Genomic DNA, 144,179 nt, shown 5'->3' with positions numbered 1-144,179 from the left:
TTGATAAATGATGAAAGAAAGCCTTGACCCCAGCTATAAAAAAAGGATAGAAAATACTCTAAAAATGAAAAAAAAAAAAAAAAAAAAAAAAAAATTAATGTTCCAGAAACAGTCAGCTATTTTTTAAGTTTTAATAGGCAAAAGCTTAGCTCACAAATTATCCCCTGCTTCCTGATAGAACAAATTTTGAGACAATAAGCCCAAGAATGTCATAGCACTTTGAAGATTCTGCTCCACCTTAAGATTTTACAGCCATAGTTCAATACCAGCCTTCCCCCGTAAAGCTGACTAAATCCCAGAGGAACAAACATGACATAGAATAATAGAATTTTAAATTAAAATTTTACAATTACATATATGTGTAAAGTGTAAAAATATTCAACACAAGTAAAACATTCGCATGTCAAAATCATTCTTGTGTAAAGCACAATAGAGTTACTACTTCATCACTTAAAGCAAGTTTCATTCATCTCGAGATGGAATCACAAACTTCAACCTCAACCTGAGTAGCCTGACTACCAAATTTTAAAACCTGAACTATTTCCTCAGTTAAACTCTAACAGTTTTTAAGGAAGCAAAAAAAGAATACAGAGAAAAGTAGGCACAAAGTTTAGATCCCACAGGTACTATTTTCAAGTTGGTTAATACTTCCAGGATCCCTCTTTTAGTGATATCTGACAATTTGGTTAAGAAGTGACAAACTACTGCTGCATTTGCGAAAAGAACCTCCATTTTCATGACTGTTTAAAAATCGATGCAAATAGTAATTACTAAGGCAAGCTCTGGTGTAAACATAGAGTCCACAAAATACAAAAAAGCCGAAGAAAGGATTTGTTACAACTTTTAGGGTAATTACGTGGACTAATAATTGCATTAATTAGTATTTTGAGTGATAACACCTCTTAGGGTTCTTTAAAATATGTAAATATGTAGATTGTAAATTTGTGCTTGAACTTGTAAATAAGAATGCCGATTAATGGAAATAAAGACAAAATATATTTATTAATATTATCAGGTATATCAAAGAATAGGTAAAAAAATGTAACTGAAGTGTTGAAAAAATTGTAAAGAGAGTATGTTCAATGTCAAGGCCTTGAACATAAAGTGAGTGTAGCACATTGGGTAAATGAGGGAAAAAAGTTACAAATAGGCAACAATAAAGATTATCTAGTAGTGATACTGAATTGAGAACGTAGAAGCACAAATGACTTACAAGTCTAGATAGAGTAACTATTTATTATATTTATAAAAGCTTCAGAGACTACAGGCGGATGCTATATAGGCATCAGATATCTTAAAAATGGGCTTTTCAATGAGAAGAAGCTGTAGCACCAAAATGAACAAAGAAGTTTCATAAAAGGCTGCAAGAACATGCATGGCAGGAAAGAAGACATCAGGAAAAAGGCAAACATTCCCCAAACTAAAATCACAGAGCAGTCATTCATTAACTGCTAAAAAAAGCTGCTGAAACCTTAGAAATGGAATTGTTCTTCAGAAGAGTCTCCTAAGAAAATTTCAAAACATGAGCTCCAGGGACAAACCCCCATGGGAAAATCACACAAGAAGAACCCTAAGTTTCTTTTAAGACAACTTCAAGAGATGACAATGTTCAACTTCCGTTGCATTTCCACTACTGTTGTTTTTCAAAAGGAGTTAAATCCTTGAAGTAATAGTCCATGAAAATTACATCAGAAAAAACTAAAAAATATGCAGCAAACCCTTATACCATCTGCTGCTGACCCCAGAACGGCACACGGGATGGCAGAACTGCTGTCTGACCGGCAAGGATTTAGACTGGCAACAATGACCTGCCCTCTGCAACTTGGAGATCCTTTCACTTAGAAACCCTCCTATGACACCAAATGAATACTAGTAACTATAATTCCACCTTGAACTACAGTTTCCGCTACTTTGAGATCACACAGAGAGATCAGTCACTGCAAACTGTCAAGAGGAGCAGAACATTACTTTCATAGTATTTAAATAAATTATAGCTTCAGCTAGGCTAAGAAGGCTGGAAGGTTCACAACAGCACATCTGAAGCAGTTCTGCATGAAGGGAAAACAGATATATCTGGGCAACAGTGTGTGAACCTATAGCAAGGAGACTGGAGAATTTTCATTCATCAACATTTCCTATTACTCAGTACCGTAATAGTTTTGTGCAAGAGAAAGCAATCTGAGAACTTCTGAACTAAGTAGTCAAAGAGCCCATAGTTGTTTCAAAAAATCTGAAACTTTTCACAAAAAACCAAGACTACTAGCAGCTGTAATCAGCAACTACTCCTTATTTGCAGAAGATTTTATAAGAAGGTCTGAAGGATCTCCTATCAGCCAGCAATCTCACGCTCAGCATCATTTACACGTGGAAGGAAGTATACAGAGAGAGCTCATCACTCCGAGAAGGCAAGTTTATAGAGAATGCAGATGGAGTGACTCCTTGTACTTTATTTAAATGCAATCTCTCACACTTGCAAATGTCAGAATATACTAATTTATATTAGCATATTCATAACCTAATACCAGAAATATCATAATATAGAGAATTATCTTTTTCCTAAAGCTTATTAATCTAAAAATGCTCTGGTTGTACAAGAATTCTTTAGTCAATGAAAAATTCAATGAATTAGCAAATATATTTCTTCTAAGTAAATATTTGAAATTTGTTAATCAATTTGTGATTGGCAAAATATTATTTCCATTCTGCAGGAAAACAACCGTGCTTTCAAAAGCTACTTAGAAACTGTACAAGTTTTCACGATGCTACCCCAGGTACATTCTCTTCTACATCAATACACCTTCAATTCCGTGAACACAATATTCTGTTTAACTCTCAAATGTTCAGTCTTGAATACAAAAAAAGGCTGTCAAAGGGTTGGTTTGGGGTTTTGGTTTTGTTTTGTTTGGTTTGTGTTTATTTTTTTAATGTATGAACAAAGTCATCTGACCATATTTAGATACCTCAAATACCTTTTGTTAGATTGCTCCAATATTCTTTAACATTGCTACTTTTCAGATATCATCATATGTGAGAAATTAAGGGCATAGTTATCACAAACACGAAAGAAACACTGATTCATATCTATAAAAATGGAAATGACGTTTACACAGATGCATCATATACCATTTATTTTGATATTAAACCACAATTAAAATCATTCAATTCTGTGAAGCAGAACAGCCTTCACATAAAAATCTGAAGGCTCAAATTTTATTTTATCCAGAAAAGGATGAAGCTCCTACAGAACTAAAAATATCCCACCATAAGACTATGGGTCAAAACTCAATCACTGCCCAAGACTCCCCTCCCCTCAAATTAATGTGGTTTTTTATGAGGCAATGGAAGGACACAAGCGGTTCTGCCTTGTATATGGCTGGATGCAGCCCTATGATTTTAATTACAGATTTTTCTTTTATCATTGAATGTTTTAATTACTTTTAACAGAGAGTTAAGCAGGAGAACTGCGGTGATATCTGTAGGCTAAATCTCTCTTGGCCTGCTGAGTGCTGACTGGGCTTTCTGCCCTGAGCTGGGATGGATACTCATTATATAAAGGTATATCTTAACAGGTTTGATTAAATCATCAATGAGTTCTGGAAAATGCCCCATTTTAATTTGTCCAAGCATACTGAGGAGAAGCTGGAAGGAATATGCAGTCTTCAGACAACGCGGGATAAGAAAAGGCCGTTGGCTGCATACCTTTTTTGCTGCTGTCTCTGCAGTTGACCGCGGGCAACTCAGCTGCCATAGCTAAATAACATCACCTTCCCGAACAATGAACCTGTACTCCACATTTGGCAAACAGGAGGTAAAAACTCAACAACACACATCACTGCGACTTGTGTTCTACAACTAACCACCATTACATCACGCGTATTGGTGGTATTTCTACATTTACCATGGGGAAAACTGACAATGAAAAACATAATCTGAATACCAACGGGTTCTGTTTTGTTTCTATCTCCCTTTAACTTTTATTTTATTCTATCCTATTGGCTGGATATTTAGTTAATAGAAAAAACTCAAACAACGTTTTCTATTTTGTCCTCTCCAGGCCATGGTTTCAGACTTGAGGAGGACCATTTCAGATACCTGAAACAAGAGATGCCTTTAATTGGTATTCCATGGTACTGGTCTTTCAATTGCTGCCTGAATGAAGACACTGATTTTTTTTTTTTTCTAAGGAATGTTGACTTACACGTGTATCTTTTAATTCAAGAAACAAATATGTTTTCTAAATTCTGAGGGCTGTTCAGTTCTGAGGCTACTCAGTCTAAATAGTATGGGAAGTTGAAATAGGATCCTAAGTTCCCAAATCCCTTTTATATCTGCCAAATTAAAACTGCATAGAAAGCTGAATGCTCTCAAAATGGAGGAGAAAAAAAGCGCTATTTTTAATGATGCTTTATCATTAGCAATAAGTGAAACTACAAAAATAACTGTTTGGGCTGTACACTCAATTGAGTAAAATCTCCTATGATATATTTGCACCTGTAATAGTTTTGTTTCTTAAATCAGAAAAAAAGTTCCTTTTTCTCAATTCAACTAGACTGAATATAAACTCATAGAAGTTCAGTATATTCAGACTTTCTTTTTTTTTTTTTTTAAACCCACCAGTATTCCCTAATGTTGTAATATACTACGATAACGGAGACATCTTAAGACAAAGTCCTGAACACTGCATTCAAGAAACAAGTTTGGGTGTGGGAAAAGCCCAAGTTCGGTATCCCAGCTGTGATAACAATTCCTTCTCATCTTTAAGCATATCACAACTGCTCAGGGTGGGATTCAGCTTAAACGTAAGCATCCAACACCATCTCTGCTGTGCCTGGCACACAAAGACCAATTGAAGACCGCGCGGAGCAGCAACTGGAGGCCAGGGAGGAGACCGCCATCGAAAAGCACTACCTGCTTACAATCAGGCACCTGCATCCATCTTTCAATTCTGTATCCCATTACCAAAACAAAATGTCTTTTTTCTTTGTACTCAACAGTAATTTTGAAAAGAAAAGCTAACATTTCATATGTGGACATTAGAAATTCAAAGTGGTTGGCAAGAGCTACATCTTCTAAAGTATAGTATTAAAATATGTTTCAATGGACATTTTCCTCTATATTCTCAAACACAAAGATGTCTGGGCAGGTCACTCGCTTTTAGGGCTCAGTCATGTTTTTGATAACGTCACTTTACGTAGGTGTCAGTGGAAACTCGATTCTGCATTTAATCCTTAACTTCTAATAATCTGCTAGATAAGATGTATACAAAACATCTATATAAACCATATGGTCCTGTGAAAACGTGGAACTGAACCGAATGAAATGCAAGCTCTTGCCTTTTCTGAACACATCTGTTGCTGTGGCTTCTGACAGGATAGCACCAAAAGGGCTCCCACATAAGCAGGACATAAGGCAGGAAGCATTTTGCACATGCTGTGCTAGGCTGCAATTAGCAGATTCAGAGGCCACCTGTCACGGGGCCGAGTGGCACACAATTCCGGGGGACAGGCTGGGGGAAGCAAGCCGAGTTTTCGGTAGATGGGAGGCATGCCCCGTTTCCTTTGCTGACAGCAGTGAAATATCTCCTTCCTTCTCTCAGTTCTTCCCAGCGTACCCATTTACACAGGTCTCTGCTACCAGATTACTGGTCCTCTTAACATACGTGACGGGAGACTGCTGCATGCTAACATTTAGACAATTTATTATTTGCAAAGTTACCCAGAGCCGGAGGACAAATCTGAACTGTTCGTCTTACAGCAAGGTACTGCACATATGATTGAACCTTGTCTTCCTTTAATCTAAAAAAAACCCCAACAAAGCCCAAACAAATCATGTTGGGACTTCTCTAATTACATAATCAAACATGAAATTTTTACTGTGACATTTTCGGTATTTGCAATGATGAACTTCTGCAATACACACAGAATATGACAGAAAATCATTATGCAAGTTCAGAAGTTATAAGCTCCTACCCTTTTTGGCACATTTTAGCTTTGATAGCAGTCAATTTTTCCGTCATTATAAATGGGAAAAGTAAAGATATCATGAAAAGGCCACTTAAAAGCAAAACAAAGGAATGCAAATTTATACTGGAGTTACACAACTGCCAAGAATTCTCAGAGCCTGCTAATCTTCTGTTTATTACTTGTATGTTCTCCTCTTTGCCTCACCAGTGCATATGCAACACTGAAAACTTTGAAAAGTGTATTTTAAAAGCTGACTTTGAATACTGTGAGCATGAGTCAGACATAATTTACATGGCTGAAATTTCACTAAATAACTTTGAAATTATACCACCATAAACCTTGTCAGGAATACTTGTTTTCAGCTTCTTCATGCATTCAGTTACTGTAATCCTGAGCCCTCTACTAACATGAATAAATTTAACATTATCTTAAGAGTGACGCAAGGCTACCATCAGTCACTTTTTAAAGCACAGATGCAGAAGAGTGTGATCAATACAACAGCACATAGGAAGTAAGTGACAGGGCTGAGAATACGGCTCAGCCATTTGCGCCCCGGACCTTTCACCACACAGACCATATGCTCCCCTGGCATCCCAATGTGTCTTTAACTACCAGACAACCTTTTCCCACACTAATTTTGTTTAGCCAGACTGCTCCAAACACACCTCCTTTTTTCAATTAGCCACACAAACATGAGAAAGTGGTCACAGACCCCTGATGTCTGTTAATGACACGCTGAAGAAAAGGGCTGAAAGCTCAAAACCCAGCTCTTCCTTCTGGAAGATCCAGTCAAGCCTGCGGGTTGCAGCAATGCCAGGGGAGGTTTAGATTGGATATCAGGAAAAATTTCTTCACCAAAAGGTTGTCAAGCATTGGAACAGGCTGCCCAGGCAAGTGGTTGAGTCACCATCCCTGGAGGTATTTAAAAGATGTGTAGATGTGGCACTTAGGGACATGGTTTAGTGGTGGACTTGGCAGTGTTAGGTTTACAGTTGGACTTGATGATCTTAAAGGTCTTTTCCAACCTAAATTATTCTGATTCTGTGATTTTAACATTGAGGAAAATGTTCAGAAGGAATTTGCATCATTCTCTCTCACATTAACTCTTCTGAGGCTCCAACATCACGGAACACCGTTCCTCTTGCACGCTGCCCTCTCTCCTTGTGCCCACTGGCATGCTCTTGCCCACTGGGACATCAGAAAGGGCCACAAAAAAAAGCTGTTCACAGCCTGACAAACGCTCCCATTGCTGCAGATCAAACAGCAGTGGCTTTCAAGAAGAACCAAAGAGAAAGAACTTCTGTCCCTCTCCAAAGGCCAACTGAAGGCTCCACTATTCCTAGGAAAGTCACAGAGATGTGACAGGGACCCACCGCCCTCTAGGTGAGGCACAGACACCATACATCCAGATAATAAATTTGTATTTTTTTTTTTTTAAAGTTATTCTCATGCTAGGATAAGCATGTATAATACTTACATGTACAGAAGAGGAAACCCAAATAATAAAAGATATTTGTAAAGGATGAGTTGACTCTGAAGACTTGAAGAAAGGGCAGAAAACTTTTTTCTTTTTAAAGAACAGATGTGTTTTATTATCTACCGTAAGGTAACAATTAGTACCACTCTCAGAGGCAGGCAGACAAACCTGTGGAGATTAAAGTTCTTCATCTGACAACCGTTCACTCTTCTGACAAACTCAAAGTGCATTCAAAAAATTACCAATTCTCTATCCGGTGAAAAAGTAAAAAAACATGCATTTGGGTTGGGGTTTTCTTTTTGATGATCTGCATTGACCAACATATATTCTGAGACTGTTGATTTCATATTTTCATCTTTTTAGCTAAGTTGTGCTTGTTTGTGTACAAGCTTACTTTTACTCAGTAAAGACCAATATTTAAAACATGTTAAAATAAAAACCAGCAGTTTAATTCAGTATCCTAAGCACCAAAAAATTAGTATTCATTAAAGCATTAATTTCCAGAGATGTTAAGTAATCTTACTTTGAGAGTAATTTTTTTTTTTTTTTTCCGAACCATGTTGATATCTGGTATTATTTAGACAGCACCGTGACAACCATGCAAAATGTATTCTGCTTTGAAATTCTTTTCCTTAGATTTAGAGCCCATTGAATAAAAGGAAAAAAAAAAAAAAGTCTCCTGAATTGTCCTTCCTTAGTCTATTTGTAGCACAAAAACGACCATGAGCAGCAAAAGTTAGCCTTATGTTTTTTTGCTCTTAATTCCTCTCATTAATACAGTGATGTGCATAATTACAGTATACATACTTGCCTAACATCTTCGTTTAAAATGATGTTTAGTCCAGGTTCATGGTTCTACTTAAAGACTGGCAACAAAAATTCATCCTCACCTTTATTAGACCCATTCATGTTTGTCCTTTTAGCTCTGACAAGGTAGTTTTCACGTGCTAAGTTCACCATTTCATCCATGAATGCAACATATGATAAACCCACAAACCAGCATGGTATAATTCTGCTACCTCCTAAATGCATTTCAAAATTCCCACTAAATTAATCTACAAGTTCCCATTTCTTTCTTCTGCTGACGTCCTCTTCCCAGTACACACAAATCACTAACAAAAGCATATGAATCTCTTACATGACTGTGGCATAGATGGAGGCTTGCTACTGCTAATAAAGTTGGAAATGCTTATCTAAGCCACACGCTCATATTCTTGCCACTTTATCTTCTAGTTGTGGTCTATGCAATGTCAACTAACAGCTTACAAAGACAGTAGCCTGGTTATACTCCCTGTCCATATCAGTATTAGAACATCAACAGAAAGTTTTAAGAGAGCTCAGAACATTTGCCCCCTCTCTTCAGTATTTTATTTCTCACTGCATGCAGTCAACATTCATTCCTTCAGTCATGTAACTAATCCCAAAGTGAAAATAGGTATATGACAATTACTTAAATATCTTCTTAAACTGGTATCTTTATAAACAGTTGTTACATACACACACCAAAAAAAGTTTAATTGCTGAACAGCGAAGGATGATTGTACAGTGGCTAGACATGGGTGATAAATCCTGCTCTTCAAAGATTAAATTAGATATGAACAACGCCAAGAAGACACACTTAACCATAGTATCTCCTAAAATCTCTTTTATTAGACTATAATTCAGGACAGAAATAACAACATAATCTAGTGTTCAGAGACTACAGCAGGAACAGACTTCTAATCCCAACTCTGACACTGACTTGAGCAAGTTATTTAATCTCTCTCAGCTGCCACTTGCCAAATGACATATTTTTTTCTTTCACTCTAAGTTACTATGAGGATGCAGCAACAGATCGGGCTTTGAGATCGTTAAAACAACCCCAACCAAACTATAAAAGATAAAGAACAAATAAGGTGCTCTGAAGGTATCATAAAATAAAATAATTACAGCAAAGGGTAACAACCTAAGCATATCAGGATGGAACTGAAAGAAAATCCATAAAACCGACTTTAATCACTATTGCTATCTTGTATTTGTGTTTAAAAATAATAAAAAAAAAAGAACAAAGTGAGCATGTTTGGCTCTCACAGCTAACACTAGGGACAAACCTTTATCTGTATTTTTTCAGGTAACAAAGAGAAACCTATTATAAATGATGAAAAACATGGAAGCTGCTTCTCATTTCAGCCAAAGATACAGTAGAGAACACAAAAGATCTAAAGAGTTAAGTGTAAGAAATACTTACAAGTAAGGTATTATGGTCAACACTAGCAACTAATACCTTATCTGTTCCAGTCAAGCACTGGAGCAAGCTCCCCAGGGAAGTGGTCATAGCCCCAAGTCTGTCGGTGTTCAAGAAGTGTTTGGGTAATGCTCTTAGATACATGGTTTAACTTTTGGGTTGCCCTGTGTGGAGTCAGGAGTTGGACTCGATCCTCATGGGTCCCTTCCAACTCAGGATATTCTACAATTTTATCATCTATCTTAAAAGCAGTAGCAAAAATCATGAAATCTAGAAGAGTAAAGGCATTAGTAGCTGAGGAAATGAAGCTGCTATTCCTACTCATAGATAGTCCAAACAATATAAAATTGAGATGTTTGTCTTAATTCTCATGTTGCCTGCAGTACCTTGAAGAAGAAAAAAAAAAAAAACCAAAACTGTTACAGTTTCTTTTTATGCTGTTGCTTTTCCATTCAGTGAGGTTTGAAGCAGAAGCAATGGTTCTGTTTGTATTCCTAGAAGCTTTACATTGCATTGGCTCACATTTTAAAGGTTATCTTTAAAGCCAAAAGAGTTCAAAATTGATCATTTCAAGCCAATAGGTACCCCTTCATGGATGGGGCTTATGCTCACAAGAAGTTCCACTGTCTGAAAACAGGGAATAAGCAAGTACTGGTTTTGAGCTTCTGCTCATAGAGCTTCTACTCACTTGCCCCTGCTTTTCTCCCATTTTTTGCTTTTGCATGTAAAAAACAGCCCTGGCATCCCAATATAAGTTGGCCAGTATGATTTTTGTCATATAAAGTATCATTTACATAATGTTTAATTAAACACGTGACTACAGAAAAGAATTCAGATTTCCCCATTCCAATATTCTACACAATTATTCCTCTACTGGCACATCTAGATAATTTATGAAAACTTACAGTCGATTTATTCCATGTGACACTGGTAAACAAATTAATGTAGAATGTAATTGCCTTTGTCTCTTCAGCACAGAATTGCCTTTTAGTGATATTTATCTGAAATTATGATCTACAAAGAAAATAAATTGTAATTGGGCTTATAAAATTGATCATATTTACAAGTTGACAACTGTCACAATTATTAATCTGTATTTTACTTCTCAGGGAAGAAGAATACTTGATCAAATATTTCTGCAAAGAAGGCTGGTTTTATGCTGTCTCATGTTTCCTGCAGTATTGTACTTGCATACATTTTTCTAGATTTATTTATTTATTTATTGCATTTGTATAAACTACTCTTCTTCTTTCTTGCAAAGCATACCAGAAACCCTTTTTTAAGCAACCTTTTTCCTAGTGAAATACAAAATAATCAAATCTTCATAACACCTGATCCATAACTAACACTGAAAAACAAACAAAACAACTGAAGTAAAAAAAAAACCCACCTTAATCATTATTACATAATGCATATTGCCTCAGCAGTATTAGTACAAATCTTTAAAAAATCCTAAATACAAATATTAGTGTACAAAACAATAACCCATCTGGCTAGCATTATCTAAAACAAAGTTTGGATTGTGGTAAGTTGAAAATTTACGACAACATGAACTATGCATTCCTTAAAGACCTATACATTTTCAAAAGTCCTATCTGTTTAAAACATATCTTACAGCTATACTGAATTCCATAGAAAAAAACCCTATACAGGTATAACACACCTCTGTTCGGACATTTCCTCTGTGAAGTAGCTTTAGCGGGGAGGAGGGGTGGGGGGGAAGTATTTCTGTATTTTAAACTGAAGCTACAAATAACGAATGAATGCCCCAAACAGGACAGTTATGTTTTAGGTTATGATTTTTACCCAAAGGTCTTCCCTTCCTATTTGCTTATTTTGAGATTTACAGCAATAGAAATGCATTTGAAACTGGAAGTGAAAGTTTATTTTCTTTAAGGAAAAAAAACAAATGTGCAGACTGGAGGATGGGAAAGGAAGTAGGCAAAAAGAAGGATGTCTGGATATTCGCCACTGTGAATATGAATGGACTTCAGTACAACTTAGTTATTTTTGCCTAAAAATGTTTTTTCTTTTTAGGACATAATTACCATAGTATAGAATTACTGTGGATTATACACGTGGGCATAAGAAATGCATTCTTAGGCTTGGGATTTGCACCCAGAGTCTTCAGATAAGTCCATGCAGGGATAGAACAATCCTGGCCATATAAAACAGGAGAGCTCAGGCTTTTAGCCAAATTTACCTATGCTAAGATAATGTCATAATTGACATCTTGTAATTGAATATTTTATGAACATACGCACTCATGCTAATTTTCCAGTTTCCTAAAACCAGGAAAGCGCTATTTCTTCTACTTGCTAAACTCAGGAAGAATCACAGCAATAAATTTCTAGTGTTCTCAAAGCAGCAAAACCCCTTTTTCTCTGATCTAATGCTCTGGATTTGCATTTACTCTCCCTTCTTTGGGGTGGGGTGGGGAAGGAGAAGAGGGAGGACTCGCTGGGTTAGAGGAAATCAAACTTCAGGTATGCCTACACTGCTTAACACAAGGGTGTAACTGCAGACAGACAGACATGACCTAGTTTTAATCTCACCAGCTTGGGTACAAATAGCAATGAAAAAGGCAGCAGCAAAAGCGCCCGTGAGAGTAGCTAGAGCATGTTGAAGCCTGTTCTGCTGCAGGTTTACTGCTTTTTGTACCCAAGCTAGTTCAAGTATGCCTAAATATGCTACAGTCACACCTCCGAGGCCCACAACTGAAAACCTGTTGCCGCCTCTTCTCCCAATAGCCAGATGATCATTAAAGAAATCAAGACCCCACAGAAACATAGCAGATGTGGACTTCTGGCAAACACACAACAAGGCAAGCTACACATTTCCAAGCTAGCCTGCTTCTTACAAAGTCACTTGAGCACTCGGCTGAAAACAGGAGATCTGTCTCCTAAAGGCTCGTGTCAGAGCTTTTCTCTTCCTATTTCGAGACTCTCCATGAACTAGCAAGAGCACTGACAAAAGCAGAAACTAACTGGCAGCTTTTTTATTTTCTCCTTCTGTCCCATCCCCAGCAATGATCCCATGCACGAAACATGTAATTGCTATCTCCTCCTGATGAACTGTTTACTGATGAACATTAAAGAATGCCAAGATGCTTAAGCCCTTTCCTTAAAGTATTAGTACAACGTTGAAGTTTCTGGGCCAGGAAAGTCAAGCAACTAAGAGCAGGAAAGATAACAGGGAAGGAAGAAGCCCTCTTCTCCCTTTAAAGTTGTGTAAGTTTCTTTAGGGAAGATTAAAATTAGTGAAATGCCAACTTTGCTGTTTCTGAAGACCTTATTGGTTGTTTGGGACAAAGCTCTCCCCGTTTACTTGTTCCGTCACCTTAATACTACCATGGAAAAAAAACCCCAAATGGGCTGATGTGCTGTTACGCCAAAGCCTTAAGAATTGTGTCTGTCTGGGGTATCTCTCTCAGGTTACAATGACAGCCAGAAGAAATTTCACATGGGCCAAATCTGAGATTACAGTTGTGTGACAGATTGACAGGAAACTGCCATGTTAACAAGCTGACAATATCCAGACATGGGGAACAAGCCTGTTTTCAAGTAAATGCTTCATAATAAAAACAGCACCTATCCTTGTCCACACAGACTGAAGAAGTACTTGCAGTAGCAGTACACGAGAGTGAGGACGCTTGATTCCAGTAACAACGGCAGTATTCATTTGAGCATTCTAAAAAGACAACTCTAGGTAAGTAAGTGATCCAGAGGAATTTTCGTAAGGTATTTAATAAAACCCAGAAGGTGGATCAATGAGGATTACTTCATTAACACATCTGAACTCTTCCTCCAAAAGCAAAATAAACAAACTACCAAACAGTAAAATCCCTCCAACTTTATTCCTTACAGAGACAAGCAAAACCTGCTCAGGTATACTTCATCTCAGTGTCAGCTGTACTTACAAAAAGTCTGTATTCAGTCATTCATCCAGTGGCATATGTTTCCAGCTTAATAAGGGACCACAGCATGATACCAAGTAACTACTTTTAATTTTTTTAATTAGAAGTATGGCTACAGTTAAGAATCAGACACACCAGGTAATAAAAAGCAGCCACCACACCTTTAGTTTCAGAATGGTTCTGGCACAAAACTTCTCTGGGTTTACAAACTCATCTTCCAGATACACTTGCAATGACCGTTTCCTTTCCAAATTGTTGGGTCTTTATGACAAATCTGTGTTTGTGTGTTACAGAGTACTGAACACACGACTGGTAACCGAAAAGTCTTGTCAGGATCTAAATGTATCTTGTCAGGCAGTTATATTACTTTATGACTCAAGGTGCTCACAGGTGAAGTGATTTACCAACCACAACACTGTGCCATGTTTGCATCTGGGCTTTGCTGGGGAAAGGAGGGAGGGGGCTCAGGTGGCTGTATCACAGCCCTGTGACACCTGTACAGGTAAAGGCAAGAAGAAAAGGTAATGCAGACAGGATACCGTGCAGCACCTGTAATGTATCTGTGTTCCTCGTTAAGCCGGAGCACAGCCCACTGGCATGTTTTCTGTAATGTTAGCGTTCACCGAGATGCAAGTGAAGAGGTCTTTTCAAACACCTTAGGCAAGCCTGATGGACACGGAAAGCTAAGCCTTCTTTACCTATGAATTTACAGCCATCACAAGTCAGAAGAACCCACTTCATCATCCTCTATCGGGAACATCAAAAACTTCTAAGAGGTAGGTGAACTTCAGACACAAAGAGTCTTGCAGAGTCTCTTAAAGAGAATAACACAAATACGTATCCTGGGCAATAAATACTAGTGTAGGCTGGAGAACTTCCATCCTGCTTCCTCAGTATTTTGCAGTTCAAGTTCTAACCTAAAGTCAGGCATTCGTTCTCTGCAGTTTCCTAGAACAGGCAACAGCAACTTTCTAACACTTATAATCTCTACACAACTATTTTGCTGTATCTGAACAGTACTACCACCAGTATGAATTTTTTAAACTGTAGGTGGGTACCCAGCCATCATTTTGTACATGCATCCTGATTTAAGAAAAACTTTCCCCTAATATTTCTTTTGCAGTAAAAGGGTTTGTTTCTAAAAGGAAAAATTCCAAATTGAGACAACCTACTTTAATTCCAGAAAAACTTCTTGCACTGTACAGAAAAAAGGCAGAGATGAGTAATCTACTGTCTGTAAATATCCACACGTAAAAAAAAGAAAATGTGATACTATCACTCATCTCCTCCATGACCGGGACAATATAGACACTCTCCAGCTTGATCCCTGAAGCCCAGGAGGTGCTCAGGTGACCTCGTAAGGTCAGTTATCCTGGATACATGCTAACACAGCATGTTCTTCTAGGTCCAGAGGCAGCCTGGGGCATCTTCCTTGCACCCTGCTGAGTGGCGAGACATGCCAAAAGTTTTGGCTGTCTTCTGGAAAAAAAAGGCTGAGGTTGTCCAGGAATACAGGGCAGCTACAAGGAGAAGTACCAAGGAGGTACCCACAGCGCCTGGTTTGAGACGCATGGATGACAACACGGAGACTGCTTTTCCTAAGAGCCGATGGATGGAGAAAGGCTGCTTCACAGAGGAGACAGCGCCTAACCTAGCTGCTCATCAACTACTAAACCCAAGTTTATCAAGTGAGGTTTCATTCCAAACTCACTGCTAACAAAGCAGGCTCTAAAGGAGGGCAGTTCAGAAAAAGCACAAATTATTTATGAGTATGGATACTATGACTTTTGCAGAACACAATTATACCATGAAGTATTCCTAAAGGATACCTTGAAATGCTAGATAGAGATAATTCAGCCACATCCACGTTCCCTTCTACCCCGTGTCCAAAACCAGCTGCAAAATTTCAGAAGTTTTTAGAAGCAGATTTCCGGTTTTTCTGGGGGAAGGGAGAAGATACTATTTGTCCAAAATCCTGCTCACCGATGAACCTAAACTTACACAGCAAAGTGGCATATCGATCTCTGCTTTTGTACACTAAGGTTTAATGCAATGTTTTACATCAATTTTTTGAACAATTTATGAGAAAAAACAAAAAAGGGACATTTATCCTAAACTGATGGATTCATCACTGTATCATTACACTTCTGTATTTACTATACTGCACGTTACATTATGAAGAAGCAAAACAGCCCCAGAAGACAACATGCCAAGAGCAGAGGGCATGCATACCAAATAGTGTCACAGTTTGCTGCAGGAACAACTTTCAAGCATCAGGAGCTTCCTTGCAAGCAATCGCTCACCTTCACAGCAAGAGTCAGCTCAAATTACTGCAACAGTGAGCAGCTAACAGTTACTTCACTTGAGTTACGATACTCAGGTTAGCCCCAGTAAGCATAAACTTACAGCCAAAACTGGAGCTCAGAGTAGTTTGATTGGCAGCTGATGAATTTTGCTAATTAATGTAAATCATGCTAACTTGATACATCGCTTGTGGTTGAATTCCCATTTAGAATATGCCAGTAAGTTTTACTCACAGACATGTTTTGCCCCAGACTTCGTATCATCAATACGTAAAATAAAATCATGTACAAACACATGGTTTGGATTAACGATTTTTGCACAACTGTGTGTGTATGTGTGTAATTTGATATGTTAAAGTATTCCTACAATTCCTACAACGGCCAAGATGTTCCAGCTTTCCTATCTGCTCATCATTCCTCTAATTTTCTAATGCTGAAACCTAGTGCCGCTTAAATGCACCTTTTTACCATTTTGCATGATCTGTATGAATCAGCTGAACTCCAATTGTCTATTCTACAGCCAACCATTGAGAATAACATGTCCAAGAGCTATTAAGAGTAAAGATGAGTCTATGACTTTGGAAGAAACATCAGAAATATGTATTTGTTTACTTAAAACATGAACACAAGTATAGGCTGATCATACTGCTGTACAACACTAGAAATATTTTCAGAAACTGAAGAGCCTCTTCTGTGGGGAAATGACAAGTCTGGATATTCCTCCTCTTCCCATCTCTACTACAGGGAGTTTGAAAGGTTCCTCCTTGATTTCTAAATATAGACCTCATGATAAGATTCTGCATGATAGGTTTATGAACAGGAGCAGTATGATTGCAGACTGGAATAGCGAAACAAAACACAGAACAAGTCACAGTACTCCTCTGAGTCCTCTTTAAGGTCACCACCTGTGGGGACACAAACCAAGAATCTGAGTCAGTGAGCCTAAAGAACAATCAGAAGAGAAGCCGCCAGAGCTGCAACTGAGTAAGTGGTAGTTGTAATCTTTATTACGATGGGGTAAAATAGTGGAGGTGACTTCCAGCTTTTAAACTATAACTTTACAGTTATGAGGGATCATGTAAGTAAAAAGTTAGATGTCCTGAATTGCAAAGGGATTAGTAATACTATTTTCCTGATCGTCTCTGTAGCAACTAAGATGGACTCAAAGCAAGGGCAAATAACAAATACATAACTATCTGTTGATTTAGGAAGTTTGCATTTATTAAAAAACCCTAGAAAACAAAAACCAAAAATACCCAACCCCCAAACTAGATTTACAGGTCTAGCAAGTATTACTGCATATTTCTGTAAACTTCCACGCTCCTTGTAACTCTATCACACTGGTAACTTAATAGTGCTATATAGTTATTAGCATCAGAGGAGCGTCTCAGTCTGAATACGTCCAGCCGCTGACTTAAGCGAAGAAGGACCCTGGAGCCATCTGTGCTTGGTCTCCTCACCCTGGGCAGCCTCCCCAGGCTTGGGGAGCTTCAGCAGGGAGAATGACTTCTGCTGGCAAATCTCCGAGTCCCAGTTTGGCATCCTGCTAACCTTAACTTTTGCTTATTTCTGTCAGATTCAGTGGAATTCCCAAGCAGAGTAGTTTACTAACCCTTTGTAATCCCCAATAAACAGTTCAATCATTAACAGCATTAACAACCTGTGTACCACACAACAAATCATTTATGACCCCCCTTTTCATCTTCCCTCACTGGTTGTGGCTTTTCACCTTTTCTGCTTCTGTTAGTGTCTTAGTTCAGTTGAACTCTTTGTTCATTTATTCCTTCTGCTGGGGGTAGGGAAGAATCAGAGTATTTTTCAGTTAGGAGATAAAAAGAATCCTTTTGGTCTCCTCAGATTAGTATTTTAGAAATTCCGTATGCTCTCCCTTCCATATTTATTCTGGCCTTATAATCCAAAAAGGTCAGAGGACATATGTTCTTTCACAAGATGCTCCCAAACCCCTACAGCAAAAATTTAAGGTATCACTTACTTAAAAATAGAAACTACGGTCTAAATTGGTAGATTATATCATTGATCTGGGCCCTTTTATCTGTGCTAGAAGAGCTGTAGAATATATAAATCTAGTGGAAGGCTCAGTGCAGAAGTTGTCACTATTCTGGACTCCTTGTAGAATTTCTCCAAGGGCACCAATTTTACATCCATTTTTGTTTTGCTACACTGTTCTAACTATGAACTTATCAGTGGACAAGAAACCGGAATACTTTTCTGGGTACTTTTGGTAAGTTTAATGCTTTCGTTATATTTTAACTGGCTTTTTGGAAAATACAATGTCATTTTAAGTTTTGGAAGAAGAATCAGGGAACTGCACCCAAACTTCTCATGTCATTATTAAAAGGTCTAAGGGTTTGTAATACCAGCGCATAAAAAAATAAACCAAAGGCTATACGAGAGAACAGCACATTCCCCTTATCACCACACTGGATTTTCACCTTATAGATCTTCACACAAGGCAAAGATACTAACAGAAAACAGCCTTCCTTGCTCACCTGGACCTATCCCATCCTTGGACAGTTGCGCCCGTTTGAAATGTGCCTACGTACAGCAGCATCTTCTGTCCACTTCAGATTAAAACAATTACACATACACTTTCTGCGGTGCAGAGCACAGCATGACACAGCAACACAGATCACCCTGGCTTAACAGCATTCAAATGGCAGGTTTTTATCTTCAAGTCTGAAACGCACATCATCCTGTAACTGCGAGGTTTGTAATTAAAGCATGGCCATACCAGGAACTCTGTGGTAGTCACTGAAGCGTAAAGTGGGCAAAATCTTCTGAAACAACACTGGAATATTCCTCTTAAAAGTCACATTGTTCAGAAAGTATAGGCCTACCTTTATTTACCTAAATAAAGCAATGGTAGGTCTTCCCAGCTGTGTGAAGTTGTACACTTTGCCAATGCAACCTTGTTATATTTGTTACTGGAAGAGAGTTAACATAGCTAAGACCTGCGTTACCACACAGTAATCTTCCCAAGTGAAATTTCACAAACAGATATGAACACGATTAACCCAGGGAAGACCATCCTCTCCAAAACCAGCTATCACCCAAGATACATTTGTTCTACTCATCATTTGTCAGTAAACTGCTCAATAAACTGTATATTGAATGTGACATATTTAACGACCGTCTCCATGACTGCAGAAATGACAAGTTCCCAAAACTTGTCTGATTCCCAAACTACTGTAGCCTGGATAATGTTCACCTGCTTTCAGGCTGTTGTTGTATTTCTCATTTCCCTGGCTAGACAAAGGACAAGTGGCATACTCTCAGAAAAGTTCCACATATTACAGACTTTCTTTCTAAAAGTTCTCAAGCATTCGTATCCATATGATTTCGTCTCATTTCAACTGCCTTGCAACAGAAGCCAGCTACAGAAACGACAGAGTTCTCCAGCCTGCCATAACAACTCCCCTCTGAGAGGAGTCAGTGCCTCCTACAAGTCAGAAGGGGTTGGTGGAAAGCGGTCTAATTCTCTCAAAATCTCTGGCTGTAACCCGCTGAAACAACAGTTCAGCCCCAAGCAGGTGCAGCCCATCCCACAGTGGCAGAATCAGGGTTTGGCACTGGCTGGAAAAAGGCCAAAGTGACGAACATAATTGAATAAGCTGTACCTTAGCTTAAAAAAGGTGATGGCAAACACTCGTGCAAGAGGGCTTAAGGAGGACAAACATAATCTTTCACAGTGCAATAACTCACGGGCTTGCTACAGGAGTTACAACTTCAGAAAGTTAGCAACAATACAGCACAACTGCAAGATACGGCTATACATGTCTGGGTTACAGACAGCACTGCTAAAGTATTGGGCTCCGCAAGCGGGCTCCATACATGTTCATACTTGTGTCTTTGCATAGGCACATTCTGTAACATTATTATATGCCGACATCGACCCTCATTATCAGAGAGGGTCAGTATCAGTAAAGGCCCTAGCCAGGCCAATCCCATGCACATAAAATAACAAGCAATTTTCTGTGAGAATGGCATCTGAGTACAGGATTATGCTCACGATACATGCAAGCCTAACACAAGTTTCAACTGGCAAGGACATGACTGATCTTACAGACTTGATAGCTTCAGCACAGCTTACCTGGCTCCACCTGCTCCACTCTTCAATACGTACACACCCCACTTTCTCTAGTGTACGTTCCAGAAGCATTACCAATTCACAGGGTTGGGAGGACAGCTAATTTTTTTTTTTTTTTTTTTAATGTTGATGTCCTTTTGACAAATCCACAGCTGGAGACAAACTAAAATCCAGCTAAGAAATCTCAGTGGGGTGCAGAACAGAATACCAGTGCCGCAGGTGGAGCGATACACATGCCTAAATACCCAACTCACCTGCCACAGAGAACTGAGCTGACAGATTATGACAGGAACCCTTTGGCCAAATGACCCCTAACTAATTCTATTAATACTGCCCATGCCCTCAACACAGCAACCAGTTCTAACTAAAATGTACACGGATGCGGATAGCAGTATGGGGAGGAAAAACTCCCCCCAAAATCAAACAGGTGTGTGAAGTGTTAAATTGCTCCAATTTATCTGTTGCATTGCTATCATTTCTCCTTAATGATAAATTCATGCAAAAAAAAAAAAAAGCCAAAAGCCTATTAAAATGTCTATTTCAAGACACTAGCATTCACTTTTTAATCTGTGTGCTCAAAACTCTCTCTCTCACACTATAGCTCAAGAACTGCAGAGCAAGAAGACATCTTAAAGCAAAACCAGTTCTGAAACAGGCTAATATCTCAAATTTCCTTCATGCTGGTAGTTCAGTGTTCCCTTCACATCCTGTCCTTCGTTACCTGCTGTTGGCTGAAGATAATCTCTTCCAGGCTTCTCAAATGCTGACACAGGAACCTCTGTGAGCACACTGAACTACTTCCTTTTCTCCTTGAAAAGATTTAATAACCTACAACTTTCTTCTGTGCCCTACTTGTAGTCTATCGTTTTCTTCCTTCTTGCATCAAATCTGCTAAAATAAAATTTTATAGAGTGTCAATTCAACAAAGGAAAAACTATAAAGTTTGTTCTGACAGCTCCCTTTCTCAAAAAATTTAATCAAAAAAGAAAGGAAAAAAAATCCTTTGCCCTTGAAAAGATGAATTGAATAGCCTTAGGTATTCTATAGCTGTATTTATGAAAAAGTTTTTGGACACTAAACACACAAGTCTCTACAGAAATGGGGAAAGTGTTTTGCTCAAGTCATAAACTTCTTTTTCCACTGCACAGAGAAAAATATGCTACACTTCACTACCAGACATAAGCTCACCTCTCAGAGAGGTACAAGTCCCATCCATCTCAAAGGGAAGCAATGCCTATGAGATAATACCATCAAATGAAGTAGCCTCAAAAAAAGCCACATACATACACACACAAATGTATGCTATTCAAATTTAGGAAAGCAATTATCTTCTCTACAGAAACAGTGCGTTCTGTCCAGACATTATTTTGAAGTTTTCTTACTAAAAATGTGTTATTAACATTTAATATTATAACGGTAGCACCAAATCACAGTACATAATATTAAAAAGAAAACAAAACTCCCCTAAAATTTCAAGATGACAGAATGCATGACTGTTACTTTTCTATGTAGAAAAAGCATTTTACTTTAAAATAAAGTAAAAAGCAAAAGTCACGGTAAACATCATGTAAAAGTATTGTAAAGCTCCCTGGTTATAAATGAAAACGAGGCCAGCACTCTTAAACATTTAACATTTCCATTTAATACTTCATACTGGAATGTTTCAGACATTTATTATTTTCCTCACTTTTATCCAAAACAATTAAGTTTGATTTTAATTTTTTTTTATTTTATAATAGTGAGAAAAACATCTAACAAGAAACATTATCAGTGATCAATCCAGTTGCTGAGCATATATTTATATTTCACGCAGAACACGCATTTTCACTTTGTTAGATTCCCCCCCAACCTGTCTGAAGTAAAATAGTCAACTGACCTGTGTATTACTATATAAAAATCTAAATAAAAAACTGAATCCTCTCAAATCTGGTTTTCTAACTTAAAGCAAATATTTATTAACATATTTTTCATCAAATGCTGAATCATGGGGAGAATGCGTAAGTTACTCATTGCTAGTTTGCAGATAACTTTATTGCAGCTGACTGAACAAATCCCTTTTTCTTGTTTTTGGCAGAACTGTATCAGAATATGTATTTAAAACGATGTTGTATAGCTGTTGCAGTTTAGAGAAAAACATACATTTAAGTACTTTGGGACAGGTTTGGGGTTTGGTATGGGGTTTTTTGTTTGTTTTGTTTGTTTTGGTTTTTTTTGTTTTTTTAAGTCTTGAACAGAAAAAAAAGGAATGAAAAAATTAAGTTCATTTCTTGTAAGTGCAAAGATCTTCCCTTGTAGCCAAGCTAAGAAGCTAACATAGAATGGTATCAGCAATTCGAATTTAAGCTATCCGATAGAAATTAAATTTAGAACTCAAGTTTCTCTCATTACAAGAAGTCTCTTCTACTGTTCATCCTAAATTACCACTTTTCTTTTTTTATTCTTTATTGAACTATGTAAAATCATCCCCCTGTATTAGGTCCAAAATAATTTTCACAGAAGTCAATGAAAAAAAAAAAAATCCCTCATTATAACTATTATTCTATATTACAGTAATACCAGGGCTCCAGTTATGATTGACAAATACACAGAAAAACACTGTCCAGAAAAGGCACATAAAACAATTTCGTCAGACACTGAATTCAAAGGGATTAGAGAATAATTCTTAAAATGCAGACTGTTTAATGCTTACAAAATCAACACATCTGGTTCCTACTTTTGCTCAGGCTCCTCAAAAAATTTTGTTCCTATTTCTGTTGATACATTTAAACACTCAAAATACACAGAAACTGATGTTATTCAAGAGATACTCCTTTTCTCACTAAGGTATAACTGAATTTATTTCCTATGGCATAAGCCATACTTCAGACCATTATCTCAAATGAGAAAATGCTAAATCATATTAAAGCTCCTGTTCAATAAAAAAAAACTTTTCTGGCTATATTCAATGGAAGAATGTTTGTCCCTGTATATGTAAGTCTAGAAATATTTATCCGAAAAGGAAGATGCAAGCAATTTAAAAAAGAATTTTCTTATTTCTATTAATTGTAAAACACACGCTTCTGGTTTTGTGGAATAAATTCATAGCCTTAAAACTCTGAAGATAAGAGTTAAAACAAAGAAGTTAAATTCTCTACCAGAATGCATTTGCTGAAGTGTAAAGCTAACAAATGCTAAAATTTTTGGCAACACTTCTGCATTTCTGAATCATTAGGTAGTCAAACTATTTTTTGATTTTGCTTGCATGATGTTGGATTAGAATAATCCATATAAATCAGTGGTTTCTCCTCACTAGGAATACTGTGTTTATTTCTGGTCATCTGATGTCAAAAGGATGCATAAAAAAATAGAGAGGTTCAGAAATAAATAACGAAAAAGACTTGCATGTACAGCAGTGGATTAGAATTGTTTACTCTAGAGACGAGTAAGAAAGAATATAGTCAAAGTAAACAAAATAATGGCAAGCCAGAGAAGGCATGCTGAGCATTTCAGTCACCCTTTTCAGAATATAATGATGGCATGCTTCTCCTAATGAAAACTTAAAACATGTAGGTCTTTGACAAAGAGAGCTGTTTATGCTACGGGAACAGCAGAATTCTCTGATGCTTTTCTCAACCAAGACGTGGAGTTTGCAGCCACAAGACAGAACTGAAGTAGGACAAAGAAGAAAAAGCTGAACTCAAGTCATGTATTTAGTTGCCTAGAGAGTTCAACTCATGGAAACCTAAACATCTAGGCCAAAGACCTCAAAGATATTTAAGCATTTCTTTTCTACTGATACCAGTTATCATTTGAAAACAGTGGTGCTTGGTGTCCAAATATGCCTGATGATCTAGATCGTAACAACTTTAAGCTCTTCCAAGTCGAGGCAGCAACAGTGACAGTATTACAAAATTATTTATATGCCCGACAGTAGTCGGATGCCTATTTATTTCCCTTTTCAAAATCATCCTGAGACTCTGCTGTATGTAAGGACTGTCATTAAGCAGCACTTTCCAGGTGATACTGCGTGTGAAAACGTAAGCTGTGGGGCTTCATGCTTGTGTCTTTGGTAAGGCTATCAGTGTGGGGTGTTTTTTTTTTTTCCTTAAATAGTCACTATCTCCCCTTCCCATCATGTCCGTTACCAGATCTCCTCCCCTCCGCCATGGCAAATACTTTATGCACAGCCACATAGCCCCTGTTCCCCAAGTGCCTCCCAATTTTCATTATAGCCCTGACCACCTCTGTACTCCCCCCCCCGCCCCCCCCCAGCCCCCGGCTCTTCTCCAAATGCTTCCTTTGCCTCCATCCACTGCCCTCCCCACCGCATCCCCCTTCTCTCCCCCGTTGCCATTCTCACCCCCGCTACGCTGCCTCGCTCCTGACCACCAACCCCTCTCCCCAAAGTCTGCTACTTCCTAACGTCTCACTGCTTGCTTCCTTCCTACTCCCACACCACAAGGCCTCTACAGAAGCTTTCGGTTATAATCCTCCTTTTTCTTACAGAGAGCAAAACACCATCTTCCCTTAAAATAAATGTAGTTAATGTCGAATACCACAGCGAATAGCAGGAAGACTTATCCACAGGCAGCACCTTGCAGCTTCAGGGAACCTGCCTCTCCGGTGAAACAGGCTTCACCATCCTTTGTTTGCACAAAAATAAAAAATATTTCTACCTAGTGATGCGTTCTCTGAAGTTTCAAGTTTATTTGTGGCATTCCAAACTCTCTGCACTACTGACACTCAGAAAAACACCACCAAGTTGAGCATCAAACATTACTTCTTAGGCCAACTAACAGTCAGTAAGTTCTTAGGTATTTCTGTTAGGGCAAAATAAAGTATGTGAGTAAAGCAAAAGTAAACAACAGGAGAGTCTATGCAAATTGAGAACAGAACAATTATGAATGACACTGGACAGGCTTAATGCAGAGATTAAAAAAAAGTGGTAATTGTTTGCATTTTTTTATGAACATACAGATTGATATAACTTAATCCTAAAATACTACCTGTCAGTGGAGACCTCTAGTACACATGCTAACTGACTTTTTTCAGACCCTACAATAGGACATTAAATAGAAGTCTCTATAAAGAGCTTACTTTCAAGACAACAATAACTGGAGATGCTTTAAGATATCTTCAGTTTAAGGTTCACCAGCCATCAGCAATAAGTTTACATTCACCACCATTATACTGAACGTTTGCATATATTACATATGAGTTTTGACTACTATCTACCAAAACAGAAACTAAGTAGTATTTCATTTTTTCTATAACAGAAGCTCAGAAACATTCTAGATGTACAGATACCATAAATAAATTCCAGTGCACACAAAGTATTATGATTATTTGCAATAATTAGCAAAAGCTGAATATTAATACTTTTTAAACTGTTTTGCTAAATGCAATAATATAAAAAATGAGAACAATATACTTCCAACAGTTCCATTATGGGATAAGTGTGTCTCAGGCTTTTGTATCAAGCCCATAACTTCAAAAAAATCTGAATAAACTTGTTTTTATTCAGCATAGATCAATATTTGGAGAAAGTCAATCAACTGTTTTCAAATAAAAGAAAAAATCATAAACAACTGGTTCTACAAAGTTTATATTTTTTTTTTCTCTGACAAAACAACAGTTACTGCTCTGATAATTATTATTTAAGAAAAACAATTTAGTTCCTATACTGCGGAATACCTTTACTGGCACAAAGTATTCATAAATTGCTTTTACATAAAAAAGACTTAAAAATTATTATCTTTTAATTTGCTGTTTATTTTTTAGTTCTAGGGATATGCTCATTAAATTCTACCTCACCATGCATCTGCAGATTCTTAGTAGAACTCTTACATCAGACAATGACTTGAGTTACAAAAAATGATTAAGACTGATTCATAACTGTGAAGTTTTTAAGAAAAGAAGCATGGGAAAAAGACCAGCAAAAACCACAAGCACAGGAAGAAAGCTAAATATGTAAGGTGACCCACTAGGACTCCACATACCAGCTGATTAAGAAGCTGCCTAACGACCAGCTTTTGGGATCATTACATGGTTAGAACTGCTCATTCCCCAATACCTTTGTGAAGTTAGAACTCATGAAAAATTCAGGTTTAGGGCTTGATCCCGCACCCAAGGAAGTTAATAAATATTTTAGCACTGACATCAGTGAAAACAGAATAGACCCATTATTTTTTTTTTTCCTTAGTGTAAAGATTTCATATATGTATTTTTAATAACAAAAGATCAAGAGTACAAATACTTTATCGATAATTTCAAAAAATTAAAATCACCTTACACAGCAGTATTGTAATACCCCAATTACATGCCTAATACAAACTGTATTAATCAAAGAAAAATAACTTGGCCAAAGTGTGATACAAAAGCTACAACAAAGACGTTACAAGAGTAACGCAACTTTCAGAAAAACATCAACACTATCACAGTGAGCACTGCAACTTTATAGCTAGTACGCTCTGCACAGATGGACAAGTAATTTTTAGAAATGAATCACACTGCAAATGATTTTACTAATTTTAAAACAGAGGTGAGGAACCAATAGCCTACAGGCCAGATACGGTTTGCTGCTTCGGTTCAGATGGCCTACAGACACATACGTGCTTTATTACTTTATAACACCAAGGCAGACTTCAAGGAAAACCATGTGTGTTTTAAAAGGCTCCAACAATTCACATATTTTTAAATACATAATCCTTAAACCCAAACATCAGCCTTAAGTTTAAAGTTTTAAATGAAATCTATGTTATTAGTTTGCCTTTTTTTTTTTTTTAAACACACAAATTCTTGAGTTATCGTCCACTAAACAGGTCATTCTTGCTACCCTGAGAAGATGAGGCTTCACAGCCCTCAACATTTACATTATCTCAGTAGAGAAAAGTCAATGGTGCTTTGAGTTTGGACAACAGCCTATGCAACGGTTGTGGTAGAAAAATTTTGATACCTGCTTTGATACAGAGGAACATACTCCACGGCCCTTATTTAGGACAAAACTTCCACTGAAATCAATGAAAGTTTTGCCTCAGAAAGATACAGTCCCAAATATAGATCTCTGTCTTTCATAGACAGCTTCTTTCAAAATGCAAAACATTTTTCAATCCGAAAGTGTACACAGGATTCTAAGTATGAAAAGAACAAGTGAAAAAAATTTATTGAGAAAGAGAAATCATAGGCCACCACTCTACTTTCATCCTTTCTGCAATTCTTTGCAGCTGCCATGAACATATTGATATTTAGTAAACTGAAGGCTGCAGCTTTAATTGAAGTTTGACTGCTATAAACAGTTAGCTGCCTGGCTCTGGCCCGCACTCTAATACCATCAGCAGAACAGAGATGGGAAGCATAAACAAACCTTTTAACTAGATTACAGTTTCTAAAATGGCCAAGAATCCCTTCGGCAAGAACTCCTGTGTGACAGAATGTTAAAGCAGGAAAAATATTTTGAAAGAGTACCTTAAAAAAGCCTAACCTTTCCTAAGACAGTATGAATGGGAGTCTTCTGAGGAAAATGACTTTAAGTTTTCAAAGGGGGCTATCCTTGAGAAACACGGTCTGATCCTTCAAGAAAAAAATGTAAAAAGCCAGAAAACTTTAAAACAAATGGTTGCAAACCAGAACGGTATTTTCCAAAGGCTTTTTCTCTTCAGACTTCAAAATGCATCAAGAAAAGTTACTGAACTTTGAAATACCAGCAGAGCTTATAATATCGTTTCACATTTCAAGTAGCCATGCTCAAGAACATCATAACAAGAACACGTTGCATCACCAACTTATACCAACACGTCTACCTCTTAAATCTGATCCCTCTCATAATTTGCTTTAGCCGAGCTTCTTCCCCATAAAGATTATGAGGGGACAATGTATCCCCCCCTTCTGCCCCCAAGCCCATAAAAGACAAAAGAAAGTTCTGTTCTAAAAAAATCAGCTCACTACAGATTTCTGACTACTTCGTTTCTTTAATCAATGATCTCGTTCGTCCACTTTTGCAGTGTTTTCTTACAAAAATATCAGATACTATAAAATTCTTCTCCTCATCTAGGGCTTGGATGAGAAGATCCAGCAAAAACTTTTTTTTGTGCTTGTCTTCTACATAGGTAGAAAATAAATAAAATTTACCTCCTTAAGTTGACGGTGTGCTTATATAAAAAAATTAAAGATGTAGAAATCCTCATTGCATCAGTCTTAAAAGCAAAAAATTAAATAAATTTAAAATATATGTAATTTAAAAGTAGATTAGGTGCAAACACAGTCAAAATATAAAGCCAGTGCCAGCTGCTTGTTATTGTCAATGCTACAGCTTGAGTCCTACCAAAACACATGACATTTGTACTCATTCTAGTGGGGTTAATCATATATATATGCATGTATATATACACGCACACATGTATGTATAAATATGCATGCATGAGTGTATATATTATATAAAAATATACATGAGGTATACAGGTAAAAGCTTAAAGGATGAATATAAAAATGTAAAAAACATTTGGTTTTTGTCAAGGGTTTAGTTTGTCACAACAGATAATCCTAAATAATGTGGTGGCAACAATCTACCAGAGCTTAAAAATAAAGTCTAAACTTAGCAAATCGAAATTTAATTTACGTGTTTTTGAAACATTAGGCAGTACAAATGGAAAAATTAGACTATCTATATTTATAATACGTAGGCCTAGCTTCTATTTGGCCGACTTTTACTTTTCTCCTAACTTAGACTGCATTTGTTTCCTTTGGCAGCGGGGTACAAGGCAACATTATTGCAAGCCTCTCTTTATCTAAATGTTGAGAATATCACCATTTGATCCAACAGGATTTGTTGTGCAAACAATTGACAACTGTTCTTGTTCCCTCACTTGGGAATTTTTCTTAGCGAGGCCACGCTACTGATGCTGCAAACCAAGGGCCCTAATATTTAAGATGCTATTTACATTTCAGATTACTCCTTCTTCAGTAAGTCACCAAAATAATTTTGGATTTAATGGCACTGAAAATGTAGACTAAGCAAAAATTCTGAGAATATATATATATTTTTTAATCCTGGGCTTCAATTTTACCTCATATAGGAATCATGTAATTCACATCTTGCTTCTACAGGTCTTAGTTACCAGATATTGTGACAAGAATTTTTAAAATACTGCTTGCTTACTTTATTTTAAAATATTTCCTGTGGAACATATAAATAAATAAATAAATATAGCACACTGAAGAATTTAACCAGAGTAATAAATGAAATCCTTTATTCTTTCTTGATAAAAGAAAGTTATCAGAAACCTCAAAAACAATTTCCAGACATTTTACCATTTCATTTTTTAAGTAAATTTAAAGCTACTGAAACAGAGGATTTAAAAAAAAAAAACAAAACCACGAAAACAACAAACCCCAAACAAACTACAAAGTGGCAACTGTATCTTGGGCATCTCCAGCCCTCTGTATTGCCCTCTACAGTGCTTCTCAGCTCCAACCCAAGGAACCAACACTCAAAGCCACTCTCCACGATTTGTTCCTTAGTCATTCCCATGGGAAGGACAGGAGGTAGTGGAGATTTTTGTGATGGGAACACCTGTCAAGCTGCAGATAAACTGAGATGATCAACTCATTTCACAAAGGTCTATGAATAGCCATCTCACGGTAATGACTGATTCCTGCTGCCATGTGCCAGATCAAAACAACAACTTAGAGGTAAAAGGCTCGAAATACAGATCTTTGGAGCCACGCAGTCGCTTTAATTTTAAGTACTGTGTTAAGGTATCTATTTTTTACACTTCTTCCATATACTTGTTTGTATATACACATGTGCACTTGTGTATGTAGCTAAACACGTATGCATACGTACTCATACACTTCATAACATTGCAGTCTAAGTGGTTTTGACAAATTTTACCTTGATTTAAAAATAGTGCAAAGCCTGAACTCCTTTCTAGACGATTCATCACAAAAATAGGTATCGCTATAATAAAGAACTTGGAATTTGAAGAGAGGAAAGGAGTCAGCACTTCTTAATTTCTTAACTGCTGCTTTTTATTAGCATCCCACTTGGTTTAACTCGAGCTACATAGCTTTCAGGATGCTTTAATTGTTATCTGTCTCCAATGCTCTTCCAAAATTTTATTCCTAATACAGCCTTTGGTTCCTGCGCAGGCCTATTTGAAACTGATCGAGCAGTATTATTCCACCTAATAGTTCCAAAAATAATTACAAAGAATAGCCAGTGAAAGCCTGTGGCCTCAAACATTCAAATAACTCTTAAACAGGTCCTTAATGACATAAGAGCATTCAAAAATGTATCCTGTATCTCTTTACTGTTAAAATCAATAGTAACTTTGACACCCACTTCCACTGGGACAAAACAGAAACCAACGCAGGGTCCTTAAAAAAAAACAACTAAACAAACAAAACCAATCTCCCAAACAACTGAACAAGCCCAAAAGAAGAAACCTAACTCCCCACTTTCCAAAAGTTTTAACAGTATTTTTGGAAAGGAAGCTCAGCCACTTTCAAAATTTGTGTCCCGAGCCATTAACAGATGAGATTCTTCTCCTGCAAGCTGCTTTGTGCATGTGGTCTCTTAAGCCCATAGAAAGACACGCTGACATTAGTGGGGCTCCAGATGGGCACGAGGGGCCACCCACCTGGTCTACTGCTTTCCAGAAGGAACATCCACAATAAGCACTCGTTGCTGCTGCTTCAGAAACTAATTTTGTAGTTATGGACTGTATTCAAGTTACTGATCTTCCACATACAAGGAATCGCCACGAATAACAGTAGGGGGGGGGGGGAAAATTAAAAAACAAAAATCTACTGACAAACCAAATTAAACAACCCAGCTGAAAACCAAGGCATTCCATTTTTGAGTGGACTGTTACTTATGCCAAGATCTTCAGTGCTTTTTAACAAGGAGAAAGACTGATTCCTCCAGAGCCAAAGAAGAATGAAAGGACTGCAAGCAAAGAGAAGTTAAATTATTGAAAGTATTGCATCATAAAGATTCTCTTCAAACATCCGCCTACCTAGTCTAAATAGAAACTAACACATTCATCTACAAAGAAAGGTTAGAAAGCAAACTCCAAGGAAAGACTGTTCAAGACAAATATAAGTCTGGCCTGAACAGCAAGCATCTTTATGTCTAGCACAGCCTACATTTTGCCATGGTAGGCTCCTTGCTAATTCAAAACAATCTCTCTGACCTAGAGTCTGGGAAGCCACCAACCTGGAATACAGGAAAATAATTCTCAATTTTGGCTCAAAAACCCAAACAAAACCAAACCGTATTGCCCTTTAGTTATAGCTGTTGATAACGCAGACTTCCTTAACGCAGGTTGAGTCAATTCTTTCAGCTCTTAGAAGGCTGTTGCGACAGCAGCCAAAAGCCCCAAACCAGCCTGAAGACCCCTTTGTGCCAGGCGCCGCAGAAATGCAGGAACTGCCTCCGACACAACTCAGAATCCCAGCCCCACCAGTGGCTGGCTCCTCAGGAGGGACCGTCCCTATCCAATCCCCCCAAATCAGCGATTGTCTTTCCAGCACAGACTTGGCTGCAGGAGCTGGAGGCCTATGGAAATGAAGGTTTTATTAGTAATTTTATCGCTAGGATTTAAAGTAAGAGAAGACCCCGCATTATTCTGCCCGGCTTTAGAATTCTGTTAGGGTATTTTACCGAGCAATCGTATCAAATCACATCATACCTATTTTTAACACTAAAACACAAAGAAATTAAACTGTTAAATCCCCGTAATAAATAACACATCCCATCGGCTGTAGGCTGTGAAAGTTGCAGGCAGATCTGCAGCTCTACATACACTGGGAGCATAATCCTGTAGCCGCTATAGGTTTCCATGTACAGATGAAAGCAGATCAATGGTATCTCAGGTTGAGAAAGGAAGCATTGTCATGAAAAAAAACAAAACAAAACCAACAACAAAAAAAAGAAAACTGTATCCTTTACTCCTGGACAGTCTTTTGCTGTCCAACTCTTGCCTGTAGTAAACTAACTAAAAGGAGAGTCACACATTTAAAGAACGGGTTTTTATATGCGTATCTGCCCATTTTGGCTATGCTTATTGCGTGTTTTCCACGTGTTTAAAACCAAAGTAATCTTGTTTTCACAAGCTAGCAGAAAACTAATGGCAAACTATTAGCAAGAACTACAGTTATGGCTGCTACCTTCAATTCTTCCTCACAATATTGTCAAGTATCGGTCCAACTATATTTTTCTCTCATTCTTTCCACCCCATCAAATTACGGCTTTCTCAAACTCTTTCCAGTTTGATCACAAAATTGCTGCTTCGCACAAGACATGTATGTACCAATTAGAAATGGGAGATACCAAAGCATTTCAGGAGAGCCCTTTCTTGTGGGTATCCTTCCAGCGTGAGGCAGAGATGACACACGCTCTCTGCTGACCACCATTTAACCGTGATGCCCCACTGAAATACATACTCATGGCCTACTTCACGGTTCAGTATGCTCCACAGTACTTAATAAACTGAGCACTCAAACCGTCTTTTTAAAATTACGGAGGACATAATTAAGCTCCAGAAATAAGCAGACAACAGCAATTTTAATATAAACATCCTACTTATGCAGAGGACTCTTATTTCAACTTGGCATTAATGCCCAAACTCTTACTTCTGGATTCTTGCAAATCTCGAGAAGGCTTCTTCCGATATTTCCTTGAGCTAGGCATTTAGTTTGCCCCCTTACGTTTTAATCTATTTCAGACATTTTGACACGGAACTTTCCTTTTAATCGGTAGACAAAAAAAACATATGGTCAGATCAGCCTACCCGTGGTACCTGACCTAACAAACCGTAAGCGTGGATGGAGACATTTGGCCTTCCCAGCAGAAGGCCATGGAAAAACAGATCACGACATATATAATTGAGCAAACCATTGACCAAATATAGCCAGCCACCAGCGATAACCACGTACTGCTATCAAACGCGCAACACCGATTCCGATCTCGCAAACATTGACGTTCCTCGGGAGTCCAGTTCTTGGACTATCCCTGGAAGTTAAGCTCACGAGTAGGGTCTTTGTACGACAGGGGCCTTAACGACCCCAGGGCTTTAATAACTCAAAGAACGGCCTGAAACCACCGCAGAGAGCCCCACCGGGGCCGGGGGGTCAAATCCCGAGGGCTCCCCAGCACCCTGCCGTTATTTCGGCCACCGAATTTCCCCGCTGCGGCCAGAAAAAAAACAACACTTTTGAGACGAGCCGGGGCTCAGCACCCACCGGAGCCACCCCGAACTTTCCTCACAACACCGCGCCTTCAGCAGAGCCCCCCCAAGCCGACATTAACCCCCCAAACCCGGTGCTGGGAGCAGGGCGGGGGGGGGTGTCGGTAAGAAGCAACCCCCCCGGGTCGACGGGGAGAGAAACGCGGCATCACCCGCGCCCCGGCGACAACAAAGCTCCGGCAGGACCGTACCGGGGGGGGGGGGGGGGTGTGTGTGTGTGCGTGTGTGGTGGTGGTGGGGGATCCCCCCCGTTGCTGTGAGGGGGCAGAAAGTGACAGGCGGGCACCCGGCGCCCCCTCCCCACCGCCCGCGGCCCAGCGCGGCCAAGCGCCGGGCCACCCCCCCCCCCCCCCACCCCCCCCCCCCCCGCCGCCTTCCCGCTCCCTCCCCTGAGGTAAACAAGCGGGCGGCCCCACCGCCGCCACCACCACCAGCCACCACCGACCGCTCCCCCCCCCCCCCCGCCGCCACCACCGCCGCCGCCGCCGCCCCACACTCACCTCAGCGGTCCCCCCCCCCCGGTCGCCCGGCCGTCCCCGGAGCGGCGCTAGGCGGAGACGCACACAAAGGGTAATAAAGGGGGAGGAGGGGGAGCGCGGGGGCTGCCCAACTGCCTGCCGCTCCCCCGCCGAGGTGCCTCCCGCCGGGGCCGCCTCTCCCCGACGATCGACGACGAGGAGGAGCCGTGGGGAGCTTGGAGAAGGGGGGGGGGGGGGGCGGGGGGGGGACGGGAGACACGGAGGAAGAAACTCCCCGGGCTCCTCCGGCCGGGCTGGGGGGGAGGGAGGGAAGGGGGGGTAGGGGAGGGGAGGGGGGGGGAGAAAGTCGGGGCGCCTCTACCGGCCCCCCCTTACCCCCGCGCCGATACCGAGGGGAATGAGCGCCCTGTCCCTTTAACGGTATAAATAACGGGCCCCCCCGCGCCCCCCCCCCCGCGCTCCTCCTCATCATCAGCTGCCGCTGCTTGCTGCTGCTCCGGCTGCTGGGGGCTCCGGCGCTGCCGGGGAGGAAGAGGGGAGGCAGCCACTGCGCATGCGCCCCGGGGGAGCTCGGGAGGCCGCGGGGTGGAGGGGAGAGGAGGAGGGGGGGGTAGAAGGGAGAGGGAGAGGAGGGAGGGAGGGACGTGCCTTCCCACAGGGCCGCGCGCGCACCCGGAAGGAGATCCGGCGGCGGGGCGGAAGGAAGTGGCGGGGAGAGGCCGGGGCGGAAGTGAGGGGGCGGCTGGGGGAGGAAGGGAAGGGAAATGAAAGGAAGCGGGGGGGGGGGGGGGACGAGGGAAGGAAGAAGCAAAGCCGGCGGTCACGTGAGGGGGGCGGCGCGGGCGCTGCCGGGAGCGCGGCAGCTGGGCGGCGGCGCGAGAGCGGCCGTTACTGCTGCTGCTGCTGCCGCCGCCTCAGGTGAGGCGCCGGGTGGCGGGAAGGAGCGACACGGGGGATGCGGCGTCCCCCGCCCGGGGATTTGGCTTGTGTGAGGGGAGTAATGGCTGCCGCTGGCCCGCTGCTGTATAGGCCAGCGTCTCCGGGCCGCCCGCCCCACCGGGAGGTGGCTGGAGGCTGTTTCCGCGCGTCCCTCCGGGGCGGGGGGTGAGGCGGGAGAGACACCCCCCCACACCCCGGGGTTGCTCGGGGAGGCCGGGGGCATTTTTCGGTTGGAAGCGGCGGCTGTGGGCGGCACTCGATGGCTGAGGCGCTTCCGTATAACTTAGCGAGCCGCGGATGGAAACCGCTCCTCGTCCGGTAGTCCTGTTGCTATTGTGCTCCCGTTTAATTAATCTAACGGCTTCGGTTCTGCTTCCCTAGCGTTGTGTTCTCGCGCCTCGCACTCCTCTGGGTCTGGGCCCACAACGACTGCTTCGTTTCTCTCTGTATTTTTTTTTTTTAGCAGCCGGTCTCGTTCTTCGCAGGCATAGCTGCTGTGCCAGGGGACTGAACGATGCGGGCCTTGCAACAGAAGGAGCAAAATTGGGAGAAGAGGGGAACGGCTGTGCTAAAATGAGCGTAAATGGTTGCGGAGCAAGTCTGGGAAGCTTTCTGTTGGCACAAAGAGGGAGAATTGTTTTTTACTCGTGCTGCTTATCTGTGGTTATTGTTATAAGCTGCAGCAGTAGAAACATGGATAGCTAATTGTTCCTATAAAAACTCAGTTGTTGTGACTTAACGTGTTACCGTGCTCCTGTAGCTTGTTCCAGCTGCGAAAGCATAAATATATTGTTCCAAACTCTCTTCAATGCAATTAAAACGAACAAATTAGTCTTGGTGGTTGGCCAGAGGATAAGGTGTACAAATGCCACTTGTTAGTACAACTTAGTTGAAGACTATCGATTCGGTTTTTCGCAATAATGTGTCTGAAGTGTAAATGTACCAGCTGTGACACTCCTGGTTCTGTGCGAGGTCAGCTTGTGTGCAGCTCTGCTGTCTTCATGGAACTTGGTATGTCATTCGCAGACTCGTCAATGTCGTTGTTGCCGTTAAGAACTTGCTAGAAAAGCTTGGAAGAAAACTTGAAGAAAAACTTTCGTATTGGTTGCATTAGGTACTGTTTGCATTGCGTTGAAAAGCAGCCTAAAGCAAATGCTGTTCAGAAGTTGTATGTAAACATGGATTTCATCTAATCAGAAATGAACTAAAACTGCTTCAGTCATTTGGGTTTTTGTTTTGTACTACTAAGGTGAACCAATACATCTTCATCAGTTAAAAAACAATGCTCGTTACAACTTAAGCTCTTACGAATGAGCAACTGCCTTGTGTTTGTTGTACTAAAATTAGTTTACTAACATTTTAAGTACAGTTTCTGACTAACAGTTATTTGGAAAACAAAGTAATTTAGTATAACACTTATATTCTCTTTCCTATTTAAAGGTGAAAAGTTCCGCAATGAGTAAACGCAAGTCAAAGGAGAGCAGTGGAGCAAACGGAGAATGTATTTCACAGGTTAGTAGCAACTTTATTAGCTGACTTTGTTTTTAAGTTACGGAACTTTCCCATCCTCTGCCATCCATGTCATTCTATAGTTTTTTACTAGACCAGTTAAAAGGGCATGCACAGATACTTGATGTAATTTCTAGGGCTGTAAATGGTTTTTGTTCTGTTTGTGTTCTGTATTTCTTCCAGCTTCTCTCCTGATGCTTGCTTGCTTCAAGTGTTATGGTAATGATCTACTTTTTGGAGTCTTAATAAAAATGGTAAAGAGTGGTCTTTCGCTTTTACAGCTGTTTGCGGCAATAGATTTGCATAAATCTATTTTTATCTAATCTGATTCTTTATTTTCCAGTTTGTAGGGTGAATCAGAACCTAGGTGACTTTTTTAACAGCCTAGATTAGGCAGGGCAGCAGCTGCCAAATCAGTTTTCAGTTTGTTTGATTTTTTTTTTAAGCTTTATTCTTCTTCTGTTTTCTCAAAGTGGCTACTTAAAACCTGTGACGCATTTTGTAGTGAATTACCTCTGGTTCAGCGATTTCTTATACTTTAATATCTTTCCCTCATTTACCTATAAAATTCCTTTATAGGAGGAAAACCTTTTCCCTTGTGGATGGACAATGCTGACTGTTCATTAAAACAGAATAAATCTGGAAATTAAATCAGTAAGACTTTAGCAGAACAACAAGAGTACTGAAAAATCAGGTATATGAGCACAGCTTGTATTAAAAAAGGATTCCTTTCATAAAGTGGAATTATTAGCAAAATAGATTTTCTTATTGTTTTTCTATCCATTATTTGGATTTGCTGAGGAGTACTACACAAAGGTGCATCCGCATGTATTTATTTTTAAACCAAACGCCTAGAGGTGATGGTGATCATTCCGTCATAAATTATAAATTAGCTAAGGGTTAGAAGAAGATGTATCTTCGAGATACTAAAAGCCTGTTAGTAATGTACCTCAGAACAGTGTCTGATCAGCTAAAACGGGTGTGAATGAGTAACTGCTACCTAAGATAAGAGAAACGCAAATCCTTCATGGTACAGTATTGTCTCCATATATGTTTACCTGGGATAGAACGCTGCACTTATTTTCATTATTTCTTAGGGTTCAGCAGAAATGAAAAAGGTCTCAGTTAAGAGGTGCAACTGAAGAATGTAGAGAAAAAAACGTGGGGGGAAGACGAGCCAACTCTGATTAAGAGAATGGAAAACCAATGATACAGATATGCATGATAATGATATAGTTAGTTTTTAGGTCAGATGGCCATTCACTTAGACTGAAAGGCAAGGTGATTTTAAAGGAAAATCACTTCATTAACAGTTTGCGATTTAATCTCTGAAATTCTTTGACAATGAGCACTTAAATTGGACACCAAGCGTTATAAAAGGATGGAGCGTGCAGGTATTTTAGGATAGCTTAAATGAGGGATGGGGAGAAGTAGTAGTGTAGAGTCCCGTAAATTTTTAAAAAATGGGATTGTCCTATCTGCGTGCCGCTAGTCAAGTGGTAGGAAGAATTCTGCTATGATGCTGAAGGTTGGCTGTTTGGGAATTGAAGATACAATTTTAAGTAACAGTTCTTAACGTGGAAAACAGAAGTCGGCGCAGATGTATATCTAAAGATACCCCAAGGAGAAAATCCAAACTAATAGTTAAAATAACTGTATTCACTGTGCAGTTTGAAGGACGTCAGAAGTTGATCTAAAAAGCAAGCTGGATAGACTTCATTCCATCCTTTGTAAGCCATATATTAGCTTCAGTTTCATACTGCTTCGTGTCCTCCTTCCAAACTGAACTGCATCTTCACAGGAACTGTAAATTTGATACTTTCTAATGTTTGAAGGCTGTAGGCTGCAATGTTGTTGCGAGTGGTGCGAAAAGTGTATTCAGTGAGGATTCGGGGGAATGACTAAGTGGGTTGTTTTTTATTTAAGTCACCTGGTAAATGTTTTCTTGCCTTTATTACACAGTAAGTTAGAACTATGAATTAGATGAACTACTGACCTAATTCTGGTGACAAGTATAACATTCCTTTGGGGGGGTGAAGGAAAGAAACTGTAGCAGAAGGGACCAAAGACATATATTGCTATAATTGAATTGAATTTTCCCTTTTCTGCTACGATGAGTCTGTTAAATATTCTGCCTACTGCAACTTCATTCTTACTTTCAAGACCCAATATCATTGATGACAATTAAAGCTTACGTGTTACAGAGTAGTTGTGACACCACAGAAACGTGCATATTTTACTGGAGTTGTTACATTATTGGTATGTTCTGGTGTTTGAAGCACCAAGCATTCTTCCTCTCTTGTGTTATATCCGTAGGTGCAAAAAATTTTACGTGAAAGATTCTGTCACCATTGTGCTACTAGAAAACTGTTTGGGATTGAACATCAGTACAGGTAAGCGAGCAGATTCAAATGCTAAGTAATTTCTACCTTAACCACAGTAGTAAAATAATCAGGTGAAGTCAGAATTTTCCACTACCTCTGCTTTTCTAAATTATACAGGCTTAAATGACTTGCAGCACAATGCTTCTAAAAATTGTTTGCCTCAGTTTAAGAGCTTTTATACAACCATTTTGTCAGGCTCTGAGTTTTGGACTTCTTGTCCTTGTTTCAAATCTGTAATTCCTGCAGTGCGCTTTTTTGAGCCTGAAAGATACTTTTAGTGCATATTCTAAGGCTATGTTTAATGACCCGACCAAGCAAAATGTTAAATTCTCTTGTTGCGAATTTTTATTTTTATTTCAGATTTTTCTCCTGTGTATTGGTAACTGTGGTAAAAGTAAATCTTAAACCTTGGGCGCCGACATCGTGTTTCTTTAAGTAGAGACCCATATTTAAAACAACCTACTTCTTGGGGTCATCCAATGCAGAGATTAGAGTTAGGAAGAAGGGACCTATTGTGACAATAATATACTATTCTAATACTAATCCTTTTACAGATGTAGGTCAAATTCTGAAAATAACAAACGTGTATCTGAAGAACTTGTTTTAAACAATCCATTTTTATGCGAGTTGAATCGCCTGATGTGAACGTTAGTTTCCTTTCCCTTACAGGAAGGAAAATACCATTTCTGTTGTTCAAGGGTAGTGTGATATACGTGCAGAGCTCACAGACGTGTTTATTGTTGTGAGAAAATGTATTTCTATGATGTTAGTATTCTACAAAACAAGCCTCCCCTCTTTATATTGAAATTCTGAAAAACAGTTTAGAGACCTTCTTCTACTTAATATGCCACTGTTGATGAATTATGCTGGAGAGAAAACACAATGAACTTCCCAGCTCTTAGTTTTTCTTTCCCAAGATGTATCGGGGCTCTTGGCTGTAGTTAGCTCTCAGATAGTAAATAAAACCACATGCATTTGCTACAGCTGTTCCATGATGACTCTATCACTTCTGTAGAAGTGATTCCATGATGTTAATATTCTAAGTAAAAAAAAAAAAAAAAAAGGCATATTAAATGTATGCATTTGTAAACATTTGGGAATTGGAAGTGTCAGTAGTCTTTACAAGTACTTTAAATGTGGTACTAGGTAATAACTCTAGCTAAAGGTAATTTAGAGTTGCTCTTTTTTTCCTTCTTTTGGGTGGGAATAGAATGTGAAATTGAAGTTCAGTATTGCTGTTAGCATTCACAAGCGCTGAATGCCTAAATTTAGCATATATTCAGTTTTATGAAGATTGTCAAAATAAATATATTCCACTAAATTATTAATTTTTCCTGGTGTCAAGATTTCCTTCAATATGTTTGCCAGTCTTCCTTTTTTGTGAGCTATAGTGGTATCACAGAAAGCAATCTTGTTTCTTTCTTAAAAAAAACCAAAAAAAATTATTGAAGTCTGTCCTTTCATGGTGGAGTATTGTAGAACTTTATGGATTAGTAATACTCCTGACTTCTACATGTTTTACTATTTTAAAATATTTTGAGAGCTGATCACTCAGCGTTTTATACTTTATTGTATTACATTTTGCATGCCCTGAGTGTTGGCTCTGAGAGCAAGTTGAAATGTATCAAGTTTTCTCTTACGTCCTAAAGATTCTTTGAATTTTCCATGATTTCAGTGAATGTTGCCTGGTTTGAAGTTTTTAACCTATTGCTGTTGTCAACACAGGCATCTGCTGGAACTGCTGAAACGAACTACAGTGCATGGAGAAAGTAATTCTGCCCTCATTATTGGACCCCGAGGATCAGGAAAGACTGCGGTATAAACACGTATTAAAAGTTGATACAGGGTTAAATTAAGCATGATGTAGATAACCTTGCTGAAGTCTTGGGAGCTTTTGGAGCTAAATTTTCATCTCTGCCTCTTTTTAAAGAGAAAATTGCTAATTGTTTTACACATAATTTCAAAACATTCTAGGACTTCTTGTGAGCTAATTCTCTAGGACTTCTTGTGAGCTAATTCTGTTGAATAACAATACAAAGAAACTGATTTCCTAACAATCTTCTGGAATTTTTCAAATGCTGAGTTCCTAGTGATTTTGTAAAATAGAATAGCTTCATGTGCAGCTGACAAAAACAGAAAAAACACACAAAAAAAATTGTGACCTCAATTGCTAGGAGGCAGAGTATTGTATGGTAGTTATAATTTACAAGTGTAGGTTTTGTATTTTAAAAGCACTCTTTTTAGTTGAGGCATGTGAACACATGACATCTAACTTAAGTGTTATATACTTTAATATTATGCAAACACTTAAGTCTTTTATGTTTACATGAGTATATAATGTGATAAATGGGTTGATTGTTACTGCACAAAGTATTCAAGATTGAAAAATTACTTTGGAAGTCTTCCCAAGTGCTAATGCAAGTGGCCTTCAAGCTTTTAAATACAGTGGAATAGAAATAAATTAATAGGTTGTAAACATATCCATGATACAGCTGACACCAATCATTCTGCCAGTTTTTTGATAGCTTGCTTGTTCTGCATTTCAAAACCAGTCAGTATTGTTACTTTCTTCTGTTACCCGATGCTTCAGAGGAAGGATAATTGTCAAAATACTACAGAGTGGTGGTGGGGAAAGAGTTGATAAACCAGTGGCAAATAAGGTTTCTTCCACCTATGTACTTCCCGCTGGGCTTGAACTCGAGTTTATTTTTCCTTTCTTAGACTTACGGATTTGTAAAGTAAGCAACAAGCACTCTCATAGTGCAGAAAATAGTTTTTAGATTTTCTTGTATTTGCAATGTAGACTTTCAAGGTCCAGTTGAGACTGTTGGATAAGGGGCTAGCCAGAATGGAAGGCATCTGCTTATTGGGCATAAACTTGAGAAACCAAGGGAATAAGCTTTTTTGTTCCAGGTTTCCATATAGTAAATGTTGGCACCTGTAGTAGGAGTCTAACTGTATCTGCTTCTAAACACAATATCAATAGAAGAGTCTAGATGAGCTCTATACTGCAAACAAATTGGAGTAAATGTGAAAGTTTTTTAAAAATCCGCAACAGAACAATCCCTCAAATACCACGTGCCCCCCAATCACCAAAACTCAAACTATGTTTATTATTTAAAGTTTAAATTTTCTTCCAAACCTTTTACATAAGGATAGTGAAGATGAAAATTCATCATCCTTCCTGCCAGAATATAAGTAAGCAAATTACGTATGCGAAATGAATGATTTTCTTATTCTATATCAAGTGAAAGACGTTTAGTTTTCAAAAAAGACTGCTGGAGACAAGAAAATTGTATGTGTGTATCTATGTATGTATACATACACATAGATGGGATCTGCACAATCTCAGCTGAGGAAACAAAAGCAAAGAAGTAGCAAGTGAATGAAAAGTTAACATTTCGACTACTTGTACGTATTTTAATACAAGTTCCTTATGACTTTTACTGAGAACAAGTTCTTGATGGACTGTAGATTTGGGGCCCCTAAGTTTTATAAGCAATTTAATGTGCAACTTCATTTTCTCTCATGCTTCCCAACTTCAAGAAGAAAAGAATAAGCATAGTGTCTTTAAAGATTTAAAGCAAATATTTTTGTTCTACAACATCTAATGAAGCCAAATACTCTACTAACATAAGAGACAAATTCTGTCACATCTCAAACTCGTAAAGGTTTTTTCATTAAGGCAGAAGCCCTAGATATTACTCCAAAAAATGAGTGACTAAAATACTGGAGTTATTTTTATATTTCTTTCCCTACTAATTCAGCAGAATGAACAAATGTAATTGCTACAGTCATGATAGTGAATGTGAAGTTGTCATTTTAGTGTTTTAGTCTTGAAAATGCTCAAAAACATTGTTACCTAATGAAACTGCACGTACTGTTTCCTATCTGATAATATCCATTTGTATACTTTTCTTACTGTTAATACTTTAATCTTGTAAAGAAATTATGTATCTTTTTCCTAGTTATTAAATCATGTCTTAAAAGAGCTCATGGAAGTGAAACAAGTTAGAGAGAACCTCTTGCAAGTTCATCTGAATGGCAAGTAATGCAGCATAATTCAAATGTTATGTTATAATCAGTTGTTATATATTGTATCTACCGAACAAAAATTTTGGTTTCAGCAGTTGTAATCTAGCCTTGGTTACAGACACATTTGTCTGTGAGCTCCAAAATGCCTTCCCATCTTTGTATCTCTCTATATGAAGAGAACTTTTGTGCTTTTAATGACTTTTCAAAACGTTAAAAATCAGTTCAATTTTGACCGAATTGTTTTAAGTAACCTCTTATTACATATGGAGAATGTCCAGTGTTAATTTATAAAAAGGCATAGCTTTATAAGGCTGGAAATGGAGAGAAGCTTCTGGATAAGTTTCTAGTGGCTGTAGATGTGGCCTCTTGGAATGAAGGAGAACTGCCAGTTCTTAATGAAAAAATCATTTTCTTTCAGGGCTTCTGCAAACCAATGATAAAGTGGCCCTGAAGGAGATCACTAGACAGTTGCACCTGGAAAATGTGGTTGGGGATAAAGTTTTTGTAAGTATTGACTTTATTATACTCTTCGCTTATCTCCTTCAAAAATCCTTGCCTAGAAAACTAGCTTTATAGAATACAGCTTGTTGAGACTGAATGGGCTCTGAGAATTTATTAGCAAAATTGCAATGGGCCGACTCAGTCTTCTGAAAGCTTTCTCTCTTAAAATATTTAATAATTGATGGCAGTAGTGAACTGTGGCAGCATTCACCTGTGAAGACCCTGGTTTACAAACACTTAAAGCATGCTGACAAATACTCACGTTCTACACAAGTGCTGAACATTACATTTTGCTAGTTGAGCAACATTAATGCATCCTGATACTTTTTCAAAAAAGCATCAACTTTGACTTGGAGAAGGAGGAAGAACGGAAAGGCGCTTTCAACATGTACTTCAAGCCTCAGAATGAAACAAACATTAAGCATTCAGAAGAGACTTTGTTCAGAGGGGTAGAGCATTTTGGAAATACCAGCTTTACCATTTCAAGACAAAGAGTAAGCAAGTTAACCAGTCAAAAAGCAGTATCTTTAGTATATTTGCAACCTTTTGTAGTTCATAGGGAAATCTATCCAGGCTTCCTAGAGCTCTCATTTTGCATAGGATTTGTATTAAAATATTTGCTTCTATTGACCTTTTCCCAAAGATAAGAAACTCATTTCTATTAGTGGTAAAGTCAGTAATAAAAGAGAATAACTGAAGTGCTTCAGATTAAATTTCACTCATTTGTGTGTGAAATAACTTGGGCTGGTGATCTGAGCTACCCTGGTTGTTGCCTGTGTCGTGGTTTAACCCCAGCCAGCAACTAAGCACCATGCAGCTGCTCACTCACTGCCCCCCCACCCAGTGGGATGGGGGAGAGAATTGGGGGAAGAAAAAAGTAAAACTCATGGGTTGAGATAAGAACAGTTTAATAGAACAGAAAGGAAGAAAGTGAGAATAATAATAAAATGACAATAGTAATAAAAGAATCGGATTATACAAAACAAGTGATGCACAATGCAGTTGCTCACCACTCACCAATCCATGCCCAGATAGTTCCTGAGCAGCGATCTCCCTGGCCAACTCCCCCCAGTTTATATACTGGGCATGACATCACATGGTATGGAATGTCCCTTTGGCCAGTCTGGGTCAGCTGTCCTGGCTGTGTCCCCTCCCATCTTCTTGTGCCCCTCCAGCCTTCTTGCTGGCTGGGCATGAGAAGCTGAAAAATCCTTGACTTAGTCTAAGCACTGCTCAGCAACAACTGAAAACATCACTGTGTTATCGACATTCTTCTCATACATAACACTATACCAGCTACTAGAAAGAAAATTAACTCCATCCCAGCTGAAACCAGGACAGTCTGTTGAGTGTTCTTGAGAGGCCATCTTCTGGTACAACAGAAGGTCCTTCTGAGCATCATCTCCTCCTTTGCTCTCAGATAGGGCCTTTGAGATTGGCAGAGTTCACACCGTTGCGAGTCACGTGTAATACTGATCCATGTGGCTAAAGCAGAATTATGAGAGGCGAGAAAGGTGAGATCTCAATTGATGAGGTTTATTTTCATCAGTTGCATTTGGAAAGCTAAAGAGCTAAGATGTTACTGCTTTAGTTAAGAGAAACTGGAGAACTAGGTTAGTGTGGAATACAAGATGAAGTGTAGGTTGTAGTTATTAGGCTTTATTATCTTTTGGAAATGCTTGCTTCTTAGGCTGGGCTTTGGTTTCTTACTTACCGCAAATGAATTTAGATACAGAGAATGGAAAACCTTTCTGGTGGTGAGCTAAAATTTTCCCAAATACAGCTGCAGTAATGAAAGGAAATAGCAAGTATTTAATTTCAGCCTAGCTGTTCAAATGAATTGTCTTTTCAACAAAGAACTAGAACAACCTTTCAAGGTCCACAGTTCCACTACCAAAAATGCTGGAGGCAAAACTGGACATAAATATGTTTAATTCCCCTATAATTTTCCCCATTAAGTTATTGTGGAGTACTACTTTAAACTCTTAGCCATCTAATCCCTTTGTTTGCACACGGGCACGGAAACGTACTGGTTTGCACGAATGTCCTTACTTCTCTTGATAGAAACTTTTCCTTTCTTAGCTTCTGCAACTCACATTCAAAGAGTAAATTGGCTTTTCTGCCTTCTTTGATAGGGCTTGTGGTCTTCAGTTATTTCCCATCTCTCAACTTGTGTGCTTGAGAGTGTGTAAATGTGTGTGTAACTGAAGCAGGATGGTCATAGCAAGTCATTGTTTTCTGCCATGAATGTTTGATGCTTTCATCTAATGAGGTTGCAAATTAAAAAAACTTCGTAGTGATCATTCTCAGTGGAACACGTTAGGTGGCAGTTTTTGCATGTGTGTAGATGGAAAATGAGTATGCAATAGCTATTTAAGGAAAGATAAAGCTACTTGTAAATTTAGCTTATTGTAGACATTCTTCTGATAACTCATTTTTGCCTGTCTGAGGCAATTAGTTTGGGGTTTTCAGACTGGAAAGGAGAGGATCAATGTGGAGTTAACTATCAGTTTTCCTATCCTGAAGAGGTTATGATTATACAACATGAAGTAACGCTGTAAACTTTTGAATAGGCACTGGTTTTGAAAGCAGGGTTTTAGAAGGAAACGGCCTTCATTACATACCTGAACTTGATGTAGTTACACAATTCTGAGAATTACATTGAAAATCTATTGTGAAACTTTTTTCTTTTCTGTGTAGGGCAGTTTTGCTGAAAATCTTGCGTTCCTACTTGAAGCTTTAAGGAAAGGTAAACACTAGTAGCCCCTGTTCTGATACAGTGTGTGTCACTTGACTGAAAAGTTAGTATATACATGTTTTTTCATCTGCTTGTACAAGTGGTATGAAGAAATCTAGCCCAAGAATATGTCACGCTTACAAAATAATGTGAAAAATACGTAATACTAAACAAACATATACCTAACATATCTGATGCCATAAAGGCTTGCATGTGATGGTCAGCTATGAAGGAAAGATTGTTTTATCCAGATTGAAGCTATTAAAAGTGTTTTTTTTAAAAATTTGCCATAGAAGTCTGTCTTCCCTTGCAACCAGAAATGATGCTTGGCAGAATACTACAAAACCTTACCAATTTTTCAGTGTATTTTTCTTTTTACTGTTGTAGCAGTACATATGTGAAAGGAGGGCTTAGTGAAAAGCTAAAAGAAAATATATAAATTGTTAAAACTGGAATTTGTGAAAGCTGTAGAGATGGAAGTCTGATGATGATCTTACCATACTAACTTTTAAAATTGTTGTCTCAGGAGATCGAACTAGCAGTTGTCCAGTCTTGTTTATACTGGATGAATTTGACTTGTTTGTTCATCACAAGAATCAGACACTGCTCTATAACCTCTTTGATATATCCCAGTCAGCACAGACTCCAGTAACAGTTATTGGACTCACTTGTAGACAGGTAAGAAATTGTGCTTTCTCATTCAAAGTCTTTAGCTGTTTTAAAGAGACTTTTGTCTTAGGTGGAAGGTTTTCTCCTCTCTTGGAACCTTACTTAATTTACTAAGAGACTTTTCTCAATTATCCATTTTTCTGACGTGTGAATTGGAAAGGGGGATAAAAAATAATAATAATTTGTGCTGAGAGCAAACTTAGATGAACAAAAAACTGCAAAGCCTTCAGTATTACTGCTAGAGGAGCAGGTTTACATTCCTAAGGAGACACAAGGCTGTTGTCCTCTATTACTGCAGAAGGGCCATATTTATCCATGTGGCTGTTTTCTGTTATACTGTCATTCACTCTTTGGAACGTTCACTCTTTGGCATTTCAGTTTCTTGGTCAGCAGTTGGTAACAACAGACTTGTATTAACCTACAGCGTTTAAATCATTGTTCTGAGGACAAGGAATTTCTTTTTTAAGCAAACACATCAGTAGGGCACTTTTGCTGTAATAGTAGCATATTCAAAATGGGTTTAAGATCCATGTTAAACTTGCTGTGATTTTTACAGTGACATTGTAAGGAACTGTGGACAGATTAGGTGTATACTGTGAAATAATTACTTTGTAACACTATGGAAGCTGATACTTTATAAAAATTATACTGTTTATTCGGAAAAACTGGATTGGTGGTGAAGATAGCCGGGTTATGACAAGAAGAAGAATAATTAAAATCTTTCATTTATGCCTGAATCTGGGGTTGATTAGGTTTAGGCGATATTTAGCTGGGCAAATTTCTGGAAGTTAGTAAAATAGTTGATAGATGATTTAATAAAATACAATTTTTTCTTTGGCTTCATTACTGCCCTGAGTCTGGTATCCTCACCACCCATTATTTAGAACCCTGTATTGCTCTGCTTTTGAATGTAATTAAGGGAGAGTCTTCAGAGGCTGTACCATGGTTTTGGTGATAGCTGTTGCTTCTGAAGGGTTTTTTTGTGTGTGGTGTTTTGGGTTTTTTTTTTGTGTGTTTTTTTTTTTAAATCACTGGTCCCTGTTGCATGTGACTTCTAAATCGAATGGGGTCTTTATATTATGCACTGTTGGCTCTCTATTTATTCTTACTGCTCTCTTTTTGGTGCAGTATTTCAGTATTCTTAAAGCCTTTTTTTAGTGCAAGTAAAAACACCAAAACCAACACACAACAAATGTTTAGAAACCAAAAAGGCCTACCCAGAATTCCTAGAAACTGGGAGTGTAATCATTGTGTCCCAGTATAAGGTAGGGGAATAGTACTGTGTTTCTCTAAATGGATGAGTCCCACAGCTTGTTTCTGATGCCAGTCTATTGCTATGTGTTCTGAGAAAAGGAAGCTTTTCTCTATTACCTTCAACCAACAACCTGATGGCAGACTTGCGTAGTTCTGTGTGCCAATCTTAAAAGATAAATATTGGCTCTTAAGTTTTGGGGTTTTTCTTTAAGCTGGATTCTTCCAGTCTGACAAAAGGCATGTGAACTGACAGCTGCCAACCTACGTATCTACTAAATAGAGAACTTGTCTAGAGCCATGATAGGTTGAAACATCTTGAATGCAGACTTAAGTAACTGAAATATTTACATAATCTATGGAGAAATTTTGCCGGGTATCCTAGCAACTAATTATCCTGTATGATGTGGTGTATCACATGACTTGGGTAAATGGCTAGTTGTTAGGCATTTCAAGGCACATCAATTATAATAATTAGCAAAGGTCTTGTTAGAACATTTTAAGCCTAAGAATTGAATAATTTTTTTTTTCAACACGATTTACTTTGGTGTTTTCTCTTGGTAGTTTTTACTGTAGCAAAGAATGCACTAAATGCATCTGCTTTTTTTAATTATTATTTTTACTTTTTTTTAACAAGGATATCCTGGAGCTCTTGGAGAAGAGAGTAAAATCAAGGTTCTCTCACCGACAGATATATTTGACGAATTCCTTTGATTTTAAACAATACATTAGGATATTCAAGGAACAGCTTTCTCTTCCTGCTGGATTTCCTGATGAGTCTTTTGCACAAAAATGGAATAAAAACATTCAGGTATTCAAAGCTCTTCATAGTTGCTGTTTCAGTAAAACTTCTAAAGAAAGACCAGTTTATAAGTGTAAAGCCTTTACCTAAGATTAGTATTTCCTTTCACTATCCGAGTTCGATATGGAACAAATCGAATTGCGATAGAGAATCTTTGCTTATTGAAGTCTGGAGATAAAATTAGAAGTGTCACAAAAAAAGACCAGAAAGTTAAGGTTAGACTTGAAGAAATTGTATTGTCAAGCGTAAGCTGAGCTCTTTCTGAAAGTTACCTGACTGGTATTTTGTCAGGTGAGTATGAAATGATTTGGTGAGATGACGAAAATATCACTTAAATTCTTTTTTAGCATCTCTCAGAGGATAAAACTGTGCAAGACATGCTGCAGAACCTTTTTCACCACACTAAAGATCTGCGCTCACTTCATTTGCTGTTGGTATGTATTTGGATATGCATATAATATCTTCTTGATTTACAACAATCGGTAAACAACGCTTGTATTTTTCAAGCCAGTTATCTGAGCTTTCCTTGAAACATCTTTTTATTCAGCGGGTTTTTGACAGTCCTGGCTTCTTGCATGCTTTATCAGTCCATGCTTTACTAATGAATTTGAGTAGTTCCAATTTCTGTAGCAGTTATGTTGTGAGGGTGTACTGTTTAATTGAAGTGATGGTGGGTTTTTGGTATTTAAAATAACTTTTGCCAAGTCTTTCCATTTATAAAGCAAAACTGTTGGTGAAATACTTTCAAAGTATTTTTACCTTTCTGAGATTCTTTTTGGTTGCTGGTGAATCCTGAAAACTGCTTGTACCAAAATACTTTATCTACCTTTAAGTCTGCTGTTGTAGCCAAATATTCCTCCATTCCTCCGCTTTCACTAAACCTGTCACTATTTAATAAACCTGCTTCTCTTCATCAATATCTGTCTTCTTCAAATATCAATAAATTTTGGTGCCTTTTTTTTTTTTTTAACTATGGTCTCTTACTGTGTTCTTGCATCACTTTAACACTCTCTACTTTGTCTTCCTCCTGACGCTGTTAGGGTTTGTCTGTGTTCCTGGCCTGTTTCCTGAGCTACTCTTGAATTACTGTCAGTGTAGGTATATGCACTTTTGACATAAAAGCAGACGGTGCTGCATTTGGAGTAACTGTCACTTAGAGCTAAAATATTTGTTGTTGTCATCCGTCTTCCCACTCCTCCTTCCTCCTGAACTGTTCTTGCAACGATGCTCCTGAGCACAGATTACTTGCATTTATGGACTAGTTGCTCCTGGATACCTCTTCAGTAAGAGCGTTCCTATGTGTCTACAATCTTGTTATTCACGCAGAGGAAATACTTTTGAAATGCTTTCTTCTATCACTTCCAGTTTCTTCTTATGCAGAGTATCAGATAAAATCACTTTATGAACTGTATGATTAGGCACCACTTTGTTTTCCAGAGCTGGTTTCATATATGGAGCAATTCATGTAGCCCAGATGCTGTCTGGAATTCCTCTGTTACTGTGAGGCTAGTCCAGGAAATGTGATCTTAATCTTTTAAATGTTGAGGTGCTGGGAGCCTGAGGCTACTAACCCTTAGCAATACTGAGACGGAAGTTAATTCTGATCTTCCGAATGACCACGTTACCTGGTGTCAAGGGCCTGAGGAAGCTTTCAGAATTTTACTTGGTAGCTTCAACCTTTCCCAGTTATCTTGGAGAGAAGAAAGGCCTCACTGTGTGGAGAAAAATTAGACTGCTGCCTTCCTGTTAACTCTGAGAGAAGACTTCTGTATTCAGTAAGTAGGAGGTAATGCTGACAGTGAACTTCCTCCTATCACGACAAATGAGCTGAAGCTTAACACGTGGTCATGTTCTCTTGGAGGGTCTCTTATTTTTTTTTTTAATCTGCCTCCCTCACTTCTGTTTTTTAATGTAGTTAATATGGATGCAATAACATTCATTACAGATGATAAGTAACACTTATTTAACCATCTTAAAATATCTGTGTGCTGCTGTCAGTGTGAAAAGCCCACTAAGCGTACCTGCTTATCTTGTGTTGTGCAAGTATTCAGATTTTAACCTTCAGCTCTGTGGTGGGCTGTTCTTGGACTCTTTAGTGCTGACAGCTTTTCCCAACACTGGGTTTATAGCCACTCTGAGGACTAGATCACGGACTTCCTGCTCTAGTTCTGAAACACGGAGTGTGATCAGAGTCGTCTTTTTTTTTTTTGTAGTCCTCTGTTTATTTCAGTTAGTTACAAGATTGCAGATCATTTCTAGTTTAGGGGCACCCAATTCTGTCCTCTGGCTTGAATGAATGCCAGAAAAAGAGCTGATGGCTATCTGAATAGCCTCCCTTTGTGCTCCAGGGTGTGTCAGAGCTGAGGCTGAAGTTCCTAATTGTTTTTTTCAGCATTTTCTGAATTCTTCTGTTAAAAGGGGCTTTTTCACTCTGAAGTCATCTTGCTTATAAAAGTAGATAATACAGATTCTAGTACTTCTGTAATTCTTCTGTATTAGCTGAAGTGTGGATTAATTGCCCTGCAGGATGATTTTTTCTTTAATTCTGAAAATCTCTAGGAGTCTGCCATTTGAGCTGGTGAGAGAAGCTTCGTGATGGGCAGTGTGGTGGTGGTGAGGGTTGCAGCTACTCTTGCTAATGACCTGCTTTTCGGTAGCAAGGACTTGTTCTCAGTGACCAGCTGTTTTCAAATTACATGTAGTGCTCCCCATCACTCTGCATTGTCAGATGAACACATGGGTTTTCAATGGAAACTTAACTGTTTCATGTTGCAGTACCCTAAATGGAACTGCACAGAATCTTGAACCTTGGAAAGCTTGGAAGAATTGAATGGTTGAGTTATATAGCAAAGTAAAATAAGCAATTTTTTATGTAACTAGAACTAGATAGCTCATAACTGAGCTGGTAAAATCTAGGTTTGCTTTTGGTAGATGCTGTTTCTCTGCGGTTTCTCTCATGTGGGTGACTTCATGCAATCAGCTGCTTTTCTTCCTCTCAACCTGGTAAACCAGAGAGGATGCTCAGTGCTCCAGGCTCCATTAGGTGTAGTTACCTGTTACAAATTTCACTAGCCCTGAAGCAGGGGGGGCAGTGACTTACAGGAGATACTGCTGTGCTTCCTCTACTTCTTTCCATTGTGCATGTCTGTTAGTGACTTGGGGCTGTCATTTCTTCACTCTCCCTTTCTTCCCTGTCCGAATTCCCTTCAGCCTTTATAGTATAAAACCTCATTCTGTACCTTTGGAAGTCCGAATGATCATGCAGCTTCTTGAGGCTGTTACATTGACATCTACAGGGAGAGAAACAGGACTGTAAAAGACTGGTGGTAGAGAGCATTGGATGTTCTTGGTGAAAGACCTCAATTAAACAGATGAAATGAACAGTTTTTCATTACACAGACCTGAAGGAGTAGGAGGTAGTCACTAAAAGCCATTTCTTCTGTTGATGAATATTAAATTACAAAGTATTTACAAGGCAGATACTTAAAGCTCTAAAGAGCAAGTGAAGGGCACTGCAGGGTGCCCACTGCTGTATAACAGCTTGTGGATAATACTAGCTTGGGAAGAGTGGTGTCAGAAGAGGTCAGTTAACTATGTATTTGTTAACTTACGTTTGTTCAAAACTCACTTTCTGTGACAAGTAGTTGAAGATTGTTAAAGATTCAAATTGCAGCTAGGTGAGACTTCAGCAAATGCTCTGAAGGGGTTACTTGTATTCTGTAAACCAAGGTGCCTTCAGACGCCGCCTTAGTACTTTCAGTGACAGCAGTACGCTGTAGCTCTGTGTACAAAGGTACATTTAAAATAGTTGTAAGTCATTCTTACAGCAATCACTGAAGTATGCTAATCCATTGAAATTAATATAAATAAGTTAATGAGTGTTTATCTCCTCTAGTGAGGAGGCTTTAAAGTTTTAAGCCTGGAAAACCTTCCTGGCAAAACGTAGTTGTAGCTACCAGCTATTTACAAGGTTTTCAGCGTGAGCCTCCTGTGTGTGTAGGGCTTTATTCATTAATGTTTCCAGTAGGTGACTCCAGGGGAAATGTGTTCTTCTGCATTCCATCTCCAAGTAGAAACTATGTCTGGTAATTAGTAATTAAATGAAAAATGTCTTCTGCTTTATTTTTAGATGCTCGCTGTAAGTAATGTTACTGTGCATCACCCGCTTATCACTGCATCAGATCTTCATGAGGCAAGCAAGCAGTCTAGAATGGACTCAAAAGCAAATATTGTACATGGTAAAGCTCAGCTGTTTTCCCCAGATGTTCCTTAGGAGTATGCAATGTGTCAAGTCCCTCCCTGAAATTCTCCTGATGTGAGAGAGACTGTACAGGGCAGTGTCCCCTGTCGGTATGGGCTGCATGGGGAATACCTCCGCCCGTGCAGCCCGCTCTCCGCTGGTCTGTGTGGATGTAACGATGCTGCATAAACCAGAAATGGAGTTACATGATAGTGGATATAAATCCTACTACTTGGGGAGCTCGGGCAGTGCACTGCTACAATGCAGGCTGACAGCTGTCAGTACCAGACAGCCTGTGTGGTGCTGCAGTGCTAGCTAGGGAGAGCACCAGTAGCCTGGGCAAAGGAACCAGCCTGGGCAGCGTTTCTGTCCTGTTTAAGTGACGGAGGAAGATGCTGACGTCTTCCTGCCAGAGCTGGGAGCTGGAGGATACTGAGGACACTTTGGCTGGGAGCTGTTGGAACAAACGCTCCGAGAATTGCAATAGTCTGTGCTTGGATATGTACAAGATGGGAGTATGTAGTTGAATTCTGTGCTCTCGGAACTACAGTGGCGTGCGCTTACCTGCCTTTAACTGAGCTTCTGCTAATGCTGTACTGACACCTCTAGTGTGTTTCCGTGTGCTGCTGCTGCTGCCTTTGCGAGGTCTGGGGGTTCTCCCTTTCCAAACCTCAGTAGATGGGGCGTACTGAGCGCTACGCTTAAGTTTTCTCCGATAAGCATTTTGGAACCCGTGCAAACAGTGAGAAGAAATAAACGTCTCCTGGTGATGATACTAAGCCTAAATATAGTTACAGGAGGAATTGCTTCCCTGATCAGGAAAAGTTAACTTAGCCCATTGCTTCTCTATGGCTCCCAAATTTTACAGGCTTTAGTTTGGCTCGGCCCTGTGATTCTCAAAGTCTCCTTAGTACCGTGGAGCTAATTTGTCACTTCTTTAGCTTTGAAGAGTGAATAACCTCTTCAAACTCTCATTTCGTGACTTGCTATATAGTAGCAGGGAGATCATCTTGGTGCTCCTAAAAATTCTGTGTCATGCTGTCCAATCTGCAATGATGTTTTTTTTCTTTAAATTTCTTGCTTTTTGATGGAAGCAGCCCATTTCTTAACATTCTTGCTTCAAATATCTGGAAAATGAATGTTCTCTTATCTAGCTTCTCCAATTCTGGATTTTTTTTTTTTTTTTACATTATGAAGATATATAACACAAATAGGTGAGGCCTACAGCGTATAAAAATAGAGGAATAAAAATAGTATGTGAACTGCTTGCGTTCCTGATATGCTTAACAGAAATATTTAGAGTTCTTGTCTTTCCCTCTAGGTTTGTCTGTCCTGGAAATCTGCCTAATTATAGCTATGAAACACTTAAATGATGTTTATGAAGGAGAACCATTTAACTTCCAGATGGTTTACAACGGTGAGAGAAATGCAGGAACTTTACAAACACTAAATCATTTACTTTCCCCTAACTAACTTTTTTTTTTTCCTATTACTGATACAGAATTCCAGAAGTTCATACAAAGGAAGGCGCATTGTATGTACAACTTTGAAAAGCCAGTTGTCATGAAGGTAAGCCTGAAATGTAGGGTTTTGTTGTTGTTTTGTTTTTTTTTTAATTTATTGTAGATTATTTAGATGTTGGGGTTTTTTTCTAGTGCACAGATTGGAGTAGTCACATGCAGCCCTAAACTGGGACTGGGTGCTTCAGGGCGGTGAGAACCCCCCACTCCCGGAGCAGGCAGCTGGGGCGGTGGGTTTGGGCAGCGCCTGGCCACCGCTCGCCTTCCCTGGGAGGGGGAGCTCAAGGCCGTACCGAGCTGCTCAATAGTTATGCTTGGAAGAGTTTAGCACCAGGGCGAGGACTCTCTTTCAAGTGAGCTGAACTGATGTAGGACTGGGGTTCAGCAAGAACGACTGTATCGGAAACGGCTTCCAAAGGAGAGGTTTGTGTATGTGTGTAGCTATCGTCAGGTTGCTCATCCCCTTCTGCTGTTTAGAATGTCTCCAAAATTTAAATTAATCATACCACATCAAAAACCTGTTTTCCTTACTCCAAGCCCCAGTAGGTCTGGCTGGTACATGGAATCAATTTGTAGCCTAATAGGGCTGGTTTTGCCTCAACCAACTACTGCCTGAAGTGCAAATTGAAAACGGCGTTTTGGTTACAAACCTGATCCCCGCTGGCCTTCTGGGCTGTTGGGCTGTCACTCCATTAAGGTCACTTTGCTGGGACCTGGTCGCAGGGCGTGATCCTGCTGCACCGCAGCTGCTGGAGTGCTGGTCACGCAGGTGCTGTGTTTTCAGTCCCTAAACTTCACCCAAGGACCCGCAGCAGTTCAGTGGTCAAAGCTGTCTTCCCATCTTGCAACTTTTAGGTGGAGCAGCGTTGGTTTCTGATTCAATGTTATTCATGAATGACACTTAAACTGGAAATCATGTAATGCTGTCTGTGCACTTGTAACTGACTATTCCACTTGTTTCCCAGAATAACAAAAGTAATTTCCAGTCAGTGATGCGTACACCAGATTTCAAATACTATTTCTTTAAGAAGAAAAATGAATTCTGTTTCAGCTGGCACAGCTGATGTGCTTTGCTATCTGTGCAAGAGGGTGTAAAGTAAAACAGCTGGCACTTAATGTCTGTCTGGGATCACACATCACAGGTTTCTGTCAAACCAGCATCTTAAGAATGAGCAGTACAGCCCCAAATGACGTTATCTTCCATTTTTCTCATTTTTTTTCCTTCTTTTTTAGGCATTTGAACACCTGCTACAACTGGAATTGGTAAGACCAATAGAAAGACCATCTGAACGTGCTCAGAGAGAGTACCTCTTAATGAAACTGCTTTTGGACAACAATCAAATCATGGATGCTTTGCAAGTGTATCCAAACTGCCCGACGGACGTTAAACAGTGGGCAGCCTCGTCACTCAGTTGGCTGTGAGCTGTTTGGAACTTGCGGTATCACCTTCTAGATCCAAGCTTTTGGAGTTAGCTGTAACTCCAGAAGATGTAATGTTTACCTTACCCACAGCAGGGTGTTCAGATTAATAAATTTTTGAAAGAAGCTTGCTTTGCTGTTGGATTTGGGATTTTGTTTTTTAAGGAGAATGTATGTATACTGATGTTACCTGCTAATGGCTAGATTTGACTTAACTTAAACGCTGAGGCAGTTCAGCTCAGCCCAGCGCTAACTCCTTTGTGCACACAATTTCCGCTTTGCAGAAATCAAAGCTCTTTGCTGTGTCTCAATCTTGGATTACGAGTGCCTTAGATAGTGGCTGCCACTAACAGCGGTGGGTCTCACACTGTGAATTCTGAAGCGCAGTTTAAAGCTCACCCTGAGTGTACTTTTCCTTCTCAGATTTGACTTGATGTAGAAAATTGGTTGTGCAGTGGTTCTAGGGACAGATGTGTATGAATGGTGTATAATACTATATATGTACTTCCAAGGTGCAGTATGAGAAAGATGCTCCTTCCCAGGCGAGAGTTATCCCTGCTTTGGTTATCGCCCCAGGAAGGAAGTGCTGTGTACGGCCGAGTCGCTGGAATCACCCGACCCTGCTTAGGATGGTGGCTGTAAGTAGCAAGTGACAGGCCCAGCTCTCACCCTCCTGTTAGGTTTCAGAAAGGATGACGTGGAAGGGCTGATGGCTTGCTCTGTCCTGAGTAAAGAGTAAGTGAGCTTGCTCTTACCTTACAGCCTGTATGATGTGATATGCTTTTTTAGCAGCCCAGTGGCTTCAGTCTGTCAAAAAGCTGAAATGTCTTCTGTGATTGTTCATGCTTGGGACCCCTTCCTTCTGGGTTCATGCAAAGCCCTTCCTTTCAGTCAAAGGGTTATTGATTTTGCTCTTTGCTGCTTCGTAAAGAGATTGTCTAGGCACCTGCACACCTTGAAGAGCAGAGCAGTGCTCTGAAAAGCAGCAAAATCAGTAACAGGATTGTGCTAACTTTATGATCTAGGTCCTGTCAGCGATGGCTTAGACAACCTCCATGACGCTATTAGAATGGAACAGTTGCAAACTGTAAATGAAAAAGTTGTTGCAAGATTTTGGCATCGGGCTCTGCACACCGCTGGGGCCCATTACACCAGTTTTAGCACCGTGGCACAGACTGGAGTGGGAATAGGGGTTGCAGCATGCAGAACAACCGTGAGGTCACTGGAGCCTTTCGCTGAACTGGTGTCCTCCCAGGAGCAGTCTGCGGGAGGGACTCTGCCTGGGTGCTCACCTCCGAAACCCTCCTCAGGGCACTGCTGGTTAAAAAGGAGGGGAGGGTGACAGGGAGAGGAGCGTTCTCCATCAGAAATGCTGGAGGTGTGATGCAGATTCTGCCTTTGCTTCCCCACTGCATTTAAACTGCACTGTCTTTCTGTTCTTTTTTTTTTTTTTTCGGCCACAAAACTTGCCCTGTGGCTTGAGACTCGCTGCATCTGCAGGAACAGCCACACATCTCCTCACCCACAGTGTTACAGTGCAAAAAAAAGGCATATGCAAGTTGTAGTAGTCACATTTTTTATTTTAACTTCTGGGGGGAATGGGGGAGAAAGAGTATACATTTTTATTTGTACAATATTTAACAATCACTTTATTGAGGGCGAGGGGGGGTTGGTTTGTTTCTAGTACTTGCAGAAAAACAGCAAGTACCCTCTGACAGTAGTACAACAACCTGTGCCCAAAACACTGACAAATACAAAGAGTAAAGTTAAAATAATTGCTTACCAAAATCTTGAGAGGTAACGAATAGTATATGGACTGAAACAGCATTAAAAAAATAAAATAAAAAAAAAAAGTACTGCTGGTTGAGTATCTGAGGTAAATGATGTTCCATCAAGGATGCTACTTGAATCATTTTGCCCATGAACATGTATTGCAGCTTTCTGCATTTTGTACCAAGTGTTCCTAATAAAAGTAAACATATTAAAAAAGGTTTAAAAAAAAAAAAAAGAAGCTGGAAAAAGAGCAAACTGGTAACCCTATTTATTCTGTTGAATGCTAATAGGAACAGGAAAAGTCTTATTACTGCCTGGTTACAATTCAGTTTAAAAATCTCACCCAGAAGGTACGAAGTGGGTTTCACTCCTCCAGGGTAGTTTCTGACCGCCCCCCCCTCCCCCCATCAACAGCCCTAGTTCAACAACTCCGAGGCACGGTCTCCACTCGGCAACGCTACGGTGCGCGTGGTCGCAAGTACGAAGTCACACAGGATGCAATACAGAAACTTCTCACCCTCTAACACGATGTAAAAACGTAAGGCAGGGGGTAAACCTCTGGCCAGGCGGAGAGCGAGCCTGTTTTCCAGTCCCCCAGCCGATCTGCCATCATCGTTTCAGACGACTTCGCCGAAAGTGAAGAGGGAGAGAGAGGCTGTTCCCGACCCCCTGGAGCCCACGCCCGCATCACTACAGGACATAGAGAGACAACGCTCACTGCCTGCTGCTAAATAATGCCAGAACATTTCCCCTAGCGCCGATCTTACTGAATCCTGCCCTCGCTTACACTTGCAAAGTGCTGCCGGCTGAGGCATCTGCTCAACTTGCACATTTAATGCTCTAGAAGCAAAACAAAAATACAAGTCAAAATACCCTGCGAGAACAGTTGTACCAGAACAGCTCGGGGGATATTACTTTTACCAATTAAAAAGCATTTTATACTATGAACATCCTTTTCACAGTGACACTAAATTATGCTGTTAAAAATCAGGAAACGCGGAGTAGACCAACATTTAAACAATCAAGGATATCCAAAGGTAGTTTTAAAACACGAAGATAAGTTATCTCAGATTTCCTGATGTGAGGCTTAGCCAGTGCCCCTGTGCCATCTGCAACATGACGCCTATGAGCAACCCGCGAGAACCCGTGGCAGCTGAAGTTTAAAGGACAACGCACAGGTGATGCATGCCTTACACACAGCCAATTCCTGCATCAGAGCTTGAGTAACAGATTATGAAAACATCTGTGTTTACTCCATTTTTGCTAGGAAAGGGGTTAAAACTCATTGGGAGCACAGAGGTCCTCAGCGAAGTACAAATCGATTCTTATTTGTTCAGAACTTGGCAGCTACGTTCATGTCCTGCTGTGTGCGTAAAGCCCCGTCCCTGGATCAAAAACAGAAGGAAAATGCATCAACTGAAGAAGCGGCCACAAACCAGATTTCTTTCTTTTTACAGCCAAGCTGAATGCCACCGCGTTGCACCCCACGACGACGCTTTAGAGCGGGGTTCTTCTGGCTACCTGGACCCTTAGGCACGCAGCAGGTGACGAACGGCCGGCCGGCCCCGGGTGGTCGCTGTGCCGCTGCACCTTCCTTCCCCTCCCTGCCAAGAGCACGCTGACCTAGGTCTTGTTTAGCCAAAATGCCTCCTATTGTTCCCAGAGGTGAAGTTCCTGTACGGGTAAAACCCAGAGTAGCTTGTGGCTGTACAGATTGATTTTCAAGATAACGTTCAGAGTCAGCTCCTAACTGCAACACTAAAAGCTTCTTTCGAAAGACACTGAATGCATGGCGTAAAACAAAACGACAGAATACGCAGCATACTACTAGCTAGTGTCGGTTCTGTACTCTAGAGGTTTATAAAATTTATTTTACTTGGAAGTTTGTGTAAAGGATCAAATAAATGCAGTGAAACAGTACTTCTGCGAAGCACTTTGGCACCTATCGACCAGTCACTTTGAATATAAGGCATGACTTCCTAAACTCAAAAAGAATGTTGGAGTTGTGAAAGCAATTTCAATGGTTTTCCTCATTTTTTGTCAGTCTGTGCTGTGGACATTGGTATTCGTTACCTCTAAATAGTCATTGCGTATTTTAAGTCGTAAGCGTAACTGAATTATCCCTGAAATTTGTAAGCATTTATAATCTGAAATCTGTGGCTAGAATTTTTCGTATGATTCTAGGATAAACCTATGTATCACGGACATTACGTAGTACTCCGATAAGATGGCACCAAGCTTTACGTAGAGTGAAGTGGCAAATCTCAAAGCAGAGAGTAAGGAATTCGGGGTAACTGAGCTTCCTGAGGTGATCCTGAAACAGTGATACAGAACCCACTGCATACTGTTTAGTGAAACAGAACACACGCTAGGCAGACCTTTTCACAAACATAAATAGGAAAAAGACTTTTTAAAAAAAAGAACAAGAATTCAGAGCTTTCCAGTGTCATAGCTCACAGAAAATTACAAAAAGTCATGCTTAAGTTTTCAAATATTCCTCAGACACAGCAAACCTAAATAGTATTCCGTTAAATAAATGTATGAGAGATTCTGGGAAATGGAGGGAAGAGAAAAGCTTTAAACTAAAAGAGGAAGGGAAATTTTGTTTCAATAAACAGCACTTTTTTTTCTTTATACACAACAAGCTAGTACAAGAAAAGGCTAAAAACACTGCTTTAGGAATGGCCATTTACTGTTGGCATGAAGCATAGCTTACCCTTTTTAAATAACACAGTGAATTTGAAATACATCATTTACAAAACATGGATCAATTTATTATTCAAATTTTGTTAGTGTTGTCAATCTCATAATTTAGCAGAGGTGGAACTGAGGTATACCTTGTTGAGGGAGGTTAAGTAATACTTGGAAGCCTCTTTGCTATATCCCACTCGATTACTTTTGTTTATGTACACTGAACAGCAGCACACTAAACATTCACAAGCTGTGTCATATTGGCATTACAATAGTCATTTTTATAAACAACAGCAAATGCAATAAAAACAAGTTACCCTTTTTTTAAATCTGAAATGAAATGTTTGATTTAAAAAAAATAACAGTAGTTCATTTAAGGAATTAGTCTCTTCTGACAGGTATTAAGAAATCTGATGTCAGTTTTTAAAACGCTTGATTAGCCAGTACAGGTCCATATTCTTCATTTAAGTTCCTTAACAGCATGTTACCCTTTCTCAGTCCCACGTCCTTCAGGTGTAAGGAGGGAATGCCAAAAGTCTCGTGGATCCGCGTTCGGGAGGAGGAAGGGGGAAATAAAGGAAAAACACCTCTTGATGATGTTCCAGAGAGACTTACCATTCTTTTCACACAGAAAACAGTAATGACGTAAGCAGTCCCCTTAGCTTTAGCAGCTCCAGTGAAGAGTCCTGGTGGTCAGTCACGTGACCAGTGCAACTATCATAGACTGGATTCTTTGGGAGGAAAGTCAACATTTGTCACCATCGTGACCACAGTCACGATGTCCTCTGTTGTTATAATGTTAGTTAGTTTTTGCATCTGAATAATCCGCTCTTCTACGCAACCCGCTGACAACCTGGCTTCCGCGTCATGATCCCAGCACTCCTCTATCGTTTCACAAAGCATCGCCATTCCCTGCGAGCAAACAAAGCGAAGGAAGAAATAGCGGCATACACGGTCAGCAGCAAGTTTTGCCAAGGCGGGGTCACCTACCAATTCTAATAGAAAATTGCATTTTAAGGTACACCTGCCAGATTTTAACCCTTCTGGCAAACAGGAAGCTATACTGTATTTGTTTTGAAGCCTAGCGTGTCATACGGGGCCTTACGTCCTATTTGATTAACAACAGCGAGCAAACCCTTTTCACCATACAATGTTGTAGTCTGCTGGTAAAGTCGAGTCATCGTGGTATTTTAAAAGATCTCGCACTAGAAGAGGTTAAGTTCTTCAGCAATCAAATTAAACTTCAATGAAACATCAAACAGTACAAAAAGGGATTTCTATCTGACAGCAGTTAACTTTTCTCCAAAGTAACACTGGGCTAATACAGCAATACGCTAATTACAAGGAGCAGATGGTGACACACACTTGGTTTTCTTGCAGACAGACAGCGTCATCGATTGTTTCTAACAACCCATTTTTCAAAAAACAAAACAAACAAAAAAAACCCCCAAACAAAACCCGTGCTAGCAGTAAGCAGTGGCGTGACTGCAAGTCTCTAGCCGTAAACCAGATCAGGAAAGCGTGCTGCTATTCCTCCTGAACTGATCCCAGAAATTTCTCATATGACACGCTTACCCTATGTCGTTATGTTCGGTTTGTAGCATTCCTGGAGTAAATGAAGACTATTGTTTCTTAAATATATTTTTAACATGTGCATTCAAAAGTAACTCTCAAGAATCTCTTCTTTCACCAAAAAAGTGGAAAAAAAAAAAATTGCTCACTTCCAAATCACTCGAGACAGAGTATTTTAAGATTAAGAACATAGTAGTTCACAGTCCATTTAATTCTTACTAGAATTATTAAATTCTCCCTAAAAGACAGTATTATGAACACAACACAGGATTAACAAAATTTGAAATTCAAATCGTGACAGAACTTTGAAGAACTAGGTTGCATAACTACTTACAGAATGTTTTTGCCAACACTCTCTTAAAACGGGCCTCTTCTTTTTATGAACTACGACTTCCTGCATGTCTTCAAGGGAGGGATGCTGGCCAATTTCTTCTTCAAATGGCAACATGTACTCATCTACTGGGCCTAGAGATTTTAAAAAAAAAAAAAGTTAAACCACCGATTTTGCTTTAAAAAAGGGGGAAAAAAAAATAAGACTGGTATCTTAGGAATGTAGTCTGCAATCAGAATCTTAGGGAGCAGTTTACTTTCTGTTGCCATTAAAAGCTCATCCTGTGACAGGCTAGCAGCAAGCAGTGACTCAGATTTTAATGAGGCAGCAGTGGCATTTTGAGGAGCCGCAAGCCTTTGCTCTCCCGCGCCTGGCAGCCAGGCGCAGCTCCCGGCCCAGCTCCCTTTGCCGCTGAAAGCTTCGAAACACAAGGGCGGAGGGAGGCTCTCGGATCCACGGCTTCTCCCCCGCCGCCTCCAACAAATCGTGGCTTTGGTGAGAGAAATCCTCCTCCTCCTCCCAAGTTTGCTGGCGCTCTCGGTATCCGATTACCAAGCAGGCGCCCGATAGCCACCCGTGAATGTTTTTAATACCGCGTACGCTACAAGAGACGAGCCTGCCATGCGTTTCTTCCTCCGGACAAAAGCACTTATGTTAAAGGCTAAGCGTGATATTCGTCCTTAACGGAATCAGAAGGACAAGCTTTATATGCTGAACTATCAATTATATAATGATATGTTATTGTAATAGATATTTTGTGCTCTCGGATCAAAAGTCTGAAAAAAGGAGGAAGGGGATGACAGAAGAAATGAACAGCGTGGTGCGGACGAGGCTGATGAGACTTCGCAAAACAGACCAGGTACCTTCTGGAAGAAAAACAACCAAAAAAACCCAAACCAACCCCAAAACCCCACCAAACATTTGCAGAGAGAAAAACAGCGGCCCTGACTGCAGAGCTACACAAAGCTGTGATTCAGAAAGACTCCTTCCCTTCACTGATGTCTCCTTTACTTTCTGGAATAATAACCACACACGCCAGAGAGACCTACGACACACTTCTAGTTAAGATTTAGGTACGTATGTTTTACAGTACGCTGAGGCATGAAAAATCAATACAGCATGTAGGGCTGCCTCAGAGACTTGTGCAAGATTGTGTCGGTCCTGTTAGTAAACAGCTTAACATTTTTAAAAGGGTAAAGTCTCCCTAGCGGCTTCTACTCGGCGAGGAACCTCTGAAGCAGAAAAGCACTGCTTGGAGCAGAAGAGCGCCGCGTGGCCATGCGCTGATGTGCTGAGATCTCCGATTCACCCGGGCTTTTTATACGGGTACCTGTCAGCTGCACTGGGCTCTCGTAGGAGAGCTTTATGACAAACAGCATCACTAGCCCAAGTGAGACCATCGTATTTACTTGGTTGAATTTAACTGCTTTAAGGACTGCCCTAAAAATGCAACTTTCCCACCAAACATCTTTGACCCTTGTCTTTTGACTTGGTTTTGATTAATGCGGACTTATTCTGGGCACCCAGAAAAGATCTCTATTTACCAAATTTAAAGAATACTATTCATACTTGAAACAGGGTATCTTACATCTTTTCTTGATAGCTTAAAAATTGGATCCAATGGTCTGCTTCATGAGAAAAGCAACTGTGAGGGACCCATAGCTAACAAAGTATCAGCTGCAGATTTCTCAGACGTTACTGTATTTTCAATCTCCAAGCTATTAACAATTAATTAGAAGTTCTGACATCTATATGAGCTGAACTAATGTTACATTAGCAGCCACAAAGAGAGGGTAGGGAGGCACTGAACTTCCATGGCACAGTCTCGCTCTGGCACCTGTGGTTAAACCAGAAATAGAGACTTTTCTACGTCTCACGGCAGACAACTGACTTCCTGGTGCACTGAAGAGCAGCTCACCATGATTCAGGAAGGGCCAAGGCAGTATCCTGCATATGCTTATGAGCAGTTAGAAAATCATTAACTGCATCAATGCTCTTTGTAATAAAATACCTATGAAAATGCTTCATGTCTTTTAGCCTTGTATTCCTTTACTATATTGGGAACAGATCTCCGACACTAATAAGCATCTACGCAGATCTTCCACAGGCAGCACTAAAAGACAGGTCATTGTCCAGATGCTCGGGTGTACAAGCAGGAGACATCAATTTCTCAGCAGGCGTTGGTGGGATTTCTTTGTTATCAAAGTTAATCTAACCTGAGCTTTTGTTTACGAAAAGAAGCAATACTTTAAGATAAATTGGTTGGCACCGAGACTGTCAGGCTGAACTTGGAATAAATCAAATGTATTAGGTTAGGAGTTCCAGAGTAATTCTCTCTCTTCCTTACCATGACCAGCAGAAAAAATGCAACAGGTATCTGTGTATCAGAAAACTTTTACCTGGGATGCCAAATACTGAAGAGACTAAATTATAAAGTGACTACATGATATTGGTGTTTCATTCATTTCCCCATGAGACTACCTCCCTTCTTAAATTTTCTTACATACGTATAATCTACCTTCCAATTTCTCGCTTTAAATACACTTCTCACAAATTACATTAAATATTTCCATAGATCAAATATGTTGCTTACCATCCGAGGCAGTACAGCGCGATGCCAATTCCCAGAGGACTAATCCCATGGCATACATATCTATTCTCAAAAACGCATCCCTTTGGAAGTTTATAGCACCTTCTAGTACCTCAGGAGCCATATACCTTCGTGTACCAACCTTGAAAGACAGGAAAGCATACAATTTGTACACTAAGAATCAACATGACCACAACTACCGCTCTAGCTGGTGCCGATCATAATAATTCTGTAGACCAGTACTATTTTTTGTCAAAGATTAAGAACAGCCATGGTTATCCTTGCTTAGGACTATATCTTGGAAGTTTCTTGTATTCTTATATGCAATAATAGGGAAGAGGAATTAGAAACAATCGTATAGACTGGGCCCTATAAAGGATACTTACCAAGCAGGAAAATCTGAATATATTTTAAACTAACACATTTGCATAACAAATCACCGTCATTCTTTATTTTATCTAGGTGAAGATGTCCCTGCTCATTGCAAGGGGGCTGGACTAGATGACCTTCAAAGGTCCCTTCCAACCCAAACTGTTCTATGATTCTACGATTCTCTTCCAGATTACAGTAAGGCCACCCTTCTTATTTCTTCACATCAAAAGGGTGTGAAACGTGCTTATGTTTCTCCCCATGACAGGAGCAGTAATAAAAATACCACAGGAAGACTAGCTACCAAAGTGCAATTTATACCGTGAAAGTTAAATGAAATCACTTGCACAAAACTGGCTATTAAATGAAAACTTTGGGGATAGCCATTATTTTGACCACAGTCAATGATGAAATTATATCATCCGAATAAATCAGAACTTATATGGTGTCCGAATAAGATCTACTCCGCTATTTAAACCTTCACGGGAATAGCTATGTTTCTCTTAAGCAGTGTTACTGAGGTTTTATAATCTTATCATAAGGATTTTATTTTTGTTGCTCAACCATAACCTGTGAAGTTCTGCCTAAAATTAAATATATTTAGTTTTCCAGAAACTGTAATGCTCTAAGCTCAAGCTTGTTATTTTAAAAGTACATGGTACTAAAACAGTTCCCTGTTGCATGACAAGTGCTTGATTAGTACTGTTGTCATTTCAGGGAAGTGACTGTTGCTAGGTCAGAAAGGTAGAAACTGGCTGCCAGCATCATTCCTCAATTTCTGAACAGTACCTCCGAACAATTAATAAAATATGGCAAACCCACTCTTTCACGTCCAAATCCTCTAGTAAGAATGAAAATAAGGGGGGGGAGAGAGGCCATGTAATGAGATGGGGGGAGGCTGTGATCTGTAATCTAAAGAATTGTTTAATTTTTAGCCTGTGAGAAGAAAGCACAAATTGCCACACTCCTTGAATGCCTAAACTATTGACTTCCATTCACATGCAGTTAACAGTTGTATCATTTATGTAAATAGATCAGTATTTACCTGTCCATGTGTATCCCCTGCAGACTTTCCAGCCTCAAACTTTAAAGCTAGACCGAAATCAGCAATACAAGCTGTGAGATTATTTTTCAGCAGCACATTCTTGCTTTTGATGTCCCTTTCAAGTTAAGGAAAAAAAATTAGAGATCTAGAACATGAAATACCATATACATTTCTAAGGAAAAAGCAATATAATAAAAAAAAGAACATTATAATATGAAAGGCAAGAAAATTATAAAGCAGCAGTCCATTTAAACAACAAAAGAATAATAATAAAGCCTAGGAGTACACTTGCACACCTTTATTCTTATAGAAATAGATGAGACAGCAGTTAGAACTGTCATTCTATGCTTAGTTTTAAAATACATACAGATTTATAAGTATCTATGTTACAGAAACAGAATAAAAATGCAGTTACTGCATACTTTAATTACAACTACATTTTATTTGTTTAAATAATAGGAAACAAAACACATTGAAAAACGAATCTTGATTGTTTCTAACAAGGAGATACATGATTTCCTGCAGAAACAAAAGATAATGGACTCGATCCAAGGACTCCCATCTGTCCTGTGTGTACCTCTCCCCCTCCCCCATTTTACCATCAGTCAAGCAGTTTTGCTCATGAAATTCCAAATTCTGCAGAATCTGTATTTCTCTTACTCTGTATGCCTTTCATTTTGGTTTCCACTATCATTTCAGCTCCCTACTTCTATTAATAGCTTTCTATACTTAGGTCATTTAAAAAAAACAGAACAAAACAGCAATTACACTCAACAATAGGCATAACGCCACTTACAGTAAATGTTTCTGTCTGAGGGCATTCAATATTACTTAAAGTTATATGCATAAGTGTTTAAGTTGTTTCAAATAGCTATAATGCCAATTATTTCATATACTGCAGAGAGTACTTAAATAATTAACTGTATAAAAAAGAATAATTTATGACATTAATCACAATCACCGCACCAAGTTCTATAAAGCATTAGCTAGATTTTTGCTTAGGCTGAGCAGATTTTTCTTACGAGGCTCTCGATAATTCTGGAAGGAAGACATCATAGAGTAAGTATTTGAATACTTCCTATTTATCCACGTTTCATATCCTTTAGCTCAAAGTTAAATACTAACAGTCACCTGAAAATATTTTAAATATACTATACCTATGTGAGATGGCAGGTTTATGTCCATCTTTTAGCCCTGGTATATCCTCGTGAAGATAAGCCAAGCCTCTAGCCATAGTTTGAGCGATGTGACACAGCTCATTCCAAGAAACCACGTTAGCCTTGAGAAAGTCTGTTAATGAACCCTGCACAGCAAAAAAGAAAACCAATTACAAGATCAATTTCATTCTCAGCTGATCATAAAGAAAACTTCTAGATGGCCTCCATCATTAAAGAACACAATATGCCTGTCTGCCTTTTTCTGTTTTCGATAGACCAGGTAATTACACACACACATACACAAACAACTGCTAGTTTAAACAACAAAAATTAACTTTTGCATCATCTCTAGTCCTTGAATAGAATCAAGATGCATCTACACATCACCTCAACAAGCAAACAGCACAATGAACTCAAGTTCAGTGGCACACTTGACAACAAACTGCGCTTAACTGTCAGTGTCAGAAATGGGAGCCAGACTTAAGATATTTAAATTCTTTATAAAGACAACCCTGCTTTTACAAGCATGATTTATAATGTTCCAGGCACAGGAAATTACAAGTTAGATTCACCTTCAAGAATCTTGCCAAACTCTGTATGACCATTCTGTAGGACCTTTAATGGAGTGTCTGTCTTTTCTTATGGACCAACAACCGCAAACTCCAGTTTCACAACATAGTTTCAGAGTGAAATACACACTCTGAGTAAATATAACGAGATAAAGTAAAAATCATTCAACATAAAGCTCTTCAAACTCAGTTCTATAGCCCACTCTATACACACATTTTCATGGATTTACATATTATCCAGTTTGTGAGATGTCAGTGTCACATGTTGCAGTGTGAAAAGCCAATACAAAGGGAAAAATGAACAAAGAGCTGTCAAAGTATAGAGGCTACACTTTAAAAATTAAATAGAAAATTCGTATTTTCCATCAGAGTCATCTCAGATGCCATCTTTCCAACAGTAACAAGATTTTTAAAACTATTAGACAAAAGAAACAAACAAAAAAAATGGCAATAACCTTTCAGAAAGGCAAATTAGTTTGATATTATCTACTTGATCGCGAAGATCTGTCAAAAATTTCAAATAATTGGATAGTTTTTGTCTTCTAAATTATTAAAGCAGAGGCGTAAGTGGGATAAAAATGCCAGAATGAAGAATGTAACATTCAATACTAGAAATATGATCTATGACCTAGCCTGAATGCATTAGCATGTCCGTGTTATACAGATTTATATTTTCTCAAATCTGCTACAGGTAACATCTTCCTAATACCTCTTTGCCTGTGCCAGTGCTAAATTTAAGTTTGGGTTGTTGTTTGGTTTTGGGTTTTTTTCCCCCCTCTTTGTACTTACATCTCTGTGACAATTACATGCATTAAAAAAAAAAAAAAAAAAAAATCTAAGTGGATAAAACAGAACAGTGAACATATGCTTAATTACATATATTTATGTTTCTTATTGTGGTTATCACAATACAAGTGATATGTATTACTTCATTCTTACAGACTCAAATCAACTAACAAAAGTAAAACAAAAATAGAACACCACAATCTCTGCAAGATGGAGTTTGTTTAATTTAGGCAGGTTTAGATGGGGGATATTCAAAAATACCTATTCTAAAAAGCAAAAAAGTAGAATGAATTTTTGTTTGTTTTCTAAAACATCTCCTCCATTAAGTAAAGACTGAAGACAACTTTCTCAGCTGGCTGAAAATAAATTTAAATAAATTCATATCCAATGAAAAGAGACAAGCTAAGATTCAGCGAAAACTATTTTGAATTTTATTTCTTAACTGCCTCAAGTTCGCATTTGTGACAAATTTCTAAGGCTGTTCTTCCTCTGTCATAACCATAAAAAAAAGAAACTACATTGAGAACTAAACATACCTTTTCATGAAATGCTGTAATTAACCAGAGATCGACATCAATGCTAGTGCCTCGTTTCTCTGCACCAATGAACTGCAAGATATTGTCATGCTTCATTCCAGGTAAACTGTAAATTTCATATTCATTCTGCCATGACTGTTTGTCCTTTAAACAGAAGAACACATCAAACCAAGTTAATACCATTATAATGAGAATAAGAGGTACTTTCCCTGAGAGAAGTTTCCTCCTACAAAGTACCGTGCATTTGTAAATGATCTGTCAAAATCACTAAAACTTTTTTTTTTTTTTTCAAAACAGGATTTACTACCTAAAGGAAAGAAAGCATAGTGTATGCTATTAACACTGAGGCTCATTATTTAAAAATTACAAATGTTTAGACCAATACCACTATTTGTGCTACAAACTACTGACCTAACATACACAAAAATATGAAAAACTGTCTTTCTTCACATATATTATTTCACTATATTCACATATAGTGGAAAATTGTCTGAAAAACTTATATTTGTTGTAAACAAACATCAACTGTTGAAAACAACCTCAACCATCACAGATACGAACCATGGAAACACAGAAAGCTGTAGATTAGGATTGGAGTCTACATAATGCAAATCATTACAATTGCTTTAGTCTTAAGAGCATGGTTCAATTTTTGTATTTCCGTAATCTACAAGAACCCCATAAAGAATCAGAAATAGGTTTTTGTTAATTAAAAATAATGAACACAGTCTCAGATTTAATTTAAGTTGTGCTGATGGCTGAAACCAGCATAAATACATGCTATTTCTCCTAGAAGAATAAGAACCTGCAAATGTATTTATTCAGCAAGTCACCACTTGGTTAATCAGCAGAACGCACAAGCACATTTCTTCACCTCAAGTAGCAGTGGGTGTTTTTAATTAATGTAAAATCTATCCAGTATTATTGTGTATAATCACTTTGTATTCTTTAACTAGACTGGATCTTAAAATTATGAGCACAATCTATTCTAAAACGTGGCTTTCAGAGGGTACTTGCTGGGAAATAAATACTATTTCACTTAATTGAGGCATGTTTAATTGGAACAATCGCCTTATAGGTTTGCATTTCAGGACATTTCTTCTAAGTACAATTTAATTTGAAAAATCTTGATCGAGACGTGTGAGAGCTGCTTAAAACTATTCACACCGAATACGTATTGTTATGACTAGAAACATATAAATTTCACAGAGTTTATGTTTCAATAATATGTTTGCTGCATTAAAATACTTAATTCAATAAAACTCCACCTGCACATTTTTCAGCTCCAGACATTTCTATCTAGATTTACAGTATACACTGAAAATTCTCTAAAATAAAAGCCTCTTATTGTGACTAGAAAAGCTGGTTTAACACTACAATATTACAAGCAACACAGGACACTAAGAACTTCTGCTTACCTGAATAGGGAATATTTTGACTGCAACATACTCATTTAGCAGTTGAGCTTTCCATACACAACCAAATCTTCCCCTAGCTTTGATCTCTAGTAACTGCAGTGGCTTCAAACCCATCAACGGTGAAGGTGGTGGTGGTCCAGGATCCTGAAATCAGGTTAAAATCATTAATTCATTTCGCTATTATATGTGCTATCTATGATGATGGCACTAGAAATAAAGGCTTGTAAACTGGAAAAGACTTGTATCACATACCCAACCCCCCTTGCAACAAATTCCCCCAAACAAACCAGAAACAAAACAGCAACCCTTCTCCGCAGGAAAGGAATGAGATTGTAAAACATGCTCAGAATTAATGTGCAAGCGACAGCATAACAACGGTTACAGTATAAATCTGTCTAACCAGGTGTAAAAGCACAGCAGAAATTAAGGAATAAAGATAATCAAGCTTTACTTGTTACTTTTTTTTTTTTAAGAGAGAGAACTAAAATCAGCACCTTTGATATGTTTATTGGGGTTTTTTTGTTTGACACAGGTCTGACCTGTTTAATCGTTTAGTTCAACAGCCCAGTGACTTGACTCTACACAGCCACAAAGTCCATCCATCTCCATGGGACTGACGCTGCACCCCCTCAGCCGGGAAGCAGAAGATACCTACGTCAGCAGTGTGGTTGGGGGCAGCGGTGCAGAGCCGAAGTGAATCCCCTCACCGTCTGCAGTTCCCACGTACTGGTTCAGTTCTCACAAGCCACTGAGCTGGTACCAGCACACCAATACTTCAACAACTCCACTGCTTACTGGGCACGTAAGGTTGCAAACCAGCATGTAGGCACGCCATGCCGCTACAAGGTTTTCCGGTACGTAACTAACATTTTTTTTTTTCATTCAGAAACCACCGAACCACATGCACAGTGCAGACATTTGGCACAGGAAACCAAACATCACCATCTCCGCAGTCAGCCACCCAAGCCACACGAATGGCGGTGCGAGGAACCACAGCACCGATGCTTCAACCTATTGATCCACTTCTACTGCTCCCAACATTTGCTAACGGGGATAGCCAATATGTTGCTGAAATGCAAGTACTTGGCTGTAGCCCAGACACAGAACTGGAATTAAATTTAAGAGATTATCTTGTCGTATCTTACTGTGTTTGTACTTCACTGCGGGGCTAGCCCAACAATTCCTTTTCAAATAAGCACAAGCTGGGAAGTACAATTGCAAGTTTGACAGAGCTTCCATACAGCTATCCATATAATCACCAATCTTACTAGAGATTTGAACAATCTCCCTTTCTGGGGAAGAAAATGTGACAGCTTATTGAGTATCTTGTTTTTTATAGTTTATATATCCCTTATATATTCTGTATCATACATATCATCTGAACATAACAAGTAGATTTTCAACTTTACTGCCAAAGATGTGCTTCTTTCTGGGCTGTCCTTTCCTCTCCAGTCTACCACGTTAGATTAGCTTGTACCTATGTAAGCTTCCTCCCTACCATGAACAAATGCATCAGACCCATTTACATATGCCTCTGCATCAAAGAATATCACCCTATGCACAGAACCGGAGAAACATGATCTCTTCTGTCTGATCCCTGTTTTCTGCAGGAAAACAAGTCAAGTTCTGGTCTGTAGCGGTCACTAAGCAGAATTACCAATACCGTCACCACGAGATACAGCTCCACCTTCCTTCCACACACACCCGTATCCGTTTAAACCACAACTTGTTCCTCAGTCCAAATCACTACAGAGAACGGCAAATGTCGATCCATGCCAGCAGTGACAGCGTGGGGGCGGGCTGCTAGACCACAGATGGGAAGAGGGTGAACGGCTACTTGACGTGCAGGTCTGTGGAGACCACAAAATTGTACCACAAGTCTCAACATTACATATGAAAGAAACAAACATGCAAATGAAAATTAGGTATCACTTTTAAATTATATCCATGCTGCAGAATACAACAAAAAAACCCCTGAAGTCTACTATTCAAAAAACCCTCCAAAACATGGCCTCTCCATTTTTTTCCAGTCACAGCTGTAATGCTGTTTTAAAGAGAAAGAATGAAAAACACTGGAGTAGCTGCTTCTACAAAACAAATGAAAGTACTCAATAGTTAAGTATTTGAGCACTTTGGTTAGCAACATAAAAGTCTTGTGCATGTTAAAGACATTTTCTGAACAACTGTGGGTTTAAGTATACTTTACTATTATTGTGAGAATGGATACAAGTGCTTCTGTATCCAACACAAATTTTGAGTAGTTTAAGCACAGGAACGCATAACCATTCCCTTATTTCTTATTAAGCAACAAATACATCCTTCGAAAAGAACAAGTATCACAGAGAGACAGATTTATAGCAGTTGAAAGAAACTGTAACCTAATGCCACAAATTAATAACTGTGAAAAAAATTATTCAAATTAGAGACACATTATAATACTATCCTCAAAGAAGTATGAAATCCTTTCGCAAATATGACAGCGATGGATGCTTAAAGATATTAAATCAAAATTGCTGGGTTTAAACTGGACAAACAACAATACAGAAAATGAAGTTTAAGAGTTAAGTTTTCCCTCCTGTGCTGCCTTTCATTCAATGCCAAAGCCCTTTATGAATATTCCAGGCACCAGGGAAATCACTGTCCTCAATTTGTAATAGTTACAGTTACAAACAAAACTAGAAAAAAGATGCCCAAATTTACTCAAAAAGCCTACTGTAACTTGTAAAAAAACTCTGTTATTTTTAAGAATCCTGAGCACTGTGTAGCATCTGGGGATTTACAATCAGTTAATTCAACAATTTTTTAAAGTTTTGAAACTGGCGACTTGCCTAAATTAAGAGAACGATTTGTGGGAAGTAAACCCAAATCTCACTTTGCTTTAGCAGCTAGAAGAAGTCCCCTTTCTTTCCATACCCTCCACCCAGAAAATCTGCTGGTATTTTGAAGCACGCTATGTAAATTTTTTCTCAACTGTCAAGCAAATGACCACTTACTACTTCTCAAAGATTTGATGAATAAAATTACAGCATCTATCACATGAGAGAAAGCAGTAACTCCTTAGTGAAAAGCGGCCAGCGAAAACTGGTGCTTCTTACTTTCACATTAGGCTACAATACTTTTCATATACCTGAATTTCGTATTTCCTAGAAAACCCTGGCATTTCAAAATATTTTCCCACTGCCTTATATAGCAACCTCCTGTGGTTCCCTGCACATTTCCCTTTCGTGTTGAAGCATTTCTATGAAGTCAAAACTTCCGGCGTGCTTATGAAGAAGCAACACACCCACACACACAAATCAAAACAAATCCTGACTTAAAATGGAAAGTATAATTGCCTTCTGTTAACGTAACTAAAAAGAATAGTTTTGCAGGTTTTTTTCTTATTTTCTTCTAAACAACTTTGTTAAAAACAACAGACATTTACTCTAAAACTGCAGGTACTATTTTTATACAGAACCATTCCTTGACAATGTTTTCAACTTGCTCTACTTCTAAGCAAAAATGTTTAACATGCCACAGGCATAATTATTTTTGTATGGCTTTTTAAAATCATCTCTGTGGCGCCAAGGATGATGATATAATGTGAGTAAAGATATAATGTGGATATATTAGTCTAACAGCTTGCCACAGCTGTCAAAAAATAAGGGCCCAGTTTCCCATTCCCAAGCTTTCCCTGTCCCTTCCCTTGGGCTGATTCTGGTGCTTGTTTGACCGCACAGCAAATCAAGGCAATACACTAGATTGCCAGAAAGCCTTTATTTATTTATTTATTTTTAAAATCAGGTTAGTTTTCTGATAGTTTAGCAAATTGAATCAGTTTGCAACAAGGTCCCGGTTAACACAAAAAGCACTGCAAGGCAGAGGGGAAGCAGGGCACTCTTTTTTGGGAGCGGCGAGCCACTGGCCCATGTAACTTCATCCCAAGTGCTCCGCCATCTCAAAGACACGCTCTGTCCTAACCCTGGGGCAATTAGCAGAGGCAGCAGGAACACTCCTGCTACACAATGATCTACTGCCAGATAAAAAGCAGAAGCAGCTACGTTGGCAGAAAGTACTTGAACTGGCTGGGTCATACGATGCATAATACTCAAGACAACTAGGCTTTACTCTTCCCATAGCTCAAAGCCACTGATCATTAAACCCCTAAGTCTGGCTTGTATGGTGATCTCAAAATGATGGACATTTCATTATGGTATACACTGTAAGGTTTTTAAATCTCAAACAGGGCTTTTTGGTTCTGATTTTTATAGCTGGGAGTTGCAGTCAGCTGTCAGGTAGTGCATATTAGTCATACCAGAAAAAGAACAGAAGGAAAAATATTCATTGAAGAATGGTAACTTCCAGAAATAGGTTTCCCTAAGTGTCTTCAAGAATGGTTCTCAAGATCCGAGAGAAGCTTAACAAACACAGAACTACAAATCTATTAAAAATATGACCAACTAAATAGATTGTTTAAAGACCTGCCCCAACACAATCGGTCAGAACTTGAGTTTATCTCCAGTCATGTCTCTCATATGGCAACTGAATCAGGCGATTCATCATGTACAACAAAGGGAAAGAAGACCAATTATCCAAACGGGATTGTACAGAGATGCATTTATCCTTCCTGACTCCAAAATATAAACAAATTCTCAAACTTCCAGAGCACACGCAAGTTTTCTTTGTTAAATGGTGCAGTATTTCCCCTTGGTTACGTTTATTCTACAGATAATATTGCGAATATGGTTGACAAGTTCTCATTGAAAGAGCCTGATGACGATCTTGGTTGTTTCCTCCCTTTCTAGTTTGGGACTGGCTCATTTTCAACCAGATCATCTGTAAAGGTAGGTTCCAAGTACAGTAAAAGGAGTCGGAATTCTTAAATTTTGTAATTATTCTAAAATTGACTCTATGATTTGTATCAAACTACATTTCTTTTAAATGGTGACAATTTTTCTCTTCTTCATCCCACAAAATCCTCTATTTTACCATACATTGCAGACATATTCCCCAAAGTAATATAAACAAAGTATTTCCTTGTAGACAGGATACTTCTTCTTCTTCCCTAACTGAAATTACAGCATTTGAAGCAAAACAGTAACACAAATAGAAGGAACTCTGATAACTCTTCACAGGTGCAAGATATTCAGGAAAATATTTAAATAGCACCATTATATTTTCTTCTAAATTACATTTACAAGACATTTCAGCTATTAATTAGAGACCTATAGAGACAATGGAAATTGAGCATTCATGTTACAACGCAAACCTTGACTTTTTCCATATTCAATTTAAAAACCTAGCAATAATAACCAAGTTTCTGAATTAACACTTTTCAGTTACTTGTAGTTTCACATGCAGTATCAGTAATTTAATAAAAGTAAAAGTAACTTCTGGCCAGTGAAAAAGTCGAAGTAGAGACTTAATAGTGAAAGAATCTTTTTCTTCAGGCAATCTATTTCTCCAAGCTCCTGAATGACACAAAAAACCATCACATCACCCAGAACGACAAGATGAAGACCACACACCTCAAACAGTTATCAGCAGTTTACCAGTGGGAGATGACAACAGATACCCAAAGCCAGGACAGAAGTGGGCAGGACGTGTCGTTTACTTCCAGGGCAACCCACCAGAGCGAGACTGGCAGTCCCTGCCGGCTGGACTGCTCCCACAGCCTGAGACTGAGGTCACCAGCAAATGCTGTACTGGCAGAGCCCCTACCACTGCTCATACAACGCGGCACTAGGGTGGAAGTGACATAAACCAGCTAGTCTGTAGTTGAAGAACCACAAACTGATTACACCTGGTGTATTTCATTATCAGTCCCTGCAGACATTTAACTTAAAAGCCTGAGAAGCTGTAGTGAATTTAAAAAAAAAAAACAAAACTATGAACAGCAGACTAAATCTGTATTTTTAAACTTTGCATGCTTAAAGATTTCTTGTCCAAAATACTGGAAAAAAAAAAGTAATTCATACAAAAACAACTTCTTACATGTCCACAGAAAGTTCCATAACCATGAACAAACATCAATGCATCTTACCTCAATCATTATATGAAAGGCGTGCTTGTAGAGAGGGGAAAAAACACAGGCAAAAGAAATTACTATTTATACCAAGAATGGGATGAAAAAACAGCTTATAAGAAAAGAGACAAAATCAATTGTTTGTGAAGTAACAACAAAAATATTCATGGAGATAGCAATACTTTCTTGTGCTAATAACAGATCATTTAAAATAAGATAAAATAAAAAATCCATCATTGATATGTCAGCAAAGAAAAATGGGCAAAAAAAAGATTATTATACAGACCATCACCTGAATTGATCTTATTATTGAAACCAGAATTATCCATTGTAGGTGTATAAACAGTCATGTTACTACAAAACAGTATATAAACACATGCAGAAAATTAAACATACAAACACAAGTTATGCTCACAACTGTACAGTAGAGGGCAGCGTTGTATTTTTTAAAATTTGCTGCAATTAGTAGCTAGCTGTGGAAAATGAAAACTTTTTCATGTCTAAGTTACAGCTAAACCTTATAAAGAAAGAGGTCATCATATATTAGGTCTATATTACTAAATTTAATCAATAAATCTGGCATGCTAGAGATGTAACTAGAACAAGTGAACTTGAAAACACTATATCCAGCATATATAAAGGGAAATTACAATACTAACGATTTTTTCAAAATAGTCACGAGTTTACAGCCTGTGGAATGAAATCCATTATAAAAATCTAAGTCCCAGAGCACTGTTACCGAAACTTAAAAACACATTTTAATGATACACGCTTGCTTCTGCTACTTTCATCTCTTTTTATTGAACAATCTCATCGCCCCTCAAGCAGAGAAGCGCTGAGACACCTTCGTTCCTCCTCCTGTACTTTTGCCTCAACCATTTTCTTTGTCCTTTATAATTTGATCAGATAGATGTTGCAAGAGCATGAAATTCAAACACTTGAAGTATTCACCTGCCACGTAACAGCAATCATCCTTTTCTTCACCCTTTGTCTTCACATTCTTAGGATGCTACAGAGCATGCAGCCAACAAGAAGCTTTTCTCTGTGCTTGAGAACTGTCTAGCACACACTTTGCATTATGTAAATAATTAATAATAGAAGGACTGAAGTATTTCTTGAAGGCTAGATTAGTTGGGAGTCAGATTTATAAATACTGTAGTAGAGCTTGCTGCCACTGACAGAGCACTAAAGAACACTGGAGCCCAACGGGATCACTCCTCCTCTCGCCGTCAGTCAGCAGACCACGGGAGATGAGGGTAATACCCACACCGAGAGTCTGAAGCAGATTCTTGCAGGACCTGTACAGCCTGCAAATATTTTGGGGCATTTCAGAAGGGGAAAAAAAACCCCTACGCGAAACAAAAAACCCAAACCCTTAAAGTGGTTTTCAGAGCAGCCGATCATCTTTGCCTTCAAATCTCTGTGAGCTGGTGGTTCCAGTAGAATGGCAGCTATTCCATGTATACTGAGAAAAACTTAGAAGTAAGATTCTGCAGCACAAATGCCGAAAACCACGAGCACAGTTAGTTAAAGAAGTTCCTCCTTCAAGCCCCCCATATTCCTTTGCCAGAAACAGCAGCCAAGCAAAATAAAAGTATTACTCAATCTGTGAATTTGATAGGGAACGGCTACTGAACAGAGTAATATAAATATCTCTGTGTACTCATATTTCCACTAAATCAAGTAGTCAAAGAACAAACAATAACTGTTAAAAAAAAATAAAAAGCATTGCTTATATGAAATAGTTATTCAACAAACATCTTTCCTATGGCTGTAAAAAAAATTTATTAGACCTTTTTTTCAGGCCTATTTGCTATTAAAATTCTCCAGCTCCTGAAAATTATGTAAATTCCTCAGAAATAAGGAAAAAGATATATGAATCCAACCTTTTTGCTCTTACCATAATGAGAAACTGCAAACATGAAACTGAGAAATAAAGAGTCCTCTCCCAAGCCTCTCACTGGTTTCTTAAGGGGATCAACTTCCCCCAAACACTAATAAATTAGACACGCATGAAAATTTTCAAAGAGAGATTTATGCACATCATAGACCTTCTAATTTTAAAATCATTGTCCTTCCCTTCAGACTACAGACCACCACCTCAGACTTTTCATTAGAAATGCAAGCATCACCAGTTTAAGCAGTATCAGGCTATTACAGAAAGGCAAATACGTGCTTTATTATGTCAGGAATTAACACAACTGTTATAAATAAAAACTGGGACCAATTACCGCCCCCCCCAATAGCTATCATGTATACAAATACATACAAACACACTAACTTCCTATTTATATTTCCTGAAAACTACTTCTAAAGGTTTTATCAGGGATTAGGTAAGTGATTGCAATATTTGTAACCAATTAGACCAAAAAAACCCAATCAGTGTGGTCTTTTCCAAAATCTGGGCTACCCACAACCATATTCTAAACTTCAAACATGTCACAAAAATCTTTATAAACATGGTGTTAAAATAAATGCAAATTATTGTGTTATAAATTCACTGCACCGATTCCTTCATTTGTTCCTAACTAGTGCCCTCAATATGACATCTGTATTCACCCACAGTCCCTCAACCTCTTCGGAGAATGTAAGGTAAAATTAATTACTTTTTTTATACCTTAGGAAATGTGTAATTCTCATCCATTTAGTGATATAAAAGATTACCTGAAAGACGTCAATCTAAAGCATTCAGGACAGCACATCTGAGGATATGGAGCAAACTGGACTTTATTATGGAAAATTATTAAAAAGCTCCTGAAGGTAGAGTACCCAATTGCAGACTTCAGAGATCAGTATTTCACCCTTCCTATGATTGTTCCAAAGCACTCTCTAAGACTATAATCTAAATGTGGTCTTGATAATATAAATTATTTTGAATATTACTGTTTACAATGAATGAACAACAGAGAGAAATTCTTCAAGGTAAATTAAATACAGTGCTGTAAAAGCCTTCAGTGTCTTGTCAGTTGTTAAAAGTGTATATGCCAAGTCAACATTTACAAGAACAGGACACAAAGTACTGCCTACATCCAGTCTTATCAGACACATGCACATCTTCTTGCACCACCCTCTCGGACCTACTCTGTAGAGCCCTACTCCGAAAATTAAACCTACTTTTTAATAAGCCAGGAATAAGGTACAGCATTGAAAGCGTAGTTTGTGAGACAGTGCTCTGTTTGAATCAATGCAAAAGCACAAAGTAACTTCAAGTTCGCTATAGAAATACATTTGAGGCTTTTTAAAATTTTAATTGTACTTTAATTATAAAGTTGTCTTTAGGCTGCCATTCAGGATAAGGTACCATAAGTCTGGATTTGTATTTTTCTTACCTCTTGAAGATTTAAAAAAATACATCTGCATTTATGGCTTATTTAAATGCAGATAGCTCATTCTGAAAGCAAGTTGAGAATTCAGGAAAGTACTTTTGTAAAAAGCTATCAAGATTTAGAACCAAAGTTCTAGATGTCTGGTTGTATACTGAGCATTGAAAAAGCATGCATCACTATGTACTTGGTTTCCAACTATTTGTCATACAAATTCTTCCCTCTGTTAAAGATTTTAAGGAACTACTTGTATTGTAATAGCCCATGAATTCTAACCCCCCCCCCCCCCCCCCAAAAAAACAACACCCAAACCAAAAAACCCACAGTTACAAGCTATTTACCTACTACATATTAAGGACTCCTTATCTATAATAACTTTCCTACTGCATTCTCGCAGTATCCCAATATTTGTGTTTGGTTTGTTTTTTTTTTTTCCTTTAAACAACCATATCCTGGTTGTGCCTCACAGTACCATAATCAAAGGATAGCACCAGATCTTTCTCCTGTGTCATTCCAGCTATTGACTGGAATCAATTCTAAAAGAAATTCTTACTAGTTCTGAAGATATGAAATGCAGTATTAGAGAATGTGAAATCATGCACACATCTAGCAGTCCAAGTCTTGAGATCACTCAGCTATTCCTTTTTAATACCAACATTGCCACTCATTGTATGTTAATCATTCATTAACCACTGATATGTACTCTTTCCTAGCTAGCCACAAGCTCAAACTCAGTCTTTATCTTTTTTTTTATTCTTCCTCTTTCTAAGCTCCAGCTTTTCTTTGTTGATCTCTTTTCCCATTTCATATAAGCACCTAGCTTCTCCTCCATATATTTTTCAAGTAGCTATTAATCTTCCTATGTTTGGAATAAGTCCTTGTAAAAACACCTCTCCCTTTCTTATTCATTTTTCAAGTGTTATAATCTTTCTATTAAAATACCTATAACAACGACAAGAAAAAAAATGTGGCTGGAAGATAAAAACTGGAAAAAATCTGAACACTTGATTTAATTTCTTCATTCTTCTTCACCAGCAAACTGTGATTTTCCTAGTGTGGCAGAGGGATAAAGGTTATCCCAGAAATTTTAAGTGCACCAGGTAGATTATTTGATATGCTAAAAGTTAATTTAGAGAATAAAAACAATAAATGAAAATCTTTTTGAATGCCAACAATAAAAAGTTTCCCCATTACTAATTACTTTTGTTTTTTTGAAAACAAACCATTCAAGTTACACACACACACACTGACCAAACTCCTTGGCACAGGTCTAGTGGCCTAGACCAGGTGTCTGAGGTTAAAAATTGCAGCAAAGAGCAGTGCTTGTTTTGTTACATGTTCTTCTCCTATTAGTTTCCAACACAGAATTTGTTTTTCCACTGCTACAACATGCAGTCGGACCTGCAGTCAGTATCTGAGAATGTGTCTTGCATCTGCCACTGCTAGGAATTCTTCTCCATCATTATTCACCTCACATTATGTGATACTGGTTTCAATTCTAATTTCTTACAGCTGAAACTGAAATATCAAAACCATGACATAGCTACAAAGTTCTATTCATACTTGGGTGTCTTCAGGAAAAGATACACTGAAGAAAGACTACCATGGTATGGTAGTGAAGGCAGCAATACCAAAATTGCCATCCACAAAAATCACAGAGTATTTTTTTTTTTATGCTCAAAAAAAACCTTTTGAGACCAGAGCTGTAAGATCAATATCTCTTTATATTTGATACATATGTTTCCATTATTCTTAATTCTTGGTTCACATAGAAGGTGACTTTGAAGACTAGGGACGTTCTCCATATATATAGGACCAGTGAGTTTCATCCTTACGGGGCAAACCTCCCCCCCCCCCCCCCCAAATGAAGCACATAAAAGATTACTGTGCTCAATATAGGAAATACAGGGTGAAAAGCTTAAATGAAGTGATATATTGGAGGTTAAAAGCAGAAGATGTAGTTGTATTTTTCAACCATGTAATCTTCCTCTCCGAGGAGGGAAAGAAATGGTAATTCCTAGCAACTAAGCTTGCTTTTATGGACACTCTAATAGACAGGATCTGTCCATTCTGAGTTTTTAAATTTCTGGTCACACCACACAGGCCTAGATCAGGGCTTTCTTGTGCTTAGTGATTAAAAACACTTTGACCCAAGTAATTTCAAACGTTTCAGAAGAAAGCACAAAAATAGGTTATGAAGACATTAAGTGACTCTGTAAAGCTTTTTTCCAACCCTCTCAACATATGACTCTTATTTTAAAAACAACACAAAACAAAAAAAGCAACTCTGTGATCCAGTAAGATATTCATAACTTGGGCACTCAACAAAAAGTACAAGAGGTTAATCTCTCTTCGCACAGTATGGATATAAAATGTTGGGAGCCACAGATGTGTGAACTGATAAACAAAAGTGTTACTTGTGTCAGTTATGCTATAAAATAGGTTATGGTCCTATCTATCAGATGACAGAGTGGTAACACCACAGTTGTAATTAGCATTGACTGACAACTCTGGCCCAAGCTCAAGAGATGTTTAAAAAAAAAAAAAAAAAAAGAGCATATCAACTCCTTGCCATCGGCTTTCACATTTCTACCAGGAATATTTGTAGGACGCTATGGGGAAATCTGAACTACACCTAATTTCAGAGTGAAAGCCTTTGCCTGCAAAGGTGGTAGCGTTTTGTTTTCACTGTACCTGGTGCTCATGAGTGAAAATTAAATGGGTGGGAGTAACTCTATGTAAAAATACACAGATTCAACCATTTAAAATACTAATCCAGTTTTTGGTAAATTTGGTCAGACATATGAATATATGTTTGCTGCATGATTATATAAAATATAAATAAGAAAATGAAATCGTTCTTTCAAACCCTTTTACATATACACGGTACGTATTTAGCAAACTTACATTCGTTAACAACTCATTTAAGAATTTAAATAGTGACAGATTTTATAAAATTTGACAGCTTTAACTAGATAGCACCCCACACAATAAAGTGAGGCATACAGTTAACAGCACAAACAAGAGACAAAGAAGTCTGGAAGCCAAGACTAATGAGAGCAGCAGGAGCAGCGAGAGGTCCCTGCCCTGGCAGCGGTACCTCGGAGCACGCAGCTCGCTCTGCCGCGGCTGTCCCGGACACACGCCTCGGGACCCGCCGGGCACTTCTGACGCGGGGAACCGGCAAGGAGCGTCTCAGCTGTTACCTATTCTAGTAACCCCCTTGATCTCTCTACCCGAATACCTGAAAGAAAGCAAGAATGAAACATGTAAGGAGCAAACAAAATTATCTACTGCTTGCCAATCTTAAGCCAAACATATAAACTAATTCTGCTGCATGAAATTTTAAAATAATTATCTGTACTTTCAAAGGGAATTTAAAGTTAAGTTAATCCACATAGCTCTGAACTGAGCTCAGTTTGGGTAGGAACTGCCTGCCCAATACATGCATGTACCGTGAAGCTATTTTACTTTCAAAAGGAAATGATGTTGTTTGCATTTTCTCAGATGCTTGTCCTTTATATTTCACCAGGGGTTCAAAAATTTCTTCTAGCATATATCTTGCTTTTTTTGAAATATTCCAAACAATTTCTTTCCCTTTTGCTCTCTGATTTTTTTTTTAACTTATCCCTTCTCCTAATTCTTCCAAAATTTCTCATTCTTCAGTGTTTCCTCATTTTTATCTTTTGCTTATTCCTCATCTATCCTTTCATTTTTACTGGAAGAAAGATTAGTACCAGGGCGTTCTGCACATAAGTACTCCCATCACCTTCCAGAAATAAAATGAGATAACCTTTATTTGTATCTCATACTGAGAAATCCCCGTTTTCTAGTGAGTATCTGGTATACATCTGATCTATCCATTCTACCATTTGCTACAGAAATACTTAGAAAAGAATCCATTTGCCTACAAACTCTGCTCATGCCCTAATTATTAAATATAATATTAATATTTAATATATTAATTGCATAAATATTTAAATGTTTGTTTCATGGTTATAAAATTACTAATACTTTTCCGTCTCTTCCTGCTTCCTCCGCCTCCTGTTCAAATCAGCTCTAATCAAATTTAAAAGTGGGAAACACTGCTCTGCTGCCTATGGGAGAATATTTATACATTCTATTTCCATAGTCATTTCATTTAGTTTTTCAGGCAGAAGTAGCTTTTCCTGACTTTCCACATCAAACCTTAATGCCTATTCACCACAAGATAAGAAAATGCTATTACACCATAACTAGCTCAAGCACCAACATATACTTATCCCAACAGATACAATCTGAGCATTAACAAAACAGGTTATTACCCTATTTATTAAAAAATTTATGACATGTCCACTCCTGTACCAAACAATCCATGCAAGAAAAGAACCACAATAAAAAGGAGGAAGAATATAAAAATTCAAGTTCTTGATATCTCGCACGTATTTAACATTTGCTTGCTTTTCTATCACTTTATCCATTACTTAATTTCTTTAAGTCTAGAAAGGAAGTCACATACTGAAATTATTCACACAAGTAGCAGTCATGATTTGATCTTACAGTGAAGACTACTAGGTTGATGTAAAGTCCCAAATACATAAAAATTGAGATGGATGAAATAATTATGCTAACAGATTGCATGAAGTTTGAGGATCTGTAATACTTTCTGCAAGGACAAGAAACATACTTTCTTCCTCTAAATTATGTTCTTTTCATTTGGCAAGAACATATGCCCACTGTCTGCCCCCAAACTTTTCTTATCTATTACTACGGAATGGAAACCGAAACAATTTTATTTATCAACCACAGGCAATACTGTTTCCTGGAACACGCTGAAGTCAAGCAGTAGCACTGAAAATATCACAGAAGCCGGCAGTACAGAGCAAATACATGTAAATCTTTTTTAAATGCAGTCCTACCAAAAATAACAAGCGTTTTACATTTTATTTAATCATAGCATCATCGTATCATCATTGTACGAGAGGCAATGTATTCTGAGTGGTCACTGCACTGAGCTAGGAAGCTTAAGTTCAATTCCTACTGTAAAAGCCCAAGTGTAGCAGGACCCTGGGCAAGTCGCTTCTCTCTCCATTTCCACTACCACATTTTGTTCATCCTTCCTACTTCAGTCTGAGGAATTTGCCATCTTAACTCTTTTCATAAAGGCCTTCTAATCTCAATTAAATCTCTAGACATAACTGAAGGAAGAAGAATTCTAGTATTAATATTAATTACACCTACAGAATCAGCTGGAGCCTGACAAGAGCAGGAACTATGTACATGCAGCCAGAAAAGGTTTGTTTTGATGCAACACAGCCAGTTTACATTTCAAGTTTGGAGACCACAATCTCATAATATTTTCTAAGCAAAATGCAAACATAGCTAAAACTGAAACATTTTAAGACAAAACACAAAAAAACATAAACAAGGAAGAGGAAAAAGATAAGACCACAAGCTGAGCTAAGCCCTGGAACTACGCTTCAACTGAAGATTTATTTTCTTTACGTTCCCTTTAACTGATACCTGTATGCCAGTTCCACACTTTTTAAAAAATAGCTAAGCGTCTACTAGTTACTATTTTCTATTCACTGAAAATTGCCATTATGAATTAGCATGTCTCCTTCATTTCTGTTTTAAGGTAAGCATTACAAAGCTCAACGGTAAGTACCTGAGCGCAGCTGTACACAACTTTCAGACAAGTAGTCCTTTTAACTACCTGGAGTACAAACTTCCCACAGCTGTCCAGCAGTACTGCATCTTTGCCATCTGAATTTGTGTATTTTGTTTTTCTCCTCCCAAACAAACAGATGTGTAAAAACATTAAGTAGTTGCTCATACATTCAAAGACCAATCAATTAAAGGAGACGAGGCTATTTAAGTAAAGCTTAATTTTCTGCTTTTGCGGCTAGCAAGCATTAGCACCTCTAAACCAGGAAGGTAACAGAAGACTTCAGCCACGTGACAGATGCAGACCCTTTTCTCTCCTCTCCGCCTTAGAAAATGGTTATACCATTCACAAAAACCAAAATCATAATGCAGCAACTTACTTGGGTTGGAACGAGTACTGGAGGATACGCTAGCTTGTGATGTCTGTACATCCAAAATGAAAAGAGCACAATAACTGCAATTCCCATTATAGGCACCAATGAATAAAGCAAGGTATTGAACAGAGGTGGCTTAGGTGTAACAGGGTTGGAAGTTGCTGGAAAAAAAAAACAAAAAACAAACCCACAGGTTTTAAGAAACAAAAATCATCCAGTGCCTGAAATGTCTAGCATCCCAATTTTCCAAAAATTCTTGCAATCAGCACAACAGGCTAACAATACTTGATTAAATAGTGTACTTTAATATAAACAGACACATATTTAAAAAGCAGCATTTTGGAAAGCGCAGAAATAACTTAGATCCCCAGATTTACACATCAGCACATCTAACTTTTTTGTGCTTCTAAGCTCCACCTATCTGCAGCGTGTAAGAGGTGTCTGTATTTTAAAAAGACTGTAAGAATGCCATCACCTAATGAATGAAAAAAGAATCAATACAGAGGTTTAGTCTTTGGAACGTACACAGTAAGATGTCATTAATAAGTAGAATAGGCCAGAAATTATCTGCCAACATTTCTATGCACTGTTGATGTGCTGAAAGTAAAAGCTTTCTAGCTGAAGACCCCCTCCATAGGACCTCCAGAAAGGCTTCTGTGGCAACTGGTACAGGGGCAGTCACAGACCCCTGGGGCAAAAGAGGTTTCATAAGAGTGAAAAAGAACGTCAATTATTGCCTTAGCAGTATCATGACAAAAATGACAAGAATATCTCTTGGGTCAGCAAAGGCTATTTTCATCTCAGAAAATGTTATTTAATTTCATAAACAACTTCCTCTGGCTATTTGGTACACAAGACATTTGCTGTTTTCAGTTCAGTTATTAATATCATTCAGTTTTCCAACAAAGATTAGATTCTTGACTCAAAGAAGATATGCAAGAATAATCAAATAATCTTTTAGTTATTGTTTTTTAAAACAATTATTTAAGTCTGGCTATCTGATTTTCTTTGTAACCTGGAAGGAAATTCTTCCCCCCTTTTTAAAGGTTACTATGTCAATTTACAGAGAAACTCAAAGGTCCAATTAGTTTAAAGAAATAGTGAGAGCATTGTTTCAAGAAGAAGAGCATTCATAGGCTGGTACACGCATGTAAGGATGATATGGCTTTTAGCCCAATGATTTATAGACACTTACAGAAGCTTAACTATACAATTAAGGTAAGATTTGACAGTAACTTCTGTATCTTAAAACAGCCAATTATTTCATATTATCCTTCCTTCTCACCCTTAGAAAAGAGCTGAAGTACCTTTTATCAATTTAAATTACTTCTAGTATAGAGACCTTTCAAAATTGAAGAAATGAACTGGCAATTTTCTAGGCTCTTTATGTGAATGCACACAGCACTCTATCATCCAGGAATCAGAAACCTTCTGGCAGGAAAAACTGACCACAACTTTTTGAAAAGTCTTATCTGCTGAACATGCACAATATGAAATCTTTCTGAACTCTGCTAAGCAGTTCCTTCATAAATGCGTTAGTCTAACTTACGTTGCGTGACCTCCATTTCTGGAAAATAGAAAAAGCGTTCATTACACATGTTGCCTTCACAACAACAGAAAAACACTTCAGGGCTGTCTTTCTTCTCTATGCAATCATTCCTGTAAAAGATAATAATAAAAAAAACCCTTATTAATCTTAAGTTGAGGGGCTTTTCTGTTCAAGAGAAAACATATGCTCACATTTAAAGTTTAAAGTGAACTTCATTAAATCATTCAGGATAACATACTACCCAAATAAGAGTTAAATCTGAAGAAACAAATCAAAATTTTGTTATTTTATATTGCAATGAAATATCATTAAAACTGAAACAGCACATTTTTGCTATTTTTCAGACAAAGTTAAAGAAAATCACCAATAGAATACTGAAGAACAGTTCACAATCTCGATTTAAACAGGACAAACAAATGATCAAATGGCTAGCATTTAACCATAAACTCACAGTACAGGGTTGCATGGGTTGGAGATAAGTGAGAAGGAGAATTTTTGAATTTTATTTTATTTTTAGAAAAAAAGATAAAAGTTCTCCCATTTCCCCTGCCTACATTATGCTCAGGGACAGGGCTTATTTCACTCAGTGAAATAACTGCAGGAAAGGAGTTCTATTAACAAATAAGCTGAAACTCTTCAAGTCAGGAAAGAAAAACAGACATCACACAGGAGACAACTTGACAGAAGAAAAAGAAGAATTTGAAAATCCTGCCGAAATAGTTGAGGATTTTAAATACAGCTGAAGATTGTCAAAAGAGTTTTGGGTTTATCTGCAAAAATGAGGGTTATTTTATAGAACCGGCTATTACAACTACACTGTACTGTAACTTCCGTAAAACATGTATTCCTTGATGTTCTTAATCTGCTGTTGTTTGGAGTTCACCATACTGTAACTCCCTGTTTGGTAAACCACTCTTCACTCCCAGAGATAAGGTTTTGTTTAATGGCTATTTTAGACAAACACAGCAGCATGCATTCTTATGACAAGTTACAGTTAACGAGGTCTCAGAGCCAGCCAAATTTTTACACAGTTTTCAACTATTTCCTTACCATCCTTCCTACATTTTATTTCTTCTTTTAATTTCTTTTCTTTGCTCAAGGGAGAATTCAGTATCAATTTTTTTTAGACTGTTCAAAGATACATGTGGAACTAGAGGGATAACAATGATATAGAACCTAACTCCATTTCCAAATTGAAAAATTCTATTTCCATCCTAAAAGTTTAACATTTAGCAGAAATAAAATTAGTTCAGAACACCCCCACTGTGTAAACACCCCCACTTCTTCTGCAAAGCTACAACTAAATGGATTAAAAAAAAAAAAAAAAAAAAAGTACTTTCCCCTCCTAAGTGACTTACAGTTACTAGATACTAGTAGGAACAAATAAGATTTCTTTAAAATTGTCCTTCGCCTTCCAGCATAGCTGAATTTTAATCATGCTGTGCAAGCAAGCTTGCAGATGCTTTGCCACTTCTCTGAGAAACAGATAAATCAGAACTACCGTTCAGCTTAGCTTTAAACTGTCATTAAAGGAGAAAACATCCTAGTGTGTGGGGAAAATTTATTTCGTAGAAATTACTATAATGATTTCTTCTACTCATTCAACATTTAAGAAACACAAAAGGAAATTTTTCTAAAATATTACTAAAAATAATTTCTAAATACATTTTAATGAAGATCTATTATGCTTTTATTTTCTTAAGTGTCTCCCTTTCCAAACAATAACTGTTTTGGTCAAATAAAACTTAATGCAGTACTTCAAAGAACTAGAATACCATTTCTTAAGAGAGTCATGACCTTTATTCAGCCAATATCTAACAATCCCCAAGTCCTGCTGTTACTGCTCACCGGTACTTGCTAGACCATCTGTTATAAAAAAAATGACTGAAATTTTAGAATATTCGATGTCACTTAGAGCTGCCACTGAAGTGAGCTTTTTAATAAATCAGCAAAATACTTCCATGTTTAAGTAAAGAGCAGACACAAAGTGCTGCCTTTCATTCTCCAAAGACCTTGGAAAAGTGAACTATAAAATTTTGCATTCTGGTTTCAGTAACTATATTTGCATTGCTTGGCAATAACAAGTCTTTAGAAAATATTTTATTAATGGCATAAAAAAAGAATAAATTAAACACCTGATTTTTAGTATATAGTAAGTAAATAAGAGAAGGTAAAACATGCTATTCTGCAAACAAGACAAAGTACTTCAATGAAGTTGGGTCACTAAATACAGGTAAGTAAGCAAAAGAGAAAAAAGCATGTGTGTGTGTGTGTCTAAAAACAAGATAACTATTCATAGGGCACTGTATTATGATTTTTCTCAAGTACTGTTTGCAAAGGGGAGGATGGATAAATTATGGACAGGCAAAATAGTTTAAAATTACAAATACATTTAAGATTTGTAGAAAAACTCACTTACCTGTCATAACAATTGATGTCATCTAGCCAGCAACCTTGCTTCACAATTTCAATTGATCCAGAAATATTCTTCCATGTAGCAAAACAATGTCGTCTTTTATCTTTATCACCATAACAAGGTTCAATACCACTGCGATTTGTTTTATCTTTTTCCCAATTAGCGTTGTAGTAGATACACTCTTGTGTTTCTGATCTGCCAAGTATGGCACCTTTTAGGAATGAAAAGTAAATCACAATTAAACAGCATTCTGAAGGATGAAACATATGAACAGTCAAAACCAGGATGTACTAAAATATCATAAACCATTTGTACCAATATGCCCTCTCCCCTCCTTTTTTTAATAAAGAAAACATTTGAAGTTCACAAGCATTCCAAGTAAGTGTTGAAACATAAAACAAAGATCTTCTGTTAAGTCAAAAAGTGACTTGGATAACTTATCAAGACTTGAAGCAATAAAGAACAAGTTATGACAATGCTTTTCCCTGAATAGCAATAGCAGAGAAAATTTAAAATACTGAACAGTAAAGATTTAGTTATATTATTAGCCAAAGAAGAAGTTTTAGCTAGTAGAATTTACCAAAAGGCATTTTTGTCTCGTTACACGTGCCAAAAAAGCAGTTAGTACGTCTTAGAAACCTAAGCCGAACTAACAAATTCAGTTTTAAATCAACATTTTTTTCCCCCTAGCTTTCATCTGCGATGTAGCTTCTTAACACAAAGCACTGAAGTATAAGACACGCTGTGCTAAAATAGTATCTTTTATGTCATTCTGATTTGCCAAGTGAGCAACTGGAATTGAGACCAATAGGTGTGAGGCAACAGTCCCTAATCTCCAAGGTCAGCGCTGTTTTTTTTGCTGTGTGGTCCCACCCAGTCAATCAACTGCAACACAAAAGACATTAGATCTTTATCATAACTCAATAACCAAGTGCTTCCCCTCTCACAAGGCCCAGGGCCACATCTCCCCTTCCCACAGCACGCACCCAACATATGCAGTGGGATCAACCACGACGGCTGACCTGCACGCTTCAGGCAATAAAAGCCAAGTGGTGTTTGGAGCCCAAAGCACTGATGGAGTCTCTATTAAACATGCTGGTGAAACCAGAAAAGAGTAGCTAACCTATCCTGGTATCACGTGATTTTTATTCTTTTGTCATCCCACTATTCTTAGAAATAAAAGTTTCTGACCTTTCGAATTTAATTTTGTCTTTTAAGTTACAAGTGTAATTGATTCATCAATGCTTACTGAGAACCTACAGCAAAACCCAGCAAATATTAACAGACTGAAGCACCTCAAAGTGGAGCTAACTTCATAGTTTTAACGTGACATGAAGCACCAATCTGGTTTCTGCAAAGGTAAAGGGGAGTTAGAATGCAAAACTGGTAACTAAATACTGGAAGGGAGTAATAACTGGCTTTTACTTCTGTTTTTATCTTGTCAAATACTGCCAAGAGCGTGTCATTAATCTTCATGCAAGCTTCATCATTTAACATGTATTAAAAACATGGAGAAAAAGAAAGGGAGATCAAAGAGCTAGAGAGTCAGAGAACTCGCTTCAAAATTGAGGAAGGGTCAGGAGGATGACAAAGCACATCTACTTCACTTGTGGACCCATCTGATATTTTCAAGAAAGATAGTTATATTACACATCATGCTGAAGATCAGATTTAAACAGAAAAGGTCTTCCATAGCAGTCAGTTTCATACATATTTATTTGTATTACTCATTACCTCCTTTATTCCCATATATTCACAATAATTTTGATACACCAGCTATTGCTTTGTAGCCATACCCATACTTCTCATTCTCCTACACAAGGGTATAACAAGCAGAACGGCTGTAACTCCAACTTGTTTTGTGGGATGAAATCTTCGTCACCAACACGCTCTACCCAACAGCGCTACGAGGTGGGGATTGGGGTGACTGGTACACTGGTAGGGGCTTCCACCACATAACACCTCCTCAAAACACACACAACTGATGGTAAGGTAATTTTTCCTCAGTAAACAGAGACCTGATGTACGGGGACCAAAAAAGTTGCACCTCTCAGGGTGATGAGAATTATTTCAAACTGAAAATTGCTGCAGCCCTCTTGAAGTGCAGCACAGGATGTCAGAGTCGAGCACAGTGCTGACCATACTGGGCATCCCACATTACCACCTTCAGAAACTTTTGACTTTGACGCATTCCCAAAAATAGGCAGAGGATGCTGCTTATGCTTTTTGGGAAAGAGCCTGGATGTTCAATGGGAGAAATGCACTAGCCAGCTGGTAACACTGCGAGATGCAGCATGTTAACTATTATATTCTTTGTGCTGCAATGGCCTGACCTTTACAACTCCCAGCTATGGCAAGAAACAGATGAGGCAACAGATTGAACAATTTGGTTCTGTCAGTGCAATAAAGCAGAAGTCCTGGATTTCTCTCATACGTGCCATTCCTTTTCTTCTGCTGCCAAGCCTAGCTTTGAAGGACCACAGACAAGCCGAATCTCATGAAATTCTGAAACTACAGTAAAATTGACTTTGCACAAATATTCTCCTTATACATGTTTTCTCTATAGTCATGTTCTCTTACTCATTAATGCTCTTGAACAGTTCAACCTACACGACTGGGCAGCAATCACACTGTTGGTTTAGTGACTCTGGATCTGACTGGAGCATCTAACCATAACACCTTCTCTAGGGGCTGAGCAGCCATTTGCAATAGGTCTGGCCAGACTGAACTGATGTATGGACATACCAGGACAATGTTGGATTAATCTTTCAAAGTAGAAAAGCGGGAACATGGTGGAAGCAAGGGAAGAAGAGAAGGGGAACCACACAAGAAGGCAGCCCTGAGCCCGCAGCACAAAGGAAGCATCTGCTTATAACCAGCTCTGCCACCTCCTCCACAGGAATCAAAGTCTTAGAGGAGAAGGGCAGCTGGCATTTATAACAAGAGCAAATTTATCTGGGTCCCAATTTAGTCATAGTATGTCTATAATGAAACTCCTATAACCATTTTGAGTGCTGACAAATTGTTTTCACATGAAATTGTCGGGTCCTCGGGAATCTCAAAAGGCAAAATGCTGCTGCTAAAAGAAGCCATGAGCAAAGCACCAGCAGCATCCTATGGACTGAACTTAAAGTCTGAAAGCTTCTGAGAGGAAAACACACTAAAAAAGCAAAGAATATTCAAGTATATAACAGTTTTGTTTCGGCATGTTAAGACAGATCACATTTAATACATGCTGTTATCATATTGCAGTTAGTGTGCTGCTGTATCACTATACATTTGTGTTCATCCACAACAGCTGCAGTAAGGAAAGAAAACCAACATTTGCTAGTGAACTTCTGAACTGCTGTTAATACAGGATACACTGTAATTGTTAGCACCACAGAAAGCAATTTTATTAGAGTGCACATGTGCAGGCTGGAAAACCTCACCTTAGGAGGAATTTGAAGGACTGGCTACCATTTTTTTCAAGCAGAAAGACTATATGAATGCCTGAAAAAAAATCCAGCCAGTTTTTTTTTAATTTAAAGAGGGGCAAACAATGAGATCTATGCATAGCTAATAAGAAGGACTATACTAACATAGCCCTAATTTAGAAAGGGATTTCCGGAAAGATACCGGATGAAATACAAATTCTCTATTACGGATACCACTACATTACACCCAGAGGGAAAAGAGAGAGATAAACTCTGGGACTTTATCATCTAGCTTTATTTATAAACCTGAAACTGAGCAACACAACCGTATTGGTCTGTAATGCAGGAAAGGTTTCATGACATTTTTAATAAAAAGTCTGAAACATGATCATGATCATCTCCCTCATTTCCTGAGAAGACTTCAAAACAGACACATCCTCCCCCCCCCCCCGCGTCCTACTCCCATCCCCAAATACTGCTTCTGCAGCGTAGTTGGCTGGGACACCACATAAAGACACAAAGGCTTCCAGTCAAAGGGAAGATGAATCTGCAATTCCTTGCTGGTTTATAAAATCTAGCAAAATTTTTAAGGTGAAGTCATGAAAACTGGTGAAAAGGCTACAACGATTAGTTTGATGGCACTGGGATCTACAACATCAGCATGGAAAAAAAAAAAAAAAACAAAACAAACAAACCAAAAACCCCAAGTCTTCTGAAAGCCGGTCTACTTATGGAGATTGCTCTGATGGGCACTCCCAATATGGACCTAACACATCCTTAACTAGAAGGGAACTAAAAATAAAATTTCGAACTTATTTCTGCATGTCTTCCAGCACTAGACAGAACTGCAGACTTCTTTTCCATCTAATATGTTTCTGAGATGCAAACGGCAATGCTGAAGTATGGAAAGAGTAATCAGACCTGTATTTCATGGTTGCACAACCTACCCAGGCAAGTCCATTACACTGCACTTGAACTTGATTCTATTATAAGCACTAATGACAGTATCGGTAAGGATTTATATGCAGGAATACTCATGTGATAGAAAAGGACTATTTTTTTTTTTTTTGCTGTTCCCTAGAAAACTTAGTATATAAGAGAATGAAAGGGAAAAGTTTAGTCTGGCAGCTACCTATACTTACAGTAGAAAGGCTACTTCAATTGTATGATGTTTGAGATTAATTTGAACTCATTCTGAGCACCAAGATCCACAAACATATAAGGAATGGAGTATACACACCAATACGTACCAAAATATACTTTGTTGACCCTTAGACAAGTATTAGTCCTATTATCATAATTCTCAGTGCTCGCAGGACAAACAAGGACTGTACTTCATATAAACTGAGCCAAAGTACACTCATTAAATCCAAACACAACAGCAATTAACTTAAGCAATGCAAGAATCAGGAAAAAGATAAACAAGACAGTAAAGTACCAAGTCACCTGAACTGTTATCACACTGCCTTATACAGAAGATGCATATATTTTCAGACTAGAGTTTCCCATTACCATTCTCCTTTTCAGCACGTTCCACCAAGTCTGCATTGTAGTTAATCAAAAAGTCATTGGGGAGGAACTGAGAAATGCCACCAAAGCGCTGCGCCTCTGTGCAGAAGTCTGCAAGACTTACTATCTTTTAAGAGGCTAAAAGGTTAATCTTAAAAATTTAAAGATTGACCTGATGTTCTAAAAGGCTTGTTTCGTTTCCTAAAATAATATTTAAAAATAAAAAAATAAATTGAGTTTGCAACTCAACATGTGTCCTACAGTAAACTTGAAAGTTTTAGTGTAGCTTTTTTTATAACAATAGCTATATTAAAACTTCAATTCTCCAGGATTATAGTATGATCAGCGGGGGGGGGGGGGGGGGGGGGGGGGGGGGGGGAGGAGTATGAGGAAACCTATATTTGCTTAGATATCTCATCATATACTTTGAAAATATTTCAATTTCTTTGCAGTTCACACCTTGCCAAAATGGAAAACTTGTATGGATGAGCCTGCCATGGAAGCGTTAAATTCCCTAGCCGAGACGAACACTTCTGAAAAAGAGCTTTCCGGAGGAAGAATCCAGTGTTGATAAACTGAAGAATGATCTCCCTAATGGCACTACGCTAAGTCGTAAGAGCCTACGTTCCTAAATATAGTGGAAACTATGGAGGATAATGTCACCTACAAACAAGAAATACAACTGAGAAAGGAGGTGGTTAAAAAGAGAAGAATAGTATCACTCCACTACTATACTGTTAAAAACTCCCTGAAACCCCTTGTTTGCTGGATGGACGGCAACAAGAAAACACTTTTCTACTAGAAATGTGTCTTCAGGTTTTGCACATAACAGTATGGAAGATAATTTTTTAAAAAGTCAGCTGCTATAACCACTTAATGTTGTTATTTTATATATATATATATGTGTCTATATATCTTGGGTTTATTTAAAAAAAATTATAGAGAGTGTGAATACAGATTCTACTCGGTATAGAGAATATATCGAACCATTCATCTGCTTTTGAAGTTTGGCAACACAAAAACCATTAGGTATCAATCCTGGATCCATGAGAGCTTCTAAAACAGAATCAGGTAATACATGTATTTTACTTTGGAAACAAATGATCAGACAGCACGCATGGTATTTGATCTCTCTTTTTGTCACAGATCCAAAGGCTGGGGCTCTGGCAATGGAAGGTGGAGTTGGACCATTCATTAGCTTTTTTCTGACACTCAAGAGGCAGTGCACAATGCATCAGCCTTTCTCAGATGAGCTATGGAATTAATACATACTTGCAGAACTCTGTACACAGCTTGAGTAGATCACCATTTCTCTCCAGGCTGCAAGCAATGGACCAAAACACTCTCCCATTTTTAATCTCATCAGCACTTCATTTTTTACAGTTAAGTTCCACTTAACGTTTAAAGGCACTGCAATATTGTAGTTCTAGTAAGAGAAATTTGGTAGACTTAGCTATCATGCAACTTACACCATTTTTTCAACAGAAATACCACTTCAGACTACAAAATACTATCCAAACATGACCCGCAACACAAAATTAGATACAATCAAATGAAAGAACTAGGACTTTGGAACCTGTGGAAGACATGCCCTTTGAATATAAAATTAGATACAATCAAATGAAAGAACTAGGACTTTGGAATCTGTAGAAGAGATGCCCTTTGAATATCCAAGTTAGAAGAAACTCTCTACCTGTGAATCCCTATGCAAAGCGGCCACTTGACCTTTCGAAGTTCAAGCTTCAGTAATTAGTACGTTAAAGAAACCTGTGCATCTATAAAACTGTGAACTCATTCTGATGACTTCTCCAGAAGAGTATTTGACACTATTAAACTTTTTATTCATTTAAAGAAAGAGCTATAGTATTCAGAGACCTGAGATTTTAGAAATCGTGGTGGCAGAACTAATGGAATGCAACTTTAAAGGGTAAGGCCACAACAATTCAAGGAAAAGGATGCAAGTAAAGATGAGGAATCTCTTAGTTTGATTGTTAGTTTGAGAGACTCCACAGTACCATCCAAAGTAACATCTCCATCTGAGTGATTAAGGAAAATGGGATTAAGTGGGCAACTGTGATACGTGGAGTACTCAGGATGAGGCCACTGCAGGAGGGGTAACAGCGGCATCTAAATCTTGCTGAACTCTTGCTCAAGGAAAAAAAGAAGATGAAATTACTTTTGCAATATGAGTTCCTCTCCGCAGTCCCTCCAAGCAGTTTGTTAGAAGAAATTAATGCTGCCATAATAGAATTTTGTAGAGAACTTCCATTTTCTGCCTTGTACTTCCGAATATATTTAAGACTAGATTTAAGGAAGTGGGAAAAAAAACCCAGACCTCTGGTGTCCAAGTTTTCCAAAATCATTTCAGAGCAAAGCACGTGGCAGAAAATGGAGAAAAGGGGTCAGGCGACATCTATGTTCTTTAGGTAGAAATTAAGGTGCCAGTAATGGCACAACTGGTATCAATAGCATCAGCTGGCTACCTCTGAAATAAAGATTGTCATTCTCTGGGAATCTCTAGAAATTTCAAGTTAAGATAAGCGCTATTTTTCACACTTCCTGACTTCAAGAGAACACACTAAAACACAGGCTGATGTTTTCAAGTTCAAACATGCCATTCCTGTCACTGCAAGGTGTGAGCAGCACAAAACAGAAAACCTTTCTTATTTACTGTCTGATGATTTTGTAGAGGAAAAAAGCTTGAAAGATTCTGTAAATTGTTTGGTTTTTTGAAGCACAGCCTTGGGACAACACTCGCCTCATACGTGCTGGTAGCTTTTATAGACATTACTGGTCCAACGTGTGTGTCGTGTCCCCCCCCCAACACAACAGAGAAGGTATTACGAGATGGTAAAAATCTACCACAAGTAACACAGGGCTCAATACTCACCAGAAAAGTTTAAATTCTACAAGATTCAGAGGTTCAAAAAAACAGACCGGGCCAAACAGGCACTAGTGCTAGAAATACACACAGTTTCCATTTTGGATTACCCTCCTCTCCCCATCACAAAACCCCAAACACAAAGAAAAAAATCAATCGCTATAGAAAATAATCACAGTAGCTGACCTCAAAGGAAAAGCCGTTTCAAGTCAGCCAAGATTTAAAAGGAAGTGAGAAAAAGGGACATGGCACAGATGAAAGGGACAGTGCTTGCCTTAACAGGTCTCTTCCCACTACTCCTCCCAAGAAAACTGGCCCTCAATACTGTATGCAGGTTTGAATGTATAAACAAAACTCAAATAAGAACTCCATTCAGGTTTTGAGATTAAAAACTTGTAAACCGGGGTTCTGCTGTACCCTGACTATCTAGGTGGTATCATCTACAACTGTCTCTGGATGAAGCTCAGGTAAGGCAGCTGCTCATGAAGTAGCTAGGGATGCTTTCCCATTGCACACATGTGAGTAACACCATTTCCACACAGAGTCTTAGAATGCTGTTACTAAACTAAAAAAGTAAGGCACTTCACCAGTAGCCATGTTCCCAGACTAAAGCCTAAATAAACTACCTAAGGATATCAAAACTAGATTAGGAAGATATGAATCGTTTTGAAGGATGATTATCATGCTGGTGGTGGCAACTAGCAGAATTTCTATTTTGAGGCCTGACAGCGAGTTTCCCAGCAATGATCTCAGATACCTGTCATAGCTGTTCATCTGATTTGAGAGTCCCAAAGCAAGTGGAATCCTGCAGTACTTCACTGCCAGGGCACGTGCTGCAGCACACCAGATATGGGAAGTCTCAGTGTAGGCTCCTTTCGTTGCAAGGGCCTGCACACCCATTCAAAGCCTCTACACAAGCATTCATCTAATGTAGAGAGCAGCGCAGGAGGTCATATTTGGCTTTTCTTCATACCCTTCTCTATCATGTTAGATTTTCCAAAGATAAAATAGGGGCCACAGAGAATTCTAACTACGAAAAAAAAAAAGTTTTACCTTCAGATAAATGCTATCTTGACAGCTTAGAGATACAAGTGAACTTCCGCCCTCTGTACAGACCACATTGAACAATCTAAATTCTCCACATACACTGACCAGCAGATCCAGACAAGCTACAGCTGCCCTTGTCCAGATGGTAGCTAAACAGTATGAAAGACAGGTTCCAGATTTGTGTAAATAGAGAGAGGGATTACCTTGGACATGCAGGCAAACAGAATAACATGGTGGGGAAAAGGCAGGACCCAGTATTGAAAAATTCAAGCCTTTAAAGGTTCACCCATTCAACTGAGCTGGAAACCCTTCTTTACCCTTCCCTTATTTTACCTCTCCAACACATTTATGGAGAATCATCAAGTAAGACTGAAGTCTTGATCCCACAGTCCATGATCCAGGGGCTTTTTTGTATTTTCATTTTCATTCCCTTTTTCATTTCACTACCTCATCACAACAGTAGGCCTTTCCAAGTTCATCTTTCTTACACAGGTTGGCCAGAACTACATTCAGTACTTAAGACATTTCCAAAGACTTGTCTGGTATCAATATTGTTTTTGTTTGCTAGGAAATACTCCTTCAGAAGCATTTTAGTATCGGATGCATCACAGCCAAATCACATCAGTAGCTCATGGTAACTGTTATAATGCAAGACCACAGTTTGAAATACATTTTTAAGTTGTAGTGCAATCAAAAAAGCAGACTCTGCTGTACAACCTCACAAACAGCTGAACTGGCACAAACAAGTAGAAGTAATTCCTTCCTTCAGCCACTAAACTTAAATAAATGTCAGACTGAAGCATTACACACCTGAGTAAATACCTATCATCATAAAAATGCTAATATGTTTTTGACTGCTGAGCCCTCTTCCTACAGCAAAAATATCTGCATAACCTCAAACTTTGTTGTATCCATTTAATTCTATTTCTACTGTTCAGTCCTATTTACATAGAACTCCAAACCTTTTCTACATTGAAAGAATTTTAAAATTTGTGTCTTTATGTTCTGAAATCAGTATTGATTATATTAAAAAAATCCAGCAGAACTGCCTCTCTACCTCTAGCTAAACTGGCTGTCACTTGAAATGGATTTTCTATTTGTGTCCTCTCAGGCTGCCACATTTTGCTCACTGTATCAGCCTGTAATCTGAAGATTATGTTAAAAATCCCACTGACATAGCTTGAAACAACCCCTATTTTTATGGACAACTGTCGATGTGGCAAGCACATACTTTCCTTGCTTTCAAGCTCCTAAATCAACTCAGTCTCAAGCTCCAAACACAACAACACAGGCAGTTCCAGCTACACACCACCTCAGCTGCAGCTCAATTCTGTCAACCACAATACTCCTCTTTAACAAAGATACTCTGGGTACTGACTGAAGGATGGAAGACAGGAGTACAAAGATTTTTTTTGTTTTGTTTGAAGTACCTAGTTCTGGACTTATTTTCTAGAGAAGAGCAGGGAAACGCTTTCACCATATGTAATGCTCATAATTTAAATACTCTTATTACCTTTAACCCCCATCATCACCTTCCTATGCTCTAAAGATACTACATCAAAGTGGGCTTTCCCTCAGGAAGTGAAAACTGACAGAATTTCACCAGAAATCATTGTTATGCCAGTTTTTATGTAGAAAAAAATCTGATATAAGTGACCGGTAAACTGTCAAAAACTTCAGGTATTTAAGATTCGCAAGATGAAAAAAGCAATGGAACAACAAAGCAATTTCCTAACGGACCTCAACATTAGACTATTCTTCTGTTCCATTTTTTTTAATCTTTATGGATTCTCATGAAGAAGATTTTGCTGTCCACTGGTCATTTTTTAAATATTATTACTAATTGTATCCAGAAAAATGAAATCGACAACTAGAAGAACAAATCCAAAAAGGAAGTATTTCAAAACCAAAAGAAGGTTATTAAAGTCAGGATACTACATACTAAAACTTAACTCATATTGTATTTGTTGTCAGAGCTTTAAGAATAACTGACTGGAAAAGGGAGCAATTTGAAAGTATGTTTGCAAAACTCTTATCAGTGTTCTAGAGCATAACTCTGTAGTTGTGACTTAAAGAATATGCTACATATTGGACAACCAGCACATTTATTGTCATTAGAACAGTTAAATGCAGCAACTGCTGCAACAGCTGCCTTAAATAAATCAGCACTGATCTAACATGAGAATCAGATCAATACAAAAGTAATCCAAGATAGTGGCTTTTATATCTCTTACCTGCCTACAAGCACTTACACATAGTCTACGTTTTCATGTTCAGTGTTGTTCTTAAGGAAAAAGAAAAAAAAAAGCCTCTTCTAAGGCTTTTTGATGTTCAGTACGAAGCAAGGCAAACAGACATTTGAAAATATCATCAGAGCTCAATGATACATAAGCTGACTCCAAATAAATACTAGAACAGTTTCTTGTGTACAAAAAGGTAACTATGTACATGCTTCTAAAGTTTGGCCCTGATAAAGTGGCAAAAGAAATATTAATCTCTCCAGAAAGTCTTTTCAAAAGAAATTCCAAAGTGGATGAAAATTGCTGTTATTCTTCCACCAGAAAAATGCTTCTGAATTGCTGTAACTCAACCTATACACTGGAAAATTTAGAAGAACAGTATGGAATCACCCCTCTTTTCCCTTATTAGAGTGAATACCAGTTCAATTCTAGTAATCTGTAAATCATCTCCCTATTCCCTAAAATGCACAAATAAAAATATTTGGAAGATTATGATCTACCAACATCAAGTAATTTAGGAAAAAATCCAACTAAGGAAAAAGAGACCAAAATATTCTTATTTGTGGTTATGTATGAGTAACAAAAATTTGATGTCAATCTACAATGTCTCACGTAGAACGTAAAAAATAACCTTTTAGAAACTCAAGATTATTGCTGGAATTATCTGTAAGTATGAAGATACTGAAGGCATGTTTTAAAGCCTTTAAACATCTAAACATTTAATAACCAATATATCAAATTAAATTCTCATTTAAGAACCATGCACATATGCTTAGCAAAACTGAAGTCAACAGGACCATGCTTCACTGTACGTTTGTTATGAAAAGTATTCAAAACCACACTAAAAACTTATTTCTACTGGATTTTTTGTTTTTAGCAAATCACATCTGATAACACAATGAAGCTGAATTTAGGTACTACATACCCTGACGGTATAGCCCACGTCTGACACAGTACAATAATCCTAAACTATTTAAAGAAGTTTATAGAATGCAAATCAATGAAAAAGTTGCCTTGAAGTGTTCAATTAAGCCACTTCTGCTTCATTTAACTTTTCAAGAAAGCCTTAAAAATCCATTTGTTACAAAATGTTGTGTAAAATTTTTACTGTTAACTTTTCAATATGCTAATTCAAATTATTAAGATAATTTACGCAAATTTTATTAAGAAATTACTTTCAGGAAGCCTAGATCTATTTAAGAGAGCCCTACACATTTCTCCACTACAAAAGTATTTACATTTAGAATGGCAACTCTGGTTCAGCCAGTACATCAATTATGTACTGGGTAATACTTTTAAAACAGGGGGAATCCAGATTTGCTGTGGGATACTTGTATTAAAATATTTTATTTTAATTTTCCCCTGATAGCTGTGTCACCATTCAGGCAAGATTACAGATCTCCATAATAACAACCATGCTCTAATATAAAAATATTAAATTTTGTTACAGAATTTAAATAAATAAATACATCACACATCATTGCCAAGACACAATGAAACCAAAACACTTTTAGCATTGTGTAGTTAAGGATCAGAAAAAAAATACGGTAATGGCAAAGTACAGAGCAATGCACAACTCACTGCCTCCTATAATGGCTTCAAAAGTGTTTTATAACAGCTAAGTATTATTTAACTTATTATCTAGTCACTTCTCCATCCGTTTTGCATACTTGGTGAGTACATGGAGCCATGTTCCCAAACTTGGATTTAAGACACCACTGTGGTCTAGAAGCTACAAACATTTCGTAAACAACTCTAACCAACACACTTACATAAAGCACTCTGTGGCAGCAACAACAAAAGTTATAGTAGAAAATAAACCCATCTACTTTCATATTTAATGGAACTACCCAAAATATTTTACTGACTTACCATCAAATAGTTTATTAGCATTAAAGGATTCCCTTCACTTAAAACTTCCCCATAAAAATATATAAAGTCCTCAAATCAGTCCTATACAATCTTCAACTGATAAATAAGCAAATAAACAGAAAATTTGATTATTCCAAATCTTTAAAAAAAAAAAAAAATCATCCTCATAACATCATTCTCATTGTCCTTGGCGCACACAAGTAAGGAACTGATCATCTCCCAAACCAGTGAAAGATTTAATACCAAAACAAAGAAACTCACTCCTTTCAGATCTTTTGCTCTGCCATATAGCAAGCAGGCATATACTAGTCCCTGATAAATTTTATTCTATTCAGGTACTCTGTGTGTCACTGCTGTGTTTGACCCTTTTTCATAGCTTGAAGCAATCCGGTTCAATCACCCTGAGTTGTGAGGGTGGTGGTCAGGAAGAAAAATCTTGGTTTAGTAGACTGAAACAGATATTAATAATCACTAATATCAGACCTGACAGAAATACAGATGACTGCAGCAAGAAGATCAAAGAAGCCACCACCTACCTTTAGACATATATCCAACAGGAGGAGAAAAAACACTGAGAAATGTTAACCTGATTCACTCCCTATGAATTTAACTAACATTTTGAATAACATTTGCTGTATCTGAAAAAAGCCAAATGATAGTTTTAAGGCTTTCAAGATACAAAATACTGGTTTTTGCTACTTGCTGAACATATCCAAATGTGTGATTTTTAAAGTACTCAAAGAAGATAGTTAGTATCTTTCTATATAAACATATATACATGCAAAAAAACAGTTAAGATACTTTCTGGCATTCAAGAAAGGAAGATGATAAATGTAATACAACCAGTTTTAATCAAGATCAAAGCTGTAGGAGAATGCAGACAGACAGTCTAGACTGCTTTACTTCTGAAAGCCTAAGCATATAAAGCAACATCTGCAAAGAACATTAATCACATTTAGTCTACAATCTTATCACCTCCTAAGCAAGCAGAAACAACTTTTACTTAAAAATCACATGCTTCTATATGACAAGCATTTTTAATTATCTTTAAATTAGATATTTATCACTGATTACAAAGCTATTATATTGACTTTTAAATATGCTAAAGTAATTTTAAACGCACTTGCATAGTTACCTGGATAAAGGATTTAGGGACATACAGGACAGAATAAAGTATTGGTAAGGAAACCTACTGAACAGCAGCAGAATAATTTTTGCATTGCTCTTATAAAATGGGAATTGTCTAAATATTGGACCATCCAGTTGGACTAGATGATCACTGCAGGTCCCTTCCAACTGAAATATTCTATTCTAAATATTGAATTAAATTCTGATTTGATCTTCTGCATTTAAGACTACAACTCAGCAGGCAGCAAGTATAAAATATTTTCTACACACAGTTTTCTTAAAGTAACTTTGGGAAATGATTTGGGAATATAAATAATCAGCTTCATTTTGGTTTGGTTTTTTTTTTTTTACTACAAAAAGATTTATCTTGCTCCTACGTTTTTAAGGGGAATTAAAAATTGGAGAAGTGGTGCATATATACATATAGAATATTGATGTGATTTAATACATATCCTTTAATACAAAAATAATCTATTTCTTATGTAAATTTGTTTATTCTGCTTATGTTCTGGTCCATTCTCACTTACGATTTTGTATACTCACTAGTAGTCATTTAATTTCTTTTATTAAAAGTGTCCTGCATTAAAGTTTTCCCTTCTGCCAAAATTTTCACATGATCTACCCTTCAACAAGAGCCTGGGAAAGAAATACCCACAAAAAAATCCATCATCTTATAAACCTTAGGCGAGAGCTGTGAAAATTTACATTTTAAACCCAAAGGAACAAAGAACTGCAACCAGTAACTTCTGCATCAAGCTCACAACTTTTTAAACAACCCCACGTCCACAGGAAATCTAATGAAATGCAGCAGCCAAATCAAAATTTGAGTCTTATTCAAAATTTCAGTGTTAAATTTCTCAGTTAAAAATGGACACTGTACGTAGTCTCACCTTCATCAGGATTCACTGAAAATACTGATTTTTTAATATTTATACTTTCTAACACCTTTAAGGTCAGAAATCCCTTCTCATTGTAAATAATTGCCAGTCCTCATGCTGTTTCTTAAACTAAATTAATTGAGATTTCTTAGGCCCTCAGTAACACAAGATTATTGTAGACAAAAAGATTATTCTTGAAGGTCTTCTTTCTGAACCCTTCCCAATTTGTTGGCTTCACTTTTAAAGTCAAAGCTTCAAAATAGACATTTTCACCAATGCCATAGTAATATTATCTCACACTAAAGTGGTCAACATTTCATTGAAGTGAATATGGCAAGCACTTGTTTTATTCTTCTTGCATACGCAGGAGCAGTAGCATTCTAAAGCTCTGCAGTATTTCTGTAGTGCTGTAGTTCATTTGCCTCTGATCTATTTAAAGAATTACCTATCTTTAGTCCTACTGACAACAGATTTTTTTTTTTTTTTAATGCTAACTTTAACCTCCTAAAAAATGCAGTTTAACAAAGAGATAGTCTACACACCTTTTGAGACTCCTAGACCTGTGGAAAACAGAGTGGTCTGAGAAATATCCTAATACACTATGGTTTAAGTTCATTGCTTCCTCAGGAAGCGAAGACAAGAGTTAGCAGGAGAGTTCTGCAAAGCTGCCAGAGCAGCAGGCTGGTGGCAAAAAGCATCAAACAAACCAGATTAGACTGGCATATGCAATGAGTGTACAATAATATAAACCATGGTGGTTTTTTTGTTATTTAACTGGGCCAGCTCGTAGCCTGACCACAGCAATCTATTTTCTGGCCAATTGTTCAATTTGCTTATCTGATGTATTCTACCACAATATTATAAGTTTTAAAAGAATTGTAACTATTTAGGTAGAGAAGACAATTTTAAAATACTGCAAGAGGCTTTCTCAGAGCTTGGCTATTTATCTTCAAAAACATGGGATTGAGTTTGGCTGCAAAAGTTTTTACTGTGTTTAATTTTAATTAGGTAAACTTGATAGAATAAGTAAAGCTAGACAGACTACTTTTGGTCTGTACCTAGCAAATAAAATTTAGTTTCAATCATACTGCAGCCATATAAACTTCAATTTTTATTATCTGGTCTTTTTGCTTTTTTCATGTCAGAATGAATATATGGCTATGCCATTAATACATATCCCCAGAAACCTCAACAGCATTTTAAGCTTTGAAAGTTTCTGAAAAGAAGGAAAAGCTCACCCTTTTAGAACGCAACTGCGCGGTGATTTATTTATGTAAAGTATTTACCAACTCGAGCACATCTGGTAGTGATTCTACCCAACAACCCATCACCACTACCAACCAGCCAGCCTATACAACTTGAGACATTTGCTCCCTTGGCCATATCACCTTCAAGGCTGTCATTCTGGCTTCTTCCCCCAGACCTATGTGACCTCTTTGCTGTTCCCTTCAGAAGACAAGCTTTGCTGTCTGGAAACTCTCTTAACAGTCTACAGACATCTAACACGGAGTACGTGCCCCTTACATCTAAGGAGCACAACAGGAAGGAACTACAGTTCACTAGAAGAATCTCAGAGATGCACGTTTTGTATTACAAATTCACCTAGCAAAGCTGGCCTCACTGACACGTAAGAATCACTATTCTGCTTTTTTTGTGGAATAAGGAATTAACCACATAGCCTAAAACAAATAACACTGGGGCTATATATAAAGACAACTCACGTTTTGAGACTTCTCATCAAGCTATTAGTGGAAAAAGAAGTCCAGAAGTCCACGGATGAATCAGGGATTTATGGGATATAAGAAAACAACATCATAAACAAAAGCTTTCACATGAAAGTACTGCACTTGCTACTAGAAGTTAATTTGTCTTCTAAATTTAGGTAACAATTAAGAAAATGACATCTATTGACCTGAAATCCTGAAAGCACTTTAGGATATGATTTTGACCTCATTCTTCTTATTCAAGAACACAGTGAAAGCCAGAACATGAATGTTGTTACTACATTAAAAAGCCTCTCCACGCTTTGACAAAATAACAGTCTTAAATTTGATGATTAAAACTCCCAAGTTCCATGCTAACAGAAGTCTCAAGCAGGGTTCACTAAACATGTTTTCCATACATACTCCCCTGCCCAGAGGCAATGGTACCAGTCTCCTCCCTATCGAAGGTAAGGGGACAAAGAAGATTGCAGGTATACGCCACTTGTTTATTTCTGTGAGCACCTACCAGACAGATTATCTGCTAAGGTGTCTTCAACCACACTCCTAAGAAATCACCAGAATATCAGACACTTTCAGTAGGAGAGGAAAAAGACAATTTTTCAGTTATGCTGCGCAAAAGATTACAAAAAAGAAGTCATATTTATGCCTATTAATGTCATTCTCTAGTAAGCACAAATTCACCAGGACTTGCCAATCTATACCTTAAGTCATGGTAAAAGTTACATAGTTGCTTACAATAATGCCAGTTTCTCACAGGATTCCTTAGAAATAGCATTCCACCCACTGCACATGGAGGCAGGTAAGTAAGAGGCAAAGAAGTATCTCTTCATGGACTGCACCAGGGGCTAATAATACTAAGTAATTATCCTGAGTTTCTGGTTTCACAGCATTTTGGAAAGTAAGACTAGCCTAGGCTACCTTGTGTCAACTAAGGCTTTGAGGAAGCTGGCAACAGAACTCCTTGAATATCCACCTCAACAGCTACACACAGTACAAAGGATGAAGAACCTCTTCAGACCATCAATGATCTAGGTGAGGTAACTAGAAACCCAGAATTTTTAACCAAAATTTATAACTGCCTGATTCTTAGGACCAGGGAAAAGAAATTTATACTTGAGTACAAGTCACAGGCTGTATTATTATACATAAACTAGTTTTGATCTATTTCACTCAAGCAACATTGATGATAAAGCAGCAGGAGAAGCAGAGGATTCAACACATCAAGGCAACTTAAAAAGAACCCAGCATACTTACTTTGGATTAGCCCATATCATTTGCACTCTCTTCACTGCCACTATGACGGAAGTCACCCAGAATGAGCAAGTTTAAAGCATGCAGAGTGTGAAGAGAATTCAGACATTAACCCTGCCTAGGATCAATATGACAAACTCACAGATGCAGATTAACTACCCAGCACTTTCTATGAACCTACCACCACAGACTTAACTGTTCAGAACCTGCCTTACTTGCACCCTCTGAAAGAATACTCTTTCAGAACTATGCAAAAGAAACAGCTATAGAAGCACAACTACGCATAAGCTACAATTTAGCTTTTCAAAAACATATGGTAAATGGAAGCAAAGTGAACTTTGCACAAGATTGTAACTGCTGATTCAACTCCCTCCCTTCTGCCACACAATTGCTGGGTCCAGCACAAGGCAGGCTGTGGAAACCTGTCTCAGGGAGGGGAAGGACCACTCCCTTTTCAGCAGAAGTCAATAGTTACACAAGATCAGCTGTGAAGTGAAAGGGAATCTCGAGTGCAAGGAGTACTTCTTCAATGTTGCCCTCTCACAGACATATACATGCCAAAATTCCGAAGTGCAAGTACTGGGGCTGGAACTCTTCTCTTGTTTGGAAGACATGAGAAAACAAACGTGTGTGAACAGTAGTTATCTTTCATGAACTGTTGTAAAGCATTTTGGTATTAAGGTACCAGCTCAGTGTAAAACACACAGGAAAAAACAGCACGTTTGCCTAATTTTCATCAGAAATACTCTTTTGAGGAGAATATTTCAAAACCATCAGACAACATTAACTGTAGGTTTAACTAAAGGCTTTTGGCAGGAGTATTCAGCAATGAGGAATTATTTGATCTGGAAGTTCCATCCAGACCAAGTTTAAGCACCTCTGAACAAACTATCCTCCCTGAATTTGTCCATCTGTGAGACCATTTTTTACTTCCACATGTTCTGAAACAGTGAGTTCTACAGTTTAATTACCCATCATTAGTAAATGTACTTTTTCTGTTTAAAGTACCTTCATCAGTCACTTCACTGGATTTGATGTGAAGCAGCTGGCCAGCAGGCTGAACAGGAAGAAAAGACAAGTTATCAAGGTACTCAGCCCCAAAAGCATCCCTAAATGCATTTCTGTAGTTATCAGACCGAGGTAGTATGTTGGCATGGATTGAGATGGAGAAATTACTGCTAAGTACTTGTAACTAGGGTATTAACTTCAAATTCCCAACCTGATTTAAAAGAGAATGATGCTTAAAAGCTGAATCCTCCATTCTGATGCTTGGAATTCTTAGGACACTTCTAAAACAACAGAAAACAACTAAGCAGATTTTGAGTTGTTTGTATTTAGTTTAGATTAAGTTAGATATGCACTCATATGTAACTTTCTATCCCTAGTTACTGAACAAAAAAAAAAAAAATCAACATCCAAAAGAATGTGTTTCTGATAGTAAAATAAATCCTCTTCAGGTATTAAGGTAATGGACAGAATGATGATGCATTTCTAGTGCTGTATTTTCTTTAGAACAGCCAGCAATCCCCATTACACCGATATTCACTTTCTCACGAGAACTTCCAAAGTTGTATTTGGAGTATCTTACGCAGAAAGGGAAGTCATAAACCGAAGTTTAAGGGCTTCTACTGCCAGATGTTGTCTTTGATGGAGGAGTGCTTCTGCTCAGGCAGAAACAGGTGTTTATCTGGTCACAAGTGAGGAATTCATTCAGCAGTAAAAATCTCCTGGCAGTCCAGAAGAACAAAGATTCACAATTGGAAAAGAAAAAAAAAAAAAAAAAAAAGAAAAAAGTTATGGGAGAATTCTTGTCTTGCCTGTTCAAGGTGTTACTTTTGCAGTAGTCAATGAGTATTTAAATGAGTACATAAAAAGCTGTTATCACTAAGATTGACAGGAGAATAGCCTTTTCAAATGAGAAGAAAAATTGTTTGCTTTTTGTTTTTTTTTTTTTTTTTTCCAGGACAATGATTACCTACAGGTAGTCAACACAGCCAACAGGTATTTGGTAAGTCAGTGGCCAAACAGTAACAGTGACTCAACTCTTCTGTGTAGCACTCTTAGGAGTGGTTTATTCTGTCCTACAAGGAGCAGCAAGACTGGTGTTTGAGAGACAATACAGGGAATCCTAGGCTTTTCTGAGCTACCTTCCTTACAACAAAAGCTTCTGTGAAAACTAAATTGAACAAGAGACTGACACCTACCTGCATCCTGAATATAGGTAACAGTAATGTTCTACAGTTAAGGTGGATGTAACATTCCAACTGCCTTTATTTCTTCTCTTACATTGTTTATTTGACTGTACTATTACTTATGCAGAGATACCAAGATTGGTAATGCCATGAACTTAGGTACCCAAGTTCCCTGTACAGTCAGTGGAGAAATATGGGACTCCTAACCATAGAGCAGAGAGTTGCCCTAGCCAAATCAGTAGTGAACCCAGAGCACGAACAGAAGTTCCTGCCCACAGAAGTTAAATTGCTAGACTTGATGCCTCCATCCAGCCCATCCTTCCCAGGCTTGAGGCCATCCACTTAGACTACCAGTATTTTTTTTTTTTTTTTTTTTTTTTTTTTTTAAGGAATGCACATCCTAGAGAAGAGCTCACTCTCCAGTAGAAGGCAGCTACTGGAAATTCCACATAAAAGCTTTTTGTGTAAAAGCTCAGCAGTTCGGAAGAGGGGGCCCAGGCTTCAATTACCTTGTCAGCCTCAGAGCAGTTAGATTCCACAACGGGCTGAAGATCATCTGACCAGGGAATTTTACAGTCATTCAATTCCATTTGCCTCAGCCTCTCTGTGGCTGCAATTCTATGGCAGCCCACATCAATCCCACAGGGGCTCTGCCTCCTTTCTTGTACAAATAAGCTGTTCCAATGTGCCAAGCTGGCTGAAGACTAGTCTAACAAAGAGGTAATGCGCTTTCTGCATGTAACGTTCTGCATCTGCTTGGAAAAGGATATGAAGACTGTGAGAGCCAGAGGTCTCACTAGCACCTTATCTGTGTCTCTGCTTCCACTGCCATTATCTCATTCTTCCTCCAGAACTTAAGAGAATTCTCCATAAGACATTTTAGTTCCCAGAATTCCAGACAACTACTCCAGCAACAAATAAACAAACACTTTTTGGGGACTAGGGGGTGCAGTGGAGATTTTGTTGAGTTGAATAGAAAGGTGTGCTGGCAAAGGTAAATAAGAAAGGAACATTATGCTCCCAAGAGAAGAATGAACAGCCTCACTAGAGGGAAGGTGGACATAGAAGAAAAACAGTGTACATTTAGGCCTCCACTTTCTGGTGGCAGTAAGTCATTGCGTTAACCTAGATGCCCTCAGCAGAAGCCATCACTCAGGGAAGAAAGGGTTTAAAAATTCTCATTTGTTTAAGCAGAAAGCAACTTGAACTTCATAGTTAATTGGAAGCAGCCAAAGGAACAGGATGCTGGAAATAGCAGCCTGGGCCTTGGAACATTAGCTTCTTTCCCTTCCTAAAAGGGAGGCAGGTTTTGGGCTGAGCTGGAGGAGGCAGCCATAGCTGGAAAGAAATAGAAAGATGACAGGTTTCATCTAACACCTAAGGTGAGATTTTGCCATGCTTTTGAAACTGATCTGGACTTCTAGTCATGTTTTATTCAGAATTTCAGAATACAGCTACTGGAGACTAATGTATCTCTCACTTTTGCTGCCCATGCTTGGATTTTAATACAGAAGTCCTCATGTAGAGTTTCACAGAAGATTAAAGACAACATGATGTCTGAACAAAGCCTAAGAAAAGCCTGAGGCTTACTTCACAGTAGAGTGTAACAAAAGGCTGATGAGTTTAGGTAGGAGCCCCAAAGACTTGCTTATCAGCTGAACTGTAAGTACCACAATCTCATCCTGACTTGTCAGAGCCACACCTTTTCTTTCAGGAAGTGTGCCCTGCTGTCTGGAAGATTTCCCTGGTTTATGGCTTTTGTCAATTCAATGACTGTTTATAACTGCTCTGCACTCCTGACTGCCCCGGTTCCACCAGCCTGCTCATCTGGCTTAGAGACATTCATATTTGTAAAGGTCACAACATGACAAGCTCCTGACAAGCAGCCTGGTTCTTACATGCTCCGCAGGCAACTGGAAGACACTCACAAGACTGAGTCCTCTCAGACTGGGGAGATGGAGATCCTGGACGCAATTGCTACATGGCTGTTCAGCTGATACGTGAAAATCACCAGATCAGCTGTTTTCTGTAAACGTGATTATTGATGCTGTGTTTAGTGTTTTGAATTCAGCACACTATCAAATAAGGGTCATTATTTTAAGGACCTCGCCTACATTCTTCCCCCATCTTTTCTAGATCCTTGAGTGCTGTCCATTCTCTGCTTGGATCAGAATTTTTCCAGAGTTTTTGTATGAAGTTTTATGCCTACCTGCTCAGAATAAGTTTCCAGGACAACTTGTGGTTAAAATTTGAGTACCACAAATTAGACACTACTAAGATTATGTTGCAAATAGTCTTTCCAAATTCTTTTCTTAAACTTGGGATATAATTGGATTTTACAGCCCCTTGTATCAGTTTGAACCTCCTATTTAGTTCCCACCTCACTGTTACCAGCAAACCTGGGAGACAGAAGTGAATTTTATCACCTATTCCTCTGAATCAGGTTCCACAGATGCAGGCTCCAGCTCTACCAGTTTGTAACATGCTCTCCATTAAGTATGGGAACTTTGCCTTCTGCTACCTGTGAAATATCGGCAAGTGCAATGGAAGAGGGTGCTGCTTAAGTGAATGATGACAATGAAAACTTTTCACCACTAGATTCCTGCAATTTCTCACATACAAGCCTCATACGTCCATACAAAAAAACCAGTAGTTCTGTACCACTGAAATGGAGGATGAGCAAAGGTGCTGTCTAGAGCAATGCTGCAACAGGCAGTGGCCTGTTGTTCTGCCTGGAAATGTTTAATCCAGGCCCCCTAGAGAATAATGTGACATAGAGATATTTGAAAAATCTAGAGAAGAGAAAAAAAAATCCTGTGACAACAGGCATGCACACTGAGATCCTCAGAACAACTCTGAAAAAGAGAAGCAAGTTCTTTTTAAAGATGGAGGTTGTTGATAATTAGTCATTTTTCCTTTCTTACCCAATATGTATACAGAACAGCTCTATTCGCCAGCTCTGATGTGTCATTCTCCCTTGATAATTCATTTCCTAGGTCAATTCACGCAGACTCACTGCCAGCCCTTATTCCACCCATCTCTATCCTTGCTCCCACCATCTTTTAACCCAACTCTTGTCCTCATTTGATACTGCTTACAGAAAGCTACTTGCTGTTTTTCCAAGTCACTTTTGCTGGTTTAGCAAACTGAATCAGCCCAATACAAAGTCAGATAGCCACAAGGGCTGGTGTATAAGAAGGTTGAACCTACAACGAAGTGTAACTTCACCATGAAGTGGGTATGTGGATGAGGAAGAGGATACAGAGAAGAGGAATTGTCAGTCTCCCGGTTCTTCAAGCACTTTTTCTTAAATACCCTACATAAATCAAAGCTGACAGTACTACAAGACACCAACTCTGAAAGGACTCTACATTGTAATATTTTTCATTACGTATAATTTGTAAAGTCTTCTTCACACTATGTCAAATAGAGAAGCTAGCTTAAAGCTAGAAATGTAATCTAAAAGTGCCATATAATAGATATTTTAAGTAATGACACTTCAAAGATGCCTGGGGAAAGGAAAGACTTCTTACCATACGTAACTTTCTACCACACAGAGAACCAGGGACTTATCCACAGAAGGAAACCCCGCTGGTTTTGATTACAGAAGGACAAGCCGCCCTGAATAGCTACATTAAGAGATACCGGCTGTCACCTTTAACAATAGGTACAACTGAAATAACCCTTTTGAACAAGTAGAAGCTAATTAGCTGTTTTTTGAAGCCAGCTGAACTACTGGAAGAACAATTAAAAAGCATGCACTTTGTTGGCTTACCTCTAAAACTTTATTTCATTACTGAACCTCTGTTTCACAATGACTTTTTCTGCTCGAAGATATCCTGTCTAATGATACCGTCAACCAACCAAAATCTGACACATGCTAGACACTCAACTTGTTCATTATCCGCAGCAAGGATTTTGCAGTTTATTAGTAACGTTCCAAGAGTTCCTATCAACTGGTGAATGTGTCGGTCCACACTTGAATAATGGATTTCTCAAACAAGAATTAGGCTGCAAACAAGCTTCTCCCTTAGAAAAATGTTAAGACTGACGTTGGCTAGAAGGAAGACTGTGGGGAGAAGAATGCAGATGGTCAGCGGAAGCTCCCCGAGAACATACTTTGTCAGCTTGTAAATATCCCAAAAGTCTATCAAAACCAAATTCAAACACACATTTTTACTCTTACATATGAAGAAATAGGAACTTGTCATTTACCTCTTCTCTCGCATACTGAAGTCTGCTAGCACTCAGCTGGTAAGATTTTAACTGCCTGAGTTGATGTGCTATACATTACTTGTTGAAAGAAGCTTCATACTTCGACCAACGTGATTACACTGAAGTAAAAAAATGCCAATAGGTTTCCTCCACAGATACCATTCCTCCTCTTCATTTTGAATGAAAGGGCTTCCAACACCAAAGTATTTCTAATAATGGTGAGAGAAAAACCTCTGAGATTACTAAATTTCAGAAGAAATATTTTGGCACCAACTAAAAAGCTCATCCAACTCTATCAGGCACCATTCTCCTTCCAAAATTGTAAGATCAGATGTTTCACCAAATTCTAAAAGTTACTTATCCTTGATTACATAAAATCCAAGGATTATTCCATTTCTTTTCTCACACATCATTAGAGTAATATCAATACCATCACTTTTGGTACATATCCTCATCACTCTTTAGACTCAAGATTTTTAAAAAAAAAAAAACAATCAAAACAACCAACACCCAAACACCAAAAACTGCACAGCTGAATCCTCCTGACAAGTCATTAGAAGATGGCTATCCTTAGGATATACCACAGATGATTCTCCTTCCAATGATACTTCTTCCTAATTTGAAAAGCTTGGATTACTGATGGTTTTTTTGCAAATTATCTACTCTACAGCGACTGTGTAAGTGTTCTCAAAAGCACATAGTCAGTATGTTAAGGGATGCTAGAAAAGAACAAAAGTTTCTGCCCTCACACAGCCTGGCGGGACACAACAGGGTAAGGGATAGGAGAAAATTTCTCCCTTCCTCAAACATAACCTCCAGAGCACCTGTTGCCATAGGTCCAAACAGCATTCAAATGTATTTTCTGAATCACTCCAGCTATCTTATAAAAAAAAGAAAAGTAAAATTTGTTTTAAAAAGTAATACTTTACAATTACATGTCATTTGGGGGAGACACAAGGGGGATTTAAGTTCAACTCGTTGAAAGCACTGTCCCCTCATTTAGAGGGGACAAAAGCCAACCAAAATGACTTCTGCTTTATTTGCCATCCATCAGAAGGTTTTTAAGCCACTGGAAAAGTACAGCTGCACACTGGAGCATCAAGATTTTTTCATCAGGGATCCACTCCATTTCCACTGGAATAAAAAGTGGGACCTCAGCACTCTTGGCTTCTTTGAAAGCCTCTGACCTAATAGGATGTGATTCAGTATTTTTTCAAGGGAACAGAAACAGAAGACTTTCACCAAACTGTCAAGTATTTTTTTTTTCCATAGGGGGTTTTCCAGAGTGGTGTTAAGTCACTCCTCGCCGCTGAGTTTGGGGCTGTTTTATTTAGGGAGGGGAGAATGTATTTGGGGGCAGGAATGGGAGCAAAACCATCTTATGGTTTTACATAGCCTTCTCTCAGATTATTCATGGTTTCATATCTTGCTCTTAGTACATATATGGCACATACAAACTAATTAAGACCTCACCACTGATTTGCATCATTCTAAATGGGTGAGATCAGATGAAGCTTAATTTATTGGGGTCTGTCCTCTCCCATTATGTGCCACAATCTGAAGTTAAATAAAATGTAATCAAACCATAACATTTTTAAAAGACATTTAAGACAACCTTTTTGACAGGCTCTGTGTTAAATTTAATGTAATACAATTATCCCTAGGGATAACTTGCAAAACAGACCCTTTCCAAAATTAAAGGCCAGGGAATTAAAATGAAAATATTTAACCAGTGATCTTCTCTACGCTACTTTTAAAGTAGCATTATAAACAAATGATGAAAAATAGATCTAATTTATCTTAAAAAGTACAGTAATTCAAACAATTGTGTGCAATTTAAGAATTTTTGCAACTTTCACAGCCTAAATGTTTTTCAACCCTGAAACATGGAAATATTTAAAGAAAACTCTTCCATCATGTAATTGCTATGAGCTAAAGAGAACTATCTGTACCCTCTACTGACAAACACTACCAAAAATTTCTAAAATTAACAGTTACTTACTGCAAAGTTTAATTTTGTCTCATACACTTAACACTGTAACTGAACAACAAAATTAAACCACTTTCCTGTTCATGTGGATCTTCCCCAAAATTCCTAGAAGCAAAGTTTTTCATGTTAGAAGGCTTGATAAAACAATTGGTTGTGTTTAAAAATAGCTTTTAAAAACAGATTTAATTTCAATTTACATGTTGATACTGAAATCCAAGTTTTCAAAATACAGCTGAGAGAATAAAGATCACTATGATCATTTCGGCAGTATTTAAAGACTAGAGATTAGCGTTATCTAGATGAGATAAGAACTCTGAACCTGAAAAAATGAGGTCATGCTATTACAGCTTCAGTTACAAACACCCCCCCCCCCCCCCCCGAATCACAAGTTTATAAGCCACCAAAAGGAAGGAAGCTGCTGAAACGAAGTTAAAATCAGCTATGCGAGCTAGCAAATAAAGCTCGAGATACAGCCAGCATGTGATTGGAATAGAACCGCTCATATAAGGAACATGTCCATAGCAGGATGCAAAGTATCACAAGCAGAGCCCCCAAGGGCTTGCCCTCGGACCCATCTTGTTTCATACCTGTATCGATGGCTGGAGGAGGTGGTGTAAGGCACATCAGTGAGTTTACAGACAATGCCAGAGGGTGGGGTGCTCAATGGCAGGGATGTCACTCAGGAGGACCTAGACAGACTAGAGGGGTGGGCCAATAGGAACCTCATGAAATTCAACAACGACAAACATGATGTCCTGAGCCTTGGGACAGAGCACCCTCGGCATCAGTACAAGCAGCAACTGTCAGACTAGGTAGCAGCTCTGCTGAAAAGAACCTGGGGGTTTGGTAGACAATACACTGCTTTGAGCATGATGCTGGAGAAGATTCTCTGATGACCCAAATGAATCTACACTGCTATGATTTTAAAAGGTGATTTCAAATAAGAAACTACCATTCCTATTCAGAGCCATTGTTATGAAGTGACATTAAAAAACAGGTAGACTGCAAGACTACAGTAACCACCAACTGCACTGTTCCTGCATCAAAACTTTCAATACTCATCTAAAATAGAAGTGATCTTTAAACACAAAGCAGGCATTTTTTAATTCAAATCATGTATCTACACTGCAGATCACAACTGGTCCAGGGACTCTTCACTGACCCCTGGCTACATGTCATAGACTGAGCACATCCATACCATATAGCACTTGACCATGGACCTCCTCCTCATGGCTCCATGGGATGTTCTGCCGGCCTCAAAGCAGGTTATGCATTGGTTTGTTGTTTAGGTCTGTTTGGTTTTGTTGTTTGTGGTTTGTTGGGGTTTTTTTTTTGTTGGGGTTTTTTTTTTTTGGCAAGGAGGACAGGTTTTCAGTTTGAACATCCAAAATAATGCAAAAGCTAAGCTGTCACCCAGTGTAAATAATAATGTTTTCACAGCATACTGACCGTATATACTTATATACTCCATGCTCTCAGATATGAGATGAGGGCACAGTGAAGTGCTGAAGCTGCAGGAATTCTGGTACAGTCTTGACTGTGCTGCCTCCTGGCACTGGCCCCCTGCCTGCACTATCCCTCAAACCGTGCTTGCCATGTCGTCTCATTAGACACCAGTTGGCACAAGCTAAAACAGTATCTAGTAGTTAAGCAGTATTTGTGTTCACCCTGCAGCCTCATTTCACTAAGAAGTTAGAAACAGTCAAAAGAGACAAGGCACAGACAATCTCTAAAACATTCTTCAGATCTACAGTCAATCATATTAAAAAAAAAAAAATCACCGAGTTGCCTTACCCTTTCCATTGTTTCCAGAACAAAAAATGCATGACAACTCACCCTCATAAAAAGTTTAGTATCTTTCAGAAAATACAGAAACAATAACCTAAACATTTTTGACCACTTTCTCCCTTCTCCATTTCTAAAAAGGATGGATGTACCATCCAATTTAAAAAGTCTATCTGCCACAAGAAACTCTGCAACTTCAGTTATAAAAACTAACTCTTTTCTGGTGAAATGACAGTACATTGAATGCATTCCATTGAGGAATGGAAGACAAAGAGTTAAAGCTATAGAAAAGCAACAAAATTCTGAGCAATATAGATTCTTATTCCCAGTTTTAAAAATAATTGTACAGGCACTTTCTGAAAACAAACCTTTTGATGAAATTAGATCTCTTAAGTAACCTTTCGGGTACTAGCTTTAAACTGGGTCAATGTTAAGAATTAAAACAGTAAAACTTAACTGATTTGCTGTCACCATTATAGAGACAGTGGAATCTTCCCAACCGTGAGAAGAGTCTCGGTTAGGCACACAACAAAACTAGATTAGACATCCATACCTACCGTTTGTAAATGCAAACTACAACATTCATTTTCAATTTCAGCTTAGTTGATGACTATCTCAAAGCTCAGCAAACAAAAGAGTTTGAGAAATATTCTTGTTTTTCATTGTAGCTAAGATTTAGCATTTATAAAACGCTGATTCTTCGAGTATCTTGCCTTTCAGTCAGTTCAGTTCACTAACTATAGGCAATGTTCCCCTCATGTAATTAAAGAGTTATAAAAGCAAAAAAAAAAAAAAAGTATTTTGGCATTTCTTACATGCCCATCACAGTTAAGAGTATATAGGGGTTTGCTTTTAATTACATTCTGGTTTCAGCATTTTGAATTGAATTACCACCTAATTACAGCTTCACGTAAATCCTTAAAAATAGAAATTAAACCTTAACAAAATAAGGAATCTCAAAAGGTGGTATCTAGCCTTTTAAATTACTTCAACAACACGTACCCTCCTTGCCAACTAAAGGTACTCAACATCACATGAAGGCCAAGTCAATGTAGTTTAAGAGTTACTAACAAGCCTTCTCAGTGAATAACTCAAGAATAACACTGAAATTAATTACAATTTTGGACTGACTCTGAATGCTGATTGAAACAGATTATCTTGCACCAATTTAAGGAGAAATACCAGTAGAATACAAGAATACCAGTACTTATACAAGGCAAGTTTTTAGAATTCAGCAATATTTAATTTGCCTTCAAAAAAAAAAAAAAAAAATCAATGAAACATTGAGTTGGCAATACACACAAGCGTTCTTGTTCTTCCACTGCTACATTGTAAAGTCACCAAGATTTTAGGTTACACAGCCATCACTTGGACTTTTGTTGGCATCAATACAATTTTAAGTATGTCACTTGCTCATTTGCTCCATAACAAAGTTTCTGCCTGAAAGCAACAGCAGCACAGTTCATTAGGAGGACCATCACAAAGAAAGTTCCAAAGACAGAGAGGTAAAGGCTACCATCCTGCTCATCCTTCTTTGACTGAAAGTCAAAGTCTGAAAATGGGATTAATTTGGGAGAACTGCGCAACAGAAGTTAAGAAAGAAAAGATAAAAACAGAAGGTAAGTTCTTTCACTGAACTACATCTAAAGCAATTCAGTTTTTTGTGACAGCACCTAACCAGAGGTCGGTACAAAGAAGTACTTCACACCTTTAATACCCAGCCTCAGTAGATCCCATCCTAACAACAATAATACTGCTACCTCCAGCTGCTTCTGGCTGCAAGAACAGGTAGTCTTCCCACAAACGCTTCCCTCATTTCCAAGTGTTTTTCAAATACCTCTAACCACATAACCAAAGATTTATGCCTCCAGTTAGTAAGCGAATTGTGTGTTTTTTTTCTTCCTAGACAGACTGCTTGCTTCCAGTTACAGCTTTAACTAGGAAATTCAGAAGAAAACTATGAATGTTGACCTTTCATCAAGGCTTACTTTACCGTGAAACTATTACAATAATTACTGCAGTGGATAAACCCTTCTCTGCTCTCTTTCCACCAACAATTGAAGTATTTGATGTATCTAATGTACATTTGGGATTCTTAGCCACAAAGATAGACAATGTAAACAATATGGCAGTAAATATTCATTTTCTGTGGGATTAAGCCTAAATATGCTCTGCTGTTTGGCACTGTAGTCACAAAGCATTTCGAAGAAAAAACCTCCACCACCACACAGACAGTGTAGAGGAGAGAAGATAAGAGATGCCACATAAAGTCACCGGCATCCAATAACACTTCAATTTCCATATGGAAATAACAGGAAATAAGATGTGCTGAATTTTAAGCACCAAGGCAACAAAAACACATTAAGATTTCATCACACAAGAACTTGGCTGTAAAATTCGTAATTTTCTTGATCTTTTTAAAGAGTTCTCATTTTCAGGAACATCAGATAGCTAACAGACCACATATTCTACCAACCAGCTAAAGCAGACATTTGCATTAATCTGCTTTCTGTTAATTAAGTGGCGGAAACGCATCTCCCCTTTACCAAGAAATCTCTTCCACAATCAGATTCCTTGTCAACCTCTATCTTCTTACAGCCCATGTTATAATGACTATTCTCCAGATGATTTCCCAAGGTTAAGTACCCAGGACTTGCTGTATCTTGGCTCCGAATCATATAGGTCTCCAAAAGACTACTTTTGCATATTATGTCCACCACATCTGTCTGTGAATAAAGAAAATGTTACTACTATCTTTTAAGAGATCCAGACACTATACATATAAACTCCATAATGATGATATGAAATAGAACTGTATTCCAATTTCAAAGAGAAATACGCTATGGGAATTGGAAGAGAAGGTAGAATCAGTAAGAATGAAAAACATTGGAGTTACTGTTATCTTATTCCCCCTACCTAAAACTCATGATATGACAACAATGAACCTCTACAGTTGAATGGGGAGGTGTAGGGGGGTGGGAATTTGCCTATCCTCATTTGCAAATCATCTGAGCCCATCACCTAAGGGCTTTCACCCCAAAATTCCAGAAGGGGCAGGGGGGGGGGAGAAAAAAGAAATGGCATTCAAATACACTCCATTAAAACCAGCTGAAAACTATTATTCATGATAGCTGTAATTACCTTCTTGCACCCCCATATAGCAGAAAACAGCTTTCCCCACACACAGAACACCTCCCCCCGCCAACTTACATAGCATCCAGCATTTGAAGACAAACTTATTTAAGCTTCTTCTCTGAGAAAAGACATGTGTCTGAAGGGTAGACATGCAAATAAACCCATGACAGCAGCATCTCTCCAGAAACATTTGTCAAGCAGAGTTCTACTAGAACTACGCTTATATGTTCCAATACTGCATTAGCACAAGTACAGTTTTTTTCATAACCCAGAAGATTTAGGGTTTGTAACTTTTGTTAAGTATTAACAGATTACATAGAATTAGTAACAGAATTTTGATCTGCAAAGTTACAACATCAACCTGGAGCCATGAAACTCTGTAAACTACATAACATTTATACCTATGTAAATGTATCTATGCTTGAAAACAGTATTAAGTAGGTTTACAAGTCCTGCTCTCAACAGCAACATCAAGAGTGCTGGGGTATTGCCCAATAACACCACACATAATACAAAAAAGTGTACGCTCACATAAAAAAAAAAAAAAAAAAAAAGAACCTTGAGCAGGATTTTACTTTAAATGCAGTACTAAGTCTGAAGTATTTTATTGCTCTGCCTGTGCAATAAAGCAATTAGAATTCAACCACAATCATGCACAGCTTGCAGAGAACATACCAGCAGAGACAATTTCACAAACAATATTCCTAAACCTTTGGCAGGATTTTCAAGTGCTACCAAATTAATAGTGAAAGGACAGTCAAAAAAACATTACACTAGCAAAATTAAAAGAAAAAAGTCTCACTTCCCACTCCTCAATTCCTTCAGAACACCTAACCATTCAGCTTCTGAAGCTGTAGCAGTATCTTGGGCTTTACAGTTCTATCTAGATTTTTTTGGGGGGTGGGGGGAATAAATTAAAAAAAAAAAACATTTCCCCTGATAGTAATTGGTGTGAGACAGGAGAAGAATAAATTAAAAACTCTAAGAATAGAATGTTCCCCATGCAGTGAAAATGCTACTTCAACTACAAATGTATCTTTGACATGCCATTTCCTTTAGCAAAATTACTCAAGACCTTCTGTGTGGCTTGAGAATGACCTAGCATTAGGGGGAAAAAAGAAAAAAAAAAAAAGAGAGAGAGGACCAATACTTTCTGATGTGCTTCCTTTTGCTTAGGTGATTTTTAGCATGAATTGAGCTTAAGTGAGTTTTAACAAGTATGAGTTTTGTCCCCTGTAAGAGACTTAAAGCTGCAGAACTACTTCGGTAACAGACTGCCCAGGTACCAAAGGCAGAGCAGGTAGGTCAGAAGAGAAGAAGTGATGGTTTGGGAGACATGGAGTCTAACAGTAACAAAAGGAACCATGAGATGTTAAGAACTATAGCACCCACAAAAGAAGATTTTGGTTAAAGACAATCCACTACTTCCAACATCTCCCAAATTTTCAGCTGCATAGAGTATATATCCTGAAACATCACAGGAAATTATGGAAGTACACATTCTCTGTTCCTGAAATTTCGTAAAGTATAACTCAGCAATCACGAAAACTACAGGACACAGAAACATACTTCCTTGGGGGAGGGGAGAACATAGATAGCATCTAAACAGAAATGTTCCTGATGAACAACCTATATAATTTACTATTTTTCTTTTTTTAAGCTCACCTACAATCTTGCCTTACCTACAGGAGAGACACAGGAAGCGTATCGTTCGTAAGTATTTTATTAGTACTTCATGATCTTCTGTTCTTTATTAAATCAAAAATACACACAGGTTTTTATATAAAAAGTATATTAGAGGGCACACGGAGAACATTGACCCAGGCACTTTGTTTTCATGTTTAGTTAATACACATTCATCTCATCCTCCTGAATTAGTACAAATGGGTGCAAACCTACACCCACTTTTATCCAAGCATCTACAAATATTTTAAAGCCTAATAACGTAACACAGATGCTCTTTTTCAAACATCTTAGTTAGAAAGGGGAAATATTTTCACTCCCTTAGCAAAGATTATTAGATTCAGTGGAAATTCCTATCCATTTGAAGTACATTTACAGGACTCCATACAGCAGTTGACAGATAGTAAAATAAAATGCCTTCAACCTAAAGACCATTTCCACACCCACCATGTAGAAAAAACCCACAACATTTTCACCTGTTTAAAGAACACTAGTATTAATTGGTTATGTAAACAACTGCAGAACACAGTTGCATATAAAAAAAAAATTAATACAGAAAACCAACACCCCCCCACACTCCCAGACTCAAGAGTAGCTGGAGACTGCATACCAGAGAAAGACAAACCAGACATCTTCACAACTGAACTCTAGGATTTCTTCAACCACTGCCAATATTCTTAAGTATATAGCCTGAGCAGACTTCTTTCAGACTAAAGACTGGAAAAGAAACTACTTCTTCTGAGAATGATGTTAGAATCAATTGATCAGGTATGATTTTAAATCAAAACAAGTCACAGTTAAGAAACACTACTTATCAAAATGCCTGTACTTCATGCTAAAAGCTTACATAATCGTAAAATTTTCATCATAAAAACATAAGCTTACTGTTGAATTTATTTATTATTAGACCTACACCCGGGCTGCAGATACTCTAAAATTTTAGGCGAGTAGAAAATAGTTTAATAATTGTTAAATACCAGAACACTTAATGTGTAATGCTGGAATAACCACCAAAACAATGTCATTAACATGAGAAGCAGTCCGAATTGCAACCAGTTTCCTGCTCATTTAGCAAAGATTAATTCCATCTTCACAGGCAAGAGAAACATCCATTTCACCTTACCAACAACCTGAGCAAGAAATGCTAACGAAAGGACAGCTTTTGTTGCTTAACCGTTCTTTTTAATAAGTAGGATAGGTAATGTCAACAAGATCACTATTCTGTGCTCTAGGCAAAAGGATCTTAATAGAAGGACATGGAAGGGAGAGACAGACACGAAGAGCAGATGGCACAAAGTCTTTCAGAAACTGGGGGGGGGAGAGGCGGGGGGGGGAAGTCTCCCTACAGAAAATATTCCCAAGGTAAGAGGAATGTTCCTCGAGTTACTTAAAAATAAGGTATTAGGAAAAGGTGAAAGACAAGTCTTCTACTGCAAGACAAAACTGTCAGAAGAAATCATGTTTTGTTTAAAGAGGAATAAATGGTATAGCCTAATAAAAAATAAAACAAACCCAAACAAACCTCTGTCTGTCCTTAACCTGCTCTGTTATTTATCTGGTTAAAACAGAAAGGATTTTTTGGGGTTTATTTCTGGCAGTGCTTGCCATTTCACAGCACATTTAGCACACACGGAATTGATCAATACCGCTACAGACATAAGACTAGACTATCCATTTACTAACCACAAGAAAACGTCCTGTTCAGCAAAATCCTGTACATTATAACACTGAAATTTTAAAAGGCATTGTTATACGGATCTCATTACTCCCTTACACCGGTTACACCGAAAAGCTGAGCACTTGTCTGCTAGCTTTCAGACTGATGAACAAGTACACCCTTGCACACCGTGCAAGAAGGCTAAAAAGCACATCTAAACCTACACAGAGGACTACAAACACATTCAAAGTGTAAGCAGAAAGTGCCAGGCTTGCCGTGTAAGCTAATACTAGATCCATTACACAATTCACAACAGTTTTTTTTGTGAAACTGACAGAGCTTCAAGGAGAAGTGTACCAACAGTTCCCCCAACCACTGGTTGCTACCATAACAATTTTCCTCCTAAAGAAGCGTGGGGAAGTCGTCACACCCCGCTGGCTCCTCAGGACTCAGAGCTGGCGTTGGAAACTCAACCTCTGCTGTTTTAAAAAGAAAAGTAGTAGCTTTTTTTTTTTTTTTGCACTACAAGGCAGTGACGTACCGAGTAGCAAAATACAAAATTGTTTAGAAACTGAAAGTCTGCCTTTTCAGCCTAATTCTTTGTACACATCTATACATGCGCACACCCCTCGCTATCATTAAAGGACGAGCTAATGCTTTCTGAGCTGTACCTATTCTAGACTAATGAAGCATTAATGAAGGTTGCCATTCACCAGTGAATGACCGGAGTAAGAGTTCTAATTGAAGTTAAGAGTATTTCAGCTGGGTTATTCTTATTTAAAAAAACCCATGAAACACTAACAATTGCATTGCCAGATTACTGTATGTGACACTAGGTGGTTATGTCTCCACATTTGTTCCACACAATTGGTCTGAAATCCAAGCGCTGCACGCGTTTGAAGTGCTCATGTTAGACGCTTTTAAGAATAACCATAAAAACAGCTTCTGCCTTTACAGTCACTGCCACCCCCAAACATTTGTCATCTGAAAAAAGAAATATTTCTCCTCATTCATACCAATCAACAAGGTTACCTCCAGCTTTCAAGGGCTGACCCCAAAGCCTTACGTTTAAAGCGACAAAGCCAAGAACATTCACTTACCTGAAGAACAAGAGATAAGAAAAACAGCGAACGCCAACTTAGTAGCAGCTCCCATTTTCCAATGCTGTTAAAACATTTAAGTGACTTTAAGTATCCAGTTTCCTGGGTCCTGGGTCCTGCAAGCTGGAAAATCTCCCTTCTTGCTGAACCGTTATAAAGCAATCTATAGCAACATTTCTGCAGCAGATAGTGTTCATAAAACAGTAAAATCAGATCTGTTTAGACACTGACGATCTCCCTCCGGCTCTTTCTAGCGAGAATCCGGGTTGAGGGATGGATATATTTAGAACCGTGTTTCAAAACACACGTGTCATTTGGCTTCTGTACAAATGGTGGCAAAATTTAATTCATAAAAGTATGCTACGAATCCACTTTAAAAAAAAAAAAGTCAACAATTAAGCTGCTGGACACGACGAAGTCTCTGAGCACACTCCAAATCTTTTCGACATGAAGCTCCGTGAAGCATCCCTCGTAGGTGCAGAGTGTCGGGGAGTCGTATCGAAATCAGCAAACACGATGTTTTCGTCCTAGCTCCCCTCATACAACATGTAGTGTTTGGGAGAAAAGTAGCTCCATTTGTTTCAAACCTCAAAAGCCTCCGGGTGAAGGGAGGAAGCTTTGTCAGTTTCTTGATGAAAACTACCTTAAAAAAAGCAAGCCACCAGCTACACGTGGGCAACGCTTCGGTTTTCTTTAATAATGCTGAGGGATTTAGCGTAACCCAGAAGAGGAAAAGGGGAGAAACAACAGTTTGGTAACAAACAAACCTTCGGGCTTCCCGAAAAGTGGCAAATCTCTAGTCCTGCCGCCAGTCAGCGAGAGCCGCACACCTCCCCTCCTCTTCCCGGTCCTTCTCCAGGTCCGTGCGACACCAGCACTCCCGAATCCGAGCAAGATTTCAAATTCTTCTAAGAGATTTCCATCCCCTCCCCCCCCCCCCCCCCCGCAAGAGGCTATATTTGGTATTTAAACACAGATGAGCGACTGGAGGGGGGGAAAAAAATTAAAAAAAAAAGAAAAATGCAGTATCCAGCCGCTGGGGAGGAGGGTGATATATTCTTTGTGGCAAATCCTTCCTTCCTTGACTGCCGTGCTTCTAGGAGAATTCAGCTTCTTTGGAAGCGAGGAGGCGAGCGAGACTGCGGGCAGAGGGGAGGATGCAGCGGCTGCCTTCCCCGCCGGCTTCTTCCTCCCGTGCAGCAGCAGGCTTGTGACTCTTCTGCTGGATGCACACTCCTCTCCAACTCCTCACGGACACATTTCTTTCTCGCCGCACCTCCGCCCGCCCCGCTGCTGTTCAAACGGAGAGCCGAGACGGTCCCGTCCTCCCCCCCCACCCCCCCCCCCGATCCAGTTCTTGCCTTTTTTTTTTCTTTTTTCTTTTTCTTTTTTTTTTTCCTTTTAGGAGAAAGGAATAAGAAATAGCAGGGGTGGAAAGGAAAAGCCTGCTGGACTCCTCCTGCCTTCTCCTCCTGCCTCCCACACAGCGCACCAGGCGAGCCCCGGCCAGAGGGTGGAGGGGGGAGAAATCCCCTCGTCACCCTCGCCCCTAACTCTGACCCCGGCTCACTCCCGGCCCCGAGGAAGCCGCTGCCGAACCCGACTCTCTCGTCTCCCGGGCGGCGGAGGCAGCGCGGCTGAGACCAACTTTGTCCCTCCAGGAGTGCAGTTTAGGGGTTGGCGAGGAGAAAAGGCCGAGCCCGGGGGTTTTCTCTGGGCGGCGGCGGCGGCGGGAGCCGTCTCTAGAGTCCCCCGAGTCCAGCCGGCAGCTCGGAACAGCCCTCCGTACCCTGCTGCTGCTGCTGCTCCCCTGTGGTAATTTCATATCTACCCATTCACTTGTGTGGCGTGGAGAACGGACCCAAGATGGCGGCGCCCGGCCGATTGTTTTTGTTTCCTCTCCTCCTCCTCCCCCCTCCCCCCACCTCTCCCCTCCTTTCCCACAATCACGGCAGCCCGTCGCGCGACGCCGGGCGGCCGCGCGCCGCCCCGGATTGACAGCCGCCCTGCCCACTCACGACCCAGCGGCCTCCGCCTAGGCCCCGCCTACCCTACCTAACCCCCACCCCCCCCTCCCTCCTCCAGCGGGGCGGAGCGCGGCGCGCGCTCTCCTCCGCCCCCTACCTGTCCGCGCGCACCCCCCCCTCCCCCCCCCCGCGGGCGCGGCCCTCGCGCGCCTTCTCCTCAGCGTTTCCCGCCCACCGCCGCTGCTCGGCCGCTGCCCCCCCCCGTCCCCGCCCCCGGTGTCCCCCCCCTCCCCGGTCCCCGGTCGTGTCCTGCCCGCTTTAAAGAGCGAAGGTCGGTGGGGGCCGGTTTTTGTCGCCTCTCCCCTCGGTATGGTAGTGGGGGGAACGGGGGGGGGGGGAAGAGCGGGAGGCGGGCGGGCTGGCTGGCTGGCTGGCTGGCTGACTGACTGACCCCCGCCCTGAGGGGGGGGCGCCGTGCCGGCCGGCAGGTGTGAGGGACGGGCCTGGCTACGCCGCCCGCCGGCACCTGCTCGGCGCCGGAGGAGGAGAGCTGGCGCCTCCCGGTCCCACCCCCCCCCCCCTCACCCCCTCCGTTATTATTAATTCACCTTTGCGGGGCTCGTTCGTGGCGTTGGGGAGTCTTTCTCTGGCCCTTTTGAGGTGATGGAGCGCCGTAAGAAAAAAAAACCAACCCCGAAACCAACCAGACTACCACAAGAAATCCTGTGAGACCTGGTGTAAAGCTGTTGAGTTGCTACCAGCAATGTCAAACGCTGTTTTCCCGGCCCTCCGCCTCATTTCTCCCAGCCAGAAGTGCCACCGCCGCTGACCGGGAGCCCTGCTGGGAGATGGGGCGTGTGGTGGTCCCCATGGCGGGCACGGTCCTCGGGCAACTCACTGCTGCCACAACATCCAGAGCATGTTTTATAGCCTCGCTTTCGGACGCTGTCACACCAAGGTGCTACGTTAATAGGTGGTTTGTACCTACACGTATGGTATCGCGTGCAATTAATTGCGTTTGCGCTGGCCGCCCTGAAGAACAGGGTGCTCTGCTCGTACGGTGGCTTCGCTTCCTGCCTCTGGCAGCGTGCTTAGCCTCCCTCCGAATCACAACAAACTTCTGTTTCCTATCATTGTTTGTCCTTTGGCTGCCACAGACCAGCGGCTTGCAGTATTTATTTGTCGTGAGATAGCCTTTAGAAGTTCCCGAGACGGGCACAACACTGCATTGTCTTACGTGCTGTGCGAGAGCAGAACAAATGGTCCATGCTCCAGAACGTGGGTATAAAGCAGCACGTGAGCTCGGTTTGGAATAGAGGAGGGAGAGAGCAGGAAGGATGAATAATTTCCAGTGTTCTCACCTTTTGGGGAAGATGCGTATATTGGTGGTACTTTGCGTCGCTCTAGATAAAACACTTCTGCACTGAATTATCCCCCTTAAGGACCGCAGTTGTGCTCCTTCGTGAGTTGGTGACACTCCTGACACCTTTTTTTTTTTTTTTTAAATGGATACCATAAAATATGTTACTTGTCTCTGAATAAAAAGGAAGACATGTCTCTTAGATCTGGAGATCAATGCAGGAAAGCAAAAGGGCCTTAATGCTGGCTTTTAATTTCTGTATTTTATAAAGGCCTGTGCCTGCATAAGCAAGAAGTACCGAGTTCTCTGAAAACTGGTTGTGTTTTTCACTAAGCCCAGATAGGTATTGAGTCATTCCAGATACCTTCCTTTTCAGATTGCTTGATGGCACGGTCTAAGTTTTTTTGGGATGTGAATACTAGGTGGTACTAGACTGGAAGGAGTATTACGGATAGGATATTTCACATATGTGAATATACAGCCAAGTCAAGGCTGAGTAACATTGCCAAGCTGTCTGAGCTGTGCTAATTCACTGATCAACAGAGACGTTCAATAACTAGACCTGGTGAGCCACCACTAGCACTTGGATTCAGACGTGAAGAAATGTGGATATTTCAGTCTGTTTATACTGAGGTGTCTGCTTGAGTTCTTAACGAGGATTCGGGCTTCCTTGGTGTTTCTCTGCCGTGTTCAAACACTTACCAACACTCAATTCATCCAGTGATGGTATTTTTGATGATTTGAAACATCCAAAAAGCAAAACAAGATGTAAGGGATTGTGCACATCTAGAAGGATCAAGACATGTGGCAACACTTTTTATGCCATCTTTTATCCAAGTATTTCAGAATGATTTACAAGCATTAATTAATGTATTACAACACTCCTACTTAATCTGTAGTTTTTAATATTCTTCAATAGCAGAATATTTAAACGTGACCTGTTCTGCAGGTTGTATTTTCACTTGGCTCAGCTTCTTCAAAATGCTCGTCATGTTGCCACATGAGTAGGAAATTATAGCTAAAAATATTGCTATTGTACGTGTGTGCGCGTGAATATATATATATACTTCCCATTGTAGGTATTTGGCTTCTTTTTTTTTACTGACAGAATGTAAGTTATGGTCCACATTCATATTTTACCAATTATTTTTGATAAAAATAGAATAAATATGTCATCTATGTAACACCATTTGCATGAATGTCATAGTAAAGAGGTGTCTCTTACTCAAGTAGCTGCTTATTCTTCAGCATGGGTGGGTTTTTGCTTGCAGGATTCCTTTAGCAGAGTAAAGCCTTCTGGCCATCCAGGAAATACTACAAAAACTGTAATAGTATAGGGCTAATCTTGTCAATCACATGTTTATCAGGACCACAGGAATCACGAATGAAGCATATCTTTCTCTCTTTTCCTTCCTAGTTTTGAGGCTGAATGGGAGCATGGCAAATGGCATATAAATTAGGATGACTGTTGGTAACTAGGATCAGGGAGCCTGCCCAGACTTCTGTACCACTCCAGAAGCATCAGTCTGTTTTCAGACCCACTGGTGCTGCACGTAAGCCTTGCATCCTTTGCAGACCTACCTAATGTAGCATATGAAAAGAAACAAATACGGAGAGGTACAAATATGCTCATTTTTGGTATGCAAACAATAAAAACCAGTTTTGTTGCATGGATGCAGCACCATAATATTGTTTCAGTTATGTCATTATAGGCACAATATCAATAGAGCTATCTATATCTGCATTAGGATTTGCTCCCATTTAATTACATTAAAAAATAATAATTAGGTAGTTTGGTGCAAATATTGTACAGACCTTAGCAGAAATTGCCTACCATTTGTGTGAGGTACTTGATGCAAAGTGCTTTAAGAGCTTTGGGCTTTCTCTGGGCTGTTGCTGTTATTGCTAGTAAAAGGATGAGTTTTATCCCAAGTAGATATGTTAAATGTCAACACAGTTGCTGTCTCCTCTTTCTTTTAAATTTTTTTTTTTGCATGCCTTTCTCATGTGAATTTGGGGGGCGTTTCCCTTTTCTACCTTTTGGCTTTTCATTTCTATTTTCCTTTCGCTTTACACTCCAGATCTTTTTTCCCTCTTCTAAGATCAATCTGTCTATGCATTTTTAATGAATCATTTACTGTGACATATGAGCACTGAAGATACAGTGTCAGGGACTTACGCATCTGCGGAGAGCTTCTGTGCAGGAGTAGCAGCAGCAAGATGAAATGGATGTGATCTTAGTTTCATTCTTTTGTTCATGTGGGATGGTACTTTGCCTAGAGGCAGCACAAATATAACCTTCCTTCTCGGGAATAATGAGAAGAATTAAAACCCAGCAATGTCTCATTTTTCTCTTCAGAGCACTGCTAGGAATAGAGAATTTCAGCTGTGCCCTTGCTTCTTCCATGCTTACCACTGAATCAATACTGTTTACGCAGAAACAGCATTATAGGTAAGGAGCTATTGTGCGAGACTCATTCATAGTATCTATAGAAGCATTTTTAAAATGTAGAGTGGGAAACATGGGGTTTATAATATCAGGAGTAACATCAACAGATACAACCCTTGTCATCATCTCATTAATCTTCCCTCATGGTCTAAGTAATTCTCCCTTTGAAACTCTGAAGGAAGAGGACCACGTTCATACACTGTCCTTCTGTAACTGAAACGAAAATGACCAAAACAGCAAGAACTTAATCTCTCTCAGGGATCTCCTCCTTACCAGCCAGCTTAACTTTAATGCAGTGGGAAAAAGTGCAGATACTGGATGACAGCCTAATTTTTTAGCAAAAAAGGGTAAATAACTGCTTTAAGTTATTTTTAATTTCACATGAGTATGCATGACTTATGTGAAACTCATAATATTTTAAAAGTTTTAATACAAATTTTCAGGTTTAGTGCACTGGACAGATCAATAAAATTACTACAAATTGTTCAGTATTTTGCATTTTTTACTCTGTTCCAAAACTATTGAGATACTTTACAGTTATATGGATAACACAGCTTTAAAGCATGAGAAAATGTAGAATTAAGCAACCTTTTAAATGTTGATGAACTGAAATGAAATCAATAGCTTGCCTTTGGTGTGCATTTGGATTGGGTCAGTATATACATCCATCAAAATTTTCTCCTTTTACACTTGTAATCAAACTTATAAATTTTACATGCAGTTCTTGAATCCAGCTGATATCCACAAAGACAAAGTAAAATACATGCTGAAATCATAGCCGTGTTTTGGATTCAGGTATTTTGGCATTTGGCTAAAGTGTGCTCATTTTATTCATGTGAGCAGTACTAATAACTACAAATGAATAGGATTTTGCTTGTATCATGTTACGTAAAGCTATTTCTATAGCAAGTTTGTGTGTGTGACAAATTCTTTTTTCATGTAATCAGATGGAGCCTGTAGACCCACACTAAGATGAATGTTTCCCTGCTTCGAGTTTAAAAACAAACACATAGATACAAAATTGTACAGAAATTGACGCTTAAATACAATCTCCATCAAGTCATTTTCATTAAATGCTACATTTATACCAATGATTATTTTTCTTTTTTGATCTGCTATCCAGCCTTTTGTTTCCTTAAAATGGTTGTGCAGAGATTCAAAAATATCTAACCTATTTTCTTGGAGGACAGAGTGATGTTTCTTTCTAGGATTTGCACTGTCTTGTCAGAAGAGATCATCTGGCTAGAGCTTCCTGTTGCTTTCAGACACTACATTGTCTCTTAGAGGCAGGTTGTTGTGTCACAGTTTTTTATTACTGTGGCATTTATCATGTATGATTTCATACATATTTCATAGTAAAATTAAATTTTCTAGATACTTTACTATAGTCCTCATTTATACTACACAATCCTTTTTTTTTTTTTGAAGTGCCATGAAGAGTCCAAGATGAATTCTTAAAACCCTAGTCTGTATTATGAAAACAAGGTCTTCAGGTCTGTGTAGAGATTTTCCTTCTCAGAATATAGTATGACAGTTTATATATTCCTTTATAAACAAACTCTGTGTTTGTCACAGAAAGCAAAAGTGCTACAACATTGTAATGTTTTCATCATTATTTTTGATGAATTCTTAAAATGTGTGACAAGTGTTTTCTTTTGCTACAGTGTCCTGACAATGATATTAGATTTTGAAAAATATACCTTTCACACTTACTTAGAAAGTCCTTATAGGTATATATATATATTGATTGATAAAGAATTACATATTTTAGACTGACAATCTGTAATTAAATAGTCATAAGAAATAGGAGAGCAAAGTGGCCAAGTGGGGAGAGATTGTCAGATACTTAAAGGATTAAATTGTGTGCTCTTTAGAATTATTTTGTTAATATGACTTTTGGTTCTTTTGAAACAAGGAAAATACTTGTATAGATGTGATTACTTATGATGTCATTCAAAATAGACTAGAAGCTTTCTGTAGTGACTGAAGAGTGGGATCAGGAGACTTGGCTAATTTTTCAAGCTGTGATATGTGGTTTAACTTCAGAGTTTAATCACAAATTGTATATATATATATTATTTTTGTTAAACAGTATCAGAGGAGCACAAGAAAGTCAAATACACTGTCACAGGTAATGCATTCATGTTTTTCATAAGCCGAAGACATTTTATCAAAAGTGTACCTGAAGTCTTCATCTATTTCTTAGTAGCAGAAACAATTTATGGGAGCTTGATGAAAAGCATAGTATGATTGTCAGGTGTACAACCTAGGTTCTGCAGAAAACTAGATATGTTTTGCTCATTGATTCAAAATGAAACACATAGAAAAGTGCCCCCGGGGTGGGGGTGGAGAACTTTAAGAGAGTGGGCTAGTTATCAGACCTGTGATGTGCAGCTTGGATTCAAGGTTTAGCAACAAATTGCGTACATGCATAGTATTTTTTTAAAAGGACTGACAACAGAGCTTGTCCTTTGACTTTTCATTTCAGCCCTGAATCTTAAAATTCTGAGTTCTTTTGTAGCAGTAAAGTTTATAGGATGTTAATAGTCAACCAACTTAAATCTTGCTTCTGCAAGCAGCAGAAGATCGAGCCTACTGCTGTTACATATGCTTAGTTGTTGTCCAGCTCACCGGGTAGCTAAAGCCTTCTCCAGCTTTTGCTGCTGAATAGCTTTGGGGTAGATTAATCTACAGCTTATTTTATAATACTTACAATTCAGACATTGAACAAATATTTTAATGTCTGAGGTGACGAAATTCCATTTAGTCCCTATAGGGAGAAGTTCTTTCAATTCAGGCTATTTTAAAATGAGTAAAAGCTAACCTTTTCTCCATTTAACTAGAAAGTTTTGTACATAGCAGTCAACCGTTCTAATATAAAGGCTCATTTTTTGCCTTCAAATTCTTTAGGCAACGAAAGCATACTTCTAAGGTTGTTTTTTAGTGATACATAGTGCACGCACCCTGTTGTAGGAACATCAGGTAATTAACTGTTATAAAACTGCAGAGAGGAAAGTAGTTTTGTTTTATATGGAGAGGTAGGGAAGCTCAAGTACACACACATGGGTACTAGATTTTTCTTTACATACTTGCCCTAAAACATTTGAATGACTCCATTGGAACACCACCATTTTGAAGCTATTAGTCGCTTCTGATAATGAGTGTATTGGTGGTTTAGTAGTTATTATACATTTGTTGGCAGAACAATGAAGTTTCTAAAGGTGTGAAAAGAATGGGGACTTTTTGGCTTAGGATTCATACACAAACAGGGATTGCCTCAGCCAGAAGACCATCATTCCTCTTTTTACCGTGAATACTGATGAATAATGGCATAGCCAGTAGAGCTGGCAGTGTAGTTTAGAGGTCCCTCTTTCTGTGCCGTTTCCTAAATAATGTCTCTCTTTTTCAGAGAGGTCTATTTAGTTTTTTCACCATTATCATAGTCTTTTTTTTTCTCAGAGTTCATAAGAGGATTTCACTTCCGGTAAGGTGTTTCTTGCAGGCCACAAGCACAGTTGTGGAAAACTTCAGTTAACACGTGTCCTGTCAGGATCTACACTGAGAGAAAAGAAACTCTCAGACACTTGACCAGCTATTTGGAAGTTGGAAGGTGGGTGCCAGTGAGTCTAGCATTTCAATATCAAGGTGGATTAAGAGCATTAAGGAAGCTTAAACAGCTCTCAGGAGAGAGATTTCCCATGGTTTTGAAGGCTTTTTCCACTGGAACAGTAGCTGAGCTGCAGTTTGGGTTGAAAGGTCAGGGTTTTTTCTCCTGGAATTGTGCATGGCACTATGTAGTTTTACTTTTTTTATTAAGCATACTCAAAGTTTGAGTGTTCAGGTCATGCTGCATGCTTCACATTTGAGAAAGCTCAGACAACACTTCTTGCCAAGTTTAATGGACGTTGCCATGAAGTTTTCAGGCACTGGCTAAGGCAAGTGAAAAGAAAGAGACAGGGGTTTTTTCTTGTTTGGTTCATGTTTTTCTTTTAATGATCTGTTACAACTAATAGTCCCAATCTACATTGGTTTACAAGTTTTATTGTCATTAAAATACCAGCCAATTAACTGAGTCATGTAAACAGCTGTGCTGTTGGAGGGAAGGACTAAGATGTGGTTGGATGTTTCATCTGTATTAGCTAGCATGGAAGAATTTTATAGAACCATGTTGTCTCTTGTAGTAGTGACGGGAGAAACCAAATTAGAATGTAAGAACAGACTCTCTCCCTCTCATTTGCCAACTAAATAATATGGAAGCATTCAGTTAATCATAGTTTCCGAAGCAGGTTTTATGAAGTTAATATAACTGAGCTGCAGTAACTTCATGCAACTGTGGAGCATTTTTCAACTCAATATATAGCATGTAGTATGCTGTCAATTGATCATTTGCTGTGCTTTTTCATAACTTCATAATAGAAATTATCCAGGTATATTTAGGCATTGTATAACTAACTGCTTTACTTGTGCATCTTCTTAGGATCATCAGCATTACACTACATCTTCTAGCAGCCTAATATCAGTTATATATAATAGTTGAAGAAAAACCGTTCTTATGCACAAGATTTACTTTGTAGAGTACTGACTGTAGTGAAGACATTGTCAAATATTTAGCAAACAAGCTTGATATTGAAAACCTGTTTTTTAACTATTATTTTTAAATAATAGCATGCTCTCACCTTTAAGCCCTATTAGTTGATTCCCACCTGAGAAAAACATAGTGGGATATGCACAATATATGATGTATATCTGTGTACATATGTTAGCAGGTGATTATTCTTCTACGTTATTGCTTTGCTTAAATTCTACTTAAGATCTGTATCAGATAAAGACATGCTTTTTTTGGCAAATTTTTTTTTTATTTGACTAGAATGTAATTACAATCTTTTTATCAAAAGTTTCTTAAAAATAGGTAGATAAAATGAAAATATTATGTACAAAAGGTGGCAAATCAGTCAGCATGAAATAATTTTTTAATGCAAGTTCTAATAGATAGCTCCTAATACTTGGAGTAGCTAATACTTTGGTAGAATTGCTATGTCAATATAGCAATGAAGATAAACTGTTCAAACAGAGTAGACACTGTAGAATACACTGAGGCAGTAAACTTGTTCCGAGTAAAGACAATGCTTATGGATATGCACATGTCCAGTCCAGCTTTTTGTGAAATCATACAATAAGAGCATTCAGATTGTTTGTGGCTAGTCTTTATATTACAATGAAGTAGTAACAGGAAAGTCAGAGTGTCATTTCCATCTTGATTCTTCTGGTATTTCTGGTGTTACTTCAGTTTGATTTTCTGTTACCTTTGGAGCATCACTGGAAATTTTAAGCAGAGACTGAAAGGCTTCAAAGTGGCCTTATAGACAGGAAAAGTTGCAGACTACAGACAGGTTCGAAGAGGATCAAATGATGGCAGGACAGGTTAGGGTTAGAGAGGTGGGAAGAATGCAGTGTGTCATCAGCTTTTTCACAGAAGCTGCGTTGGGAGAGGTCTGGTAAGTACATTTATCATGTTATCATCAATCATACTGTGATGCAAGTGACTTGGGATTCAGATTTTTGTCCTTGCTCTTGGAACATACAGTTACCTCAAAACTTACATATTTTTCATGCTTTTACAGCAATTTCTAAGCTTTCCTCTGCTAGGCCCCTATGCAAGGCACATGGCAAGGCCATTTATATGCTTTAACTATTCCTGTGTTCTGGAATGGCATTTGTGGATTATTAGCAGTGTTAGACTATAGCAGATCTTTAGTTACACTCATGTGGTACTTCCACAAACACTTTAAGCCAGCATAAGCCAAGAGATGCCCTGCCCTGCCCTGCACAAGTGTTCTTGCAGCTGCACACTTAATTGATTGGGCAACTGATTTGGGTTAAAACTAGCCCAGTGAACAAATCAAAACAAAACATTAGCTTTAAACTAGTTTCTGAACTTACTTCATTCCTAGCCTCACAAATATTTATGCTGGCTTGAAGGTCTTCACCTTCCTGGTGTTCAGACCACAAGAAGTGTGTGAAGAAAACCAGGAGCCGCTTTTTTGATGCAAGGGCTGGTTTAAAGGACTCGTGGAATTGCAGTTTAAATTGTGGCTCCTTGCTAAACCACCGTTCTAAAGGAGGCTTAATGGACATCTTTTTATGCCCTGACTCCTAGGACACACCTTGGATAGAACCCAGGGTGTGTGGCCTTGGACTAATTTTGTCTTATTTCACCTGCCTGCCTTTAACCATTTTTCTCTAAAGAACTTGAAGTTGTATCTTCTGTGATCCAAACTGTGTCTAACCAACATACGTTTCCACACCCACTAAAATATTTTTCTACCCTCTAAAAACCTCTCACAACAGATATTTTCTATATTTGGTAGTTACATTTAGTATTTATGCAACAAAACAATTGGAGAAAAATACAGGATTTAGATGAATTGTGCTTGTCAGTGTTACAATCTGACAGTTTAAGTAGCTCATTCCTTTTCTCCAAAACTGTGCTAAGATAATTTATGTGTTTCATAAGTGTTTTATCTTTGGATTACAAAGAATTACAGAGTTTCACTCATCCCAAATTACATACTAGAAAACGCATTCACATCTCATTTATTACATTGTTGGACATGAGAATAAAATTACGGATCGTGGTTAGTTGCATCAACTCCTTTCGTTAGTCTTACAGGTCTTACATAGTATTTATGCATACTTCTGTATTGCTTGGAATTTCTAGGACAATTACAGCTAGTTCAATAAAAATTAAATGCTTTTTTTTGAGAGAAATTCTCCTTAATTTAAGTAATCTTTTAGTACAATGCAAATACTAGTTATGTTATTTTTTTCCCCATCTTTCCACTATAGGCCTGCCAAATTTAATGCGTTATGTGCAAGAGTTATTCATATAAGTCCCAATTTGTATTTGCCTGCTTGGCACTTTTATCTAATACATTGCGAGCTTGCACCACAGCTGCTGCTTCTCTCTGACCTCAGGTGCTTGAAGCAAAGGATGGAAAGAGGCTGTGGTGCCACATGGCAATCTGCTGTAGCTGTAAAAGGTGTCCCTTTGCTGAGCGGAGCTCCACTGGAAGGTTTCTCTTCCCAGCTGCGGTCTCTCTTTGGAGGTCCTGAAAGGTGACCTGACCAGCACAGACCTTTCTTTACAGCAAATAGGCAGTGGTTCTGTCAAAGGCAGTGTGTGGACATGGACAGGGAAAAGTTGTGCTGCACTGCTGATTGGTGGTTTTGTTTGTGTTTTTTTTTAACAGTTAACCTGAACATCTGTTCAAAGATCAAGACATTATTCTGAGTTGCATCCAGTAAAGCACATCACCTCTGGAACTGCAAAGACACTACAAAATCATTAATTTCTTCAGCTAATATTGAAGAATTAAGTCCTACACTCTGCAAAGCAAAGTTCAGGAATGTAGCTTGTAGAAGATATGGAAAAGGTAAAGGACTAATTATAGAGGTCGACTGCCAATTCTGTTTAAAATGTAAGTTTCCTCCTCTTCTCAAAAGTAACTAGGACACTGCCTCATAAAAATAGTCTTACAAAATTCCATGGTGGAATGGGTGTTAGTAAGCTCTTAACATGTGCTCTAGGTTATTGCTGTTTGTGTGTCAGTCACTGATGTAATTCTAATTTCACTTTATCTTTGATCAACCAAACTATTTTTGAAATTTTCTTGAATGTTCTTCCATTATAGTGTAGTAGAAGATGAACAGTAGTGGAAAGATTTTAATATTGAAAGTATTTGAAAGAAAGATTTCTTGAACTATGTGAATTTCCAGTTCGTTCTGATTATTCAAGGGTTCTGGCTTTTCTTTCACTAAGAGTTTGCAACTTAATGTTTTCAGTTATAAAAGCAAAAAAAATCATTTACCAATTTACAGGTGTAATTTCTTTTAAAAAAAAATGAAAAAGAAAAATTAAGGGTTTATCTAAAATTATCTGGAAGGTTGCTGCACCTTATAGCATCTATGTTATTTTATCTTAAAAGTATAACTGGGATCTTTAAATAAGAGGAGGGTAAAACCATTGGCTGTTCCAGCTAAATACTTAAACCACAGTTTAAGCTGAAGCTCCTTAATCTAAATCAGTTAAAAAAAATCCTCTTAAAATACAGAATAGAGTATTTCATATTTAAATAGTTGAATTAACATACCTGAAAAGTCAGCAATTTTCAGAAGGGAGGAGTGTGTGCCACTACTGATGATATGGGGGACAGAACCTGTTAGTCTAGACCTGCCAGCCAAGATACTGTAAGCATGGAAGCATAGCCTCCTCTATAATAGCACTCCTTTGACGGGGGGGGGGGGGGGGGGGGGGGGGGGGAGAAAAAGAAAGCCTTCTTATGTTGAGTTATCTAATGGTATTTCATTCGCAAGGTGTGAAAAACCAGAGGAGCAGATTAGTTTTCCAACAGGGTGCTGGGCTGAGGAAAAACTATTGTAAAAACTAGGATTTACTTCTTGCAACTTCGTATATGAAAACTCAAGTTGCAAACACGCAATGCTGCACCGTAAACAATATATGCAATTCAAACAGGATATAGGAGATAGAAGGACCCAGACATACAAAAACTGTTTCTTCAGAGAAGCTAGGAGAGTTGAAGCGAAAATTTTAAATGTGATTTATTGAAGTTCAAATTTTTAATATTTCCATTTTAAGGAAATTTCTTAAAACCAAAATTTCGATCTAGACTAATTTCAGTTCTTTTCTAGTGTAAAAATGTTCAGTAGTATGGAAATTTAACCAGTTTAGAATCCCTTTAAAGCATAAGGAATGATTATTATCTTGAACAACTTTAAAGGTGGAGGTTTTTTATTTTAACTCATGTGAAGTAGTATGAAACAAAACCTGGACGCTTAAATTATTTTATGATGTAGTTCTTAATTATCAGAAACTACACTTTTAATAATACGCTACTATGACCTAAGTTGCATTGAATGTTTATAAACAGCAGGTTGGAAAAAATAATGCACCTCTTTCATACCTGCAGTGCTACAGACTCCTTAGTGGTTAGTTTCTAACTAGTATTCAAGTGGTGCTTGGAAGCAATACATGAAATTAAATGTTAATATTGGTTTTTAGTAAGTTGTGATGTAACTTTGTGATGTAACAGGTAGTCTATTGCAGAAATTGCTTTCTCTCTTGTGTTGTGATCTATTGCTATAGAGTTCCGTACAGTTTTTTGCACTATGAGTGTTTTTCTGTGTCTGTCATTCACCCTCTTAGAGGTGTGTCATGAGTTACTGTTGATCTGCTTTGCTTTACGAAGATCTTTTATTATGGTTTTCTTGGAGTTGGCATTTTATCTTTGTAGATGCTTAGGAATTAGTATCTCATAATGATCTGAAGTTTGCTACTTTGAAGTCAGAATTTTTAAACAGGAGACTTGGCAATAGATGTACTGTAGCTGCTCTTAACAGTTTAATTAATGCTGTGTAATGTATGCACATTTTGTTAGCTTATACTATTTGGAAACACTACTTGATATATAGAATGGAAAAAAGTGTGCACACTCCCTAAGTGATGCATGTTGTTGTGTCTGTGAACTCTGTAGGTTTGTAATGTTAAATTTGCCAAAGTTAATGTGTTGAAAAGTAACAAGTTACTTAAGTTAGTTAAATGTCTCTTTCCAGAGGAAAATTACCATAATGGTTACTTTTACTAAAATGCAATTACTGTCATTGTAACAATCAATCATATTTTCTTGTGGAAGGAACTTTACCTAGTTCTGAATGCATTAAAATGTAAGATTGTTCTGCTCAGTGTTAAAATGAGCTGCAGAGGCAATATATTTTGGGGGAGAATCAAGTGGAAGTTCCAGTCATATGGTTGTCTTTAAGAGTATTCAAAAATAGAAGTGTACTTCTTAAATGAAATTGAGCCCAGTGACTTGTAAAACACCAACCAAAGCATTATAAATTCCGAAAGGCTTTAAAAATAGTTGAAAAAGGTTTTGTTACAGCTGAGCTTGATTAAGCCTTAAGCAACAAGTTCCCATATGTATTTACCACTTGGCTGACAGAGTCTATGAGGTTCTCCACAGCAATCTGTAGAACAGGGTTGGTTTGTCTGCTATGGCATCCTCCCACTTTTCTTCCTTGCAACCTCTTCTCTCAGCCTTATATTAAGCCTGCAACTTACACTCTTTTTCTAACATTTCTTTTCCCTAACCTTCTTTCCTTCCCAATCATGTCTTTCCAGTGTCTTTGTTCTCCTGACTCCTGTGAAAAATTCCTGAGGAAATAAAATCTTATGCAAAAAGTAGGAGCAAGATAAAGAAACTGAACTTTTGAATAGTTGGATTCCCAAACTCATCTCTAAGAGACTTAGATATATCAGAGGTAGTTGTTGCTTCTTGACCTCTCATGCTGTGTATAAATGTAAGAGACAGGCCTTTAGCAAGAACCTGCAAAATTGCTAAGAGGCCCATTGGAAATACTGAAGTTGCTTTGATTTGCTTGTAGTACTGCAGGTGGCTGCTCCTTACTCTGTGACTTCTTATTTCTCACTGAAATGTGTGAGGACCAGTGCTAGGATAGAATGGTTTCAATACCCATCTCTGCATATTTATTACAGTACCCCTTGTCTTGCAGTACTCATTTCCAAAGGCAACAAAGTCACTTTTTAAAGTATGGGACTATAATGTTGAATATGAGGTAACAGAACCCCTACCAATCCTTAAACATAAAGAGGTGATTCTGTAATGGTATTTGGTAATCATGTCTTTCATGGTATTAGAATAAAGGAACTGTATTGCAGCCTTACATTGCTAACTGTAGATTTCTATTGTTTTTTAAGTAAAAATGTGTCATTCTTTTGGTCTCATTGCTTCTGTTCATCCTGCTTCTGGATAGTACTGATATTCTATGTTTATTCTATGAAGTAATGTTACCTTGAAAATAAATGAGGAGCATTTTCAATATCCTAGATCAAAATCATTAAATATGTAGTAGTTTTATTGGCAGATCAGGCATTGAGATTTTGAAACCAATTTTTTGTATTTTAGTTTTTCAGGTATTATATTCTTATACTTTTGCAGAAACAATTGCATAGCACAATTGTTATTGTTGTATAAATGAGTTTGTGTTATATAATAAATTATATGGTAGAGAAATGAGTTTATATAATACTCAAAGATATTTTCATGACTGTTTTTATAAGAAGAGTCTTTCCTTGCACAAAATACTTTTATCTGCTCTGTCTGCAAAGAAGAAACATACTTAAATTCTCATAGATGATAAACAATTTTGGTGCTCAGCTTGAGATGTTCTGTGAAGTACTTAATGTTTTTTCAGGCAGTATTGGTCACTACCACGTGGAAATATGATTCAAACTGTACACACATAACTTGATGCACAATTAATAATCTCTTGAAAGTTTTGACCTGTCTTGTTAGAAGCTGAGCTTATTTGTTCTAAGATAGTGGACCTAAAAGAATTTTTATAATTTCATTTTTTTGGTCTGTCTTTATATAGAATGAAAAATAGCATCTTCATTGAAAAACAACTGCTAAAACATGCACCATAACTGTTTTCACACTTTGAGTTTCATGTTAATATATGATTCTACTGTGGTAAATGTATTACGATAAACACATGCATTCCATACATCCCTAGTTTATGTTGGGTTCGTGTTAGGTTTATTTTGCACAGAGTGCCGTAGGTTTCAGTGAGTTTACATAACCATTGATAATACAGGTTTAGGTAATTTTCTGTTTAAAGTATGAACGTTACTTTAATTTCACCAGTGGTAGGTAGGTAAATTATTGCTGTAAGTATATTTTTAATATTTATTTCAATGCATGCTTTTCAAGCTCTTTTTAATACAAGAGAGTGATAATAGTATCTGATTTAAGTCACAGAATTTTCTTGTAAGTTCATTAAGGTATTGCAATTTTTGCATTAAAATCTGTGCTTTGGTTTTGGTTTTAAAATTTAGTCTTTCATATGAAGAAGTGTTCTCTCTGGTATTCTAGGGGCCTTTGTTGGATTTTGAAGAGATTGCTCACCAAATAATACCATTCTACAAAATTTACCTTTTAGTAAAAATGCTTTCCTTAATGTCTCAGTGTTACGGATCACATGGTAATAACGAAATACCCTAAAATTTGACCCAGTGCCAAACTGGTCTCCAAGCCAAATTCATCACAAATGTATTGGGGAAGCAGTCTCAATACAGCTTAGAAGATTAACCCAGAAAGTACAATAGTGAAAACATAAGAGGAATTTGGAGAGGTACATGTAGGGTATGAGGGAATCAGAATTGTACAGAATGGTTGAGGTTGGAAGGGGCCTCTGGAGATCTTCCCTGTGAAAGGGAGACAGAGGTTAGACTAGAGCAGACATCTGACACCTAGATTGATCATGAAATATTAGAAAAAGAATACTTCAAGGAATGACATGCAAAGTGACAGGAGAGCACAGCATTACCAGCGTTCGGAATAGAGATTGCATACTTGATCTACTGAAAGGAAAGCATTTTTAAGCATTAAATGTGTTTAGTTGGTGGCTAAATAGAATTTGGGGTTTTAGAGGATTTGTATACAACATATATCTAACAAGCTTTTAATTCCATTTCTAGACCACATTTCCAATCTATGTATGTGTGTTTTTAATGAAAACTTTTTAGATTTTATTTTGTTAATGAAAGATATTTAATGTCTTATTTCAACAAAAATAAAAGGAGACTATACAAATTTATTTTATATATAGAATAGTCGTGATCGTTTATTTTAGTAATATGCGCATATACTAAGCACATGTAAACTAGGTAATCTGATTTGTCCTAACAGTTGAATAAAACAAAGAGCAATATTTGTCATCTTAAGTCAGAGGCTGAAAATAAAATATTTT

At 38.5% G+C, this 144,179-nt stretch overlaps 3 protein-coding genes across 16 annotated transcripts in view; 1 reads left to right on the top strand and 2 right to left on the bottom strand.

Moving 5' to 3' along the window:
• MBD5 (methyl-CpG binding domain protein 5) overlaps window positions 1–33,925 on the bottom strand; it is a 149,103-nt gene extending 115,178 nt beyond the window's left edge. For all 9 annotated transcript variants that reach the window (XM_052791368.1, XM_052791371.1, XM_052791375.1 and 6 more), the window contains exon 1: window positions 33,718–33,925. The gene's annotated coding sequence lies outside the window, so the exon portion shown is untranslated. The remainder of the gene's footprint in view (window positions 1–33,717) is intronic.
• Window positions 33,770–55,833, top strand: ORC4 (origin recognition complex subunit 4). 5 transcript variants are annotated; one of them, XM_052791380.1, is made up of 15 exons: window positions 33,770–33,787; window positions 35,662–35,749; window positions 36,076–36,147; window positions 38,461–38,537; window positions 40,254–40,344; window positions 42,497–42,576; window positions 42,982–43,067; window positions 45,765–45,813; window positions 46,328–46,479; window positions 48,359–48,532; window positions 48,871–48,957; window positions 52,653–52,761; window positions 54,085–54,180; window positions 54,265–54,332; window positions 55,517–55,833. In XM_052791380.1, exons 6-15 carry the CDS (start codon window positions 42,570–42,572, stop codon window positions 55,703–55,705), a joined length of 1,017 nt encoding a protein of 338 aa, XP_052647340.1. In that variant the 5' UTR covers window positions 33,770–33,787; window positions 35,662–35,749; window positions 36,076–36,147; window positions 38,461–38,537; window positions 40,254–40,344; window positions 42,497–42,569; the 3' UTR covers window positions 55,706–55,833. The 5 variants fall into 5 exon arrangements, with proteins under 5 accessions (XP_052647340.1, XP_052647343.1, XP_052647342.1 ...); XM_052791383.1 differs by lacking the exons at window positions 33,770–33,787; window positions 35,662–35,749 and adding an exon at window positions 34,595–34,614 and having other exon boundaries at window positions 42,497–42,572; XM_052791382.1 differs by lacking the exon at window positions 33,770–33,787 and having other exon boundaries at window positions 34,649–35,749; window positions 40,254–40,354.
• A 4,316-nt stretch (window positions 55,834–60,149) lies between these two features.
• On the bottom strand, window positions 60,150–127,454 carry ACVR2A (activin A receptor type 2A). Of its 2 annotated transcripts, XM_052792048.1 has the most exons (12): window positions 125,555–127,454; window positions 89,855–90,062; window positions 87,436–87,545; window positions 85,893–86,047; window positions 76,562–76,585; window positions 70,540–70,683; window positions 69,122–69,265; window positions 67,231–67,376; window positions 66,074–66,188; window positions 64,663–64,801; window positions 62,073–62,203; window positions 60,150–61,078 (listed from the first exon to the last, which is right to left on the bottom strand). In XM_052792048.1, the coding sequence occupies exons 1-12, from the start codon at window positions 125,607–125,609 to the stop codon at window positions 60,884–60,886; spliced, it is 1,566 nt and encodes a 521-aa protein (XP_052648008.1). In that variant the 5' UTR covers window positions 125,610–127,454; the 3' UTR covers window positions 60,150–60,883. The 2 variants fall into 2 exon arrangements, with proteins under 2 accessions (XP_052648008.1, XP_052648009.1); XM_052792049.1 differs by lacking the exon at window positions 76,562–76,585.
• Window positions 127,455–144,179: the final 16,725 nt, after the last annotated feature.

This window comes from Harpia harpyja, chromosome 7, assembly GCF_026419915.1.
Source record: "Harpia harpyja isolate bHarHar1 chromosome 7, bHarHar1 primary haplotype, whole genome shotgun sequence".
Classification (NCBI taxonomy): Eukaryota; Metazoa; Chordata; class Aves; order Accipitriformes; family Accipitridae; genus Harpia; species Harpia harpyja.
The sequence above is the reverse complement of the archived record's forward strand: the minus strand, read 5'-3'. Positions and strand labels throughout refer to the sequence as shown.

Coding starts and splice junctions, on each gene's coding strand:
- ORC4 (XM_052791383.1), top strand. CDS start 36,091: ATGAGTAAACGCAAGTCAAAGGAGAGCAGTGGAGCAAACGGAGAATGT. Junction 42,573..42,981: donor CTTGCAAGTTCATCTGAATG/GCAAGTAATGCA, acceptor ATTTTCTTTCAG/GGCTTCTGCAAACCAATGAT. Junction 46,480..48,358: donor TTGGACTCACTTGTAGACAG/GTAAGAAATTGT, acceptor TTTTTTAACAAG/GATATCCTGGAGCTCTTGGA.
- ACVR2A (XM_052792048.1), bottom strand. CDS start 125,609: ATGGGAGCTGCTACTAAGTTGGCGTTCGCTGTTTTTCTTATCTCTTGT. Junction 87,546..89,854: donor GACATCAATTGTTATGACAG/GTAAGTGAGTTT, acceptor TATCTTTTACAG/GAATGATTGCATAGAGAAGA. Junction 76,586..85,892: donor CAGTACTCGTTCCAACCCAA/GTAAGTTGCTGC, acceptor CCTCTCTACAAG/CACGCCTTTCATATAATGAT.